Here is a 144,179-nt window from a genome sequence, read left to right on the forward strand (position 1 = left end):
AGAGAGCACATGAGAGGGGGGAGGGTCAGAGGGAGAAGCAGACTCCCTACTGAGCATGGAGCCTGATACAGGGCTCATCTCGCAACCCTGAGATTACAACCTGAACTGAAACCAAGAATCAGATGCTTAACTGACTATGCCACCCAGGTGCCCCTGGATTATTCTTTTTAAAACAAAGCTTCATATTACTCTACCACCCAACTAATAATAATAACAATAATCTAACATTATTATTTTCTTACATGCTAAGCAATGTCCTTAATGTTTTACACTGACTTTTTCATTTAGATCATCTTTTTTAAAAATACTGAGATCTTTATTGATATTCATACTTTAAAATCTTTTTTTTTTAAGATTTTATTTATTTATTTGAGAGAGAGAGAATGAGAGAGAGCACATGAGAGGGGGGAGGGTCAGAGGACGAAGCAGACTCCCCACCGAGCAGGGAGCCCGATGCGGGACTCGATCCCGGGACTCCAGGATCATGACCTGAGCCGAAGGCAGTCACTTAACCGACTGAGCCACCCAGGCGCCCCCAGCTTTCTTCTATCTCTAGATTTCTGAGCTCAACTGTGTTGACTGCAGTATACACCCAGCAAACAGTTCTGCTGAGTATTTCTGTTTATTCCTGCTAATGCCTTAAAGATCAGGACTGAGCTGTTTGTTCTTCTAAAACATTTACCAGGCTTTCTTGAGCCCACCTTCTTATTTGCCATGTCTCTCGATTTCCCCCTTAAACTAGAATTAACAGTGAAGAATAAAATATTATCTGATATTTATGTGATGTGTCTTCCCAAGAAGCTCACAGATCTTTTCCAGCTATATCTTACTGAGAACAGGAAGAGAATGAAAATATTTCTGCATTTGAGAAAACAGGCAGGCAGGAAAAAAAAATGCCACAAGGGTTCGTGGAGAATCTGCCACAGAGCGAGAAAAAAAGAACGCAGTTTCTTGACTTTTGGACCATAGACTGTAGCTTCAGTAAAAATAGATGAAGATGATCATTACTGCATGGCCTTGGGGGATGAAGAAGGCTCATTGCTCTGACTGGAAAGTGATGTCCTTGAAAGAGAAGGATCACGATCATAAATATAAAATGGATATGAAACATGAGCCTCTCCTTTGGCAATTCTCTAAAGATAGCGTCTACCTTTCCTCAAAGACCAAATTCCCAGAATCACATTTTCTCCTCAGTTTACAGAAAAGAACAAACTACTGTGTGTCCCACTCTGAAGGGCAATAATATTCTGATTGCAGTAGTATGTATTTCTAAGGTGGTATGTACCTACAGCTCACTGCAGTCCTTGATACTTTAAAACTGGTACATTCTCCCTTTTGACAAGGGGAAAATTATGTAGCAAATTCAGAAAATAATTAAACCCAATTAAGCCTCTAAAATTTTGTCCTTTTCCTCAGTTGTTTAATTCAAATCTAACAAAATATGTGAGTACATAATCTGGACAAATGCAATTTATTGAGCCCATATTGTTCATTATGCCTATGTGATATTTATTGCCCAGATGTGCAGACATGCATGAAAATGTAGACTGTACTCCTATGTACTCTATGAGTACCCAAACTTCGCAATATGTTGCCTTCCAAGTTAAGAAGGTCTTAAGCTTGAGACTTAGGTAAGATAACAAAGGAATTCAGAATCGATACACAGATGATGACCAATTGGAGTGAAATCTATGTAGTTTTTTATGCAGTTAACTCGAGCAAGTTAAATCTGTAAACTATAAATAAAAAATAGCAGAGTTCTGGTTTTAACTTCTTAGTGATCTTTACTAAGAACTGATGAAACTTTTGTTGAATGTGACTAAGAGAATTGCCTCTGTTCTATCCAGATTTCTCTCCTTTCCTTTTTTATAGCTTCTATTCATCTTCCGTGAATTCTGTTCTCATCTAATCCCACACTGGTTGGTGAGAAATGACTCTTCCTAATGTGAAGATCTTTATTATTAATTGTTGCTATTATTCATTATCAATCTACAAGGACTCAAAGTTCACACTTGAACTGTACTTACATAGTTCCAGCTATTTTTGTTACTGGCCTTTCATGATGATTTTCTTCCTTATACTGTGATAATGCCTGCATGTTATGTGAGGTTGTCAACAATTTGTATTGATCTTGTAGAATTATTCTCTATTAGAGTAACTCCACCAAATTTTGGCACTGTCTTGTTTATCTTGAGAGTGTGAGGTGAGTTTTATCTGGCTCTGATTTTGTCAAGAAGAGTGAATTACTGAATTCTACCACCCAACAGAAGGCCACTTCCCACACCTCGCTAGTAACACCATCAGACAGAATCCCTGGATGCAAAAGCCTAGGATTTAGTTAGCCTAAAAACCACAAATACGTAGACTATATAGACACCCTCTTACTTTGGTTTTGGTCAACCTCAAAGACCTCTTTATTTTGTTAGGAACATGTTTTTCCTTATTTTATGATAACTATTATCTATATGAATAAAACTGTGTTGAGAAAAATAATCAGGTGAACATGTGTAGTATGGAGTTTGTTAAAAGAAGTCACCTGAAAAAAATAAAATGAAACAGAAGTGAGAGTTTGAGTCTGCGCTCAACTTTTTTTTTTTTTGCCCTCAAGACTTTAAGGTTTTACATGAAAAATAACTTCTTTTCTGTATTTTACTATCACATGTTCATGGCAGACCAAACATTTTTCTTTTTCATAAGGATCGTCACAGCAGCTTCTAGAAATTTCTTCCTAACCCTTCAGATAAAATGGTTAAATTTATCTTGAATGGCTTAAGTGAGGCCTTGCTGAAAATAAGGTGCTACATCAGATGACCTCTAAAAACTTACTACAGATGATCATTTTAGAATTTGCATTGTAAAGTGATTTTATATAATATAATGTAATACCAATCTCAGATCAATTAAATCTTTATATCCAGCATTAATTTTTGCTGCATAACAAATTACTTCAGGGAAAATAATACATTCTATTTATACTTTCTGTGGGTCAAGAAGGAATGGTTTGCTGGGCGATTCTGTCTCAGGGTCTCATGAGATTGCAATGAGATTTTTGGCTAGGGATGTCTGCTTCTCAGATGGCTCTCTCAAATGGCTGGCAGGTTGGTGCTAGCTGCTAACAGGAGGCCTCAGTTCTTTACCATACAGACCTCTCCACTGGGCTGCTTGAGTGTTCTCATACCATGGTGGCTGGCTTCCCCCAGAGCGAGTGATCCAAGGGAGCATGGTGGAGCTGCTGATGTTTTTTATAACCAGTCTGGGAAGTTCATCATTTCCACCATATTCTTTTGCATTGTATGTACAATGTAGGAGGGGACTAGACAAGGGCATTTATTTTGAGTCCTGGAGATAAATAAATCTATCTAGAAGTCTGTATGTGTTACCAGTTTGCTCGGTTCTTGTCCCAGATGCACCACAGAACTGGAGACGCAAGACCAGAATGGGGAGATAGAATTTATTGAGAAGATAAGTGTAGGACACTTTCAAGAGTGAAACTGGAGCATCGCCAGAGCAAGAGAGACAAAGGCACCAAGAGGCTCTAGCTGCATCCTTTTAAGCCTGCTCTGCTTAAGCCTGTACCTGTAAATTTGGCTTTGACTGACATTTCTGATAGACAGAAGTGGTTATGTAACATTCTGGCGTCTGCCTATGTGCCTACCCATGTTGCATTCTGTTAGAATTGTATTTATTTATGTAGTGCATATTTATGGGCTTTTAACGGGCTGTGTTGTGACTTTAAGATAACCTAAGGGCAAATTGCTCCTTTTGTGCCCATGCCCAGCTCTTGGAGGTCCCATTGTGCCTTTTTTTTTTTTTACTATGTTCAGCTAGCCAGCATATAGTACATCATAAGTTTTGATGGAGTACTCAATGGATTCATTAGTTGCATATATGAGCCACCTCTGTGGCTCAGCCTTTCCTGTCCTGTTAGCCCTTAGAGGTGGCTCTGAAGGTGTGGCTGTTAACCCCGGGGGTGAGGGAGGTGGCTTTGAGGGGTGGCCAGCATCTGTTTCATCCCTCCTCACTCAAGTCTAACTAACTGCCTAACATATGTATATGTGTATGTCCCATATATATTTAGCACATCTGTTAAATTTTTCAAGTTGAAATTATTGAAAGTATGGTAAAGTCTTTTCCCTGTATTATTACAGGGGATTCACTTCTTGTGGCTATATACATTCTTGTTTAAAATTAAAACATCCTGGTTTTTATTCTTCTTTGTATACCATGACCACATAAATTAGAAGATTAACTTCACTAAAATCATCTTAATTTCTAGATTTGAGTCTAAAGATCAATCCAAATGACCACATTGTTTCAACCTGGAATATAATTTGTCAGTAAAATTAGTTATTTTAGCCTAGAAGGTCACTAAATTAAATGTTAGTGAACTAAGTAATGCATGTTCTAAAGATGCCTTGTTGACTGTAAAAAGTAGCTTAGAAACCTGGAGATTTGGACTCAATAAAATATTTGCTCTGTGCTCTATACAAGTACTTATACAAATAACTTGGGGATAGTGTTAAAAAGCAGATTCTGAGTCAGTGGATCTGGAATAAGGCCTGAGATTCTGCATTTCTAACAAGATCCAAGGTAGTGATGCTGCCATTGTTCCTCTGATGACATGCTAAGTGGCAACATTCTATGCAGTGGGGGTTCCTTTGAAAAAATTTTTATTATTACAATACTTGCTTATTATGCAGAATTCAGAATACCTAGAGTTTCCTAATTTAGGTTCACATCCAACTCATTCTAGAGTGGAATAAACATTCTTCCATATGTCTTCCATAGAAAATTTCAACCACTCTCTGCCCTTATATAATTCCTTCCAAATAGAATATCTGTTTTAGGATGTAATTTCTTATTTCTAGCCTTACCTTCTGTTTTTAAGGAAGAAGAAAGATTTCATGGTGTTAGACATGTGCTAGATCTTTAGTAAATATTTTTGAATAACATAATGGTTTTCATGCACTTATTTTTATTTTGATTTAACCCTTACATTTTCTTCTACAGGCTGAAATATCTTAGAACCTAGTTATTACAACATTTTTTTTCTATTACTCTATACTCACCTTTGACTCTTGTATCATTCCTGCCTCTATTCCATGCCACGCCATGGGTCAAACTCTTGTTGAGGTCATTTATATGTTTTCTAAATGTTTGAAGCAGTCCTTGCTTTTATACTCTGATTCTCTTTATCCCTACCCCGGTTCTTATGGACGTAACTCTTTATAGAACAATTACTGGTAGAGTATATTCTATTTTAGGGAATTTGCTTACCTTTAAACACAATTATAAATCACTTTCTGAAGACCTGGTGAGTCAAGATTCTTGATTGTAGGCAACAAAATCTGTCTACCTAAGGGAAAAAAATAAAGTTTATTGGAAAGATTTGAGCACCTCACAGAGTCAGAGAGAGGGGGACAATTTGGCCTACATAAAGCTAACTGACTTTTAGCTATCCCTATAACTTTGTCATCTGTTGAAAAATCAATTCTCTCAACTAGCAAAAGTTCAGTCATATATCTGCCTTTCTCATTATACCTTGGCCAGGAGAGGGGCTGGGTGGATAGACAGTCCCCTCTATCAAGTCTATTACCAGGGAGAAATGCCCTCATATAGGGAAATCAAGATGTTAACAGAAGGAGAGTGAGAACATTGAAGCTGGATCCAAAAAATATACAATATCCACTATCCTCAGGTTTGGTGGACCTAGAAATGGCAGACTTGTGCTATTATCCAGAGTCCACATTTTACACCAGGAAAAAAACTTTTGGGCAACAGTGACCTAAGATATCTTTTTTCTCTCAGCTTGTTACCTCTCTGGGTTATACTTTCCCTGAAGACAGAACAGGAGAATGAACATCTCAGATTTAAAAAGAGAGGTGCTACAATGCCCTCACTTCCCATAAGAATCTTCTACAACACCCAAAGGCAGTCACAATCTCTAAATCATTTCTCACTAGAAATGCTGTCCTACTATGAAGAGAGAAATTTGAGTCAACTGGGATAGTAGAAAATATTATAAATTTTTATCTCATTTTTTAAACCTGGAAGCAACTCTATAAGCGACAGTATTTGTTGTCTCCCCAAATCATGTAGGTTAAGCCTAAATGCTAAATGTTCAAATCCTAGGGTTAATGTGAACTCAGAAAATGTGTGCTCATTTTGTCCTACAATCACACTGTCACCTAGTGGTTTCTCACCCAGAAAATTTGAGCAAAAAAGCTATGGCTTGGGGTGCCTGGGTGGCTCAGTCGTTAAGCATCTGCCTTCGGCTCAGGTCATGATCCCAGGGTTCTGGGATCGAGCCCCGCGTCAGGCTCCCTGCTCTGTGGGAAGCCTGCTTCTCCCTCTCCCCCTCCCTCTGCTTGTGTTCCCTCTCTCGCTGTGTCTCTCTGTCAATTAAATAAAAAATCTTTAAAAAAAAAAAAAGCTATGGCTTATTTGGATATTCTCTCACATATACAAAACAGCTAAAGGACTATTTGTCTTTTAATATCTAAAAAATGTTTTTTTTATCTATAACTTCTATTGGTTTGGATGCCATTGTAACTACCTCTTAGATCTTTTTTTATTGGAGCACATGGTTTCCTCTCTCAGACACAAAGAGAGCATGAAAAAGAGTAAATCATGGACAATGCTATTTGGTGCATTGACCTGGTTTTCCTACACCTTACCGGAGTGGTCGTACAAACCAATTCCTGTTATAGTGCCAGTTTCCTATGTGCTTTAACAAACTACTCAGTTAATCTGTAACCAACAACCTCTGAGTTTTCCTTCCCCACAGGTTCTCTGCTTTCAGTTAGTTGCCTTTCCCTGCTCCTTTCTCCAAAAGAAATAAAGGCACTTCAAGTGCCTCGCATACAGTGGATTCTTTATACCATTTGTTTCTCTAATTATTACTACTGAGCAAGAATTATAGGACCTTTAAAGTGCAAGTCAAAAATATTTGTCCTCAATATCCTATTTGTTACAGAGTACAGGCCCCAGGCAAAATTGTGAGGTCAGTGAAGGTGAATGTTTGTAAGTCTTCCAGTCCGGCCATAAGTCTTGCTTTGTGCCCTCAAAGTTTCTTCTGAGACACAGCTGGAATTTCTTGCTCCAGCCTCCCCTCCTCTTTCTCCTGTACTGCCGAGTACGTGGAAGAGGACCTATCCTAAAGTTCATCCTCTAAAAGAGCAAGTGGTTAACAAGCTAATCTAAAGAACTCATCTAAATGAGAAACTGCGAGAGAAAAATATTGGCAGAAAGGATGCAGATTTTAACCGAGGACTTTGGGGAGCCTAGCATATTACTACCAATGGTGAGTTGGTGGAACATAAGGCTTCATTAAAACACAAGCACAGTTGATTCATAGTTGTTAGTCTTTGTTGTTTGTAAACATTGCCATCATTTTATTGTTATTATACCATAGTTTCTATTTCCTCTCTGCAAACTTCCACATAAAATGTTGGTTTGGATTTATAGAAAAGAAAAATATTAAGTTGTGATATAGAAATCAAAAGAAATGAGAGTTCTTTCAAGATCAGGCTACACAATTGAAATAAAAGTGGTCCTTGGCTAAATATCATACTTCCAGACTGAGAGAATAATTAGAATTGACATTTTTCTACAAATGACTCGAGAATCTTGTCTCACTCTTGATAGTTTTTACCAAACACACATGAAAAGCACTTTTGAGTTTCACTCAAAAAAAAAAATGCTAGATTCTATCTTTAATATCAATTAGAAGGCTTCTTTTTCCTTTTGTGTTTAAAATAAGGATCTGGGAAGCATCTGTGCAATGCTCAGCATTTTAAAGTAGTTTGTAGAACTTCCAGGCTTACTGGGAAAGTCCGAACATACCTTATTATAGTGAATTCTAAATCAACTTTAAAAATAGATCACCAGAATATTCACCTATAACTTGTTGTAATATTCATGGGAATCAATGTACCTACAGGATGATTGTGTAAGGATTTGGTATACTTTTATACACATCTGTCTGATAATTAGAAGAAACTTTTCATGTAACTGAACAACTGAGAAAAATGTCAATAGCTGACAGAGAACACATAACAGGGCTCATAAACTCTGTTTTCCAGTAATGTTTATGTTCTTAGTGGAATCCTAGAAGACATTCATAGTTGTGGGGAATGTCATAAATATAACAGGGGATTGGTTAGGAACCCTTAATTTCAAAGTTTTCTGGTATCTTCTCAAACACTGAAAACATAACTGAAGTCCTACCCACTCTGAGTTGACTGAGCTGTGGAAGAAAAGATGAACATTACAGGATTCAGAAACTTTCCTTGGGGAAAAAAGTTGTTCACTGTGAATATAAGTTAACCAAGTGCATATTGTGGAGATCTCTCGATTGGATGCAGGGCCACCAAATGTGGGGCAAACCGATCTGGTGGAAGTCAGTGGTGTGAGCAGTGAAAGAATTCACCCAAAGCAGAATGAAAGAGAAGTTTCTTGAACACACTGCAAAGGAGAGGTGGGGAGGACACCGAAGGAGGGATAGGTCTGCCATGAGGTAGTGGTAAGGGGCCACAGTTACAGGGCAGAATGAGGAGGTATGGGAATGTACGGAATTTTCCCTTTTTGGTAATTTTAGGAACTGTGCCTGGTTGTAATTGGTCAGTTAGGGCCTATGGCTATTTCGAGGTAGGTCGCTTTATGAGCCTGTTTGCATTCATCTCTGTGGATGTGTGGGCCCTTTTACCTTACTCAGGTTTCCATTGCTCAAGCCTGTTGCCTGAAATTTCCCTCTACTCATATCATGTGAACATTTTCAAAAGTAGCATTATTTATAGAAAAAGTGTATTTAAATGGAAAATTAAGGAGATCACTTTTGCCCAGTGCCATGTCTAATAGCACATGCATACACAAAACTCACAGACCCACAAAAGTCATAAATTCTCACTGGTCTTTTAGGATAAAGCTCTCCTGAGATCTCAGGGAAAAAATACAAAAATATCAATCTCATACAGAAGTATGCCAATCATTCAGGTATTCTGAGTTTTGGAGAGAATATTAATATCTTCTCTTGGGTTGTTGAATATTTTAAAAATGATGAATCCCACATATCAGCTAGGAGAAATGTTGACTTTTTTCAATTATAATCAAATAAAATATCCAGTGAGTTATGGTGGTAAGAGTAGTTTTACACTTCAAAAAAATTCAGAAATGTGACACATGATTACTTTGTAGGAATCACATAAGGCAAATGTAAGACACTATCCCCCTGATGTGGTATGAATGGAAATACAGTTGACCCTTGAATGATGCAGGGTTAGGGGTACCAAGCCCCTGCATGGTGGAAAATCTGCATAGAACTTTCAACCATGCAGGGGCTTAAACTTAGCTACTGATAGCCTTCTGTTGGCTGGAAGCCTGACCAATAACAGAAAGTTAACACACATTTTGTATGTTATATGTGTTATTTACTGTATCCCAACAATAAAGTAAGCTAGAGAAAAGAAAATGTCAAGAAACTCATAAGGAAGAGAAAATACTCTGTACTGTACTGTCTCTATGGGGAAAATCCATGTATAAGAGGACCCAGGCAGTTCAAACCTGAGTTGTTCAAGTGTCAACTGTATTTAGAATATGCTTGCCTGAGGTCATTGTGAGTTAGACAAAGGCAGTGATGTCACACCCCTCTATTTGGCGTTGTAAACCATGGGCAGCAGGGAAAATGTGAGACCAAATTAACCAACATGAAGTTTGCTAATGGGTTGCACAGACCTTCCCTCTATGAGAACCAAGGAAATGGAGACTGTAACGGCTAGTGTGTGTTGTTGATTGGGTGCCAGAGACTACATGTCACAAACACAGGATCAGTATAGATTTTATAGCATGTACCTACCTACTTGCAGAGGAACAGGGATACTGTATCTACTTTATCTTTTATTTGATCTTATTTATGTAAAATGTGTGTGTTTTCTAAATATGAAGACACTGAGTGTTAAATGGCTTCCAAATAGTAACACACTTAAGACAGGGGTGTATGCTTCAGTAATGTACCCCATATAATTACCGCCAAAATTGCATCAACCAAAAGAACTTCGGTGTTCTGCCTTGAATATGACACAGTGCAGGTTGGGTTATCACGATTCTGATTATGACTGAAATTAGAGCCTTACTATAAATCAGCACAACATGCTCTCTGTCAAGTACTTAACCTCTCTATCAGTTGGGGTCCAGTCAGAAACCACTGTTATTTTAACAGAAAGAATTTAATATGAATAATTTTGAACTACGTATTGAAGACTGAAAGACAAGAAAACACTAATGTATTCTGACAGTGGAAGCTATACAGGAAACAGCTACACCCTTTAGGGCTGGAGGAACAAAGAGAAGCAGGGATTATTAACATTTACAAGTTTGGGGGTGGAACCCCATGTAGCTTTAACCTCCAAGCACTGCCAGATAGTACTGGTGACTCCAAGGGGGCACCATGAGGGTTTGCTTTCTAAAGTGGTAGAGAACTGGGGCACCTGGATGGCTTGTTGGTTAAGTGTTAGACTCTTGACCTCAGCTCTGGTCTTGATCTCAGGGTTGTGAGTTCAAGTCCCATTTTGGGCTCCATGCTGGGTGTGGAGCCTACTTAAAAAACAAAATAAAATAAAATGATAGAGAACAGAAACCTGGACTTAGTGCTGCCAGGATGAAGAAGAATGGCTGGGGTGACACTCACAGAGAGCCAGCCTGGAGCGGACCCTTCCTTCCCTTCCAGCCTCCCAGGCTCCCCCTAGCGCCCTTTTATACAGCTGTCTGGCAAACAGAAGAGCAGTTTGCTGAATTCCAGCCCTCGGATCCCAGTGGATATAAAACTGAGAAACACTACTTTCGTAACCAGTATGTTGTCTTTTAACATAAGAGCATTAGGTCTCTTATATTAATATGTAGACCCACGTGCTGTGATTGATTTCTCTGAGAAGAAACAAAGAGCCTCCTTGATATTATCACTCTATTCCCTGGAAACATTAAGGTATGGTTGACATCTTACTTGGTGCTATTTTTATCCTTCGCACAGCACATATAGTCTTAACAAATATTAGTCAAATGAATGAATATATAAAACTGTTCTCTCAATATAACTCTGACTCCCTAATTCTCTTTAAACAATGCATTTTTCATCTCCTTTGATCACTAAGCTAGAATATAAATATTTATACCATAAAAATTATACCACCACGGAAATATGAATTCCAAATATTAGAAGCACTTGTGCTTCATTAAGGCAGTTCATGTAGATTTTGCTTATTTCTCTTTGAAACTCCAGAGGGATGCAGGAAAGAAATTTAAACTGTCCTCCTTTGATAGTCTCTTAGATTGCATCTATCTTTCCGAAACCCCAGTGATGCTTCAAGCTACTGTTTGGATTCTCTGTTTTGCACAAAAGTTAGAGGTGTGCTATTCAGCCTTCATATGAAAGAAATGAAAAATTATCTTCTCTTTTTATTTTTGGTTCCACTCTTGTCACTTCATTCTCAATCTCCCTTGGTTGGGTGCTGTAGTTCTCTCAAGTACAAGGCGCTTGATCAAGTGCAGAAAATGAGTTCTGTTGGAGAGAGGGTTCTATCGAAGTATCTTTGAAAAAAACAATAAGACCTAATGTCTACACAATTTCACTCACTTTACCAGTTTTCTGTTTGGTTTATAACGTTCATTGTGCCATCCCTGAATATTTATTCTCTTCCAGAAGCAGATGAGACAAACTTGGGTATGAACTAAGAGAGAACTGGCTTGATGGAGCAGTGGCCTTTAAAACTCTTTTCTCAAAACATTTGAAAGAGTGATGGAAAAATCCATTGTTTTCCTGGTGGTTACCCAAGTTGTCCAAGTCTTTCTCAGACATATGTGAGGATATGACTTTGTAGACACTTCAGGAGTTGGAATCTTTTTGCAGGAAATCTCATTAGAAAAACAATTCAGCTCTGAAGAAAAATATGTATAAACACATTTTAATGGATTAATTAGTCAATCTAACTTTTAAACACAGTCCTCCATTTCATTTTACAAACCATATGTGTTACTGCTTTTCCTGACATTAATTGTATTATTAGGAGATTATGGAGGAATGTTTTTGCCATTTTTTAATGACCTTTGGGGGGGTTCATCAGAAGTAACCTTGAACAATAAAGACTAATTCCTGTTCAGCAGGCTGTTGACAATATGAGAAAAAGAAAGGTCAGAGTGTTGGTGGTATAATCCCATGGGCAGTCCCTTGATTTTTCAATATAAAATAGATTCACTTTATACCAAGTACTGTGCCCTTAGGATTAGAAAGGAACAATAAAAATTTAGCTGTAAAATGTAAAGCTGATTCTGCATCAGTGCAATTCTGTGTAGTCCAGGGTTAGTAGCATTCCTGGCCTGTCCCCAAATAGATCCCAGTTGTACCTCCCAAGTTGTGACACCAGAAATGAATCCCAAGGAATGAACTTGGCCCCAGTTGAGAACCACTGCTTTAGATCTTGACTATTTCCTTTCTAATCTTTCTGTTTTTCTTGTCCCCCGTTTCGGGGCCCAGATGATCTTTCTCAATTATTTGGTTGCTTACTCTAGAAGATTGCCCTACTGTTAATCATAAGGCAAGAACTAGTTTAGAGACTGTGAGATAGCTCTTGATGGGAATGATGATTATCTAGTTCTTTAAATTATGCTAGCCTTTTATATGGGTGATATTAAGGATGCACTATATTACAAACGTCTGCTACTTAAAGAGGTTTGTTCTGAAAATGGTAATAGTGAAATCGTTCAGTAAGATTGAATGTTGTGAATTTTCACTATAATCTTTTATTTTTATAAAATTAACACTTTACTAATGATTATGTCTTTCATCCCATTTACTATATAATAAAACATATAATTTATTTTTTTAAGGTTTTTGGGGATCACTGCCTTTATTTCATCTTTACTATGAACTTTGAATAGAAGTGCAGAACACAATCTAATATGTAGAAAAATAAAATTTTGGCAAAACAAAAACTGTTTAGGGAAATTAAACTGTATACTAGTATTTTCCATATGAACTTAGCAGTTAAATATGTTACAGATAACATTGTAAGATGTCAGTTCCTGGTTATAAAAAAATTTTTAACTTCCTGAAATTTACACTGCATGTTGAAATGATACAAAGGGAATTGAAATTTTTGTTATTAATAAGGAAGCCCAATTTGCTTTAATAACATTAATATCATTCACATCAGATTTTAATTAACAAATTAAACACCTTTGAGTTCAGCAAATGCCCTTGATAATGAAAAATTAAAAAGTTATTTGGACAAAAATAATGATCTATGTAAAAAGGGGGGTGGGGACCGAAAGATTCTTTAATATGCCTATATAATTCAGATCATAAAATTTTCATGAATTTAAGAGGAATGAAGATATATGAACACTAAAATAGAAAATAGTTTTCATTTGAGTGTTCAAATGCTTACAAATGTTATTTCAAAAATAGGAGTATCAGCAATAAATGATTATAAAAATGACAACGAGGCCTGCAAAACCCTGATGTACTTTCAGAATTGTACTCAGGACAATTGCCTGCCTTTGAACTAGAACCTTAAAAGAGATCATTAGAAGTATCACTGGACACATGAGCCCAGTCATTTATGAACAGCATTTCTAGTATTCTAGACCATCAGAATTATAACTAAGAAATGAGAAAATAATTGGGTAAAAAGAGATAAGTTCTTATCATGACCAGCAAAAGAAAATTTAATGTAGAGAAGAAATGAGGAAATATTACTACAACAAGATAATTAGTATCATTTTATTAGAAAGATACACAATCTTTAATAATCAGAAGCTCATTAATCTTCACATAAATAGTTAACAGTTGATGAACACAACTGTGACCCAAACTTGAACATGAAACCTTTAGGTCTCTGATTTTGTCAATGTATAAGATAAAATAAATTTGAACTCTACAAGCAATATATTTATTGTAGTTAACAATAACTTGGGGTTTCTAGTGGAAGAGAAATATAAACAAATTATATGAAAGTGCTAACCCAAATAAGTGTGTGTAAATTGTTTCCTATTTTTATAACCAAATCTTTTTAAAACAAGGGCCATAACTTTCAATAAGTAAGTTGATTTATAAATCAGGAAAACGTGGCAGGCAAGATGTAGCTAGACTTCATCAAGGCATAACACAACACATAACACATAACACTTGTCAGAGTCTTTAAAAACTACATTAGTAATTGAGTCATCATAAGATGTTGATTAATTAATTAATGATAGCTTTGATGCAGTTATCAGATATCATACAACAATACTTAAACCTGGCCTATTTTACATACTTTTATATCCTAACATTTATATCAACAATTTATGTGAAAACCTTGAGTGTGTGTTTTGCAAATGTACCAGTGACGTGAATGCAGGATTGACAGCAAAAACAGTGATGCCAAAATCTGGATTCAAAAGAATAGCAAAATAAAATAAGCAAAATGAAGCAATACAAAATTTGACAGGGATTATTGCAGGCCTTGAATGGTAATGCAAGGACATAACTTAGATCAAAGGAGAATGGAGAGAATTGGCTTTGAGGCAGCATGCCTGGGAAGGAATTAGAGGATTGCCTGACTGCAAATGCAATATGACTCAACTGTGTGATTTATTTGCCAAGGAAATAATGTGATCTGAAGGTGTATTCATGATGACATTTCTAATACTATAATATCTAGAATGACATTGATGATAACATTTCTTTGCTTGGAATCACTTAGGCTCTACCAGGATTATTTTGAAAGCTGGGAGAGTGCTAGAGGGAACTTGATATCATGTCATTTAAGGAATGGTTGAAGAAACCCATCACGCCAGGGGAAATAGGATTGCTGCCCTCAGATATATGAGGAGATGTTTTGTGGAAGAAAGATTTGAATTTTTTCTATATAGGTAACTCCCAAAGTAGGCCCACTAGCTACAAGTTACTGCACCTAATTTCAGTCTGATTTCCTGCTCAATAAACTATAAGCCTAGGCTTCTCAAGCAGATGAAAATCTAGACAAACATTAACAAGGAATTGGTACAACTCTTCTATTTTTAGTCTCCTTAGTAGCTTTGCCACCTTGTCACCTTGTAGAGAAATCCTTTAGGAGTGAGTGATCTGGGACAGCTTACAGTACGATTCTACTTCTATCTGTTATAGACCAAACTGTATTAGGTCAATGTAAAACATCAGTTACTACTGGAGCTAACCTTTCATGCATGTACCTTAAGACTGTCATAAGCCTCAGAGTTATTACGGATGCACTATTGACAAATCAGTTAACAGATTATGGTGGAGAGAAGTCTGAGGTTTTTACTTGCCTTTTTATTTTCATGTTAACCTTAATAATTTGATATAATTTTAGAAGGAATAGCTAGATGCCCTTCTGTTTCAACAGATAATAAAAAAACTCCATTTTCTCAAAAATACATGACCTTGTTTTGTTAAGGAATCCCTTTAAGAGAATTTATATTGCTGTTTTAATACAGATAGCAAGAGGAACTATAGGTTAACTGTTGTAGAATAATGCTGTCATTTTTAGTAGATACCTCTCAGCTTTTAACTATTTTATAGCTGACAGTTCTATACAACAAGTCTCAACCACATATGTGCACTTTGAAGGAACTGAAGTACACATAGAAGAAAGTAGTTTATCTTTGAATACATTGAAATTCTATCATTCCCCCTTTTATTCCTCTAATAACAAAGCTTTCCATGTTTGTTTTTATTTGGCGTGGCAAGTATTTTCCCTAGTCCTGGTTTTCCTTAGTAGTCACATATAGTAATAGATCACAAATTCTGTATCAGGGAAAAGATGAAAGGACTTTATGAACTCATCTTTGTCTCCCCATAATGTTGTCCCAAGATAAATAGCCATTATACATTTACTGAGTGAAAGGAGCTTTAATGTAAATGATTGGTATCAGGAAAAATGTTCAAACCATAATTTTAGATGGGAATTAAGTTTAACCTGCAAAGAACAACTTATTTCCCCACAAGAGTGATAAAATGAGAAAAAACAATAAATACCCCAACTCAAAAAAAACCAGGCAAATCTTGTGATTTCCTGGAAAGAGTAGAATCAAGCAGCAGATGAAAAGCTTTCTGCCAGAAGTTAACCATTTATCTAAAGCACATTCAGCTCCCTCCAGGCCCACCTGAACTTTATTTTGTGGAAAGTTTTAGACTAAAAACTGGGAAAGGAAATCCACAATTACTTTGGTTAGCCTAGCCTCATCAGTGCTGAGCAGCTCTTCCTGCCATAGCTGTTACCCAATGGTTTATACATGGAGCACTCAAAAGAAATTTGTTGTTCATCTGGAGCTTAGGGAAATATACAAGAGAGCAACAAATGACAAATACCATAATTGCTGAAGGGTATTATCATTTCTAGTGTGACTGATCAAATCTGGAAGCTTACAGTAAAGCAAGCAAGCATTCATTCTGATGAAATAGCATGAACCAAGTAATTGCTTACTTTTTTCAGAGTTCATTGGAAAGTCAACTGTTAGAACAAAGTGATTTCAGCTTTGTTATTGAACAATAAATGTGCTCAACGAAGCTTGGCTGGCTTTCTGTTATTTTTTTCTCTGCCACCCAGCATAAAACAAAGATCAGCTTCAGGGGACAAGTGGTTGTGTTGGCACTGAGCTGCCATTGTTGGAGAGGGAGAACTTTTCTACTTCAACCAGAATATTTCTCAAATGACTGTTCTTTCATAAGCAATACTCTTTGGGTCAGAGGTGTGGGTTTGAGACAGATCTCCACCACTTTCAGGTTGTGAACCGCTGCAGACAACACTGCCCCTTAAGGCCACACGACAGTGAGGTAGGGAGGATGGTATCTGCGTTACCTGTCTCACGGGATATCTGTGTGGAATACATATCTGATCAGGTGAAGGAGCCTGATAAACAAGAAAATCATGATTATGAATGTTAATAACCAAGTGCTTGGAGAAAGACCTCAAAGAGGGAGAAATTAACATTCATTTGAATTTCTACTATGCATCAAAACCATCTCTGAGTGATGTGTGAAGCATCCGCAGCATATCCCTTTTCTACTCCCTTGAATTTCTGCAGGGAAAATGGCAGGCTTATTTCCATGTTAGATGACGTTGAAAAGTTCAGGTGACGTGACCACCTGATGTACGGTTGACGTGGTCATGTCTCTGTTGGTGGACTGGTGTGTGGCCCATGGAAAGTGCCAACTGAGTGAAGGAGACGCCACAGCAGGAATAACATGGCCAGAGTAGTTCTAGAGAAGTGGACGAATGCAGACAGTCTAAATCAAGCTTGCCTGGGAGCAAGTCCCCGCTCTGCTGCTTCTTATTGGCTCTGTGATTTTAGGCAACATACTATTTTGTGATGCTTCCTGGAATGGAAAAAAAAAAATACCTTTCTCATGGAGCAGTTATGAGGATTAAATTATTTAAGGGCCATAGTAAGCGCTTTAGGAAAGCAAATTAAGTATTTTTTTTTTTTTTGATTAGTAGGATCACCTGAAAATGTATTAATTTTTTAAGATCATAGAGTCTTCTTTTAGAATAAAATAAGATAAAAATAAATAATGGGGATCTATCATACCTGGAATTATATTAGTAAAATTTATCCTTAAGACTCTATATAAAATTCTTTGTATGTATAGTTGGTACCTCAGTTAAGTCTCTTTTTTCTTAGAATTTTCCAGTCTTTTATCCAAGCTGAATTCCTTTCTTTCAAAGCATATGAATAAATCATTCTTTGATTTTCACAACACCTTTCTTTTAAAGTGCCGCAAAGAGTTTTTAAATAAATGGTTTAAATAAACAGTTTATTCCCAAAACGTTGCTTGCTGAGTATAATCATACACACTCACCCCTGAAAGCCTTAACAAATGTTGCTTCTAAATGTCTTTGCTTCATATTAATGCCATTTAGAAATTTCCATTTCTGGGTGAAGTCACATCGAAGAGTAGATAGAAATACAAGCTAACTTCTAGTTACTGCTTTCCTCTAACGAATAAGGCTATCAGTGGCAGTTACAATGTTTAAGGAATCTATTTGCTAAAATCAGGGCCTAGGATTTCACTAGAAACCCATGACAAGTAGTTGGTACTTCCAGGAAGCTCATTTGTGATGTAGTACTGAAATGGTTGAGAAATTATGGTTAAGAAACCAAATTTCCTGCTATGAGAGCATTACTACATATCAAAACATGAGTGGCCCATTCTTAAAGAAGTAAAAATAATAAAAAATCACTGAAAAAAATGCATACTTTTTTTCCTGATATTCAGAGGATAATTTGGCATCTTTCAGTAGCAAGGAGTCACAAATGTATTTATTGTTCAAGAACCTAGCAAAGAGTACAAGGTCTTTGGTTTACACATGAAGACTTGGACTGGAAGGGGGAGTTTTTTCTGGTTCTCTTAACTGGAGTCTTGGCTTTGCTTTCACAGTGTTTGCGTTGTATCCTCTTTGGGAACTGAGGTGGAAGTTAAAGTGTGAGGGGCCAAGGGCTCTGTGATCAGTAAGCTCTGGTTAGGAGATACCTAACGGGGATCTCCACATCCCATCCTCTTGCTTTCCGTGAGCATGGCCAGTGTCAGTTTGGGTGCTTATTACCTGTCATTTGGACTTGGTTTCAATGGTCTTCTCAGCCATTTTCTTGCCTCCGGCAATGCATACTTTCATTCCACCTTACAGTTGTCATACTGATTCTAAAATGCCTTGTCTGTAAAGGATTTTTCATATCTATGCAGTTCTTTAGAAAGAACTCTTACAGATTGATTCAGTAACTCAGTAGGATAATGATAGGCAAACAGTACTGATAGGCAGTTGACAGGCAGTTGACAGAGAAGCAATTCAAATGTCCAATGTGTAAAGTGATGCCAACTCCTAGTAGCAGAGAAAAGCAAATAAGGAATGATAAGACACTACTTCTCACTTAACAGATTGGCAAAAACTGGAAAAGAATGATAACAACTATGGGCTACGAGTATATGAGGACACATTGAAGTCCTTCAGTAGATAAATGGTTGAATAAATTCTAGTACATTCATACCACGGGATATTATACAGCCATTAAAAAGACTGACTTAGAATATAACACTGTATGTTAACTTCCTTAGAACAGGAAGAAAGAGTTAAAAATGTTTACACAATAAAAATATATGATTCAATTTATGTAAAATGTACATATATTTCATGTCTGTGGGGTCATATAAAGAGATGCATGAAAAGATGGACAGCCAAATATTAATGGTGGTATGTCAAGGAGGTAGACATTTTAAAAGTTTTTCTCATACTTTCTTGTTTTTTCCTTGTATTTCTTCTGTGTTGTCTTGAATTTTCACAATGAATGTATACTATTTAATTAAAAAACAGAATAAACCCTTTTATTTGTGGAGAAAAAAAAAAAGGTACACATCTTACTACTTCTCTGCTTAAACCTAAATAGTTGCCTATGACCTATAGGATGAAGCCCATATAAATGTAACATAAGGCTTCTTGTTATTGGACCCCTGACTATATTTTCAATTGTATTCCCAATATTCCCCCTTCTCAGCTATCTGAATTACATTTAATTATAGCAACTGAATTATAAGAAATTTTCTGAATTTCAATCATGGTATTTCAATCACTATATCTTTGAACTCACTCTCACTTTTTCTAAAATGTGCTTTACACTTACTTTATCTGCCTGTAAATGCCTTCCTATTTATGCTGAAATTTCAGTTTAGGTGTTAGCCAATGTCTCCCTCAGCATCCCCCAGAATAAATTTCTCACTAATGATGGCGAACGTTAACTGAGCCCCTCTGTCACTAGCACTGTGTAATTATTTAACAATGGTAAGGACTACTGATCCTTATTTTCAAAAAAAAATGTACAATCTGTTTGGAAAAGATAATCTAGAAAGGCAACTATTACAGCTGAGCTGTTAAGTATAATGATGGAAGTATGACGTGGCTTGGGCTGAGGGAGAGGGGTGGGGGGCTCTAAATCCCTGAGGGAAGCAGAGGAAAACCATGGGTGAAACTTGAGTTAAGTTGAGTTAAGAAACTTGAGTTAAGACTTAACTTTGCTAAGTGGCAGTTAGTTCTTCCAAAAGTGAGCTGGCTCATTCCTAGCAGAGGAAACCTTCAGATGTGTGTACCAACAGACATGTTTAGAGGATACCATGGCATTTGACACCTTGGATAATATCCACCAACAGACTGGCCTGTGTAAACACCTTGACAACAGGGGCTTTCTTACTCGTCGCTGGGCTCTGTTGCAGCAGCTGACACAATGCCGGACACAGGATGGGTGTTCTGCAGCTGTGGGCTGCCCTGGACTTGGGTGAATTCTGTCCCTCCAGTTCTCCTCGTAAAGATCCTCACCCAACGCAGTCATGTATAATACGGGAAATTTTCTACCTAGTTTTATTCATTTTTATTTGAACCAAGGTCTTGAACTCTTTGTGGGATTTTGTTGATTTGCAGCAAGGCATATTCCTTTCAGTACTTCATCTATATTCCATTTAGTATGCAGTTTTAATTTTATTATCATCTTATCCATCTATTCTCTTTTATTCAAAAGAGAACGGCAAAAGTGCCTGCATATATCAGTGGGTCTTGGGAACAACTGAAATGTTTTTCTGAAACACGGGAGGCTGGAAGCTTTTATCCCTTCCTCCCACATAGGGGAGCAGAAGCACCTCTCAATTCCCCCAAGAATGATTCCTATCCTGGCTGTTATTTTCACCTTTTATCTTACTTGAATTAATTTTCTGCTTAGCAAAGAAATACATGTGTATGGCTTAAAAATTATTTAAACGGTACCAAAAGACTTAAAATGAAATAGGGTTGTCCCTTGCCCCACTCCACACATCAGCTCACCCCTCAATCTCTAGGGGTAACCGCTTGAAACTCTCACAGCTTTTTTCTCGTATTACATTCAAGTTTCTAAATAATATGCTTATATCTCTGGTTCTTTTATTCACTTTCAACATTCATCTATTGACTTTCATCAGACTAAATATTTTAGCACAACTTGTAATGAGTGCAGAGTGATGTATGGAAATGTTGAATTATTGTATACCTGAAACTAATATAACACTGTATGTTAACTGGAATTAACAATAAAAACTGAATAAAAACAAAATATTTTAGCACAGAATGAGCCATGTGTGTGTTGGCCTAATGATACTGAGTTGGCATCAAGAATTGTAATCAGGAAACCTGCCCTCCAGAGGCTGTCGCTACAAATGTGTGTCTTGCTTTTTTTTTTTTTCCCCCTACACCACTGGATTTGATAATTAGTATAATAAATGTAAAAACATGAGTTTCCACAGGTGAATTAGTGGCTTGTAAAGGGAAATTTGAAAGAGATTTCCGTATGAACTTAGCAGTATTCAAGATATGTGGACTGGCTAAAATATTTTAGACATGCCCTCACCCATACAGGGAAATAATCTGGAGAAGCCTGGAGCTTATAGCTTTATGGTTGATTTTAGGCTTAATTCCTAGACAGTCTTCTCAACAGACCAATTTGAGAAGACTCTCAACTGTTGTCAGTTGCTGATCATAAGATTAACTGAATTTTGCCTTAAAAACATATTCTTGTCTCTGATAAACTCTTTTTGCTGGGTGTGCTCAGAACACCTAAAAGTATGCGAACAGAGACCTTCTGAATTGTCTGTGTGCCTGTTTGCTGATAAATGTTTATGTAACAGGTGAAAACATGTGATGTAATTTAGCTTTCTTCATTAAAGTCTGGTTAGAGGATGTTAAAAAGTAGCTAAAATTCACCCATTTACATTTTTGGAGGCTTCTGTGTTAACTTAAAAAAAACCCAAAAACCCTAAGGGTTTATGCAGGACTCGATTGGCTCGAATTGGTTTGCAACAAATAAAGTATTCTGCTCCCTTACACATTTTCTCCCTTACCTGATCTTTCCTATAAAATATATAACAATTTTTGGTTAAATTAATATTTGGTGTTTTCATTAATATGTACAAAAATATTGTTCGTGCCTGAGACAGTATATTGTGACTGTTTACTGGCCAATTTTTCATTTTCTTTTGGCATCAGTTCCTTATGCTTTTCATTTATTTCTCTATTATCTCCTACAATAGTACCATTCTGTTTTTTAATAAAATTTTCCACACTGTTAAACCTATCACATAACCTACCAACTGTGATTCTTTTTTTCCTCTGAAAACCACCTGTCTGCTCCAGCTTCGTCGGGTTGCTTATTGTAGACCTGCTACTTTCCTGAAACTTCTTTCACTACAAAGTCTGACTCTGTCCTTGGTGTGACCCCTTTTGTCTGGGCCATTTTCTTTTTACCTCTTGGTTCATGTTCTCATTATAGTGAAGAATATCCATCAGTACTTTCCTGAGAAACAGTGTATGTGAGGCAAACATTTTGAGTCCTTGAATATCTGAAATAGGAATGGCTGGGTCCTATGGCAGGGGTATCTCTAACTTTTTAAACAACCGGTAAGCTATTTTCCAAGGCAGTTGTATGCTTTTATGTTCCTATCAGCAGGATATAGGAGTTCCAGATTCTTCATATGCTCAACAACCTTTGGTGTGGTCAGTATCCTTAGTTATAGCAGTTCTAACAGGTATAAGGTGGTAGCTCACTGATAATTTTAATTTGCCTTTCTCTAATGGTTAATGATGTTGGGCATCATTTGAAATCATCACTTATTTGCTATGAATATATGTTCTTTGGAAAAGTGTTCAATTCTTGTGCCATGCTTCCTTTAAATTATTTTCTTATTAATGAGTTTTGAGATTTCTTTGTAGATTATGGATACAAGTCCTTTAACATATGTGATTTACAAGTCCTTTAACATATGTGATTTACAGATACTTTTTTCTCAGTCTGTGGCTTGTCCTTTTAATTCCCTTATCAGTGTCTTTTAAAAAACAGAAGTTCTGAATTTTGATGAATTCCAATTAGCTTTTTCTTTTTTGGACCATGTTTTTGGAGCTCTGCCTGACCCAACGTCACAAATATTTTCTCCTTTGTTTTCTCTTAGAAGTCTTATAGTTTCAGGTTTTACATTTAGATCTGTGATGCATTATAAATAAATTTTTCTGGTGCATGTAAGAATCCAAGTTGATTTTTTCACATATGGATATCCAAACTTCCCAGCATGTCAACAATGTTAAAAAGATTGCTTTCTTCCCTGAGTCAACCTCTTACCTTTGTATGTGTGAATCTTTTTGAACTCTATTCCATTAATATATTTGTATCACAATGTTTTGATTAACTGTAGCTTTATTTGTGTATGTATGTTTGCTTTTTAAAAAATATTAATTCCAGTGTAGTTAACATACAGTGTTATATTAGGTTCAGGTGTAGAGTGGGGTGATTCAACAATTCCATACATTATTCAGAGCTCATCATGATAAGTGTACTCTTAATCCCCTTCACCTATTTCACCCATTCCCCTGACCTCCTCTTTGGTAACCATCAGTTCTGTATAGTTAAGAATCTGTTTTTTTATTTGTCTCTTACTTTCTTTGTTCCCTTGTTTTCTTTCTTAAATTACACATATGAGTGAGATCATATGGTTGTCTTTTTCTGACTGACTTATTTCACTTAGCATTACATTCTCTAGATCCATCCATGTTGTTGCAAATGGCAGCACTTTATTCTTTTTATGGCTGAATAATATTCCATATTGTGTGTGTGTGTGTGTATCTCACATCTTTTTTATCCATTCATCTATTGATGGACACTTGGGTTGTTTCTATAATTTGGCTATTGTAAATAATGCTGCAGTAAACATAGGGGTGCATGTATCTTTTTGAATTAGTATTTTTGTACTCTTTGGGTAAATACCCAATAGTGCAATTCCTGAATCATATGGTAATTCTATTTTTAGTTTTTTTTTTTTAAAGATTTTATTTATTTATTTGAGAGAGAGAATGAGAGAGAGAGAGAGTATGAGAGGGAGGAGGGTCAGAGGGAGAAGCAGACTCCTCGCCGAGCAAGGAGCCCGATGCGGGACTCAATCCAGGGACTCCAGGATCATGACCTGAGCCGAAGGCAGTCGCTTAACCAACTGAGCCACCCAGGCGCCCTATTTTTAGTTTTTTGAGGAACCTCCATACTGTTTTCCACAGTGGCTGCACCAGTTTGCATTCCCACCAACAGTGCATGAGAATTCCTTTCTCTCCACTCCTCGTCAACACTTGTTTCTTGTGTTTCTGATTTTACTTATTCTGACAGCCATGAGATACTATCTCATTGTGGTTTTGATTTGCATTTTCCTGATGATGAGTGATGTTGAGCATCTTTGCAATGTGTCTGTTGGCCATCTGCATGTCTTCTTTGGAAAAATGTCTGTTCAGGTCTTCTGCCCATTTCTTTTTTTTTTTTTTTTTTTTTTTATTCTTATGTTAATCCCCATACATTACAACATTAGTTTTAGATGAAGTGTTCCATGATTCATTGTTTGTGCACAACACCCAGTGCTCCATGCAGAATGTGCCCTCCTCAATACCCACCACCAGGCTAACCCATCCTCCCACCCCCCTCCCCTCTAGAACCCTGTTTGTTTTTCAGAGTCCATCGTCTCTCATGGTTCGTCTACCCCTCCGATTTCCCCCGCTTCATTCTTCCCCTCCCGCTACCTTCTTCTTCTTCTTTTTTTTTGTTTCTTAACATATATTGCATTATTTGTTTCAGAGGTACAGATCTGAGATTCAACAGTCTTGCACAATTCACAGCGCTTACCAGAGCACATACCCTCCCCAGTGTCTATCACCCAGTCCCCCCATCCCTCCCACCCCAACCCCCACTCCAACAACACTCAGTTTGTTTCCTGCGATTAAGAATTCCTCATATCAGTGAGATCATATGATACATGTCTTTCTCTGTTTGACTTATTTCACTCAACATAATACCCTCCAGTTCCATCCACGTCGTTGCAAATGGCAAGATCTCATTCCTTTTGATGCTTCTGCCCATTTCTTAAATTGGATTGCTGTGTTTTTGCTGTTCAGTTGTGTAAGTCCTTTATATATTTTGAATATTAACTCTTTATCAGATGTATCATTTGTAGATATCTCCCCCCATTCAGTGGGTAGTCTTCTTGTTATGTTATTGTTTCATTTGCTGTGCAGAAGCTTTTTATTTTGTTGTAGTCCCAGTAGTTTATTTTTGCTTTTGTTTTCCTTGTCTCAGGAGACATACCTAGAAAAATGTTGCTATGGCTGATGTCAGAGAAATTGTTGCCTGTGCAGTCTTCTAGGATTTTTATGGTTTCAGATCTTCCATTTAGATTTTTAATCCATTTTGTGTTTATTTTTGTGTACGGTGTAAGAAAGTGGTCCACTTTCATTCCTTGGCATGTTGCTGTCCTGTTTTCCCAGCACCATTTGTTAAAAAAAACTGTCTTTTTTCCACTGCATATTCTTGCTTCCTTTGTCAAAGATTAATTGACCATGTAATTGTGGGTTTATTTCTGGCCTCTCTTTTCCTTTCCATTGACCTATATGTCTATCTTTGTGCCAGTATGATACTGTTTCGATACTACAGCTTGGTAGTATAGCTTGAAATCTGGGATTGTGATACCTCCAGTTTTGTCCTTCCTTTTCAAGAGTGCTTTGGCTCTTCGGGGTCTTTCAGAGTTCCATGCAAATTTTAAGATTATTTGTTCTAGTTTTGTGAAAAATGCCATTGGTATTTTGAAAAGGATTGCATTAATTCTGTAGATTGCTTTGGGTAGCATGAACATTTAACAATATTGATTTGTGCAATCCATGAGCATGGAATATCTTTCCATTTCTTTGTGTCATCTTCAAGTTCTTTCATCATTGTTTTACAGTTTTCAGGGTATTGGTCTTTCACTTCCTTGGTTGAGTTTATTCAAAAGTATTTTATTATTTTTGGTACCATTGTAAATGGGATTGTTTTCTTAATTTCTCTTTCTGCTACATTTTTGGTATGTGGAGATGAAATGCATTTCTACATATTGACTTTGTCTTGAATCAGATAGTTTAAATCCTCCTACTTCATTATTCTTTTTCAAGACTGTTTTAGCTATCCTAGGTCCTTTACATTTTCATAAGAATTTTGGAATCAGCTTGTAAATTTCTCCAAAAAATATCTTCTGGGATTTTGACAAGGATTGTATTAAATCTATAAATCTGATTAGTAAGAATTGTAATATTGGGTTCCTCTGAGCCATACATGTTGTATCTCTCTCCCTTTATTTAACTCTTCTTTAATTCTCTCAGAGTTTTATACTTCTTAGTACAGGAATGACACATACTTTATCTGATCTTTCTCGAAGTATTTAATAATCTTTTTAAAAAATATTTTATTTATTTATTTGACAGAGAAAGACACAGCGAAAGGGAACACCAGCAGGGGGAGTGGGAGAGGGAGAAGAAGACTCCCCACTGAGCAGGGAGCCCCATGCGGGGCTCGATCCCAGGAATCATGACCTGAGCCGAAGGCAGACGCTTAATGACTGAGCCACCCAGGTGCCCCTAAGGTAATGTTCTTATAATTGCTTGACTCTGCAATGAGTCTGATCAAACTGATTCACTTTCTTCCAATTTATTTTATAGAATAAATAATCAAACCCTGGTCTTCAAAAGGATTCTCCTGGTGTGCAGTTGTCCAACTTATATTAAAATATTAATTCTATTGAATAAGAACTCCTTCAGCTATTCAGCTACTTTAGAGTTAGCCTTACTTAGCAAGTTATTCATTCTGGCTAGTCCATCAGATTGCAATGTTACTCAAAACCTAACATCCTGTGCAAGTCCGATCAAGGTTGTCTTATGGTACAACTGATTGGTAACACCTGCCTTTAAAATTTGCCAAAGCAACATCTGTTCAAACTTCATGGAGTATAACCCTGAAGTCTCTATTGTGCCTAGTCATTTGAACAAATTACAGGGTCTATTTTAGGAAAAGGGGGCCTTATTTTTTTGCCCTCCCCACCCCCCACCCCCCGTATCTCACATGCAGAAGAGAGTTGGCCTATGTGTAAGGTTAGAATGCAAATCAGTCTTTTCACCTTTTAGAATAGATTGTTACCTTTGCCTTTTTTTCCCCTACACATAAAACTTATCAATGCTATAGAAAAATCTTGATTCTTTAGGGAGCTCAGTTTTGAATTGTCTGCTACTACTATCAAAATACTATTGATACAAATACTATTTGAGAAAATAGTTTGATGTTTTAGATAACCATATCCTGGCATCAGTATATCTCATCAGCAATTTATTATACCTCCACATATGAATGCCTTCTGTGAGTTACTATTTAATCTTAAGCTTTGATTTCTAAAATTTGTCCCCAAAACTAGGCATATAAGGAATATTTTCTAAATTTTCTATAAAATTGGGCTTGAAGATACTATCCCTTACGTTATGCATTATAAATTGTTTATTATAAACATAATTTGAGTGGCAAATTTTGCCTAGAATTTAAAGCCAGGAATTTAATGTTTGCCTCTATAAACAATAGTATATACTTCTTTTTGTTGCTATTGTTGTTTTGTTGTTTTTTTAAATAAGAGTAATTATGTATTTATACTCCCTTTTTGCTGTGGTCTAAAAGCTCAGAACCACGTTTCAGATTCAAAATATCTTCCAATTTTCTGTGATAATAATCTCTTTCTTCTAATTGGTATCATATATCTCCTTTACTTATCTTAATGGTAACTCTCTTATTGTATATATGTTTTTATTGCATGTATCCCCAAATTCTTTTAAGAACTAGGGTACAAACAAAAGAAAAATTAAAAAAAAAATCAATTCTGGTTGATATCCATTTACATTACACCAGTACTTCTATAGTATTTTTATTTGTGAATCAAAATTATTTCTTCAAATCTCTCATTACAGAGGTACCTCAAATGATATTTAAATTGGTAGGGAAAATAAGAAGAAATGGGCATGAACTGATCTTCAATTTGCATTTCCAAAGAGAAAAAGTTTGAATTCTATAGCCATATGCTTGTGTAACTAAACATTCTTATGTTCATGCCAAAGAACCTAAGGCCAGAATTGATGTTAGTTAATTTGTAGCCTCCAGAAACCTAGGACAATTTTATGAATGTAAAAGATGATCAATAACTTTTCCTTTAACAAATTTGTTGTGCTCCTACTATGTGCCAGGCAAAGTTGTTGGCTCTGGGATTATACCAGTAAATGAGACAGATGGAGAGCCCAGGTCCCACACAGCTTACATTTTAGCAGAGGAAAACAGATGGTAGATTGATTAAATAAATACACCTAATAGGTTTTAAATTAAGCTAATAAGTCAAAAATAGTTTTACATATATTGTTAGAAGATGAAAGGCTATGAAAAGACAGACCAAGGTAAGTGGGCAGGGCATGGGTGAAAGAGAGGAGCATTACAATTTAAAACAGGACAGCCTGGGTAGGCTTCATTATGAGGGCAATATTGATATTTATGATACTTATCATTGCTATTTCAAAAGATTGATTATTTCATAATCTTTGCTATTTCTGTGTCTGTTTATTGATTTTTTTCCTGGTTGAATTCTGTTTTTCTATTTCTCCATAACCCTTGTAGTTGATAATTAGATGTGGTTTTTACATTTTTGAGTGAATTTTGTTGTCATTTAAAGAGTGTTGGATTTTTCTGCAGACACAGTTAAGTTACTTGGAATAACTTCAATCGTTTTAAGGCTTCTTTTTAAGCTTTGAGAGTAAAGGTTCGGCCCAACCTTTACTCTAGGGATTTATTAACTCCACTACTAAAGTGAGACACTTTCTGAAGATGCTCCTCAATTATCTCTTATATTTTGAGATCTTCCCCCCTCTAACATTTCGGAATACAGACTATTGCTTGCTCTGTGGGACTTTGGGGATGTTTGACCTTTCCTCACCTGTGGTGGTTTCCTTTGCCTTCAGGAGCTCCACCTTGCCTCTGTGCAGATTCATTCTCAGCCCAAGACTGGGGAGGACCTTCTCCTTAGAGCAGGTGTTTAGCTGGGTTCTTTGTTTCCTTAGTGTGTTTTTGGATCTCCCCTGATCTTCAGAGCTTCCTCTTGTTCAGCTCCACTTCTTGGCCATACACTTTTGAGGTGCCTAAGCTTCCCTCCGCTCTCACTTCTGTATCCTCAAGGCAGCAAGATCTCCAGGCTGCTCGGATTTCCTCTCCTCTCCAGGCCCCAAAAAACAGCATCAGACCATGAGTCGGGCAGTCCTAGTGCTCAGCTTCCCTTCTCAAAGAAATCACATGTCCGTGCTGTGTACAGTCCAGTGTTTGAAAACAACTTCATTTTTTCCTAGATTTATAATTGTTTAGAGCAGGAGGGCAATTTCTTTAGAAGTTAATCCTTCATGAGTGAAAGCAGAAATCCTTTAGAACATTTAAGGTAGTCGTTTGAAGTTACGACTATGACAAGATTTTAAAAATACTTCCTAAGCTACTGATGATTGAAACCACCCATTGTTTTCTCTCAGCATTTTGTGACCCCTTCTTTATTCCTGTATGAATTCTCACCAAGACCAGAGCACACAGCATCGTGAAGTACTTGAGTGTGAAGGGATCTTATTTTTATTTACGCTGAGAATTGTCTGGATGAAAAATGTGAATATAAACACTATTATGTGTTTTTTTTATGTGCTGTATTTTTCTTCATTTGCATTCAAACAACATCAACATAAGCTCCAAAGGAAAGCGTTATGTCCCAAGCAAAAGAAAAAAAAAAAGTGTAACTTTTTCTCTAACTGTAGAAAAGCACTGTATAAAAGAAATAATGTTTTGAATGGCTGACTTGTGTCTCGCAAAATTCAAGGACACTCAAATCCTGCCCCAAGCAGCCCAGGCTTTCCCCTCACCTGCAGCTAAGTTCTTCAGACATTAGCAGTTGACTGGACATGCCTTACCTTGGCAATGATGTCCACATTTCAAAAGACTATAAGATGTATTTCTTCATATGGATGCAAATCTTAGAAATCAGGGCATATGATTGTTTTCTTAAAAGCTTACTTTGAAGAATTCAGGTTTTTTTTTTTCTTTCAGTTTTTAGTGCAATTGTTTAAGGAACACTGCAGGTGACAAGTAATTCCCTGGAACCCCACCTGACCTTTAGAAGAGCACAGAGAATACAACACTATATGAGGCGAAACACTGATTTTATCACAATGCTCCTCTTTTAGAACTGAGAGAAATTGATTCTTCAGCTTCTTTTTCCAGGCAAGGCCTTTCAATGACATCATTCTGTACAGTGATCATAGACCTCATTTTAAATGGGCAGTGTTTCATGACAAATTAGTATTAGTGTATTAGTCTAACCAATGAGAAATAAAATATCACTGGTGTATGTTGCCTTTTTTTATGGTTACTCATCAATATAATTCAGTTCCTTTTGTACTTTAAATGTTTCCTTTTTTATAATGATTCAAAATCATGGTCATTTATGAGCTATTTTTTTTTTTTTAAGATTTTATTTATTTGCGAGAGAGAGAATGAGAGACAGAGAGCATGAGAGGGAGGAGGGTCAGAGGGAGAAGCAGACTCCCTGCCAAGCAGGGAGCCCGATGCGGGACTCGATCCCGGGACTCCAGGATCATGACCTGAGCCGAAGGCAGTCGCTTAACCAACTGAGCCACCCAGGCGCCCCTATGAGCTATTTTTTAATGTCAATTTCTAATTCATGTTAAGAAATTTGAAAAGAGCCTTAAGGATCCATATACAAATAAAGAAATTCATTTATGTGTATATATACACATACATATATATATGTGAAACTGCACTGTGTTCAAAAAGGTGTACTAAAACATGCACCAAAAATAGAAATTTAAAATGCTATTTTACTGCTTTCCTAAGGCTGCTGCAATGAAGTTTTAAAAACTGAGTGGCTTAAAACAGTATTGTTTCAGTTCTGGAGGCTCCAAGTCTGAAATCAAGGTCGTTCTCCCTCTGAAACCTGTAGGAGAATCCTTCCTTGCTCCCTCCTGGCTTCTAGTGGTTTGCCTGCAGTCTTTAGCGTTCCTTGGCTTATAGATCCATCACTCCAATCCTTGGTCTTCACATGGTCTTTCCTCTGTTCGTGTCTGTCTCTGGGTCCACACTTCCTGTTGCCCCTTTTTATAAGGACACCAGTCAGATTGGATTAGGGCCTACCCTAATAACATTTTAATATGATTACCTCTCTGAAGACCCTATTTCCAAATAAGGTCACATTCTCAAGTACTAGGGCTTAGGACTCCAACATATCTTTTTGGGGGACACAATTCAACCCATAGCAACTATGAAATCATTTAAATACACACACCCCTTTAAAAAAAAAAAAAAAACCAACAAATATGGTGATAGAACTAGGAGTAGTAGTAACATGTATTGAGTATCATTCCACTGAGCAGGAAGTATCTCCCTTAGTTCTATGGGAAATCAGTGTATATTCTACATTTGATCTCATTTGACAAAACTGAGGCATAGGGAAGTTAAATAATGTACTCAAAGTCACACGGCTATTAAGTGATAAAACGGGGAGTCAAATTAATATCTGTCTGAACTAGGAGCCAAGACTTTTTAAGCACTGGCATTCTTAAACTACTTTTGTATCATGAATCCCTTTGGTAGTCTGAGATACCTTTGGAAGCTTTTTCAGAAAAATGTTTTTAAAACATAGGAGGAAACACAAAATTAACAAAAAAAATTCTATTGAAATACAATTATTAAACTTTTTAAAAGCAAAATGATAATATATTAGACTGAATCATACACAACTGTCATTTTCTTAGGTAGAAAATGTACAAATATTGACAATTTCATATGGTTCATCTGAATAGTAATATATGTGCTTCTTTACTAATAAGTAAGATCAAATGATACATTTGATAGTTACCAGAATTTTAAAATAAGTATAACAATATTTCAATATATTTGCCATAACTCTAATGTGATATGAAAATATTCGTGATATCTGTTGGTGACAAAACCATAGATACTGCTAATGCTGTGTTGTAGGTTTTTCCTATTTTAGTAATTGAAGGCGCTTATCAATTTCAGTTAGAGGTAGTGAAATAAAAAGTATATCTTTCCCATAAAAGTTCAGAGAGCCTTTGGAAGGCATATGGAAAGTTTAGGGATTCCAGGCTAAGAACCCCCTACACTAAATTCTAGCCAATTGCAGGACACCCTAAGTTATTTTTTATTTGATAAAAATATTTGAAAAGTAATTGAATTGGACTTAAATTTATGCTTATTTCTTTAACACCAAATAAACTTTTTCTATATCTTTGGAGAGCCCACAGCAGCCATTTTTGCCTTATCATTTTGTATATACCCTATGGAAGAAGTGCTACATGGGGACTGGCTCATGTTTAACTGAATATAGCCATGTAACTTTTACTTAGAAGATGTAAAGCAAACAAAAGGCTGCTTAAGATGTTTTAAATCCCCATGGATATGTTGTATTTTAGTTTGTAAATTTTCTCTGAGATTTTTACTCAATAACATGTGTGGGCACATAGCAACTCATTGTCCAATGTTATATTCTTTAATTTTCTAGTGAGGTGGGTAGATGGATAGATGGCAGAGGAAAAGGAGTTATTAACAGAGCAAAGGCAGTGTGACATTAGGGCATCGAATACATGGTTGCTCATAGGAAGGAGAAGATTTTTGTTAAGGGGTCTCTCAACTCACTTCCCCGTGGTACTTCATAATATTCTTTGATCTCCTTTGAGGTATTGACCCTACTCTTAGAGAAACTATCCTGCACAATCACTGCCAGGTTTGACCAAGGAGAATGAGTGTCTCTTTAAGACACAATTTCATTTCCTCCTATTAAATACATTAGGATAAAGAACAAAATTAACCTAATAACACTGGTACATTTGCAAGAACAGCCAACTGTAAAAGAAAGTGATAAAACAAGCAGTTTGTAAATTTTCTTTTTACAACACTCTTGTTAAACTAATTTAAGTGTCCTGCCTCCAGGAGCAGCTTAGAGAGGATACACTTTAAGTGATTATTCTTAAATAGGTTATTATTTTAAATGGACTCCTTTAAGAGTCACATGTGTGGCATTTGGTTAATCCATTACATTTCCAATTAGAAACACGTGCTTTTTATGGCAGGCAAATTATTTTATATGCTCCACAGCTGCGCTTAGGACAGAAGACAGCCCATGACATTCCTCTTGAAAAACATTAAGGGAAGCACTACCCCATGCCCAAGGGTGATTAAGCTTCTTAAATCACTTCTGATATGTGACAGAAGTAGTCTCTTCTAATCCTATTTCTCTGAAAGAATAAACTTTGTATTCCACATCGGCTTGCAGGACTGAGATCATTTTTGCTCCCAGTCTTTACCTGTGTGTTTACTTTAATGACCACTGCTGAACAGTTGAGCAAGCAACCTCTGAACTCTATTATTTGGGTAACTTACACAGCATTGGCAGGATGTACCCTGAGCTGGGTGCACACTACACATCCGATATTCAGATTTGATCTACTAATTAGCAATTGGAAAATCTGAAGTTTAGTTGTATTTCAAAGCATAGTGTTTCAGACTTTGTCTTGATTCCAATCTGTGTTCTGTCACTCATGAGCTGTATGACCTCCAATAAGTTATGTCCCTAAACTTTAATCTCCTCATGGACAAAATGGAAATAGTAACTATCTGCTTTATAGAATTAATATGAGAAGTGAATGAGAATCTCTATGTAAAATGTTTAGTACAAAACCCAGACACTCAATGAATAACTACTACTACTATTATAATTAAAATATGTATATAAGCCCACCCACCCTCCCACCTCAAAAAGGATTGGAGTGACCCTGTTCCAGCTTCTGTGACCAGAGCTAGAGGCAAAGAATTTCTACAAGATGCTCAAAACAGAAATATCCGAGGTTTGAATTTCATGTTAAAATCCTTAGAGAGTCTAAGTTAAGCCAGAGAAATCAAGATCAAACAGAGAAGTTGGCAAGTCCAAAGGGGAAATGCAAGACCAAAAACTAAAGATAGTTATATTTCAAAGTTTAGGTTATAAGACTGGTGGGATTAGAATGTATTCGTGTGAGTTTAGCAGAAAGGAGTGCTTGGAGAATGGTAAGAAGGTGTCATAATTTGTTCTCATCAGAAACTGGCAAGTCAGTCAGTCTGGCTGGCTCAAAGGTGTAGGGTAGAGTGAACAAAGTGGCAGAGTATAACTAATCCTTATTTACTCACTTTTCAGTGCCTATAAATTTCCAGGTTTTGAATATCATTCTAGAGATACATAGGTTCAAAGACATGGTTTTGGCCTTCAAGTATCTTAGAAGAGGACAGACATCAATAAAGAAATAACAATTTCCAACTTTCTTGCCTAGGTGATGAGTAAGTCACACAGAGAAGTAACACATTCAGAGGTGCAGATTTGAGAGGAAATAAAACAGACTATGTTTGGAAATATTGAGTGTGAGCTTCCCATTGGTCTTTCAGGACTTGCAAACTGATGGCTAAATACATAACTGGAGCTTAGACAAGAGGCCTCAGTTTGTTGTCCATCAGCATAGGTTTGGGAGTTACAGTCAAGAGACCGTGCATTAGTGTGCTCAGGCTGCCATAACAAAATACCATAGACTGCGTGGCTTAAACAACAGACAATTATTTTCTCACAGTTCTGGAGACTGAGAAGTCCAAGATTAAGGTCCTGGCAAATTTGGTTTCTGTTAAGGGCTCTCTTCCTGGCTTATAGATGGCCACCTTCTCGCTATGTCCTCATAGGGCCTTTCTTGGGTGTGTGAACGTGGAGAGTGAGTGAGCTCTCTGGTGTCTCTTCTTATAACACTGCTATCCTAACAGATCAGGGTCTCCCCTCCCCTTATGACCTCATTTAACTTTAATTTCTTCCTTAGACGCACCATTACCAAATATAGCCACACTGAAAGTTAGGGCTTTAACATATGAATTTGGAGAGGCATTAACAGTCTATCATAGATGGAATAAGATCACCAAAGACAGGGTAGAGAATGAGAATTGAAGCTTAAAACAAAAGCATAGAAAGTTGGTATTAAAGTGTGGGTAGTAGAAGACAAACTATTAGAGGAAGTGTGAAAGAGTGGTCAGAGGAAGGAACAAATTTAAAAAAAGAATGCTATAAAAAATTGAGAGAAGTTCAAGTACTGAATAATCAATATCAGAGTGACAGGTCAAGTAAAAATAAAGTAGCAGATACTTGGTTGTCCTACAGTTTACTCGATAATGAGGTAGAAACATTTAGGAAAAATGACAAATCTTTACAAAGCAAATTTAAAAATTTTTTAAATGAGGGGGTGCCTGGGTGGCTCAGTTGGTGGAGTGTGCAACTCTTGATCTCAGGGTTGTGAGTTTGAGTCCCACATTGGGTGTGGAGATTACTTAAAATCTAAAAAAATTAAAATAAATTTAAATGAAAATACATTTGGGCCCCTGCCTAGAAGGAAGTGCAGATGAATCTGTTATTCTAACAATGTCAAGGACCTATTTTATTGAATAGAAGAATATCAATAAGAAATTCGGCATTGTTTTTGTTACTGAAATATTAATATGTGAGAATATTTGAAAAGGTTAACACAGAACCATCTCTTAGAGTTATAGTGCATTTTTGAGTATACAGATGTAATTATTATTCATTTTCAAAATCTCCTGCAATGGAGATGTCCTCCCAGCCATGTTTACAAATTAGAAAACAGACTCAAGTAGATGAAGTGATTTTCCCAACATTGTATAGTGTTTCAAAAAGGAGTAAAGGCGATAGTTCTCTCATTTCATTCTGCACAACTTTTCCTGAATTTCTATGGTTTGTCAAGTACCTGCCCACCCCCCCAACCCCATCCACCCAGCCTCACCCCCTCAGCCCCCATTGCCCTTCTGTCACTTAGACATCGGCTCTCTCGGGTCACTGCAGAGAGGAGACTTATGACACCCACAGGACACCAGTAGTAACAGTTTCCCTGAAGAGCCTCTGTGGGTAGGGAAAGGGAGGTGAAAGTTGTAACTCTCACTGGCAGACCTGCTATTGGTAATCTGTTACCTGTTCCTGTGACCAGGGATGAACATTCAGTTCCTCATATTACTCATAAGGTCCCTGACCTATGATCCAGTCTCTGTACTTTAGCTGAGCTGCTTTTAAAATTAGATCATTAATGATATAATGAATATAATTAGGTCCCAGTTGTCATGGGTCATGCCTCATGGTTTGTTCACCATCTCCTGTGCATGGGCAGGAGATACATTAAGTGGCTTTTGGGTATCCTATACAGCAGCAGTTCTCAAAGTGGGGTTCCTGGATGAGCAGTACTAGCTACTGAATTAAAAACTCTGAGAGTGGGGCCCAGAAATCTATGTTTTAATAAGACCTCAAGAGCTACTGATGCATGCTATAATTTAAGAACCACTGGTACACAGCGATAGAATTCTTTTCCGATACTACTTGGACAGAAAAAGTGTTATGAATGTTCCCAGCAAAAATAGAATCCATCCATCAATGTAATGGTAAATTCAAGCACATTTTTATCCACATTATTACCACTCTGTCTTTATTTATTATCACCTTTATCTGAAGTAGCCTTTAAAATCTCTAATTTAATGTCAAAGCAAGCTCTCAGGACTGGTTAGTGTCATGTGAGTAAATACGTAGTCTATGTTAATGGCACTGGAAGTTGAACTATGTGACATTTTGTTCCTCCTAATTCACCCTCATCTTATTGCTGTTTCCAGAAGTATTAAGTGTATTTATTGTCTCTTCATGGTTAGAGTATGAAAGAAAAGTGCCCAAATGTTCATATTTATGCTATAAGTAGTAAAATATTGAAGGGTTTTTTGAATTCAAAATAGCACCTTTGTTTAGATCTTAAAGAGAATTTTACATTACTTACAGCTTAAGGAGAAATTTATGTTATTTAATGTCTCTTACTGTATTTCATTTCTTTCTAAGAGTAGAAACGATTGGTAGTATATAGGAAATCTTGATTAGTGATTTTTGGTAGGTTTTAAATAGTTATTTGCCAAACATTGTTCTTTTCCAAGATAATAACAGGTAAAACACAGAAAGCATTGTCTGCTATGTTGACCCCAAAACATAAAATGAAGAGAGAGGAAAAACCAGTAAGATTTTTAACTTATATCTTCAGCAAATATTATAAATGATGTCTCTGTGGCCCAATCTTGTTTGTCTTTACAAAGAGTAACTTGGCAAAGAACTATTGGTGTTTCCCACTGATGGTTCTTGACGTCTGTACAAGTATATATGTGTATTCATGGACTGGGTCCTAATTTTGGAGTTTCCTTGTGTGTGTAGGGACAAATATGCCTGTTCTCTTTGATGAGGTTAACAAAGGTATTTGTAACCTTTGTTTCTTCATGTAGCCACTTTGCTTGCAAAAGTTGTTTATTCCCTTCTGATGACAGCTCACTTTATAGACTGCATCTGTAGTAAGTTGCATTTCTAGGGCTCCTTCAAGGTATTTTAAAATGCTCTGTTGGAAAACCTATGTTATATACAAAGCCGGGTGATATATGTGAGGGACATTTTAGAGCAGCCGTCATGGCTGTCCGTAGATGGCCCAGCTGGAACTTTTAGGAATCTGTACAAGGAGATAGAACTAACTCAGATGGAATCTGTCCTTGGCTAAGTCACATGGTAGGCCACATTCTTTTCCCTCGAGAACAGTTTTAAAGAGATGACATCTAAATTAAATTAAGTACAGCCTGATGAACAGTATTCAGTACTGCAGGGGAAAGGTTGGGAGGAGGAGGGAGTTGCCACCAAATGAACATTAGAAACTGAGTTGCAAGAGGAACAAGAGGAATAGGAATAGTTACAGAGCCGTGGAAGCTTTGAAATAAGACTTTCTAGATCATATGGTCTGACTCATCCATTGCACAAATGAGGAATCTAAGTGAAAGAGAAGTCAAGTCACTGCTTAAGGTCACTTGCCAGTGACACAGGTTGAACCAGTTGATCCAGGGCATCCACACTCTCAATTGTTTCCACTACCCCATTGATATGATATAGAATTACAAATGATGCATGAACAGGAGGCAGAAAATAAGAGCTTATCAAGGAAATTAAGAAGGCTTGGGGGATTGGATTAGGAAAACCAAAAACCAGAATGGAAGTTAGAGTGAGATTTACAGTGGCGGGTAAAACCTAGTTAATAATTGGGGTAAAAAATAGTTTAGGAGGGGCACCTGGGTGGCGCAGTCAGTTAAGCATCTGCCTTTGGCTCAGGTCATGATCTCGGGGTCCTGGGATTGAGCATTGGTCAGGCTCCTGGCTCAGTGGGAAGTCTGCTTCTCCTTCTCCCTCTCCCCACCCTCCCAACCCCACTTGTGCTTGAGCTCTCTCTCTCTTTTTCTCTCTCAAATAAATAAATAAAATCTTAGGAGTTTCTGGAGATGGGAGTAAACAAAAATCAGAATTGAACAGTACAAATACATACAATTGCATTTATTTAAAGGCATCCTTCCCCTCTCCAGAGATCAGGGGAAAACTGGAAGGCATCATTATGGAGCTGAGGACACAAAACTTGTAGAAGCTAGGGCAGTGAGCTATAGGGCAGAGGAACTTAAGCAGAGGGAAAACATCCAGAACATGACTGGGATAGAGGAGACTGGGTGGTTGCCAGGAAACCACCATTCCTAGTAGCCAACTTTATTGAGGAGGTGAGTGACTGAAGAGAGGAGGTAGGGGACAAGGTGTTTAAAGAAGAAGCAGTAAGCACATTTTTAGGTATATCCTGCTTCTTTGACACTTCTGTAGCCTTAGTGCACTCTATCCTGGCCCAGCTATAGCCCTCTGGTCAGCCCATTCTCAGATTGGCCAGGGCATACAACACCATTTTGGAACATGCCCTAACAATGTATTAGAGCATCAGGGTCCTCTTCACAGCCAGTCTTTTTCAACTGAATCCCTCACTCCTTAATCCATAAGTATTTGAGCTGGTTATCTGGTGCATATACCTGTCATCCTGATTGGAGTAAAATGATCTAACTTAATTTATTCATGTATGCAAATCATAATGGAAAATATCTAAGTAAAAAATTTTGTATGCAAAGAAATTTTTTAAAAAGTCAAATAAATAAACCCTACAGTTTCCAAATATGTGTCAGCTTGAAACTCTAAATGTCACTATACCCAGTTTCTCTTTGACAAAAATTAGGGATGGGAATCTTGAATGTTTAGCAAAGACCTCATGAAACATTCTAATTGGCAGACCATGTGTCTTCACAGATACTCATCATTGGTTGTCTTCTAGGAAGCAAGCTGGACAGTATCTTTGAGCTCTTAGTAAATTTTTTTAGTGGTAGCATAACTCGCAGAGATATTATGACTTGCTGGACAGAACAAGCTGGTAGAGAATTAAGGGTTAAGAACAATTTCCTCTCAACTGCCATTATCATTATGTTTATGAATGATTTAAGTACGCTGGCACTCCACTAGGCATCATTTGGAAAGCACTCTTCTGTAGGAGCTTATGTGTTCAGAACAAAATAATTTGGGTGGTTTTGAGTTCTTAAACCTCTTGAAATTCTTTTCTCTAACCCAGGAGAGTAAGTAGCAAATTCCTTTGTTCAGATGAATGAGTAACAGATTTTGAACCGAGAACTCTGTCTGATCAGTGGAACTTCTGTCATGGTCTTATCTCCAGGATGAGCAAGGGCTTGGATGAATGCACAGCACTGGTATACCACACGGGGACCCCTGTCCACTAAGCTGAGAACAGGACATTTTTCTTTTCCTTCCAATTTTATATTTTCATAAAAATAGATGTTAGTAATAATTTCTAGAAGTTAGATGATATTCTTAAGAAAAAAGAATTATGGTCTAATTTTAAAATCTGAGAAGTTGTTTCTTCTCAGGTTCAATGCACATTCACTGTTGTTTGGCTTGCGCTCCACATCCATGCTGTAGTGAGCAGCCAGAGACCCCAGAGTAGAGGAATGATTTCTTAACCCTTGGTTGGGCTCGTACTAGCTTCTAGCCCACAAAAACACTTCAGTGTTTTTACTAACTTTTGGAAGTTTCTACTTTTTTTTTTTTTAAGGTTTTATTTATTTATTTGACAGAGAGAGAGATAGCGAGAGCAGGAACACAAGCAGGGGGAGTGGTAGGCAGAGGGAGAAGCAGGCTTCCCGCGGAGAAGTTAGCCCGATGTGGGACTCGATCCCAGGACCTTGGGATCATGACCTGAGCCAAAGGCAGATGCTTAACGACTGAGCCACCCAGGCGCCCTGGAAGTTTCTACTTTTAAAATTTATGTCACCTATGGAAAGAAGCTAAGATTGGAAGATTGGAAATTATAGCCACAGTTTTTCCTTCAACTGTATTAGGCACAAGTGAAAAAAAGGCAAGAGTAATCAACTCTTCATTAGCAATTATTTACACCTTTGCCACATTCCTCTTTCCTCTTTCTCTTTCCCCTCTCCTCCTTCTTGTAAAAATTAAAGCACAATTTCCGTTACTTATGTGGTGCTTCTTAAGAAGTAAAGCAATAAACCCTCCTTTTATAGCCTGAGTTAAAATGATCTGAATAGCATCGTCATTAACACTTTACCAAAGTGTTAACTCTTAAACTTGGGACTGATAAGGACATCTCTTGGCTCATTTGAATGCAAACTAATGCTAGACATTTAAACTCCAATGAAAAGTAGTAGTCATATAGCAAACTACTACGTTTTCACATGGATCCTTTTTTTCTTTTTCAATTTTTCTATCGTAAAATATACATAATATAAAATTTACCATCTTAACCATTTTAAGTGTACAGTCCCACTGTATTAAATACATTCACACTGTTGTGCAACTATCAACACCATCCATCTCCACAACTCTTTTCCTCTTTTTATAAAACTGAAATTTTGTAGCCATTAAATAATAGCTTTCCCTTCTCCCTTCCCCCTGGACCCTGATAACTACCATTCTACTTTCTGTCTTTATGATTTTGACTTTTGACTACTCTAACTATTCACAGAAGTGGAATCATACAGCATTTGTCTTTTTATGACTGGCTTATTTCACTTAGCCATAATGTCCTTAAGTTTCATCCATATTGTAGCATATTACAGAATTTCCTTTTTTATTTTGAATTTGAGTATAGTTGATGCACAATGTTACATTAGTTCAGGTGTACAACATAGTGATTCAACAAGTGTATACATTATGCTATGTTCACCACAAGTGTAGCTACCATCTGTCCCCATGTAACACTATTGCAGTACCATTGACTAAATTCCCTATGCTGAATCCCTGGGACTTAATCATCCCATAACTAGAAGCCTGTATCCCCTACTCTCCTTCACCCATTTTGCCCATCTCCTTGCCCCCCCTCCCTCTGGCAATCATCTGTTCTCTGTATTTATGGGTATGATTCTGCTTTTTGCTTGTTTTATTCATTTGGTTTGTGGATTCCTCATATAAGTGAAATCATATGGTATTTATCTTTCTCTACCTGATTTATTTCACTTAGCCACATTGATCCATTTTTATTTTCTTCTTTCCAACGGACTAGTAAGAAAAGCCAAGAGAGGAAATGTAGAGGGAAAACAAAATCACCTTCAGCAGGAAAATGTCGCAACCCCACAGCAATGATGAATAGAAATCTTAATAATTAGTGATGGTGAAAATAGGCTGCTAACCGTTAAGCTCTTGGGTTCAAGCTAATTGCAAGCCAAAATGTATACAAAGGTACAGAAATGTATATAGCTGATCCCTCAGTTGTTCGCTGACACAGATAAGATGTGCAATGCTTTCCTGATGCTGGAATGTTCTCATCCATTTAAAATCCATTTTACCCAGGACTTTAATGCTATTAATTATTTTCTAAATTCTTATTTGGAAACTTTTAAAGATTTTCCCATTTTACTGGATATGGTTTTGGAGACTTGATCCATGAAAACTTCTGCAGCAAAGAACTAGATCCAGACTTTAACTTTTATGTAAGACATATGCCTCTCCTTGTCCTCCCCCATTCTTTTACAAATGTGTAAATCACAGAATTAGAAGTAACTTCAAATGGTTCATGTCTAGACTGTAGGTGGAAGTGGCTTGCAGAGATAGAACAGTAAGCCAGGACCAGGAAGGAGAAGACTAAAAATAAATGTCAGACACCGTACAAAGAGCACGACCAGACTTTGAGTGAAAGGACAGGGTTTTGTAGTCAGGTAGCAGTGTGGAATCAGGATAACAATAAAGATGAGGCAAGACTCTAAGTGAGAAACTAGACAGGGTTTAGCTGCTTCTATTATTCTGTGACCATTGTTTAATTCAGTTGTATTTCATAATTGACTGCCGTTTGAGATCAAGGACTTTGCTTATCTAGATTGGTAGACTTAGGACATGCTTTATATTACTGCATAAAATAGGAACAAAGCAAATATTGAATGAAGGACTGTGTCAAAAGCCAACTACAGGTATGGGCTCTTTATACACATATAAAAATATACCAGCACACTAAACAAGTACACATTCTCTTTATTATAAAGGATTTTCTAAAGGGCAGATTTCACAATGTCTAAATCTCAACAATGAGGAGTTTCTACTTTTTCACTTTATTAGCATATCAGAGTTCAAAAATGCACAGCAAAAATGGACATTACCCTTTCCCCCTTTTCAGTGGTTTTCATCCTTGGAGTAAGGGTGGGATTCCTCATAGCTACATGAATCTCAATAAAGTAATAATGAAGTAATAATGAAAACCTGCAGAGGAGTCTAACTTCTCAAAAGCAGAAACCGTGTTGTATAATAAACTTGGCACACTAAACTGATATTGCTGATGCTGCTACTGAAGAATCTTCAAAAGCTTTCTGACTTATTCGAAGAGAAGCTGTTAATCTTGGCAGAGTCTCTCTGATGCCAAGAGGCAGGGCTAAAAGCCTACGTTTAAGGTTAGGGCTACTGGAAAGGACACCAAAAAAGTCCAGGCAAGTTGTTTCAGTGTTTTTTGACTTGGTCTTACATTTTATAGTTAGAAAGCATGTTTTACTGGAATGCTATATAATTCCCATGGTAGCATAGTGCCAAACATGGAACCAGCAGGAAGATAGGGCTGGCAGTGATGGTTTCAGGTTCCTTCTCTCTCAAAAGTTAACGCACCAGAGTGATGTCAGGGGATTATTCTCAAAGGTCTGTGAGAACAAACATGACTTGATATGTGGCAAATATGAAAAAAAAGGAGAAGTAGTCTGGATACCGATATAACTGGCATGTAATTTGTCACATTTATGCTTTTAAAAAAGATATATGGTTTCAAATACTGAACCCAATACATAGTAGATAATGCTTATAAAACAAATTTCACAGTGTTTTCAAATGAATGGGGTTTTTAAAAAAATATAAGCTTAGTAATTTTTGTGTTGGTAAAAAGCATTCTTGTTTTTATTTTAAATTCCTTTTTCCCAAAAGTTTTAAATTCAAATAAGATTGACGAGTAATTACCTAGAGGAATTTTATTTTAAAGATTTTATTTATTTGAGAGAGAGAGCATGCAAGAGAGAGCACAAAGAGCAGAGGGGGAGGGGCAGAGGGAGAAGCAGACTCCCTGCCGAGCAGGGGGCCCAACATGGGACTCGATCCCAGGACGCCGGGATCATGACCTGAGCCGAAGGCAGACGCCCACCGGACTGAGCCACCTAGGCACCCAAGAGGAATTTAATATAGACCGTTAGGTGACACTGAACATATGATAACAGAATTGCAGTTACATAAGAAATTTTCCATATTTTTTATAAATATGTATTAAAGTATATAATGGTAAAAGGACATGTTACGGGGATTTGTTATAAAATACTTTGGAAAAAAATTGGAGGGAGAACAGATAAAGCAAGTGAGACAAAATCATGAAAACTGTTGACTGTTTGATAGTTTTATGAGAATGTGGTTTATTTTTCTCACTACATTTGTATGTTTAAGTCTTTTCATAGGTTTTACTTAAGAAGCGAAGGTCATATGACATCCATAAAAATCGAATGGCTTTTAGCAAGTCTGGTATGTGGCACAGAGTGGCTGTTTCATCTGTGTGCATAAATTGATAAATTAATTGTTGACATGAATTGGTATAAACACTTCACAATGTTGGTTCAATAAAATCAACTACTGTTTAAAAATATTTTCCAATGTTAGCTTAGTAAATAGACATAATTTATTTTTTTCCTTCTCATTCATTTTTTAAAACATACTTTTTCCTTTAACCAAAACTCTTAATTACCTTCTAATTCACTGAGATATCGAAACTGATGGCTAATCTTGGGCTAATAAATTGTGTGTAAAAAATCATGAAATGTATGGGAATTAGGAAGAGTTCCAATCAGGTTAGGTCTTCACACTGTGGCTTCATTCTGGAATGTTATAAACTCCTAAAACATGAAAAATGTCCAAATAAAACATAAATGCAAAAACATTTTAAAAAACAAATACATTTCAAACAGTCCTCCCCTTGGCTTCCTATACTAACAGGTATAGTTTTTAACTCCTGATATAAATATTTCTGGCACACTTACCTTAGATCTTTTCTGTAAGAACAAGATAAAGTGTACGAATAAATAACAAAATAAATGTTCTGGCCAGCTAAATTTGATATGTGGTAATCAAATATTCCAGAACCATTGTCCGATTTCCAGGGTGGTTTTCCTCCTATGGTAGTGTTCTTAGGCACTTTCACACCTTCTCTGACCTGTAGTTGTCAGGGAAGGAAAATCTCCTCTCTGGAGGTGACCTCTGTCCTGTTCAGTGGATTAGGTGACCGTATGGTTACAGTCCATTGGCTTTGATCCTGAGATGCAAATATTCTCCTCCGCTAGGCACAGTCCCTCTCTGTCTTGGAGTCTGATCCTTTGTTAGCAGCAAACGCTCACTGAGGGCTTGTCACAACGATTTAGGAAAGGCATATTTTACCAAAATAAGAAGCCCAGTGGTGTAGCTGGAGCTGATCAAAAGCCATCAGCCAGCTGACAGATTGCTTTTTTATGCGAGATTGGCCTTTGGGTCTTTTGGAGGAAGAAACCTCTACATACACATGATGAAAGCCAATGCTTGGTCACAAAAATGTAATCCCCAAACAGAAAGGAAAAATATTTATCCAAGTAGAAAGGTACATAGATGTGAATAAATGAATGAATGACCCATGATGAATGAATGATCCTTATTGAACCTGCCATTGAACATTCCAGTTGTTTTTTTTCCTTGGTTGTTCATTCATTTACTCATTTATTCTTTCATTCTCTCTGATGGGCATTACGCTATATGCTGGGAATAAAAAAAAACAAGAGAAATACTGCCCCTGCCCCCATAGAATTTACATTATAGTGGTAGATATTGACAAGTAATCAGGCATCAAGTAAAAGGGAGATACAAAGAGTAATAGCTCACTCACTCTTCACCGTTATCCGATCTATTTAGAGCTGGAGCAAAACGGAAGGCAATATCTTTTCCAGATGCTTAGGGGGCAACTTCTGCCTTTGCACTTATATAGGAGAAGACTGAATTAGTGGGAGAAATAGCTTCAAGGAGATCAGCCTTGTGAGCGGAAGCCAAAGAGATGATCTAATCATTCCCTGTAAAGGTGGTCTAGTGCCAGTATCGAGGCATGGAAAAGTTATGAAGAGAAACACGGGGTGGTCAGTTTGGGTCCCTTTATTATCACCAAAAGTAGATACAGGTGAGATATCTATCTAAGAATTGGCTGGTTGATTGGTATCCTTTCTGGAACCCTGATCCTTCAACTGCTCCTGGGTACATTCTCACCTCCATCCCGGGAGTGCTCCCTCTACCTTCTTATTCGACTTGAAGCTCTGCAAACTTGCCTTTTTGGGAGTCAGAGTGTTACAATACAAGATGCTGTTACTTTTATCAATTATTACTTCTGCATGTGTTCTCACCATCTGCTTTATTTTATTCTATGATGACCATTTCTAGGAGAGGAAGAATCTTCTGGGCTTCATGGTATCTTTGCTGCCCCTCTCATAATTCTTTAATCCTCCATGTTTATTATAAAAATTCCTGTTTTATCATTCCCTAACAGCAAAAAGATATTGTCAATTGATCAGAAGACCTGATCAATACCTAGTAGTTGACAGGCAAAGGACAGATATTTGGGAACAGGGAGGTAAGGAGGAAGAAAGGAGGGGAGAAAGAAATGGAGTGAAACAAAGAACTTAGGTTATATAGGTCCCAGAAATGTTCACGTTACTGTTGCCAAATTCAAATCTGTCATCTCAGAGCAAGTTAGAAGTCTATAAAATACATAGAATAAAACGTGTAATATCTGTAACAGTCATTTAATGTGAGAAAGTTCATTATTTTGGGTGAGGGAAATGAGGAAAAAGTTAGAAAACATACTTTATTGGAAATCTATAGTTATTAATCTGGTTTGGCTCCTAGTTTTCTGTGTGGTCTTGCGATAATCACTTAACATGTTTGGTCTATAGGACCTCATTTATAAAATAAGGCTGATAACAATTCTGAGGAAGAAATTTAAGTGAAAATTATAAGTTATTATTATAACAGGAGAATTTTGAAGAGTTGGATGAGAGAATTTGATTGCTTACTATGTCTATTAGTTAAGATTTTTTCATTCATTTTTCAGGTAGTTTAATCTTGTTTGCCAAAATAAACTATAATAGCTCTAATGAACTGGGGAGAGGATCCTGGTGGTATCACTTTAGGGGCGGAGGTGCAGGGATTTTAGAGCCTGATGCCAGTCCTCTGGATAAATGACCTCTAGCTTCCACAGGTGTGGGCGTAAGACGCTTTGGCAGCCATTAGCTGGTGGGCGGTGTGAAAGCTTTCTGTGATTCTTTCCCTTAATATTGACCTCAGGGTTCTGCCGCAGTGAGGTTAACACTTTGGAATCCTACATACTGCTCCAAAGCAAAGAAAACTTTCTGCTGCCACTTGTTCGGTTCATTTCCTAAGTGAGAGAAGAAAACCAAAGTGCTGGGCGCCTGGGTGGCTCAGATGGTTAAGCGTCTGCCTTCGGCTCAGGTCATGATCCCAGGGTCCTGGGATCGAGTCCCACATCGGGCTCCCTGCTCCTTGGGAGCCTGCTTCTCCCTCTGCCTCTCTCTCTCTCTGTCTCTCATGAATAAATAAATAAAAATCTTAAAAAAAAAAAAAAAAAAACCAAAGTGCTGCAGGAAATGTGTTATTTTTGTCTGAACTCAGTTTTTATTCATTCAGAGATGATGAGGTGACAATCTAGCCACATCTCCCTGCCCTACCCACATTTACATAGAAGTAAGCTTTGTCTGTCAAATACGTTTTGTTTGTAAAGCCCTGAAGGCCAAGAGCAACACATTCCTGCAGATTCCTGGATTGCTAGAGATACATGGGCTGATCTGAAAGAGGACCAGAACTTCAGAATCTATTTGAATGGGCATGTACTGACAGTCCAACCATTGCAGTTAAAGGCTCATGCTTCCAGTGGATCGTAGAGCAGATTCTTTAAACTGCAAAGCAACATCTGCTGCTCCCGTCCTAACTATATGCCAATTACTGTGAAAGAGATTTCTGCCTGGGCCAGATGCAGTTCCTATGATTAAACTCATCTGTGCATTTCTTGTATGCAGCCCATTGTCTACAGAGGGCTCGTAGCCAGCTCTGAAGGGTGAATGGAGCTCAATGCAACACTATGCTGTAATGATGCCATTTGTCAGCTTGCTAAATCTTGTAAAAGAATACAATTAAGTCAGTTTTCTAAAAATTCAAGCTTTTTTCCCCCCATCACAACCAATCTTGGAGTTAGTCATCCCATCAATTATTTTATACTTCAGCTGGCTGGGTTTTTTGGTTTTGTTTTGTTTTGTTTTTAATCATCTCTCCAGTTTAGGACTAATAGCAACTGTTCCTCAAAGGAGGGATCCTCAAGAAGATGCCAGAGGACTAAACAATGATAACTCACAGTGTGCTGAGAAGCTTAGGGCAGCTTCTTATAAGTAATGAGAAAATCTTTTGAGAACAGAAAATGCAATTATAGTCATTCTTAAAACAGATAGGCTTTACAATAATGTGAAGTACACAAGAGAACCATAGATAAGTTTGTTTTGATTTGAGAAGACTTGTAGTTTCATGTCATGTGGCTCTTACTTGGGCTTCTGTGCTGTTTTGGTTTTTATCTATCCCTTCAATAAGAATTTATTATGTACCTCCTGTGCGCGAGGCATTATGGAAATAAAAATGAAAGAAGTCACTATTTTCAAGAAGTTTACAATTCTATTTATACCAAAAAACTTACAAAACAAACAAATTATGAAAAATACTATAATTGAGAAATATGCAGGGTCCTGCTGTGCTAACAGACAGGAGAGAATGTCATTGACAAAAGTCATTTGCTGAAAGTGTCTGCTTATTTGGGTACAGTTAAAAAAAAAACCCCACCTACAATCTATAACCGTTTTCCCAAGTGGCTCAATTGCATACAATCTTCCCCCCTTCTGTGAAAATCAGGCCTAATCTATAGACTGTAAATGTGCAGTGGAATAGACTGGATATTTACCCCAGATTTGATCAGTGATGAGGAAATTGGATGTCTGAAAATTGCTTCAGATCGTAGAAGAACCCATAGAAAACATGTTCATAAGAAAGCCCATGTGAAGTTATTTTCAGAATCGACTGGATAATATTTGTAGAGAATTTACGACATTTCATTGATGAGTATGTTGACAAATGCACACAATCGAGCCTGCATCCCTCAGGGAGGAAAGGGGGCTTATGTTCAGGAGTGGAGGAAGAGAATTCTAACAAACACGAGGTTGTCCTGTTGTGTAATTGGGTGGGTGTGGCAGAGAGAGGGCTTGGCGGCATTGATATCCAGTTGTCCTCCGCACTGCTGCCTTTGAAGAACCACACTGTGCCCTGGGTTCTGAGACTACAGGAAAAATGGACAAAAGGGAAGGAGTTAGCTGCAAGCTACAGCAATGACCAGTTCAATTTTCTCTCTGAGTCAGATTCTGAGAGCAACACCTTGAGAGAATTTTCTCCCCTTCTCAGTCCAAAAGGGTTTATATTTGGGCCACAGCCAGCAGTGGAGAATAAGGCAGACTGTGTTATTTATAGAGAATAGCTGCTGGTTTATTTTCCAAACAACTGACTAAGATCCTGTGGAAAACAACATTAAAACAATATTTGTAAACCAGCTTGCAAATAAGAAACTCCATGTACAACAGGATATTCTGGTTGTTTGGTTTTAATCATCTCTGACTAAATGTTTCAGGAAGTAGCTTTAGCTCAAATTTTACCTATTATACACATATACCTACCTTATTCCTTTTGAGGATATACACGAATGTGTGACACAGGGACAAATGTAGAGTTTGGACCCCTTCTCGGGCAGGTCAAAAACACGTTTTCTTTCTACCCCTATTCTGAAATACAGTTATCAATCACCTAGGATACATCAGGTCGGGGTGGGAGGAAAGTGGATTAAGTGCACAACATAATAAACCAACCTCCAACCATAAGCCCAAACGTTTGGAAGGGCTTCAAAGTGCCCCCTGCCGCCTTTGACCAAAGCCTGGCAGCTCTGAAGAGGAGCTCAGTACTAGGGACAGCAACTGCCAGCCACACAGCCTACCAAGCCAGCCAAAGAGAGCTGGTGGAAAGAGCAGCCAGCAAGCTGACATTGCCAAGGCACAGAGGCCAGGGTGACAGGAGCAGGGGACGGTTTCCAAGGGAGCAGAATTGTTTTTAATTACTTGCTCTGGCGTTACTCTCAGCCTTGCTCTTTGTGATTGTATGTGGGTTGTTTCAATCCTATATCCGTCATTCACTCTGACAAGCTTATTGAGCCAGAGAATGTGAAGTGACTTATTTTCAAACGGGGCGGGGGGGGCAGGCATTGACATGAGAGTGAGACAACCCTATCAGGCTGGGCTGGAAAGCCCACATCTCTCCAAATGATGCATCCCAACAGAGACAAGGTTTTCGCTGCACTAAATTCGAGCAACTGGTAATGAAGTGTGTCTAAGAAGTAATTTAAGAAGCCAGTGCCAACCCTTCCATTTATTCCAGTTAATTTCTTTATTCCTCATTCTCCACCTTCTGTTTCCAAATCCCCTTGCACTATTTCTTAGAACAGGGCAGTCTTTACAACCACCTGGATAGAATAGCAAATCTTAGTAGTAGTGATGATAGTAGTAATAGCTACTCTTTATTAATGAGCTGCTACATTGCACTTTCTGCACCAGGTGTTCAGTCATTATAACCACCATAGATATCATCATCCCTGTTTTACAGATTAGCGTCTACAGGAGATTAGAGTTTAAAAGAGATACCAACAGGTCAAAAGGCAAAAATACACCAGAGACAAATGCTTCAATGGTCAAGTACAGCAAGCTATGACAGTACCTAAGAGGGTCATATAGCTTAAATTCTAGGGGGAAGGTGAGGGAATGACTAGGGGGATGCCATTGGAGGAAATCCCACTTGCAGTGAATAATGAAATAATGAAGAAAGCAGAATATGTAAGAATAATGAAGAATAAAAAAGAATTAGCCAGTCAATGAGAGTGGGAAGGGTTTCTAGGAGAAAGGGAGACTTATACGACAAGCTTGAAACAAAAAAGTTCACACCAGCTTAAAGTGGCTAGAACACAGAGCATGAAAGTAGTATAAATGAGAGGTAAGACAGGAGGTGAGAAGTTTTCCTAACCATGCTGAGAAGTTTAAATTTATTCTTAGGGAGATGAAAATATTCAAATGATTTAAAGATTTGCAGTTCAGAAAATAGATCGCAGAAAGGAGAAATGGAAGGCAGAATGCCCCCAGATAGGGGACAATTCCAGTTATCTAGGCACATACTGGTGATGCTCTGAATAAGGAAAGATCTTGAAAATGAATCCATGGGCATTGTGATTGAATGTGGGTGGTGGAATGGGGAAAGGCAGAAGTTAACAAATGCTGCCTACACTATAGTCTTGAAAAATTGTGTGGACAAAAATGTTATTCACTAAAAGAGGAGCCACAGGAGAAGGAAGAGGAGTGTGAGTGTGTGTGCATGTCGGTGTACTGTAGTGTTGATGAAGGATGGTTAGGCAACGAATCCTGGTTGGGGACACATTAATATGGAGATGCATGGTAGTTTATGTAAGCTTTGCATGTGAGGCCCATCAAATCTGGAACTACAAATTCTAAAACTATTATCTTTATCTCAGCAAACTTCCAGGCAGAGGAAAGGACAGTAGGACTTTCAGCACACTGGCTCTTGAAAAAAATTTAAGGCCCCTATTTTCTTGTCTGCTTGCCCATCATCTCCAATGCCCAGACTTGTCTAGAAACCTGTGCTGTTCTCCTTGCTTTATCTCTACTGAGGCTAAGGGAATACTGACCACCTTTGCAACAAGCTCTGCTCCTGGACTTGATAATCTAAGTCGAGAGGGTGGATGAGTTTATCAATGGAATGTGAGACTGAGAAGATAGCAGTCCCAGGGGAAAAAAAAATAGAAGACTATTTCTCCCTTAATTGTAGTTTCAATCTTCTTAGCTCATAGCAGATCACTAACCTGGTTCTAGATTACCTAGTAATTCTCTGGGTTACTGAATATACTGTCAGTAAATTTCTCTTTTGCCTTACAGCTATGGTTAGTTCTGGTTGTAAATTAAAAACCAGCCCAGTTTGAACCTAAAACTCTTATCTGGTGAAATAGAACAAAGAAAACTATGATATAGATGTTTGGCTATTCAAAACCTAAGGAGCCTGAACAGAGTTTGGGTAGTATCAGACCTCTGTGTTATTATTAATAGAATTCTTCAACAAAACTCCATACTTCTAATAACATCTTAATGCTTGTTTGCATCATTTTTGTACACCCACTGCACCTACCTTGGATCTTGCTCCTTGCTGTCTCATTTCTGCAGTATGCTTCTAATCGGTCTCCACTGTCCTTCATTTACCATGTTGACCACTTCTGGATAATTTTCCAAAATGCCTCTTTTCACACACAGTCCCTTTTCTGCTAGTTTCTGCATAGGACTTGCCTTCCTGTAAGAACAAATCAAAATTTCTTAGCTTATCATTTAAGTCTCCTCATTACCTGGAAACACATGATTGCTCCATTTAACCACCACCATTTCCTCAGTACTCAACTCCTCCTACATTCATGCAACATCACTTCTATTTTTTTACTTTTCTGTAGTTCTCTACAACTTGATATTCTTTCTGGGCATCAGTCCAAATACTACATTTTCTTAAAACCCAAATTGAGCCCTTTCCCATTTTAAAATCAAATGAGCAACCTTTTTTAATTAGCTATTACTTTTTTCCTTTTCTTAATATCTGGAGTACATATACTCTGTAAATGCAGAAACTTGAAGGGATCCCCAAATCATTTGGCCCAAATGCTCATCAAACAGATGTATAAACTGAGCCCTCCTAAATTAAATTTTTACCAGTCTACTCTATGCAATCTTATACCTTATCTTACATTCTGATAGCTAGGCTTGCAGGCTTTGTCCCTGCATTAGAGTGAAAACTTCTCAACCCTGCCTGCCACAGGTATCCTCTTCAATGCCCAGTGCCTTATTGAACTGAATTCAAACTGAATCAAGTTGTATTTCAAAATCCACTCAAGCTCATATATTCAAGAAAACTAATGCTATATTATTTGAGGATTTAAATATCCACTTTTTAGTTTTGTTTTCCAAATTTGGATTTTCATGTATCTTATTTTTTCCAAGTGGGTACAACTGGTCAAAGGAGATTGAGAATATATCCATTCTATTAGGCAGAGTCCCTTGGCTGCTAAAATTCTGCTGAATTATTCTCAGCTCAGAGAGGGGGAAAAGACACAGGTTATCACTTGGTTTATGGGCTTCTGAACATGAATCAGATGCCTATGGATATTTAGAATTGGATGTTTAGCCACTATGAAGCTTCACAGCATGATAGCACCTTACTTCCCCCCCGCCCCGAGATAGCTTACATGTGATAGAAACAGCTACCAAGAATTCCTTGTTGCCTAGAGGGTTAAGAAGAGAATGTAGTCCTTTAGTCATTGATGATAAAAGTGAAATCAAAACATAAATAAGCAAAGTAATGTAGGTGTTTTATAGAATCTCTCCTGCATAGAACAGAGTATCTATATGCCATTTGTTTTTCAAGTCTTAATGACTCATTACAACTAATATTTACTTTTTTTTTCAATATTAGGATAAAACTTTTTGAAATCTCATTCCATCTGCATTACCTATAATTGTTGGTGTGGTAATAAAAAACCCCGCCATCTCCAAGTCCCAGATGTTGCATTATCAAGTAATTTATTTATTACTGATTTATTGTGTTCTTAGAGTGTTTTTAATAAAAATTTATTTATATAGGAGAGGTTTCAAACAAAGTCATTTATCTCTTTTGGTATATAGAGTCATAGCCAACCACACCAGTAAATGTCAGCTCCTCGACCAACAACTTACACATGCTCGATACAAATGTTATAAATAAGTACATAAAGTTTTAGAGTGTTTAATAAAATCTTAATAGTTTGCTGACATGGTTATTTCCAATTTCTTGGTGTAGTTCATTTCCAGAATATCTGGACACATGTGGAAATGATGTCTTTTAAACACTGCCAACTTTTTATATCCACTGCACATAACTTCCCTGCGCTATTAAGGAAAAAAAAAATCCCATAAATCAAGATGACATGAAGGGGGTACAAATCAGCTTTATGCAACAGGAAAACAATTTGTCCTTCCCACCATAATATCCTAAACAAACAGCTAAAGAAACAGTTCTAGAGAAGAAAATATTGTTTAAAATTTTCATCTTTGAAATAATGTTGCTTAAAACAATTTCCATATAAATGATATTTGGCATGTATGAAGATTGTGCAAAGATTCAGTTCTTTATATTGTGGTTGAGATTTATAGACCTTAAAACCTTGAAGCTAATGGGCATTCATACTGAACTCAGAATAATACAGCAGGCTGCAGGTCACAGTAAAAAGTAGGTAAACCTCTACACATCTGGTCTTCACTTTACAATGGAGCACATGGTTTGGGCCCAAATGAGCAGCCTCACTAGTCAAATAGGGTTAAAACCACCTGAGCAGATCAAATCAGGGAAATGATCCCCTCTTTGTACAAGCAATTCAGCATAGAATTGGAGGCACTAAGGTTCAGCAACCCAAGAGTACTGATCAAGCAGAGAAAATGGGATCACACCTCTACAGCAATCTGCTTCCAATGTGGATCTTGTAGCCTAACCTGAGAGAAAAATAGGGTGGATGCTGTGTCTCAGGGGATAGGGAAAAGAAGAGCCACAAGGACAAGTTTATCTCAGTTGGTTTTGTAGACTTAACCTTTTACTCAGGATTTGAAATATATGCAGAATCCACAAGCAAATTCCAATGAGTAGATGAAAGTCATTTGAAAACTGTAATAATTATCTCCAAAATACATGCCAAAATAGGGTTTTTTGGGGGGAGGGGTTTAGGGCTTTATGCCTCTCATGTGTAATAATACTTCATTGAAGACAATGTTATTTTGATTAGGTGGGGAAAATAAATGAAAAAGAGGCATAGGCAAATCAGGTATATATACTTAGTAGCTGTATCAGTTTGTTAGTGCTATAATAAATACCACACACCATGTGACTTAAACAATAGAAATTGACTTTCTCACAGTTCTGGAGGCTAGAAGTCCAATATCAAAGTGTCAATAGGTTTGGTTTCTTTTGAGGCTCTCTCCTTGACTTGCAGATGGCCGCCTTTTCTCTGTCTTCACAAGCTCTGTCCTCTATCTGTATGTTGTCTGTGTCCAAATTTCCTCTTCTTATAAACACAAAAGTCATATTGGATTAGAGGCCACCCATATGAACTCATTTTACCTTAATTATTTCTTTAAAGACCCTATCTTTAAATACAGTCACATTCTCAGATACTGGGGGTTAGGACATCAACGTATGCATGGGGGGAGCAATTCAGCCCAAAACAGTAGCTATAGATAAAAATTGAAGTAGAGACTTGAAGTAGCCTCATATAGATAATATAAGTCAAATATATTTTTGCTTACTGCTTCACAAAAATCAAAACAAATGTGCAGGATGAGAGCTTGAGTTATCCTGCAATATCCAACACCCTCACATTTTGTTTGTATGCTAGTACATTCTTTCCAGTCTTTATGTTTATGGCTATTACATTCATTTTTGTACTCTACAAGATTGTATGCTTCTTGGTACTGAACCTACATAAATGGTCTTAGGTGACTAGATTCCCGATTTTTCAATCTGTGGAATTCAACCCATGAGTAGGCCATTAAATAATTCAATGGGTGGTAACCATTATTTCAACAAAAGAGACTAAAAATATTACAGTGTGTGAAAAAAATGAGTGTTGAGGTGATGTCAGGGAATATAGTAGAGTAGGACTGTCCATAAAAGCAATAAAGACAATGGCAAAATAGAGTCAACTTTTTCAGAACTCAGGAAATTAAACAAAGGCTTTCAGCAAACTGAGGAGCTGGCTGGATCTTTGTAAAAACAGGTCATTTTGTAGCATTTTACTTTGCCCTATTCCTATCTCCCACAGTAGACTTGCAGAACAACTGCCACAATCATAGTGAATCCAGCAGACTGGCTACCAACAAGGATGGAGGTTTTTCATACCACATCCCCAGAGAATTATCATTATTTGACCTGTCTTGTGGTTTCCTGGAAGAATCCACTCACAAAGCTGAAAACAGCTTTTTCTCTAGGTACTTATTAAAAACAATTAGAGGCAACTGTTGAACATCACAGGTGCCTGATGCAGTAAATAACAGCTGGGGCCAGCAGTTGGCTAAAAGCTTAAAAGGAAAATCTGAGAAATGATGTCCATTGGAAACTTTGCCAAGTTCTGATACATTTCTTGGAATCTAGAATGCCAAATGCATACAGAGGACTATGCATGTGTCCAAGGCTGGGCACATGCTCAGCAAAGATCTGAGAAGGCCCTAAGCTCTCACCTCTAGCTGAAATTGGATCTCTGTACAAGCAGGAAGTTGCATATCCCAAGACACACAGGCCCCCTCCAAAAACCACTGAGTTGATACTTTCAAATAGTAAATTTGATCATATATGAGTTATATCTCAACTTTAAAGTATATTGGTCTATATCTGAACATGAGAGTAGGCAGCATTGAAGTAATGTTGATTGGAAGAAGCCAGATACTCTATTCACATGAAATTCAAAAATAGGCAAAACTACTGTTTATTGATAAAGTTCCAGATAGTGGTTACCTCTTTGGGGACTGTTATGTGTAAGGGGACATGAGGGAGACTTCTTGGGGCCTAGAAAAGATCTATGTCATGATTGAGGCCGTGGTAACATGAAGGGTATTACACCTCCATGTATAAATTCAGCAAGTTGCACACTTAGGATATGTGTGCTTCACTGTAGGAGTTCTACCTCCATAAAAATGAAAAAATATATAAGGAGAGTAGCTGTTGTTATATCAACATTGTTTTAGTTGAATATACGTGTATGTGTATACTGGATCATGATGTAAAATACATTTATTTCTGTGGGCATAATCAAAGTGTTTGAAAATCCTGAACTAGAATACTAGAGTTCTGTGGAAAACCTGACCTGCTTTGAGATAGGAACAATTTGAGCTTATCAGGCACATTTCTGAGAAGACAGTGACAATAGAGTACAAGTTGTGGCAAGTGTCCTAACTAATAAATCGACCATATAGTGATTTAAAGTATTCCAGCCTCATTACAACACTCTGGCCCTAGCTTTTGTTGTATTTTCTTCATGAACTTTCCTTCACACCAAAGCCAAAAATGACCTCTTGCTCTTCTAAAGCTTATATTTTTTATTGGCATCTCCATTCTAGTATATATAAACCCCTGATATTGACTAGCAGAGTGTTTATGTACTCTTTTACTTTCTTAACTGTAAAATCCTAGATTCTAGTAATTATATGATTCTTTTCTTTTTTCTCCATAAAACTCAGCATAAGTAGTTTGCCCTTGATATTACATAGAAGAATAAACACATTAAGAAATTAAGAAATTAATTAATATAACCTTTGAAATATATGCCTTACTAAAATTAACAACACAGAAAGCAACAGAAGTTGGCGAGGATGTGGAAAAAGGGGAACCCTCTTACACTGCTGGTGAGAATGCAAACTGGTGCAGCTACTCTGGAAAACAGTATGGAAGTTCCCAGAATGCTAAAAATAGAACTACCCTACAACCCAGCAATTGCACTACTAGGTATTTACCCAAAGGATACAAAAATACTGATTGAAGAGACACATGCACCCCAATGTTTATAGCAGCATTATCAACAATAACCAAATTATGGAAAGAGTCCTTATGTCCACCAACTGATGAATGGATAAAGAAGAGATAGTATAGATACATATACAATGCAGTATTACTCAGCCATAAAAACGAAAGAAATGTTGCATTTGCAACAATGTGGATGGAGCTAGCATGTATTATGCTAAGCAAAATAAATCAGAGAAAGACAAATACCATATGATTTCACTCATATGTGGAATTTAAGGAAAGAAAACATGAATATAGAAGAAAGAAAGAAAAAAAACAGAAGAGAGGGAGGCAAACCATAAAAGAGACTCTTAACTGTAGAGAACAAACTGAGGGTTGCTACAGAGGAGGTGGGCAGGAGTTGGGGTAAATGGGTGATGGGTATTAAGGAGGGCACTTGTGATGAGAACTGGGTGTTATATGTAAATGATGAATCACTAAATTCTACTCCTAAAACTCTTATTACACTGTATGTTAACTAGAATTTAAATAAAAACTTGAAACATTAAAAAAATGAAATAATGCCTTAGAAATTCAAAACAGATATATAATGAGCAAAAATCTAATATTTATGTACAAATAAAAGCTCATCAAATAATATAGAAGTAAAAGAAAGTGTGTGCATAAATGCATGTATGTATATATGTTTGTATTATATAGTCTATTGAGTATGTATCTGGATATTTAAAACTATCATTCTTTAGTAGGTCAATCAGTAGGATTACTGATTCAGAGCTCAAAAGTCCCCTTTTCCATTCTATACCTCACATACAGGCTGCTAAACCAAGTTCATAGTTCACTAGTGTCAGGGAAAGCTGGGGAAAATCAATAAGAAATGAAAGATTTCACTCCAGAATTATAGCAAAGGATTTTTGATTCCTCAGTGATCAAAGCAATCATTTATCATCACTTGGCTTAGAGATACTCAGGAAATTTTGGAGATAGAGCTGAGCCATATTCCTGAATCAACTTATTTACTTATGTATCTTGAAGAAAATAAAAACAAAATTTGTCTCTCTAATTGAACCTTATTCTTCATGTGATATTTTTGATGAAGACAAAAATCACAGAAGCCAGATAGGAATCAAATATGTATTTCTTCAGGCTTGTGCCTTTCATAGGCAGCTCATGGGTTGGTAGTTTAAACTGTATGTGATCTCTCCTTTTGGTTACTGTTGCTGTTCTTTGCTGATTGACTGTCGTTGATTGACCAGTGGGTGGTGAACAGCAGGAGAGAAAGACCACACAGCCTTAACAGCAATGAGGAAGCACTTAAGAGATTTTTCAAGGCCTCAAGTTGTCTGGTGTTTATTTTCCATTCAAAGGCACACATGTAATGAATGGCTCAATCTTAGCTCTAAGAAGAGCAATTGCTTTTGAAAAGCAGAGTTCTTACAAAAATATATGCCTAATTAAAATCCGGGTATTACTAAATTCTCATTTTATTATAATCCTCTCCATGCCTCAATTTAAGGATCTGATATAAGGCGTGTGAATCTTAAATTAAACATCTTAATTTAAACATCTTAAGATAAGGTGTGTGAACCTACTGCTTAGCTGAATTCTTTACCACCAATTTTGAGTAAATAATAATAGGACAGCTTCCCCCAACTTCAGTATCTCACTTTCATAATCATAAAATTTGTAATTTAGAAAAGATAGGATTTGACATTCATAGACAATTCTCTTTAGTGTGCATAACACCCTATTGTTAGCTTATTAAAAAAAAAAGGATAGCAAAATAAAAGTAGTTTTCATTAACTTTAACACTTGCGTATTGAGTCAGGCTTAGATATTTACTTCAAATTCCCTTTTGTTGGTGTTAGGAAAGCTTTAACCGCCTAGATTTCAGATTAGTAACCTAAGAATAGAAATGGCAATTAATCACTAATTGTCATGTCTGGGAGATTTTATTTTACCCTTCTTACAAACTAATATATTTGTTACTGTTGCATGGATTCTGGTAGAAGACACAAGACTCCTGGTTCAGAGACAAAGGATTTTATTACAGCACAGCAAGCCAGGTGAGCATCAGCATGATGTGTTGGTTCCCTTTGTTCTGACTCCTATGGGAGTGAAGCAAAGAGCTGGATGGATGCTGTGCACACAGTGAGTTTATGTGCAGTTAGAGAAAAGAAGGAAGCATCATGCCCAGGAGTGGTTAAGGGGAATCCTGAATTTTCAAAATAGATGGATATAACCCCAACTCTTTTCCTACTGATGATTGCCCGGAAGTCAACCAAAAAAAAAAAAAAAATGAGGACAGTGCCCTTCAGGGACCAAACTACCTTGCTAAGGTGTATAGACCAGGAGGAGGTAGGGAGAGTCAAATATTTTTTAACCGATTTTAAGGAAGACTATCCAGATGCTCAGCAATACTAGATTTTTGAAGATTGTAGGGAATGTGGGATGCCCATCAAATACCTTAATAATTGGCCCATTTGGGACCAGCCTTTGTGACAAAAGGCATTTTTGAACTCTAAATAGACTGAAAAGCTGAAAACATGACACTGTTTAATTTCAAGACGCACAGTGCTGTGGCCAGAGTTGGCTGATTAGATGGGAAACTGAAAATTTTCAACAATGGTAAGGTAGCAGTAGCCCCAAGAGGGGGTCAAGTTGATGTATTGAATTTGTCAGGAGTAAACAGGGTCAATGTCCCAAGCAGTGTGTCTTCCTTCTCTACAATACAAAAAGTTCAAGCTTGGCAGGAGTCACAGGTCTAACAAATGGGGGTAGCTTCTGCATCTGAAACATAAAATCATTTACTGTGTACCTGGTCTATGATGGTGTGTCTGTGTTACCACAACTGGTGTGCCAATGAATCCAGGTATCGATGGCAGAGACCTGGGTGATGTAGAATTTATCTTCTTTTTTTTTTTAAAGATTTTATTTATTTATTTGAGAGAGAGAGAATGAGAGACAGCATCTCAGGGAGGAGGGTCAGAGGGAGAAGCAGACTCCCTGCCGAGCAGGGAGCCCGATGCGGGACTTGATCCCAGGACTCCAGGATCATGACCTGAGCTGAAGGCAGTCGCTTAACCAACTGAGCCACCCAGGCGCCCCTAGAATTTATCTTCTTTATTCGATTTGGTCCCATCAGAGAATGGGCCAGTAAAATGGCACTAAAGAGGAATATCTTTAAAGATTTATTTATTTATTTATTTGACAGAGAGAGAGAGAGAGCACAAGTAGGCAGAGTGGTAGGAAGAGGGAGAGGGAGAAGCAGGCTCTCCGCTGAGCAGGAAGCCAGATGCGGGGCTTGATCCCAGGACCTGAGATCATGACCTGGGCTGAAGGCAGCTGCTTAACTGACTGAGCCACCCAGGCACCCCAAGAGGAATATCTTTAATCTTCCAGCGTGAGACCCTCTAAGTGGCAGCCAAATGACTAGGTCACTAACAACAGCCTAGGAGTCAATAAAATGTAGCAAGGTTCATCAAGAAGAGGACTGACCAGGACTAGGAGGACTGACTTTAGTTTGCCCACCAAAAGGATTGAGGGCATCTGCTTTTGGTTTTGCATAGCTAACCTGGAGGTTGAACAGTGGCAATGGCCCAATGGACAGCACTGGATGTCAACTTAGCTAAACTATCAACTATCATTGCCCCAGGCCCTGATATTTAAGGGAACCTCTGTGAATCTAGGGACCCGTTGTTCCTGCTGCTTTATTTCAGGCAGTGGGGTGAGCGATAATTTTCCCCTAAAGGAGAAAGTTACCTTTTCTTGTAAAGCTGAGATGACATCAAGGCCAGGCTAGCTGCACTAATAAATATGCCATTTCCACATGACTGGTGAAGCATATCGGGTCCTAGCTACCTTGTTAGTCATCAAGTTCAAGTTTACTCACCCAGAAATAAGAATGTCAAACTGGAAAGTCACAGGATCTTCATGAGTAAGGTATTCATTCAGTTCCATCAAGAGCATAGTAGTAGTAGGCCAATGGTTATTATTTCAAAAGGGGTGACAAGCCACTTGGTGGCTTGTCAGGCAGATGGCACCATCCCACTGGAAAATGACCTCTTTGAATATTCCCATAACCTTTGCATTTTTAAAATTATGATTTCCCTTTCCCCTTCTGGGATTTTTTATTGTTTATGCTGGAGCACCCTGGAAAAGACAGTACATACAGCAGACCCCGGGCGAAAAAATTCCCTCTGGCACTCATGAGATGGGGACATGCAGGCATCTAACACACCATTCCATTATACATTCAGATGTGGGAGCCACAGGAGAGTACAGTGAATGAGCCCAGTGGACCCCACACATAATGTCACATTAACTTTCCTTTCAGTTAATGGAAGCCCCATCAAAACCCTAACAGTTGAATTTGAGCACCATTTTCCCCTAAGGGAACATAGACCAACAGGTTAACAGGTGTATGCGTTAGGGGCCACAGCATCAGCTGCAGGGAGATCACACCATCTCCCAGCAGGGAATGCATGATGGGTGGGGTGGCAGAGAAGGCTGTCTTACAGAAGACAGTGTAGGGATGGGGGGAACAGGGAGGCTTTTTTTCTACTCTGGGTCCCTTATTTCAGAGTGGAATGCAAACATAGCACTGCTTTCTTCCCTGTACACTTCCCAGTATCCAAGCCCCTAGGGCCCTTTCTGCCCCTATCCATGTCACTGTGGCTCCAACCTCACAGCCCTCAGCTCCTCTGGTCATCCCATACCCAGTGTTCTGTCCTTGTTTCCAGCCACGTTGGGCTATAGCAGGTTCACACACATGGCTGGCTCTGCTTTGTAAGAAATGGTTGTGCATTTACTTTGTTTCAAGCAGTTCATGTGCAGATCAGTGAAACAAACATCCTATCTTTTTGGTCCAGCCAAAGATCTTCGTCAAGTAACAAGGTCATCTTTGCTGACATCCTTGCTGTATAGGTTACTCAACTCCACACCCACAGGCCACCTTGCCTTTCAGGTGGCACTGTGAGGCTTACTATCCCATTGTCATGGTAACATCCTTTCCTCCTCTTGCCTTGGAGGATAGAGAGTAATAACCAAGGCACCTTTTAGGCAGATGGTTTCAACATTACTTCTGACTCCCCACCTCATTAATAGATAGGGCAAGGAGAAACCCTTACTCTGTCCAGCAACCCCCATTCTAGCCCATGGCTTGGGCAAGGGTACTTGCTATTAGATTCTAGGGAGTCCTTCATATCCCTGAACCTGACCTTTGGGGTTTTGTCCTCCTTCTACCAGAAAGCCATATGTCTTTCAATATCCTATCCTTGTCACCAAAACTATTGAGTCTGAGATTTTTTCTTTACAAGCTAATAAGTTTACCTGTTACTGTTTCAAGGATAGGAGGATACTGGCAGAAGATACAGGACTCCTGGGTCAGAGACGAAAGAATGTATTACTCACAGCCCAACAAGTGGCATGAGCATCAATATGTTTGCTTTGGTTCCCTTTGACCCCAAGTTCCATGGGAGTGGTATATAGGGCCCAGATGAATGCTGCATGTACAAGTTGGGTTTGCATTGCTGTTGAGGAACACTTGAGGAACCTCATGTTTGAGGGCCAGCAGTAAGCAAGCCTGCTCTTTGTTCTAAAGGGAGACTTTACTCCTTCTCTTCCTCAGGGTTATTCACTGCAAACTCAACACTGTAAAATGGCTTGGGTAAGCAATGGTCAGTATCATGCATTCTAGATACACTCAGGAAGAAGAAACAGGGATATTCAGGGCCCATGGTGATTGCCTCTCCCAATATTGACATTATACCCTGATTATACACTAGTTACTCTGCTAAGTACTTTCCTACCTTATTTCATTTCATCTGCATGACAACTTTGAGTCAGGTACCATTAATATCACCTTCATTTAATGGATGAGAAAACTGACATTCATAGAGTCTAACAGGCCAAATTTGTATAACTGTAAGGGGAGAAACTATTGAAACCCAAGTCTGACACCAAGGCCCATTCTCTTATCCACTGTGACAGATGTCTCTCAAGCAGTAGACGTGAGCTATTGTAGTGTTCTTCAGAGTGTTTTAATAGATGTAGCCTTTTCAGGGTTGGACACTTCCATAAAGGCACTTAATAACTAACAAGTTTAAATACACACATTAGGGGAGCAGAACACAATTCTGATGAAATTACCTTGATAGTAGTTGTCTTCTCTGTGTGGATGCAGCTAAAATGTTCATATAACATCTTGAAAAGTAAACATTTACCTTGGTTTCCACCGGATTGTCCTAGTTTATATCTGTTGTTCCAATGTATGCATTAATAGTGCTAAACCACCTGAGGGTTCTAGAGGGGAGGGGGCGGGGGGATGGGTTGGCCTGGCGATGGTTATTAAAGAGGGCACGTATTGAATGGAGCACTGGGTGTTATACGCAAACAATGAATCAAGGAACACCACATCAAAAACTAATGATGTAATGTATGGTGATTAACATAACATAATAAAATTTAAAAAAGAAAAAAAAATAGTGCTCCCACAGGATATCAAAATAATTAATCCTCATGATTCTTACTCTGAGGTTAGTTTTCTTCAGAAGTTAGTGAAAACATAAGGGGAAAACACTAATTGGAAATGTTATATATCAAAAGGAGTATTTTCAAACTTTATATGTAAGAGTAATCTTTTCAAAACAATTAGTTTGAAAATTTATCTACTAAACCCAGTAGCAGCTTGATTGACATTTTCAAATGTGCATCATTGCTCTTCTGATTATTCCTACTTCGTTTTCCCGTTTTCTGATGACTCAGAAACTCCCCATCTATATCCAACAGATAAACTCTGGTCAATGTATACAGAAGACAAATATGTTAGGAAGGAATAGAGGCCAGTTTCTAATTTAGAAATATTATTTCTACATTCTAAAATAACATTTAACAAGTATTTTAACTAACTACTGGCTTTGTGCATGCCATTTAAAGCTCTAAATAGGAAAAATAAACTTTAAATCAATTTCCACCTACGCATGCATTACCTAGCAACATGCCTAAGTATATCTGAAACATTCAGAGTAATAAGAGCATGAGTTGAACTTATAGTTCAAATATACACATATATATGAACATATAGGTGAAATGAAAATATAAGGTGAATGCAAAAGAATTAAATTTTTGATAATTTCATTATTGGTAAAATTGCATCAGTTTGTAAAAGTGGCAAGAATGATAATACAGACAGCAATACAAACGGCAGGCACTACTTCCAGGAGTTTTCACCTTATCAGGAAGAGAAGATGCTCTCAAGGAAAGTTATACAGGTTTCTCCTATGTGAAAATAGAGCATTCCTATGAAATCTTTCATAAGCCCAAAGGGCATAAAGCAAAGAAGCAATTACCATTAATTTGCATGGAAAAATTTCAAATGTTCCCAGATGCAAAAAAATAGCCTGTTGGGCTTTTCTGATATCTTAGGACGTAATTTGCTAATGGACACTCAAACCAATGTAAAACACTGATGCTCACAGACAGTTCCAAGCTATTGTCGCTCGATGTGGAAATGCTAAGTGTAGTTCCCGGGAAAGGAGTTTGATGAGGTCACCTTTTTTTTTTTTTTTTTTTTTTTTGAGAGAGCGAGCGAGAACGCATGAGCACAAGCAGGTAGAGGGGCAGAGGGAGAAGCTGACTCCCACTGAGCAGGGAGCCCGATGTGGGACTTGATCCCAGGACTCCAGGATCTTGACCTGAGCCAAAGGCAGACGCTTAACGACTGAGCCACCCAGGTGTCCCAATGGGGTCACTTTTGCTGCTCAGGCTGCATGCTGCCTCTAAAACAGAGCTCCCTGCAAAACAAAGGCCAAATGTTATTTTCACTTTTCACCTTTTTTTCATAAAGTAGGTACTAACATACATCTTTCATAAAAATGAAGTGGCATAAAGTGAACTTTAGAAAAATGGGGTGTATTGATGTAATCAAGTGGTTGTTTCCCACCAATGCAACCTAAAGATTGCAACTCTGCCTTTAATATAGCATTCTCTCTTGTATAGAGAAAACAGTACGGAAAGGGCCCCGAGTGAGAAAGGAGCTGGAAAGTGAAAGTTGTGTTCAGTCTGGAGAGAGAGAGGTAAACGTATGCCCAGCCTGTGGGAAGAGAGATGTGGTTTGAGAGGTGTTAAAACCCATTTACTTTTAGTGGGTTAGACTGCGTGCTGCACAGCAATATCTTGGGGGAATAGAGGACAGCTCAGTTTTGATGAGAGAAGGAGGAAAGACCAGAACATGGAAGTTATTTGGATAAGATTTCAAATCTATGAGTTAGATGCCTCAGGAGGGAGCCCTTGATATTAAAGAGGTTCCAGCATGAGGATCTGGAGTTCCTGGGAAGACTGGAAAGGAAGAATGGAGAAGGAATAAAAACAGAGGTGTGGGGACTTAGACAGATGAGGAGTACAGTGTGTGTAGTTTTTATGCTCAGAATATCATGATTTGATCCTGGAAAGAACATCTGCCCTCCAGTCATTTTTGCATCAACATAATATGCCTTATATTTGCCATATTTTAGGGATAATCATTCAGAATGCCAACCTCTATAAATCTCATTAGGCTCACTCTGAGGGGTTACTCTTCTGAGGGATGAAAAGTGTGCAACTTCAAGATGTACCTAAATATGATAATTAAAGTAACAAATATGCAAGTAGGTAAACTCACAGTTAGAAGTAAGCCAGAAATTCTAAAGTATTTTGACTCATTCCATTTAGCTCTTGGGCAAGTCACCTGACCTCTTTACCTGAATTTTTCCCATAGTTAAAACAGGGCAGATCACTTCTCTCCTACCATGTTTCATGGGAATATATACTGGATCCTTTTTAAAGAACTATGGAGGAGTTCAGTATTATACTGAACATATGGAATCTTCCTACATGAACTTCAAAATATTCCATTATTTTTGTTTAAAAAAATGTAAAATTCCACTTCAATTACCCTTCCTTTGTACCATTTTCCTCACAATGTTATCATTGTACATATTCTGAAATTAACAGACATACTTCCTGCTGAAGCACCGATAGCAGATAAAACAGGGTTATGGGCTCTAAAAAGAACAAAGGCCTATACACAAAAGACTTTTTTTTCTCCCAGAGGTAAGAAAATTCAGCTTGAAGGATTGGCAAACACCCCGTACATTATTCAACATGCCTGTATATTATCTGGGTCCACGCTGGCAAGCCAGCTAAATGGTAAGAAGTACTCTCCAGAGATTAATTCTGTTTCCTTTCATATTGCACACTGAAGTCTTTCTTGTTATAATTTACTTCCAGAACTTCAGTTTCCAGGTCACATGCAATATTAAAAGCAGTGGATTCACACTTTTAAGTTGCTCTTCTTCCCCATTCTCATGCTTCTTTTCAGAAAACACACCGAAACAATGACTAGCTAATTCAAACAACCATATAATTAACAGATGGAGATTCTGTAGTGCCATCATGGAAGACTTTTGCCCTCCTCATTGTTAAGCTAATTCTGTTAGGATCATCAAAAGAAGGTACACTTCTCAAAGAAAATGACTGATAATCTCCTAGGACAATGAGAATGGAGAACAATGGAAATAGGGTCTCTTCTCATTTTTAGTCATACAAGCTTTAATTTTGAAATCCAGCACTATTGAGGCTGAGAACATAATACCTTTTAAGAGAAAAAGAAAAATGATATACTTGTGGCATAATTTTGTTCCAATTTATAATCATTTCTTCGAAAAGATTTTGTAATTATGTAATTTTGTATTTATGTAATTCTCTTAAGACTTGAAATGTTTTTGAGGTGCCCCTCCCTGTCCCTGCCAAAGACCAAAGTAGTTTTAAATGAGGCTACTCTTCCCACAGAGAAAAAATTTCTACAATCATCTGATTGATGCACTGTGATATATTACTTGGATGATGCACTTCTCTGTCCTCAACCTTTAATTCATTTGATAAACAAATGAATATCCCCAGATATACCATATACTCCTCTGCCTTCTGGGCCAAGTCTTCAGGAGTTAATTCAAATGTTGCTCCTCATAGACCCCTCAACTTCGTCCATCTGAATGTATGCACCCAGTTTCTCCTGTTAGTGCTAGGTGGAGTCAGAGGGTATTTCTTGTCTAGAGCCACGTATTTTTTTTTTTAAGATTATATTTATTTATTTTGACAGAGATACAGCGAGAGAGGGAACAAAGTGGGGGCAGTGAGAGAGGGAGAAGCAGGCTCCCCGCAGAGCGGGAAGCCCGATGTGGGGCTCGATCCCAGGACCCTGGGATCATGACCTGAGCCGAAGGCAGATGCTTAACGACTGAGCCACCCAGGCGCCCCTAGAGCCACATATTTTGTGTTCCTATTTTAATAGAATAAGGGAGAAAAGCTAAAATAAGGTGGATGACAAAAGAGAGAAAAAGAAAATGATCCAGTGAGCAACTTTCATGTATGAATAGTGAAATCTTGGAAGCCATATTCCACTAATTCTTCTTTCTCTTGCCCATCAAAGCAAAAGCATACATATAAGAACCAAAAATAAATGCCTTCCAATCATAATGCTGTTCAGTCAGAAATAGAGAATAAAATGTAGTGGTTAGGAGATCCAACCTGGAGCCTGATATCTAATCCTGTTCTAAGCCTCTTCTGCCCTTGTTATATCTTTGGAAAATTTCTTAAGCTACAGATTCTTCAGTTTACTCATTTGTAAAATGGGGAGGTTTTACCTACATCATAAGTCTACTGCAAGAATTAAATCAACTGCACTTATAATATTTAGCTCAATATCTAGCATGAGGTATAGGACTCAGTTATATTAGCTGTTAGCTATGAGCATACCTATCTTCAGTTCTTTGTGGTCCAGCCCTAATATTGTCACCAGATCAACAGAAAGAATCAGGGAACTTAACATATCCCATTTCTTCATGAAAAAAAATTTTTTTAAAAAATGGGGTTAGAATTTTAAAATAGGATTCATACTTTCTGCCCTGAAACTTGGTTAACCTTGGTGTTAATCAAAATATATGTTTACTCCCTTTCATCCTATTGTAATTATCAAGCTTACCAACATTAGTCTCTTTGATACAGAGTGCTGTGAAAATTACTACATCCATCTCTTCCACACTTTAAATCACTGACCCAAAGTAAAATCAATCAATGAACCAATTGCCAGACATTGTCATAAGAACAATGGGTCTACTACGGAAATTGTGACTAAAATGTGATTTCAGGACTACATGGAAAATTAGTCCTAGGAGAAACTAAATTTTAAAATGGTGACACCGCAGTGCATTGCAGGGAGATAGGAGGAACGTGGAACAAAGATAAAGGTAGCTGATTAGAGAATATGTGACCTGAACATCAGAACTTTGGGACTTTAGAGGGACAGAAGGGGGAATAACAGGTGACTTATATTCTCATGGAGTTTGCAATTCTATAGTTACATGTGGATTTCTACTAGAGTCGGGCATAATATCAGTTACGTTCCCATGTGCTATCTGTTGCAAATACTCTAAGTTGGGTCACTCAACCCCACTGCAATTCCCTTTGAGCATGTCTTCTCGTAATTAAGACTGGAAACCTAAAAACTACATTTTCAGACTCCCTTACAGTTAAGAATTTGTAGGTGTATAGTTGGGAGCTTTTTCTGGCTTTGTTGTTCCTGGCTGTGTAGCATTCCATATTTTCCCCTTGACTTCCTGGAGCTTCTTTATCATATCTAATACTCTGTAGTACATATCTTTCTGGTTAAACTAGTGTAATAGGGTTCTCCAGAGAAGTAGATTCAAAAGGATGAATACAGAGAGATTTATTTTAAGAAATTGGCTCATGCAATTGTGCAGGCTTGACAAAACCAAAATGGACATGGTAGGCCAGCAGAATGGAGACATTTGTGGTTCCAGTCCCAAGGTATTCTGCTGGCAAAATTCCCTTTTTTAGGGAGGTCAGTGTTTTTCTATTAAGGCTTTCTATTGACCGGCTGGACCCATCCACATTATGGAGAAAATTCGCTTCATTCAAAGTCTGTCAATTTAAATGTTAATCTCACCTAAAAAAATGCCTTCACAGGAAGATCTAGAATGTTTGACCTAGTATCTAGGTAAATTGACACATAAAATTACCTACCACAACTCGTTAGAGTGGATTTTGTGGTCCATGATGAAAAACCCTAATATCACATCGTTTCACATAACCCCCACAATAAACTTGAACGTTAAGAATTGCAATCCTTATTTTATAGATAAAGAAACCAGTTTAGGAAAATGTTTGGCACTGCTCTGTGAAGTTAAAAAGCTGAGGATGATTTGAAATCAGAACTCAAAATCCCAAAGCCAGTGCTCCTTTGATTACAGTTCTGTTGCCAATAAATCCATTTACAAAGATAAAACTAACTACATGGAAAAATTAAGAACTAATATAGGAACAAGTACTAACCCAAACTGTAAAAAGAAGTTATATGTCTGTTATATATCTACAATTTGGGTCTAGAGTGGAATTTTAAGGAAAAAGTGGATTTTAAGATGGATAAGATGTGTGTATATGCTAAGGAAAGAGGGAAACATTCCAGATAAAAGAAACAGAATAAAACAAATGCAGGGGGTGGATATAGGCATGGATATCCCCAGAGGTTGGTTAGGTGTCTAGGCCGACTAGGAAAGTAGTGAGGGAAGAAATTTGATGTCTAGATTGGGACAGATTATGGCAACATTAAAATCGATAACATAGGTAACCATTACAGGTTCTTGGGCTGAGAAGCATCTTGATGAATGTGGTGGTCAGCTATTATTCCTATTCTAGTGGTTCCCAGTCTTCATTTCCAGTCCTGGCACATCAACTCTATATTTCCATCTGATCCCAAAACATGTTTTATAACCACCTCAAATCTCTCATTCCCAGTGTCAACCATTTTTCTCCCAGACAGGCTCTTTTTTAAAACAATGGCATTGCTATTTCTTCCAGTCCTCCAAACTACATCTTTTATGTTTCCTTCTTTTTGTCCCCTAGATCCCATGTTCAACAGGGCATCATTTCTTCATTTCAATTGTCACTTGAGAGCCTGATAAGATTTAGTGCATCTCCATGTGCCCAGATTATAAAAATAGCTTCCTAACGGATGTCTCTGTTTCTAGCATAAAGGAGGGTTGTAGAAAAATATGCTTATGTTCTCAACATAGTGACTAGCTCTTCAAATTCTAAACATTATTTACAGCTTAGGTAGTAAAAAGGTTACCTCTGCTCTAAAGATTTGGCATAATTCTTAGAGAGAGGTGAGTGTATTAGATATATTCCCCAACCCCTGCCCCCAGGCAGAATTAATTATTCCCATAGGACTCTAAACTTGCCTAAAGATGGGATATATCACATTGTTTTATAGTTAATTATTTATATGCCTGTCTACCCTCGAAGATGAAGATTTTTAATCCAGGACCATATCACTTTTTCACCATGAAGCTCTACCCTCTAACCTGTCATATCTTCACTTCTGTGTAGCAAATTTAGAGCTAATTATCCTTATAATTACTGTTACAAACAATTATTTCATATATCTTTTCCTCCATCTTTCTTGGCAAAGCCCCATCTCTGATTAAATTTACCTGTCTTGCCCTTCCATGCCTGCATCGAAACAACGGAACTTTGCTGGAGAGTAATATAAAATCAGGCTAACAGATCTCACTATAAATGCATGAACACAAATATAAAATGATCCCTCAACACAACATAACAATATTTTCATACTTCTTATTCTTGTTTTACCACTCTCCAAATTGACTAGCTCACACCCTGAACTCTCTCTTGGAACCACCTCTATTCCCCCATTCACATTCAGCTGATGATTTTACTTCATGCTTGATACTTTAAAAAGAAGCAATCCAACCAGTCGTCTCTCCTCTACCCTCCACAAATCTGCCAATAAACCTCCATTTGAACAGATACTTCTCCTTCCTTCCTGCAAGCGTGCATGAACTGTCCCTGCTGGAGTCCACTTATATTCTGGATTCCGGACCCTGTTTTCTTCTCAGGATCTTTGTTCCTGAAATTTTTCTGCCCCATGAGTTTTCTATTTTCTCCTCTCTCAGTCTGCCTTCCTTCCCCACCCCCTCCCCCTGCTGGATTATATCTATCATCTCTCATTTTTTTTAAAAAAAAAGTACTTTCGGGCGCCTGGGTGGCTCAGTTGGTTAAGCGACTGCCTTCAGCTCAGGTCATGATCCTGGAGTCCCAGGATCGAGTCCCGCATCGGGCTCCCTGCTCAGCAGGGAGTCTGCTTCTCCCTCTGACCCGCCTCCCTCTTATGCTCTCTGTCTCTCATTCTCTCTGCCTCAAATAAATAAATAAAATCTTTAAAAAAAAAAAAAAGTACTTTCACTGACCCTAGATCCTCCTCCAATTAGCACCTCATTTTTACCCTCTTCATAGTGAAAGTCTTACTTCCACTTTTTCACCTCAGTCTCTTCTCAACTCACTCCAATTAGGCTTCTCCTTATACCCTTCCATAGAGACTGCTCTTAATAAGGCAAACACTGACCTCCATATTGCCAAAACCAACAGATGCTTCTCTGTTCTTATTTTACTTGATCTTTCAAGAACGTTCCATACAATTGTTTGCTTCTCTTTCTTTTTTTTTTTTTTTTTAAGATTTTATTTATTTACTTGAGAGAGAGAGTGAGTACAAGAAGGGTGAGGGGTGGAAGGGAAAGGGGGAGAGGGAGAAGCAGACTCCACACTGAGGGAGGAGTCACACACCCAGAACCCTGAGATCATGACCTGAGCCAAAGTCAGATGCCTAACCAACTGAGCCACCCAGGGGCCCTGAACTGATTGCTTCTTGAAAGACTTTCACCTCCTAGCTTCAGTGAGGGATTATTTTCATACTACTGGTCACTCTATCTCAGTGTCCTGCTTGCTTCTCTTCAGATCACTAAATTTTGTAGTGATGTGGGACTCACTGCTGGGTAATTTTTTCTTCTCTTTCTACACACTTTAGATAGGTTACCTATTTAGTACCATGATTTTAAATATCATCTAGTTAACAAGTGGTTTCATATTTATATGTCTAAACCTAACCTACTCTCCAAACTCCTGTATCTAAGTGCATTTTTTTAATCTCTATTTGGATGTCTACTATGCAGCTAAAAGTTGACAGAACTCCTTATTCCTATCCCAGTCACCCTCACAAATTTGCTTTTCTTCCTAATTTTCCCCATCTTAGTGCTTATTTACTATCTAAATAAGTGTTCAAGAGAAAAATACTGAGAAATCATTCCTGATTCATCTTTATTTCTATATCCCTCATTTAATCCTGCTTCCTCTTTTGCCCCTTCCTACTCCATTTCTACACAATACGCAGTAGGATTTCATAAAACTACAAACCAGCTTACACTATTTCAATGTTCCACCCTTCACCTTCCCATCTAATAGAACAAAATGCAAAACTTTTTCCTGGCTTACCTCTACCATTTGTCCTATAACACTCTTTCCCTCAACCATCATGCTTCCCCTACACTTATCTTCCTTCTGCTCAAGCACAAAAGATGTGTTTCTACCCTGGAATTATTGCACTGCTGCACTCTCTGCTTTGTGGGACCAGTTCTTAATGGCTAGTCAGGTCTTGTTTCGAATATCACCTCCTCAGAGAGATTTTTTTCATGTTTATCAGTCTAAAGTACTAATAAATTACATCTTATGAGATAGCCCTTTTATGATTTTTGGCATAGTTAACATTTTGACTTTTCTGATTAAATGATTTACCCATTTATTCATTCTGTTATTTTTTATTATCTACCACATCAGAATGTAGCCATCATGGGAATTTATTCCATATCTGGCTTGTTCCCTGCTATATCTATAGTGCTCAGAAAAGTGATTGGTAGATTATAAGAATTCAATAATTAAAATGAATGAATAATGAGATCTATGGTAGTCATTAGTGACCCTGACAGAATTAAACTTTTTAGATCTTTGTAGTTGGTCGTGGCCATATAACTAGTTTTAGCCAAAAAGTTGTGAGCAGAAGTGATTTGTGTCACTTCTGGGTCTGAACATTTAATGTCACTGCAAGAACCTACAGAGTTCCCTTTCTTTCTGTCATGTGAATATTTGGGAAATCTATCAGCCTGTCCTGCAGTGATGACAATGACGACATAGGAAAAGAGCTTCCAGCCAATTCACAACCAACAGATACCATGAGCAAGAAATAACTGTTTGTTGTTTTAAGTCATTGAGATACTGAGCTTTCATGTTACATAGCACAATCCAGGCTATCCTGATAAAGAAAAGAGCTATCTTTGCATTTTTATCAAATAGCTTTGTGTAAGTATGCCATATATATATATTATATATATTTATATAATATATATATATATATAATATATATATATATTTTTTTTTTCCCCTCAGCCTATTTCTTCATCTACACATTTGGAAAAGTAACCCTCACTTTTCAGGATATTTGTCAGAATTAATGTAAACTGAAGATAATATTTATTGAACACTTAGTAAGGAATGTCTAAAAAGCTTTATTTACAGAAGAATAAAGTAAGATTTGGTGTTTACCTGGTTACTCTGATCAAGATAGACAACCACATTGACAATCTAGGTGATTTATTTTAGGAGACCTAATACAAACTTTAAATATGGGTCTTTTAAAGGAACTCAATCATTATGTATACAGTAGAAAAGTATCTACTAACTTCCTGGAAGTATTTGGCATTGTGGGATCAAGTTGGGACTGAAACTTGAAAACAAATAAAATTATTAAACAATAGTATAGGTCCGCATTTTTAAATGTCACTTTATATAGATAGACAGTAAATCTAGTGAAAGTTAAAGGAAAGAGATCACTAGATTCCATATTTAGAAGTTTGATATGGAGGTTTCTAATTTTACACGCAGTTATGTCACCATTAAATTAATGTGGAAATCAAGCTACATTTTAAATGAATTCTACTTGATCACTAAAAGAATTCTAAATAAATTTATATTAAAATCCAAATATTAAACAAGCATAAAAGAGATGTGATACATGCTTGTTGTCAGAATGATGTATAGCTTTATATATTTCAGACTCTATGTGCATGAAATGTAACTACAACTTTTTATATAAGTATTTCACTTACTATAAATTCTAAATGTTAAAATCTAAAGAGTCCTAATTACAAATTCCCTAGTATGATCAGATAAATGTCATGGAAAAGATGAAGTAAATTTAGCAAATTCTCTCAGGGAAAAGGAACTCTATGATGATATAACATTATGTAGTTAGCACCATAAATATATTGAAACTGAATTGGACAAAAATCACTCCTGCTGTTGAACTATAGGAAGACACTTAAGGAAGGAGTTGTTGGTTTGTTTATCTTAAGTACATAAACCCAACTGCACTCTAGGTATTAACATCAAGTTTTGAAAGCACGGTTGTTAAATTTCAAACAGAAGTGGGATACTTGATTGCTAGAATTTTACTACTTTTTTTTTTAAATGATAGAACCCTGTCATATGTATGAATTTCTGAGAACTAAGGACAGCTGAATATTTGAGTGAGTTTAACTAAAACAGTTTTCTATTCTTTAAGAACAAAATGCACTGGAATAGGCAAAACAGTATTAGGGTTGAGACGTGAAGTTTATAGAAGGAGATAAACTAAATGAGGAAGAAAGCATAGAAAGGAGGAAAGGAAAATGGAAGAAAGAAGAAAAATGGCTGGAATAAATATGGCCCTTGATAAATAGTTCGTTAATAATCATTCTTACATATTTTAATTTGATGACTCAGGAATATTCAAATTCACTGTACCAATTCCTTAAACTTGAAAAAAAATGTGCCTGTCATTTGAGAGAGACAGTTTGGAGGATTAATTATCAGCATATCAGAGAATAGGTCTGCCTCCCTCATCTTTTCTTCCCATGATATTTTGTAATGATTCACCCTCCAGTGTAAGGATGCTGTGAAAATATTGTTTATGCATATGGAAAACTGGTCTGTTAAAAATAGGAAGTTATTTCCAAATTCAAAATGTATATAAAGCATGAATTCTCCTTTGAAATTTCTTAAAATAATGGCAGGGAAAGGATTTAACTAAAAATGTTAAGTACACATCGAAGGCTAAAACAGTTAATATAATTATTGTAATATTGTGATTACTAATATAATATAGAAGATTTATCTGTCAAAACAAGGGACCCTGAGTACAGAGGCAAAGGTAGTAGATATTCCCAAGCATGTAGAGATAACGGGGCTCTGGGAAGAGACCTCTTTCAATACAGGCTCTGGCCAACCCTGCATAGTAAATAAGTGAGAATAAAGCTTGAACAAGCCACCCTGAAGTTAGCCTTTCCATAGTCCTTGGTATTCCTTTAGAAGTATCACTGCTTCCTGAGTCCCTATTACAGCTCAGCTCATGAGCCAAGGAAGCTTCACTGACCATCCCTACATTCTTTATCAACCTAAACAAGCTAAGAACCAGGAGAGAGGTTTCTTCCTTAAATCTTTTGGGTAAATAGAGAAAGAAACAAGAAAATATCTTTTTACAAAAAAATCAAACTTTGTTCTTGGTTTGGCCCTACATAGGATTAAGGTATAATTGACTCTTAGGGAGAAAGCTAATAAATCTTAATTGTGGTTTTAAATTAAAATCCAAAACCAAGTCTTTTAAAAAAAGAAATGCTTGAAAAGCACTGCCTTAGGCTGCTAAAGATCTCACATTGCATTTCTCTGGAGAGCCAAAGGCTTATTTCTGATAATAGAGAAAGAGCAATGTGCTAGTTTCAAGACTGATTTCTTACAATGACATGATAGTTACGTGAGTTGTATGAAGTTTCTCAAAGTTCCAGGTGAGACTTCAACCCCAAACTCTGGTCCTCAGTAGCATCTCTGAATAAACTACCTACCTCCCTGCAACCAGGCAGCATTCCATCAAGTATGAGGGTTCTGACAGAAGAAAGTATAAGGTCTGGGCCAAATCTTTTACTTCCCATGGGAAATTTCCTTAGTGAAAGCAGTAGCTGGTTGATGATTAAGTCCATGCCTAAATATCCCTTGTGCCTAGAAGCATCCTAGAAAATTCCATTACAGCAAGACCAAATATTGATGTGGCCACCACAGAGAGCTGCCTATTAAAGCCCTCTAATGTCGCACACTTAACACGTTTTCTCCTCTGAGGGAGAAAAGCATTTTATAAATGCTCCACCTTGTAGAAAAGATTGGTGGTCACATAGATTTTACAGTTTCTATTGATTTCTTGAGTGGAAATAACAGATGCTGTTAATGAAACTTCTTGTGGGTATACATGCAACGTAACCTATCGCTTCTCCCTCAGAGGTGAAATTAAGTTCTGCTGGTCTGAAGTTGAGCTCATGTGCCTGCCAATAGCAACAGGGTGCATACAGCAGTTTAGTTTACCTCTGGGGAAAATTTTATCTATTAGAGAAAATATTCACTTCCAACCTTGGTTACCTCCTTCAAAACAAAGGATAAAGAGATTTAAGACTTTTTTAAATCTGTGCAAGACAACATGTAGAGAACATAATAACAGAGAGAGAAGGAAAATAAGCATGTAAATTATTGATCTGTCTCCTTCTCGGAGAGATATTATCACCAAATAAAAATCTTATTAACATCATTTGTTTTAAAAATCTGGTATCATCACCTATGGTTTGTAAGAAGATAAACCTAGGTAACTTTTAGTAATATAAATTACTACCACTTTGATTCAAAGTGCCTTAAAGTACTCAAAGTACCATAGTTAATTATTTTTTAGAACAAAGAGACTAAAAGCTTTTGTCTTATTTAAAATCTGAAAAAAAAATTGGTAAAAATGAAACATTGCCTTCCTTGATAGAGACTTGTTCCTCTGAAGTACTCTTTAAAGATATTCTCTTAGGGTGCCTGGGTAGGTCAGTCAGTTAGGTGTCTGCCTTTGGCTCAGGTCATGATCCCAGGGTCCTGGGATCGAGTCCCAAATTGGACTCCTTCCTCAGCAGGGAGCCTGCTTCTCCCTCTCCCTCTGCCCCTCCTCCCCACTCATGCTCTCTCTCTCTCTCTTTCTCTCTGACAAATAAATAAAATTAAAAAAAAGAAAAACTAAAGATACTCTCTAGTCAATATTTCATGGACTAAACATATCATGAACAACAATTTTCTCTATTCCCATTTTTTAAATCAATTTAAGGAAATGGTTAGAGCAACTTGGGTTTTATTTAATGCAGAGGAGAGAAGATTGAGACTAATATAATTTAAAAATATGTTCATGTATATGGAGCATAGTTCTGCAAGGTACCAATGCTTGCTATTTAACATTCCATGTATCAGAGAATAAGGTAGTATCTAAAATTACAGTATAAAAAACATGACAACAAGAATTTCAACACGATGACAGAATAGGAGAGCCCCATTTCACTTTTGTGGGGGCTTTGGGATCCAGGTAGGAGATTGTAAAACGCTGGCTGAAGCCCAATATCAACAGTGCTGCTTTAGGAAGGCAGGACTGCACGCTGCTGGCAGACTAAACAAAGATGTTCCCACCTGCCTACTTAAAGCAGCCCTGATCCCTTATGGACTTGGCTCTAGCCCTGCTTGGTCGTGGTCCTGCAACCAGTGCCATCCACCAAGGCACGCAGAGGAGCCATAACTGTCCATGGCCCCAGTAACAGGCTTTCTGGCTACAGACCCAACTGTGGACTCTGATCGAACCCTGTGACCTGCCTCCAGCCCCACTCTACCACCAGTCCAGAGTTAATCCTACCCCCACAGAGACCTGGTAGGAGACATGCCTATCTGTACCCTCCACCTGCACCCTGCCCTCCCCGCCCCAGTAACAGTCCAGCCAACCTTAGTCCTGATTGCAAATCCTAAAGCAGCCCTGTGTCTTGGCTCCAGTTCCCTCTACCACAGTGCTGCAGGTTGTCCTGCCTACCCAGACACCCACCAGAAACCCAGAAGGAGCCACCTCAGGAACCCAGTAGGAACCCATCTATGCCCCTGGCAATAGGCCCACTGTCCGTCGGAAGTGACCCTGTAACCTGGCTCCCATTATCCTCAACAAGTTCCCAAAGGCAATCCTGTCCTTGTCAGGATCTGGCAGGAACTATGCCTGCCCACATATCTGATAATAGGCCTGCCAACCACAGACCCAGAAACAGCCATGTGACCGGGTTCTAGCCCCTCTTGAGTAAAATCCTGGAAGCAGTCCCAACAGTCTGCAGACCCAGTAGGAGAAGGTCTTTACCTGCCAAAACCAGTCTGTAAACACAAGAAAAAGTATTTGCTCCTCACATGCATGGACATCAATTCAAGGCTACATGGATGGTGAGTAATCAGTCAAACACGGCACTGCCAATGAAAACTAATAAAGCTCCAGTAATCAATCCCATGTGTTGAGAGTTTTTATCACGAGTGAGTGTTGAACTTTGTCAAATGCATTGTCTGCACTTATTGAGATTTGACAAAACTCAGTGTCCATTCAGTAAGGTTACAGGATGCAAAATCAACCTGTGAAAATCAGTTGCATTTCTACACACTACAACAAATTATCTGAGACATTAAAACCCATTTATAACTGCATCAAAAGCAATAAAATACTTAGGAATAAATTTAACCAAGGAGGTAAAAGACCTATACACTGAAAACTGTAAGACAGTGAGGAAAGAAATTGGAGAAGAGGACGCGTGGATACCTCAGTTGGTTAAGCAACTGCCTTTGGCTCAGGTCATAAGCCCGACATCCCCTGCTCTGGGGGGAGCCTGCTTCTCCCTCTGCCTCTGTCTGCCACTCCCCATGCTTGTGCTCTCTCTCTCTCTCTGTCCAAATAAATAAAATCTTAAAAAAAAAAAAGAAATTGGAGAAGACACAAATATATGGAAGATACCACATGTCCATGAATTGGAAGAATGAATACTGCTAAAATATCCATTTCACCAACCAAACAGATAAGCATGGGACAAAAGAGGCAAACCAGGAAACACTCTTTTTTTTTAAAGATAGAATTATTTATTTATTTATTTATTTAATTTATTTTTAATTTATTTGACAGACAACACAAGCAGGAGGAGTGGCAGGGAGAGGGAGAAGCAGGCTGCCTGTGGGTCTTGATCCCAGACCCTGGGATCATGACCTGAGCCAAAGGCAGATGCTTAACCTACTAAGCCACCTAGGCGCCCCAGAAAACAGACTCTTAACTATAGAAAACAAACTGATTGTTACTGAAGGGGAAATGGGTGGGGGATGGGTTAAATAGGTGATGGGTATTAAGGAGGGTACTTGTCGTGATGAGCACTGGGTGTTGTATGTAAGTGATGAATCACTGAATTCTACACCAGAAACCAATATTATACTGCATGTTAACTAACTAGAATTTAAACAATTTGGAGGAAAAACCCAAAAAACAAAACAAACCAACCAAACAAAAATGTCCATTCTATCCAAAGCCATGTATTGATTCCATGCAATCCCTATCAAAATTCCAATGACATTTTTCACAGAAAGAAAAAACAATTCTAAAATTTGTATGAAACCATAAAAGACCCCAAATAGTCAAAACAATCCTGAGGAAGAAGAACAAAGCTGGAGGCATCATTCTTCCTGATTTCAAATTGTATTACAAAGCTGTTATAATCAAAACAGTATGGTACTGGCATAAAAGCAGACACATAGACCAATACAACAGAGTTGAAAGCCCAGAAATAAACCCATACATATATGGTCAAGTAATATTTGACAAGGAGCCAAAATTACTTAATGGGGGCAGAATATTCCTTTCAATACATCGTCTTGGGGAAATTATATTCACATGCAAAAGAATGAAGTTGGACCCCTATCTTATACCACTGACAAAATTTAACTCAAAATGTATTAAGGACTTACATTTTTTAGCATATATTTTTCTAGAGAAGATATATTTCTCCAAATTCTTTCTATAATTTTCCAAAATATTTTATTTTAGATCTATATTTTATCCAAGAATATCACTGTAGTCTAATGGCATTAACATGTATTGTAGATATGTTTCCTAGTAGATATGATAAATTAACTTATACATAAGCATACGTTTAAATTAAAACCTACTTCTGTATTTGTGTGGTGAGTGTTGTCCCTGTAATAGAAAAGTAACTTTATTTAGAGCTGGAGATCATGAGTTTTGAGTCAGACTCTTCTATTATTATCTGAGCAATCAAGCAAGTCGTTTAACCTAAGTCTTGGTATTCTCAGTGGGTTAATAATCATAACGGCTATTCTGGCATTTCACATAATTGCTGTAAAAAGAAAACACGATGACTGATGGAAAAATGCTTTGCAGTCTGCCACCATATAGGAATATAAAGTAATATTTAAATATATGATGTTCACTGGTATAACACATAAATCTTGTCCTAATGGATTCATGTTTTTAAGATCTTCTAAGCCTTCAACAATTGTCAAATTATCTAGAGATTATAAATTTTTAAAGTATATGGTAGCTAATGACACAAATGAATACAAAAGAGATTAGAAATTACTTTATACTTTTTAATAAATTTTATTTTACTTTTCTTCCTTAGCAGTTCACCATATTATTTATTTTCCACTGCAATCACTAACAAAGGAAGTACTTTAGTTGAGTATGTCAACATTATATTTTGCTCTCAAAATTTTAACAGAGAGTGAAACTTGATGTCATAAATTCTAACTAGTATACAGTTGTATTAAAATATAAATTATCAACAATCATACACCCACACAAACAGACACATACATACACTTTTTTTTTCTCCTTTCAATTAACAGTCTGAGGCTACTGTTTTCCTCGTCACTACCCCCCAGTATCCAATGCTTTATAAGTCTCGCCTGTTCTGCCTCCAGATACCTTCCATACCCAACTACCCTCTCTCAGTTTCCATTGTGTCCGACCAGTTCACAGCCCCGTCATCACCCAGCCAGACTGCTGTAACAGTCCCAACTGGTATCTTTGATTTCTCTTGGGCACATCTTCAATCCTTTCCTAATAGAGCAGAATAAATAAACATAAGTAAAATCACATTACCCATCTATTTAACCCTCCAACAGCTGTTCTCTGCACTCAGAATAAAAAAAAACTTGTATCTTAATTTGGCTTAACCCCAATCCTCCACATGATCTGCTGCCTCTCTCCTTCTTGACTTCATTTCCTCTCTTCTCACACCACTCTTCTTCCTCTACTCCAGTTACACTGGTGCCTTCCTGCCTTGTGAAACCTGCATTTGCTATGTCTTCATTCCCAGAGAGCAGCATGAACAGATCTTACTCATCCAACACTGAATGAGGGCTTTAACATCATCATATTTTTTTTATTAATCTATTTCTACCATCTCGCTAAAATAAATAGGTATGCAGTCTGATTAAAAGAAGTATGTTTGTTATGCAATGATAGATGTCAGGATCTCTCCTGGTTTTCCTCTTAAAAGAGTAAATCCCTAAGATCTTCCTATATAAACATTCTGAAACTACCTTCCACTGCCTTTGTTTGAAAAAAAAAAAAATCTCCCCACAGACATTTTCATGCACCAGTCCATTGTATCAGCCAGATCTTAGTTCGATTATCATCTCCTCAGCAAGGCCTTTACGGACCATCCAATCTGAACATTGTCAGCCATTATCTTTACATCACCTTTTGTTCCTTGTTTACAGCTACCGCCAATCATGTAGTAGGTATTCAGTGACTGTAAGTTGAATGGATGATGGCATTTTAGTTTGTGTGCATGTGGCAAGAACTTGACAAGTACATAAGCAGCATGTTATGATAAGACTATATTTTCATAAGAAAGCTCTCTTTTTGAAGTTTCCTTTTACAGGATCAAAGCTTATTAGTTCATGTATTCTATTTCTCTATGGACACGAAGAGAGCAGAAAGAAAAGCCAGATAATTCCCCAAATACTTTTCAGCAGTTATTTTTTTCCATTCATCATTTTATTTTGGGTCTTTTATTTTAACTTATTTTTTCAGATAAAGACAAGCTGTCAGGTATATGAGTCTTTGAGAATACTATCACTCAATTGGATTATTTTAAGGCCAATTAAAAGGAAAACAATAGCAACTGCCAGCCTTCATTTCCCAAAGTGACAGGTCATGGTTCTGTGTTGTGTTATGGTGTATATAGTGGATATATATGCATATTTTAGTTTCCAAACAGTAAGTCTTGAAGACATGTTTTCTAAATCCGTTATACTTACTATGAATTTATGTCAATATTTTAACTCAAAGTCACCCAAAATATTGAATAGCAGCTTGAGGGTTCACAGTAAGATTTTTAAATGTTAGGATTTCTGCGATTATGCAAACGGGTTTCCACATCAAGATTAGCTTCAGGTCACGTTGCTTGACAAGCAGGCATCACAGTTTCAGCTGTTTTATGATTCAGTTTGGCATTTGCAGCACAAAACCCAGGCTATCACCAAGCACTCTCCACTGTCTCAGCACCGTTTACAGTGCAGTGAGGCAATCTGCGGAAATGTTCTGCATCTCTGTTTTGTCTCTCAGCCTCTCTTGTGCTTCTCCACCTTGGGATACGATTTTGGAAGATTCAATATGACATATTCTTAAACTTCTTGACAGACTGAAAGGAATGAAAAACCAATCCCCCTCAAAAAACACTGTATTTTATTTTAAATCTGATAAAAAAAAAAGTCTGACATTCCTGTTTTACATTCATTTCCTTAGCAGTGATTAATAATAGTATTTAACTTTTCTAAAACCAAGAAAAAAAACCTTTACCCAGCTTACAAAGACAGCAAGGAAAATGTTCATTCATTCCAAAATATATTGATAAATTTATTAAGAGATTGTAATATGCTCAGTGCTGTGGGGAATACAGATGGGAATCTTGTATTTTTTTATACTGTTTTCCATATTGTTTCTTTATTACTTTATTATATAGAGGAAAAATAAGACGTGAATATTTAACTATAATGTAAAGTAAATAGCAATCTGATTTCTTCTGCATCTTTCCAGATGCAGTTGAATGTGAGTGAAGAAACTCAGAATCAAATTGAAAAGTTTCATCTCATTTGGGCACACAATAGTGCCCCATGAAATTTTATCTGCTTCTGCAGTAAACTCACTTTCCCACTTTCAGAGGCAACTCTTAAAAATTCTCCTCTCTCCTCCGGTAGTCAGGCCTACATTCTGCAGCTCCCATGCTGGAAGGCCTTAACCAGTACTTCATTGACAAAATGGAAGCTATCTGATTCCCAGATCTCACATCCCCACAACGAAATCTCTGCTCTACCTGCCCCTGCATCTATCTTCTCTTCTTCATAATAAAATGGAGGACTGCCATTTCTGCGACCAAAGACCAGTACCTCTCTTTCTTATCCCCTGGATCGAATCCCTAGAGTCTTTCTAAAAAATGTTCCACCTTGACTTCTTCCTCTTGTATCTTCAGTCTTCTCTTCTCCACTGGATCATACCCATTAGTGGACATATTCTTTCATATTAAAGAAGAGAAACCTGCCTCAACACCACATTGTCCAATAAGTTCTGCCCTATTTTTCAGCTTTCATCTATTGTGAAACTTAATTGTTTTCTCTATTTCCTGAACTTCAGTTCATAATTCTACCTGTAACAATCTTGCTTATACTCCAAACATTTCCTGATCAAAACCCTTGTCAAAGTTCCAGATGATTTCCATGTTGCCAAAATCAATGGATATTTTCCCACATTTTCTCAACATCTAAGACACTAGTTAACAGTCCTTCCTTCTGCAAAATCAAACCCTTCTTTCTTCTTGCCTTTCTGGTAATTTCAGAGTCTTCTTCTCTCTACATATCTCCCCAGGAGATTGCCTCTATTCTTTTGGCTTTTAAAGGTATTCTGTACTTTTAATTACCATATTCATAATTTCAGCCTTGACTCTTCTCCGAGATCCAGAACTGTATCTATTTGCCTTCTTGTTCCATCAGTTTGGGTCTCTAATACACATTTCAAGCTTAATCGTCTATATCTGATTCATGAGGAAGGCCAATTAATTTTACTTCATATATATATATACACACACACACAGTCTGCCCATTTCTCTTCTTTTCCATTGATTTTCCTGTGTTCCCAGTTATCATTGTCTCTTCCTTAGACTATTCTGAGAGCCTCGTAACTGTTCTACTTCTGCTCTTAAGCCCCTTTACACAACAGGAGGAAAAACATTCTTCCAGTCTTACTTAAATCATTTCCCTCCCCTAAGACAGAACAGTGGTGGACAAGGAAAAGACATTTATTTTATTTTTTAAAAAGATTTTATTTATTTATGTGACAGAGAGACAGAGAGCATAAGCAGTGGGAGCAGGAGAGGGAGGAGCAGGCTCCCCACTCAGCAGGAAGCCAGATGAGGGGCTCCATCTCAGGAACCTGGGATCATGACCTTAGCTTAAGACAGATGCTTAACCGACTGAACCACCCAGGCGCCCCAGGAAAAGACATTTAAAGGTGACTTAAAACATAGTTAAAATTTTGGCTGTGGAAATTTAGAAAAAATATGTTTCCCAGAACAACAGACCAGCAATAGCAAAGATGGGGAAATGAACAAACATAAGAGGGTACCTATAGATGAGTAAGTGGTTCTATTCGGTTATATCAGAGAGCACATTAAAATAAGTAGTAAATAATAAGGTCAGGGTTGAAGCCAGCTAGCCTCCGATTTGCTAGGTATTTGGAATTTGGTAATTGCATTTTATGCTCAATATTGAAAAATGAATGAAGCAATTTTCTGTTTGTGATTAATAAGCAAATCAATAGATTAATATAAACTATACAGAGATCATGTACTTAAAGTGATAAATGAGTCATATGAACCTGTCTCAAGTATATGTCTTTATCTCATAAATCATTACATTGTCTTTTGCTTCTTTTGAGGTTAGTAGATGGCAAAATAAAGGTTTTGCCTTTATTGGTTTGACCCAATATTGGTTTGACCCATCTTTTTCTTTAAGAGAAGAAGAAAATCTTACTTCTGATTGACATAATTGAAAAATTCACTGCCAGCCTGCTTCCCATGCATTTTTTCTTCTGTGAGATACTTCTTTTAATTAAAAATTTTGTCATAGAGGTTATATATCCTTCATTCTATCCACTTTTAATAAATGAATACCTTTAACTTTTCAATGATGCAAAACTCAACATCTTGTTTTAAGGCTCAGGATACCTGGTCAATGTTCAAAACTGCTTATGAATTATGTTGCACTCTTGCCAAGTCCACAATGTCTAGAAGGACAGAGGAAAGTCTAGAAGTGAAAGAAATGCAAACATCTCCCAAATTTCATTCAAAAACTTTATTGTCAGCATTGCTTCTAGGGCTTATGCTCAACACATATCACTATTGACCACCATCACCCTCACTTTCCAGATTTCAAAGTTTTTGCGAAGGGGCAAGTCATTTCACATTAAAGTGAATATTGGGACTAATTAAGGCAGACATCCTGAATTGAACACCAAGGCGTCTATGATTGTTGTGTAATAATGTGTGACATAAATATATTGTAAATGAATAACTGAGTCAGGTGTCTAGTCAGTTCACAACCTTTTGGTCCTTAGAGCTTTGGGCAGTAAAGCAATTAGCACTTTGGAGGTCCAGCAGCCCTTTGGAAGACAGGCAATCAATTGGGCTGTGAGTTTGCTGAGCAATTTAAGGATTCCAATTAAACATTTCAGAGAAAGTTTAATTCCAAATAACTGTATTGGCAAGACTAGGTGTGTGCAAGCTGCCAAAGTCAATATATTATATGCCATGAGGCAACTTTTACAATTGCAAGAACATATATAAAAGAAAAAGACTGTTTTCTCTATAACCTAAGGTTAGTAAACATGCACCCTCCCTCACCCAAAATACTTTCTTTAAAGTTTAATAAAATTTTTCCAGGATGTAAGATTTAATTTATCATCTTACCTCCAAGCTTTATACATCTATTTGGAAGACATATATTAATACAGATCCTGTATATTTTTTTAAATATTTTATTTATTCATTTGAGAGAGAGAGAGAAAAAAAAACATGAGTGGGGGGAGGGGCACAAGGAGAAACAGACTCCCGTTGAGTGGAAAGCCTGACTTGGGGATCAATCCCAGGACCCTGAGATCATGATCTGAGCAGAAGGCAGACACTTAACCAACTGAACCACCCAGGTGCCCCAGATCATGTATATTTTAATTTGATGTAGATGGATTTCATTCTTTTGATTCCATGTTCCTGTAAAGATGAAAGGGAAAACAAATGGACAGTGGGTATATCAACTAAAATATCTTTTAAAAAGAATAAAAAGTAATAAATATTTGGAATTTCCCTTGCATTCAAAGCCCCCCCCCCACTACCACCATTTTTAATCAGTTCTTATGTTACGTATAACTGTACATTGTTATAATTAGGACACAAAGCTTCTTTGCTTCTTTGTAAAAATATATCAAGGATTGCTTCTGAAAGCATAAGCTCTCAGGGAAGATTAAACAAACCCTTGTTATCATTATTCATTTAAGAGTAGTCTCTGCAAATGTCTTTCTAAAGAAATTCTAGAAAATGTTTTTATGTATTTATTCATATTCATCCTGCTTCCACAAATACTATGAAGGTATTAGGTACTAAAGATAGTATAAAATGTTAATTTAAAAAAATAAAACTTGGTTGAAAGGCATCGAGAAACAGATATGTCTGGCCCTTTGGGAATCATTCAGTAATAAAAGATAATTATTGTTTTCTTAACTAAATTTCTACAGGATTATCTTTCCTATAATCAGAGAAAGTCAGGAATACAAGGTCTCTCAAAAGCTTTCTGCTCTGGGGCACCTGGGTGGCTCAGTCGGTTAGGCGTCCGCCTTTGGCTCAGGTAATGATCCCAACATCCTAGGATGGAGCCCCGCATCAGGCTCCCTGCTCAGCTGGGGAGTCTGCTTCTCCCTCTCCCTCTGCCTGCTGCTCCCCCTGCTTGTGCTCTCTCTCTCTCTCTGTCAAATAAATAAATGAAATCTTTAAAAAAAAAAAAAAAGCTTTCTGCTCTGTATTTTCATGGTGGGGGGGAAAGCCAAAAAAACTGGTTTATCTAGAATTACACAACTTAGATAATTCATGATTATTTTAGCACGTTCTTGTTTGGTAACTTCAATGAGCAGAATCACCATGATCTATCTCCAAAATGGTACCTGAGAGAAATATACTTCTGTCTTATTTAATCACTGTCATTTAGAGTCTCTGCTAAATGCAGCTGGAGTTTACGAGTGTAGCTTATATCCAGAGGGCAATGGGAGTCCACGATAGGTTTTTTAAGAAAGTAATTTGGTCATATTTCCATTTTGGAATGTTTACTCTGATTCAGTATACTGAAGTGATGGTAAGGATCCCAAGATGGGGAGAAGGAAGAAGATTTAGGAGATTATTTCATTATTTGAGGGGGAGAAATTATGGTAGAAGTAGTGGATATGAAAAGAAGCAGAGAGATTCAAAAATTAATAGATCCCTAGAAATAAAAGTCTAGCTAGGTATAGAGGAAAGTGAAAGTGACAACTTAGGGAAGAAACCCAGGTTTTTTGCTTATACACCTTGGTAGGTGGTAGTATTGTTCACTAAGGAATACAGAACGCAAAAAATTAATTCATTTAATGCACTTGGCATATAATAGGTAGTCAATAACTGTAGCTATAATTTGTGAATTTACTGCTTATTCTTGCTATCCTTTATGGATTTTATAAGCAGATTTTTGGCCCAATCCTAGATATTTAAACTATCCATTGTGGTCACACAAGGCCACAACTAGCATTCTGCCAGTGGTACCCCATTGGTGGTATATCATTAACATGGTATACCACTGCCACAGTCAGAGTACCCTAAGTAAGTAAGAAGTTCTAGAGCTTATGGCACAAACAGTTCAGAACAGTGAAGGTTCTGAGATTTTCCCTACTTCTAAATGAACAACTTAGCCTGCCAGAGTTTCATGAATGCTGACAGAAGACATGAGAAACCTGAGTTTGAGGCAAAGGCTTTGTTATTCTCTACAGTAGCAGTAGCCACAGAATCACCATTTCCATATATCAGTTTTCTGTAACCCAATGTCCACAGTACGCTGTGAAGAGGGCCAATTCAGGGCCACATGCACATGCAATGGGTTGCATACAGAACAGAAACCCTAAGGAAACCTGAACCTTTTATGATGCACCGTAAGCAAGCATGCATTTTGCTGTAGAGGGAAGTACTAGATTTGCTTTCAATGACTATGTTTTCAATAAAAATATCTCTGAAAATATAGATAAGAATAAAGTTGTTAGGGGCGCCTGGGTGGCTCAGTTGGTTAAGCGACTGCCTTTGGCTCAGGTCATGATCCTGGAGTCCTGGGATCGAGTCCCACATTGGGCTCCCTGCTCGGCGGGGAGTCTGCTTCTCCCTCTGACCCTCCTCCCTCTCATGCTCTCCGTCTCTCATTCTCTCTCGCAAATAAATAAAATCTTTAAAAAAAAAAAAAAAAAAAAAAAGAATAGGGCGCCTGGGTGGCTCAGTTGGTTAAGCGACTGCCTTTGGCTCAGGTCATTATCCTGGAGTCCCTGGATCGAGTCCCACATCGGGCTCCCTGCTCAGCGGGGAGTCTGCTTCTCCCTCTGACCCTCCCCCCTCTCATGTGCTCTCTCTCATTCTCTCTCTCTCAAATAAATAAATAAAATCTTTAAAAAAAAAAAAGAATAAAGTTGTTAGTGTTCCACTTGCAAGAAATACAAGAGACCCATGGAAAAATATCTCCTGATGTTGGCCAGACACTGGGACCTACCTTTGGTTCTCACTTAATAGGTTTATAAAATCTTACATAGCAATGTGTGTGCCTTTCCTTGAGTACTTTGGCCCAGACTGCATTCTTAAAACACTTACTGTTGAATTGGACTGTTCGACATTTCACTAAATTTGGCTAGCATTTAGTGAAAGACTGGGTAAGACCTCAGGCTCAGTATTTTTGTGGATATAAAAATGAATAAGATATGGTTTGTGCCTTCTATCTACTCATGATCTACTGGAGGACACAGGCATCTGAGACCTAATGTAAATGAAGGTAGAGAAAATTATGGGATAGTAGAAGAGAGAAATCCTGATCTTGACTTAAAGTAGAATTTCAGAAAGAAAAAGAATGAATCGATCTTAAAGGAGATAGATGGGAGGATTGGTGTGGGGCAGTAGAGAAATATGAGTTTAAAGTTAATCACTCTGACAACAATATAAGCAGTTTAGAGAGGAGAAGACTAGAGACAAAGAGGTATCTCTAACTATAGTCCCAGGGAAGGCCTCAATGACAATTTGAATTCAGGCAGTATCAGTAGAAAGGAATCGACTATTGAGGTAAAAGAAAGAATTGTGCCTCACTGTGTTGGTAAGGATGAAAGAAAGAAAACAACTGAAAATAATCTAGGCCAGATTAGTTACATTAAAAAATCACCCTGTATGTGAGTACATGACCTAACTTGAGCATTCCATATCTTTCTTCCCTGGGTCCAGTGTTTGGTTTAGAGGTGGGTCATTGGTTTAGTGCAAGTCAACCATTGAACTGTTAGAAACAGAATTTCCCTTTGTGCTGACCATGGAGATATTAAGATGTAACACTGAATGGTACCTCAAAGAGAAAACAGGGAGGAAATTCATGTGGAAAAAAAGCAGGATGAAGAGGTGAAGAGTGGTGGTAATATACTTTGAGACCTTCAAACCACCCATGGTGCAAATGAGAAACACTGCTGAATTTTTCAGTTTTAGGAACCAATTCTCCTTGTTTGAGTTGTGTTTCTTCTATTTACACTTGAAAACACTTTAACTGAATCAAGACTGCCTCACTTGAAATGTACTAAAATTTGATCTCTCCAACAGAGATACTCTATAAAGTGTTGCTTCAGTGAGGACAAGGTTAGACTGTATGATGTCTAAAGTCCCTTCTGGTTTCAAGTATCTATGGAAGATTGAATTTTAAAGGAACATACAGGAGAGTGGGAATGTATTTGCATTAATACCGTGTCTGGGGAACATAATTTTGGAAGCACCTTTGCAGTCCCTATGGCATATTTCAATACAGCAAAACCTATTCCATAGAATGTATATAAATGCTTCTCTGCATTATTTTAGTTATATAACAGAATGAAAGAATAATGTTTAAGAAAAGAAAGCAACAATAATGATGAAACACTATCAGCATAATGCAATGAGAAATATAGTCAGCCCCTTTTAGATTCACATCAATCATGGCAGAACCAGAAATGGATATACAGCCTTGTTCAGATGTATCTTACAGAATTGCTTTAGAACACTGAGGCATTAAGCTCTTAGCTTAATGAGTTGGTAACATTTTGCAGATTTGCTTAAAACACATTGCTTTCCAGACTGTGTCAACAGACTCCAACAATTCTTGCCAACACACTCGTCCTAAACAATTACATTAAGATCCATAAGGCCGTGTTTACAGTTCTGAGAAGCAAATGTATTGTTAATGGGCCATAAACTATCCTCTGACTCAATGGCTTGGCTTGTTGAAATTTGTGTAATCATCAACGGAAAATTTCCAACATCTACTTGGCATGGAAGTGGAATTAGCTTCAGGGATATAAAACTGAATGCTGAGAAGCATCCCTTCCACACATTTCCAAACTGATGGGCTTTTTATATAGAATAAAACAATTTACACAAAATTTTGAAGGAAGATCATTGCCATAGTTTAGAATAGTTTTATATGTTATAACAAAAAGTAAATAATCACGATGAACCATAAAAAAGTCCTATGTGTACAATATCCTCAATTTTCTCTCAAATAGTTTTTCAAATCTCTTGTGAAATAGCTGCATCAATGAGTCACAAATAGTCTGTGAACAGACATTCAGTGCAGCTTCATGCTTGTCACGCCTGTTATCTTTTTTCTGGTTGCCAAAAACCCAGTTGTTTCAATCTACTGTTTTTATCTTCCTATAAAACTCTATGACTGCCTCTTGTACCTATTTTCCATCTTCTCATCTTCCTTGTCACTTTCTATTCTTTTTCTCTATATTTCTGCTTCATTCCCTTCTCACTCCAGGCATCCTTCTTGTTTTAGGCTAATGTCTCTCAGTTTCTTTTTCCAGATGGTTCCACATCCTCTTGCTGATAATTTCCATTCGTCTCACTGTATTTTTTAAATTAGCCAAATCAGGCTTTGCAAGCTTTACTCCCTATGTAGTTTTATTCTTTCAATGCCAGCCTTCTTCCCATCTTTGTAATCTTTCAATGATTCCATTGCCAAACATTTGTATATTTACATATGTCATATTTATATATATTAATCTGCAACTTTGAGCAAGGAATTATTCTAGGTACTATACAAATACCAAGATACCTGGATTCAGGCACCGAGGAGTTTGGCAACTCTGAGAAAAGCTATGTTGCCAGAATATCCTTGGTATAAATAAATACTCTTCCCTTTTGGGGTCTCTTAGCTGACAGGTGGCAAATACAGAGGAAAGACTTTCATCTCTCTCACTCTAGGAGCCCATCAGAAGTTTAGAAGGAAGGGAAAACAGGCTTTGATCTTTTTGCTGCAGTGTGTTCCTACTGCAAAATAATGAGGGAGGTGATGTGGCATTGAAGGCTGTTGGGTTGAGAGAGCCGCCCTTTGCAGGGCTGATCCCTGGCACACTGCTTGTCCTGAGGCTGCCCCAGCAGGCAGTGATAACAACAGCTAATATCTAATCTCTGCACACTGTGCTTTAGGCCCTATTCCAGGCATGCTCCTCATGAGTAGTATCTCATTTATACAACAGCTTGTAATGTTAAGGCCAATTCATTTCCCCCACTTTGTGGATTAGGACAAGTAGGCATCAAAAATTAAGTCACTTTTTTCAAAGTGGTAGGTTCGGATTTCCAATCCAGTCAATTTGGATCTAGAACGCAACTCTCACCCACAGAACTAAATATCCTTTATCCTGTCCTTTATCTTGTGTCCTCTGTCCTATCCTGCCACAATGTCACCTTCTCAAAAGGCCCACACTGATTAACCCACTGAAAATTGCAGCACTCCTGACCACCAAAATTTTTGATTGCCTACTCTGACCCTTTAGAACCCTGAGTGAATCATTTACACTCTGGGCACCTCAAGCCACAACCTTCTCATTGGAAGCCACTTCTGGACTGATCCTGAGTAAGTTACACTGTCTTCAGCAGAGTTTCAGGTCTCCATGACACCTGACTTGTATATTCTTGTGATACTTTTGGACTATAAGCATAGTATCTGTCTCTCTGGGAACCATGTGAATCTGCTACTGGCACTATTTAGATTGGACTGTTGAACCAGTGGTTAATCTTCATGCACAAATGGTGCATTGTAAACCTCATAAAAGGATGGGTGACTTATGATAAAAAAAAAATCAGGTGTCCTATGCTCAGATATACAAACTCTGTTCTAGGTTGATAGTTCATACCTTTCTAATGAAAACATTACATTATTGATCCCTGATATGGAAACACCATCTACCCGAAAGCAAGAAATCTTGACTTTAGATAAGAAGTCAAGATGCTAGCACTTTTTTTTTTTTAAGATTTTATTTCGTTATTTATTTATTTAAAGGGAGAATGGGCAGAGGGAGAGGGAGACAATCTCAGCGGACTCCACACTGAGCACAGAGCCCCATGGGGGGCTCGATCCCACGACCTCGGGATCATGACCAGAGCTAAAATCAAGAGCCTCTCAACCAATTGAGCCACCCACGTGCCCAAAGATGCTAGTACTTTTATAGTATTCATACTATTTATGAAATTGTTATAGTAGAATATTACCCTGGGTATCAACTCCTGGGATCTATAAATAACTTTAGTGCCAAAGAATTGTGTGACCTAGGACAAGTCATTTTTCTTATGTGACCTTCAGATTTCTCTTCTATAAATCTAGGTAACTCAACTAGATGATATCTCTAAGCTCTTTATGAATTCTCACATATTTTGATTATCTGAAAGGCTCTGAGAAACCAAAATTCAGTGGTCCTGACAATTGTTTGGGGTTTGAATATTCATGCAGCTGTGGGCGAATTGTAAGTAGGATAACTATATGTTCTTTGCTCGGGGAGTCCCAATTTGTAACATCCCTCCATAATTATAAACAACACCCTCCCTTTTTAGCTTGTATTATCTTTATTATTCCTCATTAACTTTCACCTTATGGTAATGTAGACCTCTAAGGTTTGAAAGTTAATTTCTACTGTCACTTCTTCCAGTTTTATTGAGATAAAATTGACATATAGCACTGTATAAGTTAATATTTTATACTTTTCTAAGTTTTTATCTAAATTCCAGTTAGTTAATATACAGTGTAATATTAGTTTCATGTGTACAATATAGTGACTCAACAATTCCATACCTCATCCTGTGCTCATTACAAGTGTAGTCCTTAATACCCATCGCCTATTTAACACATCCCCCCACCCATCTTCCCTCTGTGTAGTTAAGAGTCTCTTTCTTGGTTTGCCTCCCTATCTCTTTTTATTTTCTCTTTGCTTGTTTGTTTTGTTTCTTAAATTCCACACATGAGTGAAATCATATGGTATTCATCTTTCTGACAAATGTTCTGATGAACATCTTTCACTTAGTGTAATACTCTCTAGCTCCATCATGTCATTGCATATGGCAAATTTCATTCTTTTTTTATGGCTGAGTGATCTTCCATTGTGTGTGTGTGTGTGTGTGTCTAGTGTATATATAGATATAGATATACCACTTCTTCCTTATCCATTCATCAGTTGATGGACACTTGGGCTGTTTCCATAATTTGGCTATTGTAGAGAATGCCGCTGTAAACACTGGAGTGCGTATATCCCACTGTATAAGTTTAAAATGTACAGCATAATGACTTGACTTACATATATTGTGAAAGGACTACCCCAATATGTTTAGTTAACAGATATCACCTCATATAATTACAAAAAAAGTTTCTTTCTTGTGGTGAGAACTTTTAGGTTCTAATATTTTAATACTATCATAATGGTATATTTGAAAGTTGCTAACTATAGCCATCATATTGTACATTACATCCCCAGTATTTATTTATCTTATAACTGGAAGTTTGTACCTTTTGATTACCTTCATCCAACTCCCCACCACCACCACCACCCCCTATTTTCAGTAACCACAAATCTAATCTCTTTTTCTATGAGTTTGGTTTTTGTTTTTAGACTCCACATATAAGTGAAATCATGCAGTATTTGTGTTTCTCTTATTATACTTTGTGTAATACCCATGTTGTCACAAATGGCAGGACTTTCTTCCTTTAATGACTGAACAGTATTCCAGTGTATGTATGTTTGCATCCATTCACCTGTTGATGGACATTTAGGTTGCTTTCTTGTCTTAGCTATTATAAATAATGCTGCAGTGAACATGGGTGTACAGATGTGCCTTTGAGATAGTGATCTAATTTCCTTTGAATATATGCCCAGAAGTGGAATTGCTGGATCATATGGCAGTTCTATTTTTAACTTTATGAGGAGCTTCCATACCATTTTTCATAAAGGCTATACTAATATACATTCCCACCAACAGTCTGTAAGGATTCCCTTTCCTCCATATCCTCACCAGCATTTATCTCTTTTCTTTATGATCATAGTCATTCTAGGGACTCCTGGGTGGCTCAGTTCGTTAAGCGTCTGCCTTCAGCTCAGGTCATGATCCCAGAGTCCTGGGATGGAGCCCCGCAAAGGGCTCCCTGCTCAGCGGGGAGCCTGCTCCTCCCTCTGCCTGCCACTCCCCCTGCTTGTGTGCTCTCTCTCTCTCTCTCTGACAAATAAATAAATAAAATCTTAAAAAAAAATAGTCATTCTAATAGGTGTGGGGTGATATTTCATTGTGGTTTTGATTTGCTTTTCCCTAATGACTATTGATGTTGAGCAAATTTTCATGTACCTGTTGGTCATTTGAATATCTTCTTTGGAAAGATGTCTATTCAGATCCTTTGTATGCTTATAAATTAGATTTTTTGTTTGTTTGTTTGCTTTTGTTTTGCTGTTGAGTTGTATGAGCTCTTTATATATTTTGGATATTAACGCCTTATCAGATATGTATTTTACAAGTATTTCCCCCCCATTCCAAAGGTTACCTTTTCATTTTGCTGATCATTTCTTCAAATACATATTCATTTTTAAAAAGATTTTTATTTATTTATTTGAGGGAGAGAGAGCATGCCTGCACCCATGCGGGTGAGCAGGGAGAAGGGGCAAAGTGAGAACGGGAGAGAATGTCAAGCAGACTCCAAACTCAGCACAGAGACTGATGTGGGGCTCCATCTCACAACCCTGAGATCATGACCTGAGCCGAAATCAAGAGCTGGATACTTATGCAGCCATCCTTGCCTATTCATTTTTAATACATTAATAGTAAAATTATGGGTTGTATTTTCTTTTCCGCATTTTGTCTTAATATTATACTGCTCATATTCTTGTATTTTGATACAGGTTTCAGTTTATCTCCCCACCCCCACACGCCCACTAGGATCATACATGTGCCTGTTAATGTTTTTCACTTCATTCACACATAGTTCTAACTTATTTGTGTGTATGTGTATTCATAGTCTTACATATTGTGCTTTTATTTTTCTAGAATGATGTTCAGATATTGAATCAATGGAACAAAGTTTATCTGGATTTTTAATTTTAATGTATATATTATTTTACTTTCCCCAAAGCCATTAAAACTCACTTTCTTATAAGCATTGTATCAGAGCTACACTGCTTTTTGAAACTGGTTTTCTATACTAACTATGGTAATGAATATCACACATAAACAATTGAAAAAGCAGCTGGAGGCATCTTCAGATTCAGATGGGCTTGAACTCTTCTAATGAAAGTGATCATGGTAAAATATGCCTGTCAATTTCCTTGGCTCAACACCTATGAGCTCATGAGGGGGCTAAGAGACTCTTTGTTTTCATGCCCTCTCTCTACCACGAGCCTAGAAGTATAAGCTCTGCATTGCTCTTCTCACTCATATTTTCCTAGGGCTATGGCTTTAACTCAATAACCAAAAGGACTAGACAGAAAAGACAGAGAATCAAGGAACATATAAATAAAACCTGTGAAAGTGAGGATTTATATGGCTTAGTTCTAAAATAGTATCCAATTTACACAAATCCTCTCTCTCCCCTGTAATAAATCTAAAAAGCAGTCCCATTCTTTATTCATGGCTCTCAGAGAATATTAAAGAAAAATGTAGTTCATGATCAATCCTGGCAACATTTTATACCTCTTTTCTCTTATATCTCCTTTCCTGCTCTGCAGAACCCCACATTCTTCACATTTGATCATTCCCCAAAATGTTTCATCAAATTCTCCCCTTATCCTGTCTTCCCCAGTTCCCACTCCCTCTGCCTCTTTTTCTTTCTCTTGGTTTTTTATTTTGTATATTATGTTAATTTATTTACCAAGTCTTTACTCTTCTCCCTACCTATAATCATTGCTTACCCTTATTTAATGTTTAGTATGTTGCAGTCTCTTTTCTATAAACTTGACTCTATTACCCCATTTAGTTCTCCAAACAACAGTATAGGATAGATTCCATTAAAATCCCTAGTTAAAGTTATAGAGAAGTTGAGTAAACTGTCCAAGTTCCCACATCTAGTCAGTGGCAGATCCAGACCCTTCCTAAGCCAGGAAGTCTGGCACCAGGACCCACGCAAATAACCAGTCTTTTCTGCTGTCTCCCTCACCCACTCCTCTCTGAAGGTTCCTCACAAAATACAGGATTCCCTATGATGATTCAGAAAAGGGAAGATGTTAATAAATGTTATCCTGTCCCAGTCACATAAATAACTTAAGTGGCTGTGGATGAGATTGTTATGTGGTTTCCACTGGTGGCCAGATGTAGATATATTTCATTCAGTTGGATTAGCTATCTTCCTAGGGTCAATATTCAAAACCCACTAAATTTGATCTCCACATTGAAAGACCTAGGATTTCAAAGGACAAATTCTATCATCCTGATACTCAAAGGAAGTGAGGGGGATAAAAGATTAACACTTTTGAAATAATTAAAGAACAATAAGATGCATATAAGCTTGTATTAATTATCCAATTACTCCTCCATAAAACTTAATAGCTTTCTACTCTTCCAGTTTTATTAATTCCTTAATTCTTATATTTCCAACATTAGTGTGAACTACTGAGAAATTCACATTATCCTTTTACTTATTTTTAAGCTATAAATTAAAAAAAAATCTCTGAGGATCTCCTTTGCATGAGCATATATAGAAAATATACTTCAAAGGGGCAGTACATACATGTACTAGCAGTCCTCTAGATATATTCTGTTGTTTAAGAATATAATTCAAAGGAAAGAGATGAGAATTCTATTTATTAATCACTAGTTTTCTGTTTTTGTTTATTTTTTTCCTCAAGTAAACCAAATCAATGTTTGAGTTTCTTGATGATAAAATAGTTACTTAACTTGAAAGGTGCCATATAAAATAAGAAATTGGTGACTGTAGATGCTAAATAGATGTTAAGTATTACTATACTATAAAAAATGGAAAAAGCGAATTAAGAAAATTGTGGACAACCAGCAACCTCAAAAATATTACCACTGTGATATGAAGCCAAGATAAGAATCTTCTGAAGCATCATACCTAAGTTTTGGATATGGTATAAAGCTAAGTTAAGAAGAAGAGAATTGTTAGCGGAGTTGTATCCAAAAAAAATGAGTATAAGATAATAGGAACAAATAAATGAAAAGGACAACAAACAAGTAGTATAAAGTAATACTGTTTCCTGACCATCCAAAGAGCCAAATGCAGGGACTGACTATTGCTGTGTTCCAGTGGCAGTTTGAAGGAAAAATGCCTTTGGAAGCAATACAGTTACCAACAATACAAACAACCTATATAGGTTGTTACTTTGATCCTTAATAATCAAGTACCATCATAGATGGATTTATGTGGATAATATAATGAGCCAATTTTGCTTATACTGTCCATCCTTGCCATTTGTGGAAGAGAATGGTTAAGGGGTACTCTAGGTCAAAAAAGGGTCACTGTTTATATGCTATGTACTTTGAAAGCATATGATAAGTTTGGAAGAAACAAAGTGTTCATATCTATTTTTAGCAAGTATAATGTCAGTCCCCACGCTAAAGTTTTATGAATTTCTATGAACAGGTTTCACCCACTTTAATGAATCCTTTAATTTGAGAAATGGGAAAGATAATTGGGAGCAAGATATACCTTTCTCATTCATAAAAAAATGAATTTCTATCTTGTTTTAAAAAAGATATAATTTATTTTTATAATTATATATGATTATTAAAAATCATAAAAATATTACCTACCTAATAAGAACCTACCAGGGAACAATTGGCACAATACAAATAAAACCTTTAATAAATGTTAGTTTTTCAATATATTATTAAATAACTACTACTCCTTAGTTTTCCCCTTAGTATATTTTCTACTTTCCATTATGTAGTGTATATTTTATTTTTATTTTATCTTTGTTTTTATTATTGGCCATTCTATATTCTTTTGATAAGAATTCCATGAATTTTTTATAAGTGAGATAATCAACTTTCTCAGCAGATCCAGGGTAGAAGAGATCCAAAAATAAGTAAGTAATAAATTCCATACCCCATCTACTGTGATTGTTTGGGGATAAGCAATATGACTAAAAGCAAAGAAAATCAGAACAGTGATAGTTTGCCTTAGGCTTTTGCTAGAGTGGGAAAAGGGATTCATTGAATTTGAATCTGAGAGGATGTAGGGCTGAAGCTTTTGTGGTCACCATACTACCATCCAGGGACCACATATTTGAGCTGGAAGTCAACATAGATGAAGCAAAGCCAAAAATAGAGAACCTAGGTGATGGTATCTGAGGCCTGTGAATCTGCATTATTAGACTGTTCAGGCATGTTAACTAATAACTTTGTTTTGTTTGAGCCAATTTTGACTATGTGTCCTTATATTTATAATCAAGGATTCTCCTCCCCACCACCCTTTCATATAGTCTAGATGAGAGAACTATACCAGACCTCCCTTTGTTCTATCCCCTATAGTTTGAATCCTTTAGAGAGAGGATTTCCAAGAGTATGTAAGCCAAAAATATAGAAAAATATCTTTCCTATGTTTTGCCAGCTGAAAAGCTCTAGGAATTCAGATACTCCCTCACAAATAGTGAATGTATTAAGTGGTCTGGATCTCAAAACTAAGTAATAGAGCAGAATATGTTGGCTTTGAAGTTATCCATTGTCATGCTTTCAGCAGGAAGAAAAAAATTCTTTGCTTCAGAAGAAATTTGCAAGCAGTTATGACTTACATGAATAAATAAGTCATTCTGTTATATTATGAAGTTCATTCTTTATATTAGGAAGGAAAGCAAAACTCTGCAATAGAAAGTTCCAAGATACTCTGGTATTACCTTCTGATGTAGCTTTGAACTGATTTGTGCATAGCTATATAACCTGAGACCATTATCAGGAATCAGCCAAATTCAAGTGACATTAGTGGTGCATTGCTAGCTTATTTATCTTGGAATCCTGACATCAAATGGTCAGACTGGGTCACAGCTGGTGGTGTTTGGAAAAGCAGACATAATAGACTTGGATTTGAGGCTGATGGAGGATGGGATGAGTTAAAAACAGGGAAAGAAGCAGCTGAGGTGTGATAGCTGAGTTAGAAGTGTTCAGAATCTCAAGGGCAAGATCCAAGGGAGGAGAGACATAAAAAAAAAAAATAATTGGGAAACTGAGGTTTCTGGTCTACTGGAACAGACTGCTTCCTGTGGCAGCGCTTCAGTACTCTGGATAGCTCCCAAAGGCTTATAAGTACTTAAACTACATCCAAGGCCTATTTCCCTAAGGCATTTTACCCTACAACCCAAGGAGCTGACCTGCCATTTCCCTTCAAGCAAAGTTTTCTGATCATTCAAGTGATAATAGTTTTGCTAAACTCAGTTTCTACAGTCTTGGAAAAAATTTCCAAGACTTTACATCTTGGCATCAAATCAAAGAGTCAAGAATTTGTCTCTTGGTCTTCTGTGTAGCATGTACCAGAATTATCCTACAGCTATTATTTCACATACGTGAAAAGATAGGATATACAAGAATATTCTTTGGAAGATTGTTTGAAATATAAAAATGTGAGAAACAATGCATATTCATCTATACAGCAATAAATTGTAGTGTATCTATATAAAAAATATAATAATGAATACAATGCATATACACAGGCATACACTGATATAGGATAATTCCCAAGATATACTATTAAGATAATTTTTTAAATGAAAGACATAAAAGACAAGTTTGTTGCAAAATAATGTAAGCACTGTATTTCCATCTATGGAAAAAAATAGATTAAATATGCTTGTATATACAAAAATATATTCCTAGAAGATTACACACAACTGGTAATAGCTTTTAAGAAGAAAGTCTATGGACCTGTTAGAAATTTTTACCATCTGCATATGTTGTTTTTCAATAAAAATGCTGTCCATAAGTATATTTTTAGGGTTACTTTAAAAAAATAGTTATAGCCCTATCATGCTCCTTTGTGTAGATACGAGCTACTTGCATTAATAGATCTAGCAAGCTCTCTTCCCTTATAGGTATACTTATACTTAGGTATGTAAGTATACAAAGTTTCCCGTGGTATGCCACTATTTTTCGGTTTCTTTGTCTAAAACTTAAAAAAACAAAATATGTTGACTCATAGACAACAGAGCAAATATTCAATTATTGGGAAGTCCAACTCTATTCAAAATCCTATTTGTGATTTTTCAACATGGTTAAAGTAACACTTTCTAGCAGACCACATAAACCTTCAGAGAAGCAATAATGTAAGAACAAAAGTCACAGACATTTGTTCTAGAACATTTCATTCTGTGCTATACATGGTTAAGGACTTCCTTCCGTAGAAATCAGTTGCCAACAATTTCTCAGAATTTCATCCACTCCAGAGCACATAATGATTTCAGAATGAATCAGTGTCTTGGAAACCTAAAATCTTCTGAAAAAGAAATCTCATATGTAGCCTGGGGAGGAAGGGTGGGACAGGAACTTAGATCATGTACCTATAACCAAGAAAAAGGACTTTATCTTTAAGCATCACTTATAATGAACAGGGGGAATTCATACCTAAGAGGCCTTTTAACTACAATAAGATACATGTAAGACGTGTTTTTCAGATCTAGGTTTGAAAACAAGTTGTGAGTGACAAACTTTTATTTACAGAAAATGTAAATTTAAAAGGGAGGTATTTACTGATCTACTGTGAAAAGCAAGCAGTGTTTCCTATTTCTTGCTACACATGTGGGGAAAATTGTGATTTATGCAATAAAGAACTACAAAGGTAAATTCCATTTACTGAACTCAGGGAGCAGATGTTCTAATGGAAGAATTGAGTCAAGAAGTACAAGACAGACTCAGATAAGAGCTACATTAAAATATTCAAACCTGCAGTAGGAAAACATATGGCAGTATGCTAATAGTATTTATATCTGGTGGGATCATGTTTTATCTACACTTAAGTATATAATATTATATGTACTTCTTTATATTTTCTAGGATTCCCATTAAAATTGTGTATTACTTTTAGGGAAAAATTAAATGTCTATTATTAAAGACTATAATAGTCCAAAATGGTAATTTAGTTATAAGTAAAACAGAACTCATGAATATAATATGCACTACAAATTATAGTAAACATACCTGGGATTAATATATCCCTTTGGTTTTATTTATTTATTTATTTATTTATTTATTTATTTATTTAATTTTTAAAAGATTTTATTTATTTATTTGAGAGAGAGAGAGAGAAACAGCATGAGATGGGAGAGGGTCAGAGGGAGAAGCAGGCTCCCTGCTGAGCCGGGAGCCCAATGTGGGACTCGATCCCGGGACTCCAGGATCATGACCTGAGCCGAAGGCAGTCGCTTAACCAACTGAGCCACCCAGGCGCCCATCCCTTTGGTTTTAAACAAGAGCACACATTTAAATCAAACTGTATAATACGTATCACTATTTAGCTTTCAAGGTATAGGATAGCCACACTTTTCTACAAAGCTTTGCCCCTTAATGATCACTTAGTCTCTCCTCTGAGTTCCCATAATACTTGTTAGCTTTACCAACCATTTGGTATTTTTTTTAAAGATTGATTGATTGATTGATTGATTGATTGATTGCTTTGAGAGAGAGAGAGAGAGAGCACATGAGCTCAGGAGCTCAGGAGCACAGAGGGAGAGGGAGAAGCAGACTCCCCGCTGAGCAGAGAGCCTGAGGCAGGGCTTGATCCTAGGACCCTGAGATCATGACCTGAGCTGAAGGCAGAGCTTAACAGAATGAGCCATCCAGGTGCCCCAACCATTGGGTATTTTATTATACCTATTTGTGTGTGTGTGTGTGTGTGTGTAGTCTTTCCAATGATACAGTATGTTGCTTGAGGATAATGACAAATATTATAAGTTTAGGTAGCCTCTAAATGCCAGCCCAATATTTTGATCATTGTAAAATGTTAAGTAAATCTTCATTGGTTAATTACATAATCTAATTAATTGATAAAGTTGTATAATTATAGAGTTAAGTGACCTAACAACATAAGGTTGATGTGACATTAACAACAAATTTATTGACTAATGAGTAAAATGGATATCTCACCTCCCTTGTCCCTCTGAATATATTGTTAGATAGCTAGATATGCTGGAGGGCACACTAGGGCTTATATTTTGGCTCTAAAATACCAGATATTAAAATTCAGCTTTGTAACAGATAGAACCACTTAGTCCTAGCGTCATAAGAAAATCTTTTCTCAACCTTCCCAGCTGGACGAATAGTGGCATTTGTCAGAATCATCTGACTTTTCTCTAACTTATTCCATATGTGTGTTAGTCCACCTGTATCTGTAGTAGTTCTTTGAGGAAATAATGATGGAATGATCTGTGTCCATCTTTGCTTCTTTCCTTCTAGGTTCAAAAATAAAAGTATCCAAATGTTATCAAAAACAAGATCTTCTATCTGGGCTTTCTATCCCAACCTTTTTAGAAACCAGTTCTTTTAAGTACATCTCTCTTTAATCATTCTGCCATTGCCTCCTTTTCTTTGAACTTCACACATGCACAGATTTTCCTTTTTTTTTTTTTTTTTTTAAATAATTTGACCTTGCTAATCGGGGCCCTACTTTGCTGCATTAATTTAAAGCTTTCTTTGCCTGCATTTCTTTACTCTTTGTCCTCCATTTTGATACCTTTTATTCCTTATCTCCCTTTTACCTGCAAAGTCACTGAACACAGATGTATAAGTTTATATGATAGTACCCCAGAAATATTCCGGGCACAACCGGCATAAATGCATGTGGTGGTCTTGTTGACCTCACTGCACTTGCCCTTGTCCCCCTCTTTCCTCCCCATCTCACCACGTTTCAAATAATACTCTGTGCTGCTCACAGATTAATTTTCCTAAAATATCATTCAAACATTTCCCAGATAGGATGAGGTCTAAATGCCTACCTGGTGGTTTCAGTTTCCACAACTGTTTTTCCCACTTCATACCTACTTTTGCACAGAGATCTTCCACTAGAGCCCCATCCATCTCCGAAACAGACTTTCCACATCATCACTTTCTCACTGAGCATGCGCCATCCTCCTGTATAGACCATCCCATTCCCATCTCCACCTATGTAATCCTACATATAGTTCAAAGGCCAGTTTGACTCTTGTGTCTCTATAAAACTTTAATGACTACCCGAACTCACAAGGATTTCTCTACCCCCTCTCTGATTCTGATTCTATTTACTGCTATCCGACATGTATATGCTGACTTTTCATTGTATTTATTTGTAAATGTATAAATATGCTCTGTCTTTCCATTTAGCTTAAACCTCTAAAGTCAGAGACTAGATGTTATAGCTCTTTGTATCTTCCAAATTGACCAGCACATTTCACATATAGTGATATACTTGGTAAAGGCTGATGATACAACACGATTTTCTATAATTGGTAGGTTTTTATAATACGCCTACCATGCAATCTTATTTTGGCATTTGTCATAAATACATGATAGTTTATTTCACAGGAGAAGTTTTTTTGTTGGTTTTGTGTTGCGTGTAGATAAGTGTACACACACACTCACCCTCCAAGTTACATAGTTACAGCAACATTCCCAAAGTGGACATTCTGGATACGTAGCTGAGTCACTACTATTATTACAAGTAACAACAATAAAAAATAATTCGGAAATGTGCTTCACCTTATCTTCCTCCTCCAGAATCACACTGCACATCAAGTTTCTGAAAAGTCCCTTAGTAAAGTAGCAGGTTGGGGTTTATAAATTATGTTAATTAAAATAAAATCACCATGTTTGGGAGAGTTCGTTTCAGAGGTTGTTTTCTCAAATGTTAGTATTTTCCAAAGAAACCTCTTCAATGATTTATCAGGGATTGGAATTGAGTGGAAAAATAAAACATGACACAATTCAAAAGGAATAACAGGAATATTTGTAATTATTTGATGGAAAGAAAGGGAAATCTATGAATCCACCATAAATTTTTCTTTCGAATGAAATTGATTTAAATACTACTATTCTAAGTCAGTTAGAAAGATCATATAAACAGAATATTTTTTAAACTTTATATATAATTACCCAAGAAATTGACTGACTGAATCTCAGAACAGTACTGGACTCATAAACCTTGGGCTAAAAATCAAGAGCGTGAATTGCCACTTTAATCTGGTGGCCAAATATCGGGTGCTTTTCTCAACAAAAAACGTGAAAGAGAATCACAGAACAAAATCCATTAAGTCAGATAAGGCTACTAAAGGCTCATTAAGTTTCAGAATGAAGGTATGTTCTCTACCCAACACAGGGCAGAGTAGAAGAGCTTTTGGCTGCAACATGGTTTTCAAGTACTTATTAAAATATATGGTTATAGAAAAATAAATGTTTTTGGCTTAACTCATAATAAATTTTCAGCAGAGTTTAAATTATCTATAGCACCAAGTAACTATATTTTTGGAGTACTATAAAATGGTTTAGCAGAAAGATGGCAAGATTTTTTTAGTTAAACATGTGAGTAGCTCTGCTACCAATCAGATATGTGACCATAAGCAAGTTACTCAATCTTTCTGAGTCTCAGTTATTTCTTCTATAAAACTGAAGATAACACACTGTCAACACATGGAGGCCTAGAAAAAAGTATTAGTTTTTCTCTTTGCCCCCTTCTTTGTCTTTTTATCTCCCTATGGCCCAAAGGCACACCATGATACTGAAATACTTTGTTACCAAAGAAAAAATTAACTAATTTTGTATGTTTTATATTCTTACTAGAAATTAATTTTAAGAGGTTCTAGCTATGTTGACGGTATCAGTGAAATTTATCAGTTAAAAAGGGATATTTATCTAATTAGATCACTCTTTTCTATTCAACATGGGCAAATAAATATTTATACTAATATGAAAACATTTCAGGGAAGAAACTTGAAACTAGGTAATGACATAGGCAAAAAGAAAAACACAATCAATCAGAAAAGGTGGCATGAAGATGAAAAAATTTAGAGTAATATTAATAGTCTTTACAGCTTGAAAAATGTTTTATTTATTCAGGGAATGAATTTCTGAATGTCCACTGTGTATCAGCCTTTTTGCCTAGGTGCTCAGAATAAAATGATGAATAAGACCTGGGCCATTTACCTCAGTCTTACAGATTAATAAAGAATTGACATATAATTTAACAATTCTCTTTTAAAGTTCAAGGGCAACAACATAATGATTTGCAAGTTATCACAGAATGAGCATGGTGATGTTGCACAGAAGGTTGCTAAGTACTGTTTACAACTATCCTTTAAAGCTGGAAAGGAGGTAATGCATGCATCATCACCGTTTCAGAAATGAGGACAGTCAGAGTTCAGTGACTTGCAAAAAAGCTTAAACCAGCCTCAAAATCAAGCATAACAATTCCTAAAGCATTGCTTTTCCCAGGATGATCAAGTATTCAATCCAATCTATCTGCACCATAGTCTTTCCATTTACACCTAGGGCTTTAAAATAATTTTCCATCCAGCAACGTCAAGAGGCAGCAATACCATATTACTCTTGGACTCGGTGATAAGGAAGATAGAATTATCACGTATAATGCCAAAAAAACATTATAAATAAGTTCACCATCATGGAATGAATGTTTGCCTTATTTCAATTTTATGCAGAAGTTCTGCCAGAGAAATCGGATTACAAAATATTTAACTGCTCTATTCTTTAGTAATGCAGTCTTGGTGATGGCATGCTGGCCAGGTAGAATAAGTGGTCCAAAGATCCCCTTTCATCAAAATAACAATTTAAAATACTATGGTTTCAAATGTACTGAATTGACTGCTATTCTTGACCTGCCAGTACTGAGTTTTTTCTTAACACAGAATTCCTATTATTGTCCTTCAATCAACAACTGGGTTTGAACATTAGCCATCCAAGTACAGCTATATCTCAGTGGACTTCCACAAGCACTCCCTTTAAAGTTAAAATTCAATGTTAGTTTTTACCAAACTAAAGGCATCTTTTCCCACTTTGGAAATACTGTTTGGTGAAACAGTAAATTTAAAACCTAAGATGCTATATAGTTTTCCCAAAATTTAATAGAGTTTCTTCATTCCCCATGGGTTTTTCTTTCTATTGTATGAATATCATTTCTGTTCTCTTTTCATTTGAATTACTCTTACAAGAAAGCATAGGGAACAAAAGTAAAATAAGAATGTGATGTATTTATGACATTTCTTAGGTTATTCTAACATGCCTATACATGAAACAGAATTTTTGTTTTCTTTCCAAATGTAAGCTATGATTTTTTAAGGTTGAATTTCTGAACCATTAAAGTTTTTTTTAAAGATTTTATTTATTTATTTTTGAGAAAGAGAGAGTACACAAGCTGGGAGTGGGAGAGAGATAAGCAGACTCTGTACTGAGCACAGAGCCCAACACGGGGCTCGAGCCCATGACCCTGAGATTGTGACCTGATACCAGGACCCTGAGATCATTACCTGAGCTGAAATCAAGAGTCAGATGCTTAACCAGCTGAGCCACCCAGGCGCCCCCTGAGCCATAGAAGTTTTTAAACAAAAAATATGGATGTTTGGGTGGTGTCTCTAACTTTTTGAACTTGCCCTAACATAAATGATATATGCCCCCCTTCAAGTTTTATTTATCTGCATAGTCAAAACAGACAAGACAGACCAACATGAGGATAATTTCTTCCTTTGGCAATTCTCTTGAAATATAAAGTTCTTATTTGGTCAGTGTATAGATTCAGAGAACTGTTTAAGTACCATATCGAGATATGCAATTGCAAAGATTCTTGTTATCACTTAGAATATGTTATACATTCACTTGAACTACTTCTTTCCTTCAACCATTGACTTTATAAAATAAAAACTCTGCAATAATTTATAACATTGTTATGAGCTTATTCATATTCAGGGAGAAATTTTATTTCATAAATATATGCCCCTATTTTATCAAATATTTTAGACTTTGAGAACATAATATTTTACATACCTATATACCATTACCATTTACATTTGCAGTTAAAGACATTACTGAGGTAGAAAATACAATCTATTTACCTATCTATATATGATCCCAATTCAGAAGAAAGATGCACAAATTCCTGATGACACTTAACCACCTAGGTGTCTAGTTACAAGGTCAGCTTTGGGAAATGGTCACATATGAGTCCTCAAATTCTCCCGTTCCTTCTTCTAGCCTCTTCGAAGCAAAAGGTTCTTGCTTGCTGAGCTATTTCTAGAAGTCTCTTAGAAAAAAAAGGGAAAATTCAGAGAAATGCAAGAAACCAGATAGGCTAGGTAGAAACAGATAATAACTGAGTGGGGTGGAGAGGGAGAAAAGAAGCAAACACCTCTATCAGGGAAATAGTTTGTGATTAGGAATAGAGAAAGAGAGCACCTTTCAGGATCAACTCTCATGTTTGTGAGGGATTTTGGTAGAAACTAGTGATAGGAAGAGGTATTTTAAAGATTATGCATTAATAATGTTTTTTTTTTTTAGAATTTCCTCTGGAGTAATGTTTATCAAACATGCTGTTGATATTAAAAGTTCTTAAATGGGGGTTCCTGGGTTGCTCAGATGATTAAGCAGCTGCCTTTGGCTCAGGTCATGATCCCCTGGGATCGAGCCCTGCATGGGGCTCCCTGCTTGGCGGGGAGCTTCCTTCTCCCTCTCCTTTTAAAGCTCCCCCTGCTTGTGCTCTCTCACTCTGTCTGTCAAATAAATAAATAAAATCTTTAAAAATAAATGAATAAAAATAAAAATAAAAGTCCTATATATTGCAGGATGTTTAGCATCTCTGGTCCCCCTTACTAAATGCCAGAAATGCTCCTCCCTCATCATAGTAACCCCGAACATTTCCACATATTTGCAAATGTCTCCAAGAGACACAACTGCTACTGACCAAGAAATATAGCTCTGGAAAAGATGTGTGTGTGTGTAATGTAATTCTCATATGTACTATATTTGGAGCAGCTGCATAGCAGGTGTATTGTTTTACATGCATAAGAAAGTGGACCTTAAAATGAAAAGAAAGAAGTGTGTTTCTTTTTTTTTCTCAAAGATTTTATTTATTTGTTTGACAAAGAGATAGAGCCAGAGAGCACAAGTAGAGAGAATGACAGAAGGAGAGGGAGAAGCAGACTCCCCGCCGAGCAGGGAGCCCGACGCGGGGCTCAATCCCAGGACCCTGGGATCATGACCTGAGCCGAAGGCAGATGCTTAACCATCTGAGCCACCCAGGCACCCCAAGAAGTGTGTTTCTAATAGAAAATAAGTGATGTGAAGGGCAAACCAGGAAAAATCAAGAAAGGAAGCCAACATTTCTTGACTGCTTACCTAAAATTATAAGATGAGTCAGTGACAGAACCAGCATCTAAACCCAGGTTGATAGGACTCCAAAGCCCATGATTTATTGTGTGTTGAAAGGAGAACCCTGATGTGGTTTTAAAAAAATAATGACTACTTTAGAAAATATAAGTACAAATGAAAGAATAATTTTTTTCCCTAGGATTAAACGGCATCCACACCTCATATGAATCATCCTCCCACTCCTAATCTAGTAGTGCTATGTACCATGCCCTCTGTCAATAGATGTGGGGAGAATTTGAAGATAAAAGCTAAGAAATGTCACATGAACATTCTCAAAAAGGCTTAGAGAAAATGACAGGAAAAGAACAAGTCTATGTCCTAAGGAAAATGCTTGATTTCTTGACTTTCTTGGGCTAAGGGCCAGAAGCATTAGTGGAAATGTATTATTATAAATTCAACCAAAAATTTACATATTATTCATTTCAATGTTGCTTTGGAAAGAGATGCTTTTACTGATGTTACTTCTGAGTATTAAGTGAAAATCATCTCCTTGCTTAAAACAGTCTTCAGATTGGGCGCCTGGGTGCCTCAGATGGTTAAGCGTCTGCCTTCGGCTCAGGTCATGATCCCAGCATCCTGGGATCGAGTCCCGTATCGGGCTCCCTGCTCCTTGGGAGCCTGCTTCTCCCTCTGCCTCTCTCTCTCTCTCTGTCTCTCATGAATAAATAAATAAAATCTTAAAAAAAAAAAAAACCAGTGTTCAGATGGAAATGTTCTGAGCATGACTTAATTCCCTTCTTTAACTTTCCCACTGGCAAGGAGGAAATCCAAGCCCTGGCCAGAACAACTTGGGTGTGACTTGTGCCCAGCAGTCAGCCTGCAGGACTAGAAGTGATCAAAATAGCAGAGGTAAACTGGGCCCTGTGGCCCCTATGAGCTCTTTAACATTACAAAGGAAATGTAAAGGAATTCTCAAACCCTCCGGATAATTATCTCAAAAAGACTTCCTATGCAGAGGTTTCAGTTTTATAAGATTACATCCTTCCCATTGTAAGCATTGCCAATTCAATGGACCATAAAGATCAAGTTTTTCCTTTAAGCATTATCTTGGAAATTCATTTCAATTATTCTTGCTGAAAGAATACACTGAAAACTGAAAATAAAGAATCAAACTGTCAAGAAAATCCCCTTTTCCTCTAAAAATTTCCAAATTACAGGTAATAGTGATAGAAGTAATAACTACTGGCAAAGTAGTCCTTTCTGTAAGAAATAAGTTGGCTCTGGGTCTCAAAATCCCTTTATACCTTAATTATATATACCTATGAGTATGTGTACATGAAGGAAAAGAGAGACAAAGCTTATTTTAATGGCTTTTGATCCTTTGGACTCTTCTTTCTGTACTGCAAACATGTCCTTTAGTTTTAGTGATTAGGTCTACATAATTCACTCAAGCAACAAAAACAGGAAATGCATCTAAAAAATGTCAAATTTGTTCCCTTTAGCTGATTATATCCAGACAATAGATTAATCTTTCTTATGCCATATAATCACCATTTCTGTGATACCTACTGAGGAAAAACTGTTTCAGTTGTGAATATTCCTGTGGTACTCTTTTTCTTTTTCTAGGCATAATTTGAAAGAAGTCTCAAGGGTTGGTTTTCCTTTGATTAGTAAACTCAATACTCAAACCTCCAAATAGTAAGTACAGGTTAAAGGACCAAGAGGCAGGTTCTAGCGTCCATTAGAAAACACTTGAAGAGGTTAGAAGGGTTTCAATAAAGAATCTGAGACTTTTATATCTTTTTATTATTTACTTTAGTCCACATAGAAGCTGCAAGTTGAAAATAAAGTGGCTGTTAAGAAAGAAGGTTCTGGGGTGCCTGGGTGGCTCAGTCGGTTAAGCATCCAACTCTTGGTTTCAGCTCAGGGCATGATCGCATGGATCCTGAGACTGTGCCCTGTGTTGGGCTCTGCACTCAACAGGGAGTCTGCTTGAGGATTCTTTCCCTCTGTCCCCCCACCCCCCATGCTCGCTCTTTCTCTCTAAAATAAATAAATCTTTAAAGAAAAAAAGAAGAAGGTTCTATTTAAAATTACTTTAGAAACTTTCTGCCTACATTTGGTGGGACTGTGAATGATGAAAACCACAGTTCTGAAATATGCATCATAGCACAGACTCACCCCAAATAGTTCACCAAGCCTTCCTCAGTTATGAAACCTAGCTTTTAGGTCTCTTATTTAAGTATTTCATTTGACTGATCAGTGGTCTCTTTGCTCCTTATTAAACTATCCCTTTGAAACAAAGATTATCTTGTCAAAATATATCCCAAATAACCCATGAAAGACAATCTCTTTTGTGGCAATGACCTGATAAAAAAAAATATCTCCCAAGGACAGTTCATTCTGTGTAAATTATTCTTCATTCCATTATGAAGTTAGAAATCAATTTCCAGTCACTTATGAAGTCCTGAAATAGGTCACTGCTGTAGTTCCCTCACCTGTCATGTTATAGTAGCAAAAAGCACATACTCACAGTAATGGTTTTAATAAGCAAAAGAAATGTCAGCAGCAATAGTGCAATAAGCCTAGGACACTACACATTAACATGGTCCTAGTCATCATTTAATATTTATTAAGTATCTAATGGATACTTGGCTCTAAAATAAGCACTACGGAGATTTTAGAGAATGTAGAGAGGATATACTTACTGTTGTCTGGGAATCTCTTACCTGAAAAGACCCAATACAAGCATATAGTATCCAGTAAGATCATGTCGTCACCCTTGATTCAGTCAAAATAGTGAAGCGATATAAGTAATAGAAAAATGAAAGTGATATAATCATAAAAAGAATGAGAAGAGAATTTAGAAATAATCTGGTTTAATTCCTCTCATTTTACTAATGAAGAAACTAAGGTCCAGAAAGTAAATGATTTGCCTCATCATGCTCAATTGGAAGTTCAGACCTGAAATCTAGGTCCTCATTATCTAAATGAGGTTCAGTGCACATATGACATCTCTGTTAGTTTCCATTATGGCTCCTTTAAATCTTTGGGTATGGGTAGGCCTATGAATCTCCTACACATACATACCCAGCATAAAATACAGAAACAGAAACAGAATAACTACAGTAAACCCTCCCAATACATATATATATATATATATATATATATATATATATATATAATATATATATAGAATAGTGAGCACAGAGTAGTCACTGGTTCATTGCAATTTTGAACTCTTGTGGGGCATAATCTGGTTCCCAAGAAATGATTGTCTGAGGCTTTTGGTTCCCCACTCTAAGTCATTCTTCCTTTTCCATAAGAAATTACTCTTTTTGTAGCTAGATAGATTTTCCAGCCTTTTCCTGCCTACAGAAAATTAGGGCACTTGCTATACAGAGCCTTACACTGTCAGAAGGGGTTATCATTAATGATGACTTTGGACTATTAAAGAAAAGCTGTAAAGAAATGGAAATATGTCAGACAGGATATGACATTTAGTGGGGATTGGAGAAGTAGAGTTAAATTTGATCATTTCCATTTTAAAAAAGGGGTACACACTTAAAATGAAATGAGTACCATGAACATGGCTTTTTGTTGGAAGTCATTCAAACTAAATTAACTTGAAAGACAAAAATAATACTTTTAAAAAATATCTTTTTCTTGGGGTGCCTGGGTGGCTCAGTCGGTGAAGCGGCTGCCTTCGGCTCAAGTCATGATCCCAGGGTCCTGGGATCGAGCCCCACCTCTGGCTCCCTGCTCAGTGGGGAGCCTGCTTCTTCCTCTCCCTCTGCCTGCCACTCTGCCTACTTGTGCTCGCTCTCTAACTCTCTGTCAAATAAATAAATAAAAATCTTAAAAAAAATAAATAATAAAAAATATCTTTTTCTCAAGAAACTTGAAATTATTATTAAAATGTATTTTTTGTTTTTAATCATGAAAATCCATAATTATTAGGGATAAACATTCAACATTTAAGTAATAATCATCTCTAATAAGTAGAAAAAAATAGACTACATATTTTTTCCTTCTGACTTTCTCTAAGATTTCATTATCAATACCCAATCAACGTAGAACTTAATACAGGAGAGAACTAAAGGAACACATGGTTAACGGAAAGTCTTTTCTGGAGGAACTAAACTGTTATCTAACTTGAAGGGAAAGTACTTTGGAAGGCAAGGTAGCAACTTCTGTTAGATGAAATACAAAAATAAGTAACACTAATAAGTACCCTCTCTCCTGAAGTTTTGTGGCCTTTTCATTTGCTCCAGAGACTGGGACACAAGAGGAATTAAAATGTCTTTGACAAGATATATGGATTGACTATTTTTCCTTCCTTTTATATTCATAACCTAACAACTTTTATAATTAGTCTGTGAATGCCTCACTTACTAATAAATTTTAAGCTTATGTGAAAGGATTCATTTGCGTGGTATATAATCTATTTTTAAGATGCAATTTATCAACTTAAGCTAATTAAACTCACGGTTGTCATGCTTCCTATGCTTATTGGAATTCAAATTAAGAATTTGATATCATATCTTTAATAGGTAATGAACATTTTGTGACATTTGTTTCTTCTAATTAGTCTATTAAATATTGTGTAAGAATTGCCTGTCAATTAAAGTATTCTCCTTGCTTTAGCAGAATTAACTTTGACCATTATTTCAACTAGCCAATGATTTTTTAGTTCAAAAAGTCACATCAAAAATTATCTATGTCCACTGTTCTATTCTCTTGCTACTTTTAATTTTTCATTGGTAGAGTCAAATCTTGTTGTATTGTCCATCTAACAGCCTATAACAGTAGCTAGACACAATTCACACACACACACACACACACACACACACTCCCCAAACTGTGCTCTCAGGACAAGCTGTTAAGTATATGTAATTGACAAAAATCTCCCACTGACATAATCACTCTTTAAGGTTTTTAACATAGACTAAGGTAGTCACAGAATGTTTCACAAGAAAGGATTCTTAAGGAATGGGTAGAAAATAGGTCAATAGAAAGGAGGAGGAAGAACACTTAAACTCAGGAGTATAAAGTAGAAGGAAAATATCTCTACCATGTGAACAGGTTATAACCACATGCTAGTGAATTAAAAGGAATGAGAGTAAGTAAATAGGAAAGTCTTTTTCTTATTCCTGATATTTCCACCCTACACTTAGGATTGCTCATTTGGCCCAGAACATAGTTTGACTTAAAAGATATCCTGAATACAAGCATGTTAATCATAATTATGAAAATATTGATAACTTCTCATGAAAAAAATCCTCAGTGAACTTTTCTAAGTCAATTAACTATTTTGATCATTATTCTTACAGCAGTTATTTTTTTCTTTTTAAAAATATTTTAACTGGACCCATTAATTTTTTTAAGTTTCCTGGGAAAATTTGATGAATTATTTTTTATCTGTACCAAACTTACAGATTATGGCTTTATCATTATGATTTTTGTTCATCGGTTAAATGAAAAAAGTGACCAATTTTGTGAGAAAGGTAGAGAAGAGAAGCAAAGGGACAAGGTGATGGAAAGGAGGAGAGGGAAAAGGGAGTGGGAGAATAAGACAGAAAGAGGGAGATCTAGAAAGAGAAACATAAGAAGAGCAATGAGAGACAGAAAGGTTATAGTGATTTTGTCTTATGGCCCATTAGGCCCAGAAATGTATGGCAGAGTAAAATATAATAAGTTCAAAACAATAGGACTGAAACATCCTTTTACGTAGCTAACCACAAAATTCATATATGGCACATAAGTTTGAGAATATAGATTGTGGAAGACCTAAATATAGCAGATAATGAATTTGTATTTTATGCTGTTGGCCAATGTTTTGCCCAAAGATATTCCCTAGAGACTTAACAATCCATAAAAAAGGGTTTATTTATGTAAGTTTGGGAAATACTGCATATGGTATCCCCCTTTGAAAGCATTGACAATACATATAAGCATATTAACGTCTCTAGGGAATGCTGAGAAAATACAGTTGGTGAGAATTCGTTAAATCATTTTTTACCAATCTTAAAGACAAAATACTTGTGTGTGTGTGTGTGCGTGTGTGTAAGTAAAACTCTATTTCATCTTGTAAAATATACTAGGAGAATATAGGCAATGTTGAGTCACAGCTGACTGTTTAGGCTGAGAAACACATAGAGGCATAGAGTTTAGGAAGATAAAATCTCAAGGTGATGTAACAGATGATGAAGCAGACTATGACTGGAAAACAGGAAGGCCAATTAATAGGCTATGATGATAATGAAGGGGAGAGACAAGGTCTTAGGTTGGTCTGGGGATAGCCGGAATATAAAGATATAGGTAAATTTAAGAGAATTATATCACAGATGTTGGTTATTACCAGGCCAACAGCCCCTCCTGATGTGGTCACCTTTTATACCATGTCATTCCACAACTTAAGTGAAGCAGGGTGGGAATCTGATCCAAGGTAACACGTCCACAACTAGTTGGCAAATATGACTTCTATGGTGTAGCTTAAAAACAGAAGTTAGACCAGATTTCCCTTTCAAGAGTTTGAAATTGTGAAAAAAAGGGACTGAGACTTTTAGCAGATAGAAAACAGATGTGTGTATGTGGAGAGAGAGAGAGAGAAAGAAAGAGAGAGAGAGAGATACTTAGTAAACACAATGCTTACTTCTTATGTTAAATTTATATGCTGATTTAGATCCCAAATCCAGATTAAGACCTGTCTTGTATGAAATATCAACAGCATTGATGTTATCATTTTCAGTGTGTCCTGTTGAAATACTGATCTTCGTGTTTGGTTTTTCCCACTTCTGTGTATGAGATCTTTTGACCAGTGAGTCAGAGGTACCCATATTTCCTCAAAGAAAGGTATGATTTTTTACAATAAGAATGAAAATGGCAAGAAATAGTCAATGTAGAAGAGATGCCTGGAGAAAGCAGGGTGTAGACTTTATGCTGTAACATTTGAACAGAATAAAGAATAATGAAGAAACAGACCACCTCACATGCATACACACACCCAGAGAATACAAGTTTATCTGGGTGAGGGAGGAAGGCAGAAGGAAATAGGAAAGAGGAGCTGTGTGGGACATACCCTTATAGCAAGTCAGGGAGTGAGAGAGGGGTAGACCAGAGGCATATGAATAATCTTGGGGAGAGAAGGAAAGTAGGGTCCTCATGGACCACCCATCACATTTAGTGGCCAGCAGCAGAGTCTTATGGAAGGTGAGTCAATACATAGAGACTACTTATCAACTGGGCAGAGCAGGGTGTGTCTGGTGGTGGTGTGGGTACACATGCCTACCCTTTGCCCATGGAACTTCTAGCTTAAATAGTCATACCAATGACCCAAGAATTTGCTAGATCCCATCTGGAATGACATTCATGGGCCTCCTGAATTGGCAGATGAGCGTCTTCAACACAGAGAGATACTAATTGTGAAAAAGGAGAGCCTTGGCATTGATAATTGGGTAGGACTTGAAAGTGGTATATCCTATCTCTGTTAAACACTAAACATTATAGCTTTTCTATAAAAGTTTTATTTTGGAAATTTCATTACTTTTATGAACCTAACTATAAAGGTCAAACTGAACATAGTTTTGTTGTCTCCAGAATAGAAATAAAATTGCAGAAAACAAAATCTCTCTAACTTTATTTAATAATAACACATTGCTATGTTTATTCCCAAAACCCTCTGGATCTGAGTACCACCCATGCAGAAGAAATTAAAAACTAAATGAAAATATTCTACATTCCATACCTAGCAATTTAATTTTTAAGCCTTTATAACCCTAAAATCCCTTAACTATTATTTTTATATTTTAGCTTAGAACAAGTTTTCCAGCAAGGATCCCAGTAACAGTAAATCTGATGTTTATAATCTCAATTCTTTTTTTGTTTTCTATGCTGTCTCTATATTAGTTCTTTTTAACATTCCCTTCATCTGAGTTCTCTCTCTGTTCTTGATACTGATGTTTGCTGGGGGCTATATGTCTCAACCCCAGGGCATAATTCTACTTTTCTAAAATGCAGTTCTCCACTCAGATACAATATTTTGGTTTTGTCTTTTTGTTGATTTTTTAATATATTTACAATTTTCTGTTTTCTCAGCAGAGTTTTGTAGAGTAAGTACGGTGATCCATTCCAGTTTCTTCATCAAGGTATTCTCACTTAGTAAAGTAGCCAGATAAGTCTGAATCCATTAGTAATCTGCCCCTATAAATGAGACAGATGATCATGATTTCCAGACTAAGAATTAGAATGTTTAACAAATAAAGGTTCTGATAAATGGCATAAAGCCCCCAATCTCTCTAGATGGAAGCCTCCAATGCACTTGATCCACTCTTTTCATAAACCAGAAGTGGGATATGGATGTTAAACTAGAGTCTTTGTTTGTTTGTTTGTTTGTTTGTTTACATCAAGTTTAACATTGGGTTGTGTTTGGTATGATCTCTCCTGAAAATTTAACTTTGAGTCCCTTCTAGGACTCAGTTAATCTCTGGATTGGGTACTTACTCATTCAACACGTACTTAATAAGCAAGTCACTGAACTTTACTTATAAGTTGAAAATAGGATGATGAACAAAACATTCTGATGGCTTAGTCTGGTAGAGAAGACAGACATTAATCAAATCATCAAAAAATATCATTTTAGCCTGTACCACCTCCTCTCTCTCCTTCTTGGCTTTCTTGATTATTCTCCCTTGATTTCTCTTCTACCCTAAAAACTCCTTCATGGGCTCTTTTTTTCTCTACCTATTTTCTAGGGTTTGGTCCTCAGCCCTTTATACCCTCTCCCTGAGGGAGTCAACACACCACATGGCTTCAACTTTTACTTATATGCTGAGGCTTTAAAAAATTCTTTCTCGGGGCACCTGGGTGGCTCAGTCATTAAGCCTCTGCCTTGGGCTCAGGTCATGATCCCAGGGTCCTGGGATCGAGCCCCGCGTCGGGCTCCCTGGCTCGGTGGAGAGCCTGCTTCTCCCTCTCCCACTCCCCCTGCTTGTGTTCCCTCTCTCACTGTTTCTCTCTCTGTCAAATAAAATCTTTAAAAAATAAAATAAGATAAAAAATTCTTTCTCTTTCTTAGATCTCTACTCCCCAGCCCTATGCTGTAAGAACCACTAAGTCTCTAACCAAATCTTGGAATCCATGTCCTCCTCTCAAACTCACTTTAATTGACTAAACACTCCAATATTACCTAATTATGCCCTTCTTCTCATTTCACTCCCCCTGTTCACTTATTCTGTGATAATATTTCTAGAGTGCAAAAATTATCATGCCATTTCATATCTAAATGTCCCTAACAGTGTCTAAAAGAGGTAATCTAAGGACCTCACTATGACACACAGCTAGGATCATCTTCTTCCACTTCTCTACATGCTAAACCTCATTTTCAAAAATATGCCAGTAGCTTTTCATAATGTTACTTCATCCCATGGGCTATTTTGCTTAAAATATTCTGCCTTCTTTTACTCAACATTTAAGACTTAATTCAAATAGTAAGTGAAACCCCCAAGACTTGTAGGCAGAGTTAATCACCTCTTTGTTATAGCATTGCCCAATGATATACTTACTTTAAAGTATCTATCAGAATGCATTATGAGTTTACAATGTCCTTTATCTTGATAATCTCAGTATATAGCAAAAGAGCTGGAGAAATAGTAAATGTTGAATAAATATTTATTGAATATGGTTGAATAAGAGAATGCCTCAGCAGTGTGTGTGTGTGTGTGTGTGTGTGTGTGTTTCGGTATTTCCAGTACAGGCTACTTTGGAAGAATGGAAATTTCCTTTCCATTATTTGGATGGAGAGAGAGGAACAGAAAAGAGGGAGAAAGTACCGAGTAAAATATTTTTTACAGAAGTTAAAAGTAAAGATTTTAAATAGAACCTGCCTATTCACTGATATTTCAAGCAGAATAAGGGGTTCTTGATCACAGATTTAGAATTGACCTCTGTTTTTGATACACTTACGATTAGATTTGCTTACCAATGATGGGAAATCATACTAGTTGCGGTATAATAATTTTAAAGTCTAGTCCTTTCTGTTATAAAAGTCCAGGCTGAACAACACTTCACAGTATCAGAGAACATGTCCCCCTTTGTCTTGTTGCCCTGTCACATGTAGCTTCAACTTCACACTCCAAAACAGCATATGTATATTCCAAGAAGGAGAATAAAAGAAGGAGCGAAGAAGTTTTTAACAAAGATTATATGCACTTATTTCCTAAAGAAGACTCCCAGATGTTATACAATACTTCTGCTTGACTCCTCTAACCTAATTCTGTGGCTACAGGAAGACTAGGAAATGAGGTCTTTGTTTTGGTCTGTTTCCAGTAAAAAATTCTGTTGCATTAGAACGAGGGAAGAATGGGTATGGACTGATAGCGATTTGGTTTGCCTCTTTGTGTTTCAGCCCTATCCAAAATATTGTATAAGGTAATTAGCACACTATGATCATTCAGTGAATATTTGTTATTTTTATTATCCACTTTGACATCATTTGCCAGTTCTCCCATATCCAGACAAAATGGATACTTGTACCCAAATGACTCTCCACCTATATGTTAAGAGTATTGGATATTACAGCCTCCATCAGGCCTTGACTACTACCTGAACTATACCCTGAAGCTGTTAAAATAATGACTAAATTTCTAATGGCCCCTGATACTCTTGGGAGTTGTCTAATATCACCAAAGAGTTGCTGAAGTACTAGTTGATGTAATTAAATGTAATTTAGTGTTGTGACCTCACTTTTTCTTGAGAGAGATGAATTCAGTTATAGCCTCTTAAATCTCAAGGCCTCATGGAGGAAACTTGCATTTCACGGAAGCATTTTGAACTTTACTCCCTAGATCACTGACCACACCATTCCAAATTACTGCACCTAAAGCATCATTAGGAAGTCCTCATATTTTTTGTGGGGTTTAAAAAATTATTATACTTTGTTGATTTGATAATGCTTGTGGTTTTTTTTTACTTCCTCTGCCAGGAGCTAACATTTATAGAGGGAGTTCTTGTCAGCTGAGTCATTTGGGAAAGCTCTGGGACAATTTACCTATAGGACAGGACCAAGGACTACTGGCAGACAAGATAGCTTTCATGGTTCCTTGTTTGCCAGAAATCATTGTGCACAGTCTCCTGCCCAGGTTACAGAGAGCATGCTATACAGGTCCTAAGGAATTGCTCCCTTTTCTCTGCAACCTTGACGGTAGTGATCTCAGTGTTAAATGTTATAAAGTAGTCCTGGAGTTTTATTAATGAACCCATCAGCTAAATTATAGTGATCATTAAAACTGCCAGTTAGTGTCAAAATGTTTTGACTCTCAAATTTAGAGAGATTAATCATTCTTTTAAATATGCTCCACTGGCAAGCTTATTCTTTTTTTCTGGTCCGAGATGTCATTTAGTACAACTTCTGTTTCTTCTATTTTGCAGGCTGGTAATTAAATGAAGGACAAGTGGGTAGAACCAAACTTTTTTGGGGAAATTTTTTAAATGAGTTAATGATCCATTCCTTAAGCATTGGAAACTGAAGGTGAGTCACTAAAGCTCATGACATTTATAGTCAGTATTTGCAAAGAGCATCAGGTAATCAGAACAGAAGAACAGAGGTAAAGGCAGTTCAGACTGGGACATACATTTCAGAGGATGAGTTCTGCCACCAATTTGTCAGTGACATCTTGTTCAAAAGAAAAGGGAATTTTCAAAATGTTATGAAGTGATAAAAGTCAGAAGATGTTTGATAAGTTGAAGAAGTAAGAAAATATTGACTGAGACAGCAGATTTTGCTATAAAATTGACAGGGACCTCGTGATATGTTTGACAATGATTGAATTGGGTTACATAAAGTGACACATTTTGCTGCCTTGCTTCTTTTTCTGATCAAAATTGAGACTTAGTAAATTGTATCATTTTTATATGCTTCTTCCCCATCTCTCACTACTGCCATAAAATCTGTGATGTTTGCTTTAATTTTATAAAAGCACTGCCAGGATTTATTTATTAAATGTAAAGAATTGTATAAAGTGACCACTCAAGCATTTGCTAGAGTTAAAGGAAATAGTATTTACCTAAAGAGAAAAAAATACCATCTTCAATTTCTTAGTAGCAGAACATAGGCCCCAATTAGTGAATTGATTTATATAAAGCAGGGACAACTGTGTGTTTAGTTTTGCCCTTTCTGGTGTCAAAATCTACCTCAGATCCTAATTGTCAAAGTGACAAAGTGTTCTCAAATGGCCCCTTGTGCCCACTTCCCATTAGGGAAGTGATGTGTTTAAAAACAATAATGTATTCCAGTCATCCATGTTTACCATTTAAAAAAATTTTTGATGAGTTTAATGAACTTATACAAAAATGTACTTAGAATTCGAAATCTGAATTCATTACTGTAGTTCATTGAGTACTTAGTAGGGTTTCCCACAGATGAGGTCTATGCAGGCTGTCCTTTCTGACACACTAGGTTTTCCCTGGAGGGTCAAGAGTGTTCTCTTTTTTTATCAGTAGTCACAACCAAGATTGCTGCATTTCCCACTTCCCAGCTCTGTTCTTTCTCACCGTTCAGTGTTTGCTTTGGACCGTCTATGCAGGACAGGCAGGAGGTGAGAAGACATTAAGGCATCAGTCATGTAACATTCATCTACTTTCCCTTCCTTCTTTCTGCTTCCAATCTAAATTTGAGCAACAAGCAAAAGAAAAGAATTCACATTTACCTAATGTCTTCTATGAACTGGTACTGGGCTCAACACTTTACATGTGTGATTTTATTTTATTTTTTTTTTCCACAACAGTGCTATTGTCCCTATTTTATAGGTGAGGAAATGTAGGTTCATAGAGGTGAAGTAATTTTCTCAAGGTCACTGAGTGGGAAAATGAGGAAGTTGGGCTGCCCAATTCTTTCCACACAGTATACCATGCTATACCCATCTCACCTGGACCTAAGAGTTATTTCAGGTTTAGATTGGAGAAATAAGGGCTAGTGATGATGCCAAGATGTATGAAGCATTATTGACTTACCTACTTGTCATTACTCTGATATACAAGCAGAACAAATTTTCTATAATAGAAAGTTAAGAAGTTTAATATTTATTATAAGTATTTGGATCTATATTTGGCATTAAGACATTTATATGGGGAGTAATTCTGTTACAGCATGCAACTAACTAATCCATATTATAAATCACTTGAGGTTTTTGTAGGCCAATTATAAACTTTATATTCCATTTTCAATATACTTGATGTGTATTTTAAAAGGCATCTGCGGAATATTTCTCTTCTTTGAAACATTCTGGTCAATATTCAAGCTAATTTTATAATCCTCATAAATATATTAAGACCTTTCATATTAGCCCTTGTCCTGTTGAGTACTTCATTGGGATTCTGACTTAAGCATTTCTTTGACTGGAAATTATCATATACTACAGTTAACGTTGCATAACAATACATCAAGTCAATACTTTATGAAATTACTCAGCATTTAGAAAGAACTATGCTTGCCCTAATTTTATTTATTTCATGGCAATAGAAACACGGTAGCCATGGGATAACCTAACATGCTTTTTGCACTCATTCATTCACAAAATTCTTTACTTAAAAGTGATCGTTCAGGAATTTGGTATTCAACAACAATTTTGACAGTAATAAACACCCATTCTGTGTAGGAATATGCCCATTTTGCAATATAATACCTTAATGTTGTTTGTTGTTTATAATATCTTTTATATCTAGAGATTTCTTCTTTTATTTTCAATTTATTGTTTTTCATTGTTAACTTGAACCCATGGTAGAACAAGTGGCTTTTTGTTCTTGTAGATTACATTTTGCTGGAGGAGAGGGTTTGGGGAAAGACTTCAGAAAGGTTTTAATGATGAGTAGGAGTTCATCAAGAAAAAAATAATTGGGAATCTACTATTGAAAATCTAGACAACTGAGCTGAATCACTGACACAAAGTTATCAGTAAGACACAACAAAGATTTAGCCAATACCTTTTTTCCCCCTTTTTTTTAATAGAGCCAATACCTTTTCTATGTGTTGGTGAGGATGAGTAGGTATAGGTACTGGAGCTGAATATATTAGATCAGAGCCTATAGGGTCTTCAGCATTCCTCAGCTGGTTGGTATTACTGAAGACGTGAACATAAGACAATGCTGGATCTAGAATATAAGCTCCATGAAAGTGACTAAAACAATTCCTGACATGTAGCAGGTTCTCTATAAAAAATGATGTGTAAATGCCCTGATGATTTGGCATAAAAATTGTAAAGTACTCGGAAGCCCTTCTACTTTGTTGTTAGGGAACATCTATATTCTTTCTTACCTGTCCTCTTAATTCATGTCCAAAGAAAAAGGGAATTGAAATTGATGGGTGAAGGCTGAGGGACACTTACAGGACCATTAAGAGGGAGGGCTGCCCTACTTGGACTCCTCTTTCCTTGAAGATGCCTATATTTCTCTTTCTTCTTTCATGAGACTGATGCAGCAATAGATCCCAGGGGGAGAGGCTCTACCTGGACATATGGTCTGAGAAGACCCTAGGCATGAGGAAAAAACTCATTATCGTTCTGTCCTTGTTCTAGTTGTTTTTGCATTGTGTATCCTAAACCTCACAGTATTTCTGTAAGGGATGAGCCTAGAGGCAGGGTACTAGAAACCCCTAATGTAGCCTCCTGGTGAAGCCCTTGCTCTCTAGAACTTGAAATTTGGAACTGAAATCTCTCTTTGCCTGGCCTCGTTTCTCTCTATGGATCTTATGGGAGTGACTTCTCATTGAGACTCAAACCAAACACCAATTTATGACCCCCATGGTAGACTTGGTGAGACCAAACTAAGGCAGGAAGGGCATTTCCAATAAGTAGGAGGAGAGGAAAACATTACTAGACAGATAATTAAATAAAAAATCCAGAAGAAACTGGTTAACTGCATCAAACTAAAGAAGAAAGGAGAGCAAACGAATAGTAAATTAATAATGAGGTTGGTGGATAGGGAATCCATACTTTTCTATCCATTGGGGCTGAATGTGCTAAACCATAGCTACTTCCTTTCCAAATTTAAGAATTCAGTTGACAGGTAGATTGGGGTTATGGTTGTCAGATTTAGCAAATAAAAATATGGAATGCCAGGTTAAATTTGAATTTCAGAATAACAATTTTTTTTTAGTATAACCCATATGATATCTAGTGTATATATACACATATGTACACTAAAAAAATGTTTATCTACAAATTTAAGTAGTATTGAATAACTTTTAGTATATGTTCTAATACTTCATGATATACTAAAAATTATTTGTTATTCTGAAATTCAAATTTAACTAGGTGTCCTATATTTTATCTGGTAACTGTAACTTGGGTACATTCTCAGATTTGAATTAGACATGAAGTAACTTATACTGTCTGGAAAGCATCATGACAACCACAAAGGAAGCTGTGGGAAAGAAATAAAGCCATGAATTTGTTGTTGTGTTGTTATTTAACTGTAGTTGACATACAATATTATACTAATTTCAGGTATGCAACATAGTGATTCAACATTTATATACATTACAAAGTGATCATCACGATAAATCTAGCTACCATCTGTCACCATACAAAGTTGTTACATATTATTAACTATATTCCCTATGTTTTATAAAACCCTAAATTTTTTGAGAGCTTAAACATAAGGATAGACATTCACTGATTTGGGATGCTGGATTCAATTTTGCTTCAAAAAAAGAAGACTACAGGGTTTCCAAAACTTGTTTTGGCCTGTTTATATGTGCTTGTGTTTGTGCATTTCTACATACCCCATCTTAAAATCATAGCTTAGTTCCCTGAACAGCTTGTTATAATTATAGATCAGTTTCAGTTAGCATATGCTAAATATCTACAATTTTTTTTTCTATAAAGGAAATATTTTAGGTTGTATACACAGGTTCTGAAGGCAAAAGAATATCGTGTACTGTCTTTGCAGAGTCAAGCTGTTTGATGTTGCATGACACACTGTGACGTTTTTGGGTCAAGCAGAAAAATCTGTATTTGCTCCCTGACAGATATTACTACATCCACAGTTCCAGGAGAACCCATCATTTAGAACTTCAGCTTGGCTTCCAAAAAACAGAGGGAGATGCAATTTAGCCAAAAACTAGGAGAATGAGAGCAGTTCTGTTTCTTCAAACTCTTCTGCTACACCTGAATGAACTTTCAGTACTAGTTTGCACCAGAAATTTAAGAGCCAATTACCAATTTTTGGTCACAGTATCTGCTCTGTGATTAGGTTCAGATAACATATTCTTACATATGCTTATTAAAGGAAGCAGATACAGTTAGATGAGGTAAACAGGAGATGGAGTTATTTAACTTATTTCTAAGAAATTGAAAGAGAATGAAAAGATAGGGATACCTACTTTTTTCAAACAAACATGTTTGACAGAATTAGCTGTGGATAAGAGATGACAAAGATCCCACTGATACAGCAAATAATTCATAAAACTAATCTTGTGCTCCAGGGGGTCAGGGTTGGATAACTGGTAAATGCATCCACTTCACTGGTGGAGTCACTGCTGAGAAGCTTAGCTTGGTTCAGATACTTGTAGAAATAAAAAGAGTTCATGGGGCCAGATTAGCATACTCCACAGTCCACAATACACTATACCTACAAAAATTCCAAAATGTATGTGTGAAGGGAGAAAGAAAAATGTTTGTTTATATAACTGGCTATTTAGTTATGAATTCTGTGCTCTCAAAACATACAACTGAATTTATACACTTAAAGGTGACCAAATAATTTATTGTCAAACCATGAAAATTTTGCAGATGACAAATGCTAAACAAGAGAGAATTACTGGACAGTAGGTATAAATTAGAACTATTCTGTGCAAACCTTAGGGTATACACACCCAGATTTGTGTATATGATAAAAAATAGTTACAAAAAATGATTTTAAATCCATTCAGTGGACAAAACCACAAGGCAATCTTCATTAAAGTCAGGAAGTCATAAAACACAGAATGAGGATTTGGATCAACCCAGTTTGCACACAGAGCTCACTCTAAATAACAACATATACTAATCTAGAATTAACTAACTGAATATTAATAACTGAATTTTCAGTGTAATAACATATTTGATCACATAGTATAACAAACTGAATAATAAGTATTCAAAAATTTAAGTACAGAGCTCCTTTCTAAAGATAATGACTATATTATTGTTACATTACAAATGTGGCGAGTCTGACCCTGGGAACAAGGTACTCAAATTGTAACCTGCCCACCGCCTGTACCAGATCTGCCTGGGTAGTTATAAAAAGTCAGATTCTGGAGCCCCACCCCATACTTTATGAAGAATTTTATTTGCTTCTTGTGCATGTAGTGTTAGAGAATATGTTTCCTAGAAGACAGAAGCAAGAGCGAATTGGTGACATTGGATTTATGTTGTTTTGTTTTTGTCTTTGTAACCTGTTAAGTACTCAAAAACAGTTATGCTAATTTCATCTCAATTAATTAAAAATATTCTCTTCCTCCCAGCAGCTCACTAGATAAGGTTTTCTTATAAAAGTATTTTAAAATTTAATATGAACAATATATAATTTGATACAGAAATTACTTAAGGTAAATCATTGCTACAAAATAACTACAACTGACAACATAGAAGAAACTGTTCTGATGATATCATCTGCACTAAAAAAGCTAAATTTACAGATAATTTTCTTAACTGTATCTAAAAAAGCCAAAATGTCTCAGTTGTATTAGCACTCATCATTATTCATGGGACTTAAAAAATTTATTAAATGCATTATTCTTTTTGATTAATTTGAGACTATCACAATTAGTACACTAAAGCATAATGCCTTTATTTTTTCAAAACAATGTTTGCTTGTCAATTGCCAGGCAGAATTCTAGGCACTAATGGCAAGTCAACAAAATAAGTAGATACAAAAAATCACTGCCCCCTAGAGTTTACTGTTCAGTGAGTCTTGTGCTTCTTTGATCTTAAAATGTATGACTATTAGTAAACTTTCAGGTAGGTAAAGAAGTAGAATACCAGTAAATGAAAGTGGCTGCTGTCAATTTCCAGGGAAGCTATAAGAGAAGTTAGAGCAGAAAATGTGTAACTTGAACCACTAAAATAAGTTTCTGTAGGATAAAGACCAAAGATGACCCTTCCTGTGAGAAGTAGGGGTCAAGTTGACCTAGATATCCTCAGATCTGAAGGTCTACAGGGATGTGAATTGCCCCCCTTAATTTATTTTTTTTATTTTATTTTTTTAAGGATTTTATTTATTTATTTGAGAGAGAGCATGATATAGAGCATGAGAGGGGGGAGGGTCAGAGGGAGAAGCAGACTCCCCGCCGAGCAGGGAGCCCAATGAGGGACTTGATCCCAGGACTCCAGGATCATGACCTGAGCCGAAGGCAGTCGCTTAACCAACTGAGCCACCCACACGCCCCTACCCCCCTTAATTTAAAGGGGCACCCAAGTTGCTGATGGCTGAATTCCTCTATGCTATTCTGATAGACATTCCTAGCCTCCTTGGTGGGAAAGAGATCTCCAAAGAGAATGGGATAAGCAAGTCCATGAGCAGGAGTTAGAAAGGAGGAAAGAGAACAGTAAGTTTATGTTCTGGAATAACAGCTCAAAGCAGAAAACCAGTGGGGCACCCACTGTGCCTGTGTTTACAACCTTCAGCAACAATATCCCAGGACACACTAAGTTAATTTTAAAAGATCCTCTTAAAATTTGGTGAATTCCCTGTGTATTATTTCCTTTCTGTGCTGTTTCCCAGTCATGATCATACAATGACAAAACCCATCTAATGAAATTGTCTCTTTGCTTCTCCTTATGGGAAATTAGGAAAGCCCAAGAAAATCAAATGGTGGTAAGGCAGCTTTAGAAGAGAGAGGAGAACAAGTTTATCCTGTAAGCCCTGGTCATGCTGCAAAATAGTAAAGAGTACTAGGAGTTGACTGAGTCTGAGATATGTGCCCAAGGTCTAACAGAAGAGAAACCCATTTGGTATACATACCACTCACATTTGGCATTGGAAAGGAAATAATGTCTCAGTCATTCATGGAGGCAAAGGGCTGCATAATTGCATTATAATGCATTTCTCTGTCTTTGTTACCTAAGACACAGTAAGTCCTTCAAGGGCAAGGGTTAATTCATTTTTGTCTTTCCATGGCCCAGCATGGTAGTTGACACAAATTAATTATTCATAAAAGTTGATGCAGAATGCATTATTTAATTAATGATTTGAAATCATCTTACAATTTTAGAAAAATAAGACATTTATAGAATTCTTATTGTGTCATAGGTGGTAGAAAAATATGAATCAGTGTTATAGAGGACTTGATGTTTGACCTGAGTCTTGATCAATATGATGTGGAAAGTGGGGAAAGGGACCTTTGAGACAGAAACACTGGAATTTGCAAAGGCATAGTAGTGATGACAAGTCTTTTGGAGTGAATGAAGTGTAAGAGGGATGAGGTGATGCTGGAAAGATACGTTAGGGCCAGATCATGAATAATTTTGAATACCGTGTTAGGAAGTTTGGATTTTAATCAGTGGATCCTGGAAAGCCAGAGAAAGTTTGTAAGAATGGAAATATGTGGGATCAGATTTGTCTTTTGGAAAGTTAGATCTGGCACTAGTTTGAATAAAGAATTAAGTATGTCCTACAAGAGAATCAGGTTATGAATTTATTGGAATGATTCAGGGGAAAAAAACTAAAAATCCAAACAAAGAAATGGATACTAGGCACAAATGTTTGTGTTTAAACATATAAAGCAAAAAACCCACACATATATAACATAATGTATTAAAATATATAAAACACATAGCAATGATTTACTGATAAATATAGGTGGAGGACATAGGAGAGAGAAGTCTCAGGGATGACCCTAAGGTTTCTGGCAAGGAAATGGAGAGTGCTGTCTTTATTGAGAAAAAGAAGAAAGGGATGATTCAGCAGGAAAGACTGGCCATCAGTTCAGGAGCCCGCTGAGTTTGAGGTGCCTGTAGACATTTTATGGAGATATTCCTCAGACAGTGCGATCAGGAGATTTGCTGCTCTGGGAGTGGCTGGTACTGAGCATGGATTTGCAATTTATCAGCAAAGAATTAGATGAGCCAAGGGGGAAGAAGCTCCCCTGTGAAAGTATATAGCACTGGAGGAAAGAAGCCTGGAGTGTAAGCCAGGGATGTCAATAACCAAGGAGCAAGAGTTGAAGAGGAAAGAGAGAAGTATAACCAGGGGACCAGGTGGGGAGACAGGGGAGAACTCCTACCAGAAGCCAAAGGAAGCCAAATTTCAGGGCACCTGGGTGATTCTGTCGGCTAAGCGTCTGCCTTCGGCTCAGGTCATGATCCCAGGGTCCTGGGATCGAGCCCCACATCGGGCTCCCTGCTCCGCGGGAACCTGCTTCTCCCTCTTCCTCTACTGCTCACCCTGCTTGTGCTCTCTTGCTCTCTCTTGTCAAATAAATAAAATCTTTAAAAAAAAAAAAAAAAAGGAAGCCAAATTTCAATGGAGAATTAAGTTAGGTATCAAATAAGATGACTGAAAAAAAAATGCCATTCCACTAGACAATTTGGAGGAATATGGTGACATCATGCAGTGTTCCAGATAATAGAATATGGGGGAAAAAAAAAAACATGGTAAAAGGACACTGGTGCATTCCTTGCACTTATTCAGTAGTGAAAAGAAAGTTTAAGATGGGGTTTGGTGTCTGAGGAAATGTCAAAAATGAAGAAAAATTCTCTCTCTGGGTAAATTCAGTTTTCTGTCCCTAGTCAGGGACCAGAGAGGCCCTAAATTTGTCCTTGACGATAACTCCCTATCTTTTTCATTTTTCCCCTTTCTTGATTGCCTTACAGGCTTTCAGATTCAACCCCTTCTTTTGAGTGTTCCTCATCTCCTGTTCCTTTACCTTCCAATCTGGTCTAGAGAAGAAAGACTGAGATCCTACCAGCAGTGGCCATACCCAGAAGTTGGGGCAGGTTTGCAAGTTTAAGGACGGAGAGGACATAGATGTACTAGCTGCTAAGGAAATTATGTCTTTTTTCCCCATTACACCCAAATAGCAGCATCCCTCTTTGATTCAAAGAGCCACTGAATTTTATAGAATCCTTCACTCAAATATTCAGAAAATCTAAACTACCTTCATTTTTCTTATTTCAACTTCTTTTTGCCTGTGGATATCTTTATTTTCAACTGGTTTTCTCAGTCTCTCTTCTTTTTATTTTATTTTTTTTTTTTAGGTATTTCCTAAATGTTTGAAAATCCCAATTGATGTTATAAACATTTCTTTATTGAGATGAGAAACTTTTTGTTGGTCTTTCCTCATCTGACCCCATTTCCAAATATATCTTCTTTTAAAGGACTACGTGGTTTAACTCAACAGACTACATGGATCTGGAAAAAAACACAAGAATTATCCAGGAGAAAGAAGGTAGAATTTAAACACTAGTTTAGCACACAGTCTTAGAAGTCTCCTGAAAGATATAAAATTAATCCCATTTATAACTGTGGTTTATGGGAAAAAATGTAAATGTCTGTGTTTTAATATATAGCTACTCAATGTTTATTTTCAAATAGTTCAAAGTAACTGAAAGGAGTATGAGTTACCAAAGCAGAACTGTTCTTTTTTTCCCCCCAATGTCACCGCCCCACTTTATGGTTTTTGAAACACTTGCTTTTACATTACTATAAATCAGCCAAGGCCTGTTTCACAAAATATTCCATATTGCTCAGCTCAAAACCATTCTCTGCCAAACACATGGAGGCGCCTTGCCCTCTGGAGAAACTGACACAGGTCCAACTGGGAAAACAGAAGGGCCCCTGTCTTCCTGTTCCCAGGGCTCTGGCCTGGCCCCCTGCCCACAGCGACACTCCGCAGGTACTTACCCAAGCCTTCTGCCTGAGGGTCTTCAAGCTTTGCTATTGTTCCCAACTCTAGAAAACCACAAATTCACTTATTTGCAACATGTTTCAAAAATAAAATGGCCTTAGGAAATGAGGTAGATGGAGCAGTTAGTAATTTGTTCCTTTAAATGCCTGGTGTTTGTTTCCTTATGATTTAACAGTTTCAGTGTGCCTTTTCAGAGAATTAGCATGCCAAAAGAAACAGAAAAGGTCTTCCTGCTCAGTGGCTTCTGATTTCTTGTTGAATAGCACCACCTCATGGCGATTCTGTTTCTTTAATTATTACAAGGGACGACTGACAGTATTTGATTTTCTGTTCTAGATTATTTTACTTTGTAACCATGACTAAAGCCGATATATATCAAAGTATAGTTTAAATATAATAATTTCTCTGGCAGAGCTGTTTCCATTGACCTGTCACCTTATTATTTGCTCTTGGGGTTCATTTTTGTATTCCCTTGAGCACCTAGCACAGCGCTTTCTATATGGTAGTTGCTGTATGGATGTAGTTAAAGGCATCTTTCTTTGTCTCACCATTTTAGTGGTCACCTACATAATGATGGTTTTTCATTTCATTTTCTTCTAAGTTCTTACTAGAATTTTGTATCACTCATACAACTGTATGTGTCTGAATATCTAATCATTTCTTTAAACTACAAGAAAAATAGTTTATCTTTTCTTCTTGTAAAAATCTTTAATATCATTGCTTCTGAAATCCTGACTTAGAATCTTAAAGGCAGCCCGATTCCTACTTGTCTTTTCCTTCTTTCAAATAGTAATACTCTCATTTCTTCCTATATCTTTGTTTCACTTTCTGCCCTAGCTAAATCTCTGGTCCAGTTTTTATTAAAGTTATGGTAAGGTTACTACAGTATTAGCCATCTCTTCTTCTGCAGATCCCGTCATCTTTATTTCAGAACACACATGCTTTTCTCTTTGAATTCCGCAATTAAAATTGAAGAATACAATCAAAATTACTTTAAAAATCATTGGCATCATTCTTTCCATCAAAGCTCTCCATATAAGGATAAATATTTAGGTATAAGAATTTTCAACATCACTTTATATTAGTGTAAGACTGGAAGCAAAGTAAATGTCCAACTAACAAGGAGATAAATGCCCCATTTACAGAAATGTATAAATTCATACAATGGAATATTAAGAAAAAAAACATTGAGAGTGTTTTTAAACAGCAATTAATATTAAATGAAAAAAGCAGAATACAAAAACATATAGTCAATACAATCCTATTTTTTGAAATATATGTGCAAAGACCAAAAAGAAATATGCAAAATGTACACAGGATATTTGGTTAATAATGGTTCTTTTTATATTTTTCAAACCCTTCCTAATTCTGATTTTTTTTAAGTATAAATGACTTATAAAATAACAAACAAGAATTCTTATTCTTTGAGTCAAATTAGCATTCGATTTTGAGTTTAAGCTATCAGGTCACACAAGTTGACTTAAAATTTGAAACTTTCAATTTTTATTTAAAAATTTAAATTTAATTTTGAATCCTTTTCTTATCTCAAAAGAGATAGCTACATACAGGGTTAATGTCCAAAATATACAAGGAACTACAACTGAATGGAAAACAACAAAGCAAAACAAAATCCCACTGAAAAATGAGTGGGCAAAGGACCTAAACAGACATTTTTCCAAAGAAGACATACAGATGGCAATGGGTACATAAACTAATCATCAGGGAAAGGCAATTCAAAATCACAGTGAGACATCACCTCACAACTTTTAGGATGGCCGTTATTGAAAAGTTAAGAGGTGACAGGTGCTGGTGAGGATGTGGAGAAAGAAGAACTTTCAGACACCTTGGAATGTAAATTGGTGCAGCTACAGTATAGAGATTCCTCAAGATGGTGATAGTAGAACTACCATATGATCCAGCAATCCCACAAAACCAGTTTCTTGAAGAGATATCTATATTCCCACTGTCACTGCAGCACTGTTCACAATAACCAGTGTATGGTAACAACATAAACATCTGTGAACAAATGAATGAATCAGAAAATTTGGTATACACACACACACAATGGAATATTATTCGGCCTTAAAAAAAAAGGAAATCCTGTCATTTGTGACGACATGGATGGGACTCAAGGGCATTATGCTAGATGAAATAAGACAGAGAAAGACAAATACTGCATGGTACCACCATATGTGGAAACAATAAATTAAAAAAAAAAACCTAGAAAGGGAGAAATGGTTGCCAGGGGCTACTAGGTAGTAGAAATAGGAAGAAACTGGTTAAAAGATACAAAATTCAGTTATACAATAAATAAAGTCTGAGGATCTCATATATGACATGGGAACTATGGTTAATAATGTTGGATTGTATAAATGAAATTTACTAAGAGAATGGAATTTAAATGTTCTCTCTCTCTCCCCGTCTCTCGCACGCTCTCTCTTGTATGTGTGCATGCACTCTCTCTCTTTCTCACACACACACACATACAGGGAGATCTGTGAAGTAATGGATGTGTTAATAATAGGAGGAACCCTTTCACAGTGGATACATACATAAGTCATGTTGTACCCTTTAAATATCTTATCATTTTGTCAATTATACCTCACAACTGAAAAGACTGAATATTACAAGCCACAAAAATAAAGGGACAGCTGTCTATAGTTCCTGAAAATAGGGAATTCCACTACATAAGGCTCTTAATGAAATATTTAGAACAAAAATATGATATTTGTCAAGATCAGTTCATTCTTTTCAACAAATGCAACCCATGGTCAGTTTCATAAAAGGAAATATGTTAGAAGAGTTCTCTCCTATTTATAACTACAAACCACTCTGGTAAATTGTCCACTTGGAGTGGAAATTGATCCAAAGCTGACAATGGAAAAACACAGCTGCAAGTGAGCCTACCCATCCTTTGCTAATGGCTGTTTATTTGGACATACAAGGCAACTCTGGTTTTGGTGAATGGAGTTCATTGTCACAGATCCTGCTAGGAAACCTGGTATAGCCCATGCATAGCTTTTCCTCATCCCACTGCCTTGCCCATCACCAACAAAGTCTGTGGTGACTGCAGGACCAGTAGTGGTGTCGAAGAAAGAGGAAGAGGGAAGAAAAGATATTGAAGAAGGGAAGGGAAGGGTCCTAGTAAAGACAATATATTGATATACACATTAAGCTTTTATCTTATACTAGGTTCTCTGCTTGGCTCTTTCCATATGTTATCACACTTCATTTTCACAATGACCTTATGAAGTAGTGCAGATGAGGAGTAGAAGGCTTATGAAGAAAGGTTGCCTAAGGTGGGTCACATTACTGGTAGGGAGCAGGTCTTCTACCTCCAAAACCATGCTCATAACCATGCTCTTCTGACAGTCCCCCCAGACCATGAAATGCGTTCCAGGTACTTCCTCATGTGAGGATAAAGGAATGGAAAAAAGAAGTTCAGGGGCACCTGGCTGGCTCAGTTGGTTGAGCCTCTGACTCTTGATTTTGGCTCAAGCCATGATCTCATGCATTGTGAGATCAAGCCCTCTGTCAGGCTCCGTGCTCACTGGGGAGTCTGCTTGAGAGTCTTTCCCTCTCCTTTAAAAAAAAGAAGAAGTTGTTCAGGGATCTGGTTGGGTCTGTGTGTGGCAAATTAATCTTACCGTATTCTTAGAACCTCAAAATGGAGAATCTGGATGTCCTCTTTGAGGAAAGAAGCTCAGGTGACTAAAATTTCACAGAGAATAGCAGGCATGAAAGTCTGGTCAAATGGCCAATCTTGGCTCTATTTAGTTTTCAGCGAGTATCAGGAATGCTTTTATTGTGAGATTTCTCAGAACATAACTTTACCAATTGATTTCATAATTTTTAATACTACTCCTTCTCCACTGTCTTTCCCATTACATTCTGCCACCATCACCTCTCTCTTGGTTCTGATGAGGAAAAGGGCTGGGATTTGCTTTGTTTGAGTCTTTATTAGATCAGCAAAGAGAAACACCAAAGGAGGTTAGGAGACAGGATATAAACTTTTTCATGTGCCTCTGATCCCCAGTCTCCAATAAGCCAATGACCTTCTCACCTCTCCCACTAGCATCCATCCTTCCTACCACTAGAAACTCTACCCTTCCTACCACTGCAGAACTCTTGCTTCCCTGACCAACTGAAGTAGTGAAGAGATAATGGAGCCAGAGAGAATTCCCACTGAGCTCTGGTGATAGATGTTTTCTGAGATCCAAAATGTTAATATATTTGATCAAGAATTTTTAACGTGATATTTTGTATACTTTGGGGATATGTTCAAAAAACTGTTCCCATATCTTTTTTACCAGGAAACATAATCACAGTGAAAGCTATAATGACATGGCATGTAAATGGATTGATTTATGTTCCAATTTGAATCCAACTCTAGGTTTTAGAAGCACACTAATTCTTAAACTTGAAGCAGTTTCCACATGGTAATTTTAAAATGGAGAGACTATGAAAGATTGTTTATAAAGCTAAATCTACAAACTATTCTACGAAACCAGGGTATCACACATGTTTACAATTAAGAACTAAGGGAGGCTATAAATTAGCTCCATTATTAACATATTCTGTCAGCCAGATAAACCTCAAAAAAAATTTAGCTCACACCTATATTTAACTCTATAAATTTGGTAGGATTACAACAAAGGTTCTAATAATTCTTATAAATAGCAACCTCACCCCATCCTTTCACTACCTCATAGCAAGATTTGTTTTGATAATTTAAAGCTGCTTAGATTGCAAAATAAATAAAAGTATTTTGGCATTTTGACCTTTAAAAAATGTAAAAATTGAAATATGGTTATATCCTTACTGAGTTATTCTTATTTAGAAGTCTGAAAGAGATTAAAGTGAAGTTATAGTATAGTTCTACATTCATGTATCTATTTTCCCCATTAGACTGTAGGCAATTTGAGGAGAAAAAATATTTATGTTTGCCTTATTCTAAGTATATAAAACAGTAATTTCCTCATAGTAAATGTTCAAAATTTTATTAAATACTTATTTTTTCAGTGTTAACTTAAGACTACTGCAATGAAAATATACCAAGATACATAGAATTCATGTGAAAATCATTCTTCAAATAGTTCTTCAGACTTTTTTTCATACATATCATCTCAATCTTACAAGGGGAGATTTGATGGTTATAGAAAGATATTTATAAGTTAATTAGAAGTATTCAAATGTTAGGGGATGGTACTATTAAGTATGTAAATAGCAGGCCCTCCACATGTGGGTGGATAAATAACCAAATGACTGATTAAGCAAGAGCCTCTCTCCTACCTTTGATGCAGACTATCTATAACCAGTTGGCCATAAATCTAAGAGGACCCTGACATCTGATTAGCAGGAAAAGAAAAGAAAAGATTTTCAGTGGGATCATGAAACAGACTGCTGAAATAACCTGGTCATGGATTTTGTAGAACAAAGATTAGGAAAAAAATTGGAACTTAAAAGAAAATACAGATCCCTTTAGATGATAAGGAGAAGGAGCTTAGTGGGTAAAGGTCAGCCTCGAACAGCTGGTCAGGCTGCCAAGGTATGTTTGGGAAATTAAAGAACAATACAAAACCCGGAGAGTCAGAGTGAACTGACGAAAAGCCTAATATTCTCCACTACGGAATTTGAGACTTCATACTGAAGGTGGTGGGGAGCTAGTAAGGAATTTTAGATGGTGAAGTTCATGATCATGTAATATTTTAGATATGTTACACTAAAATTATATTTTGATAAGTTTATAAAACAACAGACAAATGCTTTCATATCATGTTAAGTGAAACAGCAAGGTAAAATTACGTACATATATAAATTATAAACATGATGTTTCCATCATTGTCAAAAAGAAAATCGAGACAAAAAGATTCAACAGAAAGGAAATATGCCTAATTCTCAATGATGGCTAACTTTGGGTGCTATGATTATGATGGAATTACCTCAATAAATACATATTGAGTGTATTTAAATTTCATTTTTTAAAAAAAATTTCAAACTTTATTGCTCTCTTTGTAAAAAGCTGAAAAGCACAGTGAGTGTATGTCTTTTTTTATTTTATTGCCAATGTGCTAAAATTAAGTATTGCTGCATGAGATAAATGTGTCTTAAAAAGTAGTCCTCTTTACCGTAGTGAATTTAATTTTTCATTTGAAACTTGGAGTTCATATTGTCAATGTTGTTTTCTTCCAAAGAATACAGGAATTGGGCTGGAATCATAATTTCTGGAGAGAGACAGTATGGGTCATAGAACCAAAAGGCCATGCTCAAGCTAGCATCAGTTTATTTCCAGATGTCTGTCCTCTGACAAATTGCTTAATATTCTTGGAAAAGGGTGATCATAATGATGACCCACAGATGTGTGGGGGTTGCTGTGGGGGTGTGATAATAGCAACAGTCTGTAAGGCCAAATTGCAACTAAATTTGTTTTAGTTAATTATATACCATTAATACTCACATTCTGAGAAGTAGTTGAAAGCACAATTGTCATACCTACAGATCTGATAAATTTTTACCCCCAGGCATATCATCCTATAAGTATGGTTTAGATTATTTCCCTCCAAGGACATTAACTGGCATGTCAGAATTCAAATGTCTCTTCTTCTTTTCTGTCCATTTGTGTGGACTTGTAAGATCTTTCTTCAGTGATTATTCCACCATTTTAGATTTCCTTGCCTGGAAATTGGTGACTCATCTGAAATAATGAAAATTGTACCCCAAACCTTGCTCGTTCGGGTTGCTTATGAATATAAGAAAGGAAATTATTTTTTTAAGATTTATTTATTTATTTGACAGAGAGAGAGACAGAGTGTGGGAGGGAAGGGAGGAGAGAGAATCTCAAGCAGGCTCCCTGCTTCATGTGGAGGCCGACGTGGGGATCTATTCCCAGGACCCTGAGATCATGACCTGAGCCGAAACCAAGAGTTGGATGCTCAATCCCCTGAGCCACCCAAGTGTCCCAAGAAAGGAAATTTTGATGGTCTATACTATTCCCGTGTCTCCCCAGATATATGTACAAAACCAGAGCAGGTCTTGACAAATTTGTGGAGTAGCCACTAGTGTGACATTTCATTTTTAAATATGCATCACAAAGAAGAAAGAAAAGAAATCTTTATTTGTATGAATTGCTCTTCTGCCCCACATGCACCAATGGTATCTCACTCAGAGAAAAAGCCAAAGTGCATATATCTGCAAGACCCTTCGTAGTCAAATGTTCCACTCTCTCACTGACTTTGGCTTCTATAGCTCTCCTTTCTAGATTGACTCTGGCTATGCTGACCATCTTGCCATTTCTTGTACATGTCAAGACATGTGCATGCCATTTCCATCTTTATGCAACACTCTTCCTTAGATCTCTACATGGCTTACTCCCTCACCACCTTTATGTTTATAGTGAGTGGTTCCCTGTCCATCTTACCTAAAATAGTAACAACCCCCACCAGTACTCCCAGGTGCCTCCCTCTGTTCCATGAAAGGGAGTTACATGCAAAACAACCTCCGAAGACTGGAGGAGCCATAAAAACAAAGAAAAAGGCTGACAAGTCCAGCTTGACAAGAAACGGTTTATTACCAGACAGAAGCATGTCTTGGGCAGATGCAACACAAGTAGATCTCTGTAACCCCATCTCCCTTAAGACCTGCTTTTATAGCCCTGGAGGCTGGGGAGTACGTGCTGAGGGACCGCCCAAGAGAAAACTGTTTAAGAATAGGTGTGTATCATAGTCATATCTCTAGGGACTGCATGGAGCACTGGGTGTTATATGCAAACAATGAATCATGGAACACTACATCAAAAACTAATGATGTACTGTATGGTGATTAACATAACATAATAAAAAAAAGAAGAAGAAGAAGGTTTCAGGTTGGGGCGCCTGGGTGGCTCAGTTGTTAAGCATCTGCCTTCGGCTCAGGTCATGATCGCAGGGTCCTGGAATCGAGCCCCACATTGGGTTCCCTGCTTGGTGGGAAGCCTGCTTCTCCCTCTCCTACTCCCCTTGCTTGTGTTCCCGCTCTCGCTGTGTCTCTCTCTGTCAAATAAATGAATAAAATTAAAAAAAAAAAAAAAAGGAAAGGTTTCAGGTCATAGAACAGTCATCATGGCATATTTGTTCAACATGCTGTTAGTCTGGTATACATACCCTCCCATTCTCATGCTGTCCTCTTCAGAAAGGAAAAGTTCTTTACAGAATTTACAACCATCTCTTTATTTTTGGTTTTCATCAACTAGAATGTAAACCCCATGAGAGCAGGGTTTCATTTCATTTGTGCAAGTTTGCTCACTGCTGTGTACCCAGCATCTAAAACTGTTAGGAGTTAGCTGGGCAGTTAGGTAGTCAGGGCCAGGGTCCCCAATAAGAAAATATGGAGTCAGGACAGCTAAAATAAAACAGCATTAACATCCTGTTTTGCAGCTTAGACAGGACTGTACTAGCATTCTGTTTTGCAGCCTTTACAGAAATGACTTCTGCAAAACGTCCTAAAATAAAACAATTAACCACAAAGTATTTGTCACCATCACGGGTAAGGGGCAGTTAAGATGTAAGCCCCCAGATGTCAGCAAAAAAGACCATCAGCACGTAGACATTAAGCTAATAGGTAGACAGAGGCATGACCAAAATCCTGACTGGCATGACTCAGCACACCCTGACTGCTTAAGATAGTTCCGCAAAAGAGCTCATAAAACCCCCTAAACTTAGGAACTCTAAGGGCAACCCTCTCGGGCCCCCTGCTCAATAAACTTTGCTTTGCTGCCCACCACTCTTTGCCCAGTCTACCCCTTCATTCTTCGAAGTGGTGTGACCAAGAACCGTGGGTCACTAAAGGCAGAAAATTCCTGCCACAAAACTGTATCTTCACATATATCTTCACATTGTGTGCTCAATAAATATTTACAGTGTAAATACATTCATTAATCAAAGTTAGGAAAGCTATTTCAAGGAGAAGCACTTGCTAAAACCAGGGTAAACCAGATTTAGTTGGAAAAAAACAAGTACTGGATCCATCTATAGGAAAGTTTTATTGTAATATCTCAAAGTAAATAGGGTATTTCTCTCAACTAATGAGGCTAATTCACCAGGAGGAAGAAAGCTAAGTGACACTGGAAACAATAGAAAACACTCCTTGTGACAAAGCTAGACTGGAAGCACCAGCCTGGACACAAGCAATAGAAGTTGTTGTCAGCAAAAATATGGTCTCAAGATTGCATTATTCAAAGCTCCAGGAAATAGGAGAAGGTGATACTTTCCCTTCTAGGTAGAGAACTGTGGGCGCATGACAATAAACACCACTATTCTGCTACCAGTTTGGGACAGGTGAGCACAAATTGGATGTATTTGACCTAGTCTGTTAAAAACCTGCAGTCTATAGGAAACAAATCAAGGGACAGTGTATGACTGTAGAAATCAATGCCACCTGAGATGAAGGACTTCTTATCATTGTCTAACAATTGACTGGGATGGCTACCAGTATTATAGTGGGGAGCAGAGATGGAAAAGGAGAATATTTTAATAACAAGAGTCTACCATTCTCAGATGGACAAAAACTTAGGAATGGGCCCTGACTCTTCAAGGCTACAAGTCAGAAATGGAAGCCTCAGGATAGAGAATCAACTTTACATTCTGATCATACTCATTCTCTCATGCTCAAGAGACAACTACTCATTTTCATTCTCCAATTAAATTACGCAAAAATTTTAAAAGATTTCTTCTGGTTTGGGAGAAGTATGCCTGTAATAGTTTCTCATGCTGGGGCTACAAAGCATATAGATTTAGTAGTCTGTGAAGTTTCTACAGGACACTAGACAATATGTTTTTATCTTTTCTAAAACATTACCTATGGAAAGAGTTCGTAGGCAAACTTCCTTTCCAGGTATTGCAAAGATTTTGCTAAAGAAATGGTGTAACCTAATGAAAATATTAGTTTTGAAAATATAACATTATTTGCAACTACTTAAGTCTTTCTAGGTATAGAAATTTACCAAAGTAAATGGTTCTTTGGATCTAGAAAAATATTTTGATGGGCCGCATTGGACAGTTTTTATTGCACATGGTAGGGCTCCCAGAATAAACTGGATAGAAAAGACTTAGAGAAGAAAAATCAAGGGAAATCTCTTTCTGTGAAATAAAGTAACAGGGATTTCATAGTTATGTACTAGTGTGGTTATCTACTAATATAAATGGAAGTAAACCTTGGCAAAGAAATGGAATCAAGTTTCTAGACATGCACTGTCCTGCATAGTAGCCACTAACCACACATGACTATTTAAATTTATGTAACAGTAAAAATTCAGTTCCTTAGTCACACTAGCTACATTTCAAGTGCTCAAGAGCCACACATGGCTGGTGGCTACTGGATTGGACAGGGCAGAAAATTTTGTTGGACAATACTGGTATAGACAGATAGGATTCTCAGAGACATAGTTTGGGGCAAGGCATTCAGTAGTAGAACAGTTTTCTGACTGTGTGGAAATTATCTTCTTTTTCTCCCAAGTCTAAAGCGGAAATCTGTTTTACATAGAATTCCAGTCATATAATGTTAGTGGTACTTTGGGGAATGGAGAAAGGGAAGGGAAGTTCCAAAGTTGTAGGTGGGAACCAGCCACAAAGTAATGGAAGCCTGAGTTTGGGCAAGAAGCCATGACTATGAGTCCTGGAAATGACAACAGAGAAGAAAACTTGAAAACAACCCTCATTTTCTCCAAATATTTTAGAGCAAGTGGCCCCCAAATGAAGGGGGAAGGTAGGGAGTGTTATTTTATAGGAAGAGATTTGAGCCATTTTATTTATGTGTTAGAATAAAAGATGGCCTCAGGAAGGTGGATGCCTTGGTGAATCCCAAGTGGTCGCTATTTTGCTTACCCCAAATCAAAATGATCAAATAAATACTTTGTGAAGTAAGATCTTGGGGTATTGGATTTTGGGGTATATCCCCAGAAACTTAAGTGCTTTACTTGGGGATAGTAAACCAAGGGCAATATTTAACAACATGAGAAGCTCCCCCCCCCCCGCCCCCAAGAGTAATCTAACATTTAGTCTTTCCCAAGATAATTTCACATCAAAGACATGAACATCCCTTCTCAGGTTTATAAAAGCTCTTTCTCTGCAAAAGATGGAAGGTGATACTTATAGGACCCATATAAAGTCTTACAAAGTTATGAGGCTCTTCCCTGGATGTATTTAACCAAATGAAATGATAAGCCCTACAGTGCCCCTGTTTAGAGAAAAAAGAAAATACAAAGTGATGTAGTTATCGCCAACAAGAATGACTCAAATTTGTGTTTTTTTGGAACTTTATTAGTTGAGAAATAGTATTATCATTACAGTATATATACCTTATTTCATTCACTAGATAGCAGATTTCTTGAAAAGACACAACTGATATCCCTCACAATGTCTAGAAAAGTGCATTTATATGGTGGATAATAACTACTGTGTCCTACTTAGATCCCAAGTTATTACAAAGCTTTAGGACTGCACCCTACTGAGCACCTAAAACATGGCTAATCCAAATTTACATGTTTTTAAGTATAAAATACATACCAAATTTTGAAGATTTTGTGTGGAAAAAAAGGATATAAAATACCTCAGTAATTTTTATATTGGCTACATGTTGAAATAATAGTTTTTATATTGAGTTAAAATCTATTAAAGTTAATTTAACCTATTTTTATGCTTTTTAGTACTACTAGAACACTTACTAATTACATATGTGGCTTGCATTATATATCTTTGGGACAACACTAATTTAGAAAAGCCATATAAGTGGAAAATCCTGAAAGAAAAAGAGAAGTTGAATAATAGGAACAGACATAGAGCGGAAATGCAACACAAGATCAACCATTTTGAAGCATGTATAAGAAGATATTGGAAGGGGCGCCTGGGTGGCTCAGTTGGTTAAGCGACTGCCTTCGGCTCAGGTCATGATCCTGGAGTCCCGGGATCGAGTCCCGCATCGGGCTCCCTGCTCGGCAGGGAGTCTGCTTTGCCCTCTGACCCTATCCCCTCTCATGTGTTCTCCCTCATTCTCTCTCTCTCAAATAAATAAATAAAATCTTAAAAAAAAAAAAAAAAGAAGGTATTGGAAGTAAAAACATTTCTCTTTAATACATTTGTTTAAAACTCTGCATTTAAACTCTGAACTTTGACTCACTACATGCAGAGTGAAATGAGATAAAAATAAGAGGAATAGTAGATGCTTGAGAAAGAAAATATATATATATCTGGAGCCAGTCATAACAGGGACAATTGTCTTAGCCACTCTGGGCCAATGATTTTACCAAATAATGATGAGGAAGATTTGGAAGTTAATATCTGAATCCCACTTTTATTTTTAGTGTATTCTACAGTAGAAAATTTCTTAACCAATCTTCTTAAACCAACTTCTCAACCAACACATGAGATTAACCTACACTCTCATTTCTTCTATGAAGCACATGTCTGATGCTCAAAGCATGCTGAATGCTTCAGCAGCAAAGATCAGATTAAGATTATTGCCACCCAACCTGAAACTCATAGTAGATACTCTCAAATTTACCAGGGTTAATTAAAGCAGGGAAGAAAGAGAACAGAGGCCAGTAAATAAAAGCCCAGACTTTCAGGCTATAAATCCTGTCTAGATATTTGGCTATGGTTACTCCTACATGGCTACATGGAAATGATCAGAAGCAAATACCGAGACCACTAGGTTTTTAAGGAAATTAAGTGACCGCACACTGACCCTGTAGTCTCTTCAACAATAAACTTTTCATGATTTTTTTTTTAACCTGGAATCCCAACCTCCTTGTATCATCAAAAAGGAGACCCTAAGAGCTGTATGGTCCCCCAAAGTAGTACATAATCCATTGCCCACCTCCTGAAAAACAATTGATAAGGAAAAAGATGAAGGGCCATGGAGAAACATGGACAGGGTTATTCTCTCAGGGAGTAAAATCTGGAAATCCAACTGGGCTAACCAAAAAAAATTTCTCTCTTACCTTGATGGTTCTCTTTCACAGCTGCCATATGTTTTCTACTTTTCCCTTTCTGAATGGAAGTTACTATTATGATTATATTGTTCCTACTTCACCATTATATAATGCATGTGAGGGAAGAAATGTAACTTGCCCTTTCATCTATAGGTCACCAGACCACAGTGAGTCTTTTGGACTCTGGGGAAATGATTGAACATCACCCAGAGATCTTGCACTTGAATGCAGGAGCTAGACGGAATTCTATGGATGTCTCCATTAGGGATGCAGTTGTTTTATGTGTGGAGAAAAAAGTCTATGTTCAGGAATAAGTGGATATTTGGGTGGACAAAGAAAGATACAAGCCTAATATTTGCAGAGAATGAGTCAGTAATACAAATGAAGGCATCATATCCAGATTTAAAACAAAAATATTTTATTTAAAAAATGTCTATGGTAGATTGTTTCTCAGGTAGC

This window comes from Mirounga leonina, unplaced genomic scaffold (genome assembly GCF_011800145.1).
Source record: "Mirounga leonina isolate KUSES-001 unplaced genomic scaffold, KU_Mleo_1.0 Mir_168, whole genome shotgun sequence".
In the NCBI taxonomy this organism is placed as follows: Eukaryota; Metazoa; Chordata; class Mammalia; order Carnivora; family Phocidae; genus Mirounga; species Mirounga leonina.